At 39.8% G+C, this 144,179-nt stretch overlaps 1 protein-coding gene and 2 pseudogenes across 1 annotated transcript; 2 read left to right on the top strand and 1 right to left on the bottom strand.

Annotated features, from left to right (window-relative positions):
* Positions 1–30,871: 30,871 nt before the first annotated feature.
* Positions 30,872–123,548, bottom strand: ZNF81 (zinc finger protein 81). The gene is given in 6 exon segments (XM_033202060.1): positions 30,872–39,950; positions 39,953–41,578; positions 54,771–54,866; positions 62,636–62,762; positions 113,800–114,016; positions 123,425–123,548. Coding segments are annotated over 5 exon segments (1,983 nt in total). The 5' UTR covers positions 113,854–114,016; positions 123,425–123,548; the 3' UTR covers positions 30,872–39,870.
* Positions 118,716–119,485, top strand: LOC117078502 (annotated as a pseudogene).
* An 83-nt stretch (positions 123,549–123,631) lies between the features above and the next one.
* LOC117077932 lies at positions 123,632–124,340 on the top strand (annotated as a pseudogene).
* Positions 124,341–144,179: the final 19,839 nt, after the last annotated feature.

Genomic DNA, 144,179 nt, shown 5'->3' with positions numbered 1-144,179 from the left:
CAACCAGCCAAGCAGGCAGGGCTGCGAAGGAGGGCGAGTCCTCAGACCCTGGAGACAAGCCACCTGACCCCTTCTACCAATGGGCACATGAGGTCAAGGCACTTGGGCACCACGAGGTTGTGAAAATATGTTGTTAAGAGAGGAGTTGACCCAGCGGAGGGACAGTTAAACAAAGTCACTAGGGACCGTACCAGGTGCCAGCAATCCAGACATTGGGACCACCACGTGGGAGGAAACATTTAGAGAGGAGAAGGGCCACATCAAAACTGGCAAATCGATTCCGTTGGGCATCTTCCTGCAGCAGCTGGAACCGTGAAATATGCCTGAAGAGTGGTGGATACCTACACAGGCATCTATCGGCTTACCCGTGCCAGGTAGCAGCCTCTATTTACGTTATTGCGGGGTTAGCACATCAGCTTTTACAGCATTTGGATTTGCCACAAGGTGTATGATTAGATCAAGGCTCCTATTTCACCGCAAACAAATGCAGCAGTGGATGTTACAAAATCACATTGCTTGGGTTTTCCACCTACCCCATTACCCTACAGAGGCAGATATCATAGAGAGACATGATGGGATTTTATTTATTAATTTTTTTAAAGATTTGGAGATGAGGTCTTGCTATGTTGCCCAGGCCGGTCTTGACCTCGTGGGCTCAGTGAATCCTCCCACTTCGGCCTCCCAAAGTTCTGGGCTTTTAAAACAAGGCTATTGAGAGAACCTGTAGGAAAATAGCCCCCCAAATGGTAAAAACAAAATCAAAAACCTGCCCATAGGCCTGATCATTATTTCACATGCCTATACCATAACTATACCATATTGAGATTCACAATAAATGAAGAGACCACCAACAGGACACTGCCACCCCTGCTGGCGTACACGCCCACACCAGAGATAGTTACCGGCTTTCACAAGACTCAGGAACCTTGACGTAGTTCCCACAGCAAAGGAACTTTCAGCTGGTACTTTCATCTTTACCTTCTTTCTGCCTCCTGGAGAGTGCAGAGCCAAGCCACTTCCCTTCAATCTCGACGAGGATCTGCGAGGACCACCCACCAGGACCATCCTCAGCCTGTGTCTCCTCACCCTGTGGAGCAGCAAACCACCTGCCACCATCTGCAGAGAGAGACGCCCTCATCTGTCACCCACGTCCTCCACCAAAGGTACCGTGGGACACACCTGGACCTGTTCCCCACACGCAGGACGTGCACTCATCACCTCTGAACCACTAATACCACTTGAGCGATACCCAAAGGACAATCTGATCCCTATTCCTGGCCACAGATGACCTCTGACTTTAACCCTTACTCTGTTGCTATGCCCTTTTCTTACCTGAGAAGCTCGTACCCTCGTCAGTATCAAGTACACATCCACTGATGGATCACCTTACCCTGATATCTACACCCTACTGCTGACCAAGGTATGTTTTTTTTTTTTTTCTTTGAGACGGAGTTTTGCTCTTGTCACCAAGGCTGGAGTGCAATGGCATAATCTTGGGTTATTGCAACCTCTGCCTCCTGGGTTCAAGCAATTCTCCTGCCTCAGCCTCCTGAGTAGCTGGGATTACAGGCACCTGCCAGCATGCCCGGCTACTTTTTGTATTTTTAGTAGAGACGGGGTTTCACCATGTTGGCCAGGCTGGTCTCGAACTCCTGACCTCAGGTGATCCACCTGCCTCAGCCTCCCAAAGTGCTGGGATTACAGGTGTGAGCCACTGCACCCAGCCTGAATACTGGTCATCAGGGGTCTTCCAGTGATCAATCTTTGACCAAAATAAAATAACCCCTATAGGGTGTCAAATAGTATCATAATGTATTGAACCATTTAGCAAGAGTGGTCTGGTGCCAAGCATTGACATTTTTAGTAATAGATACCCTCAGGTAGATCTAAACCTAAAGAACTTTGGGTTGAGTCTGTATAATATGCCTTTTTGGTAAGTTGTACAAAAGTGAGGTAGCCTCTGAATATATACCATCTCTTCCTCAAAACGTTCTCAATTCCATTTTGGTGAAAGTTCAGTTCTAAAACTCAAAATTCACAAAATATTCCCAAGTATTGTTTCAGTGGAGAGAGCAATCTCCATCTTTAGGAATGATACGATAAGGAGTTTAGCTTTTTGTTCTTCTGGCCTATTGTGTTTGACATCTAAAAAGTCTCTCAGAGATTGAGTCCAGTTACCTTACAAGTTGGTTGATTTATTACAAGGAGTGGTTGATCTATTACAAGGAATTGGTTTAAATGGAAGTAAGGTGTCACTGAAAGTAAGTTGAGAAAAACCCGACAGGGGTTTCCATGTATTGGCTATCCTATTGTGAATAATGCTGCAATAAACATGGGGGTGCAGATATTTCTTTGAGGTACGGATTTCATTTCCTTTGGAATATATACCCAGAAGTGGGATTGCTGGATCACAAGATTGTTCTATTTTTAATTTTGGACAAACACCCATACTGTTCTTTATAATGGCCATACCAATTTACATTCCCACCAATAGTATGCAAGGGTTCCCTTTTCTCCACATCCTCACCAACACTTGCTATCTCTTGTCCTCTTGATAATAGCTATTCTAACAGGTGTGAGATAACATCTTATTGTGGTTTTGAGTTGCACTTTCCTAATAATTAGTGATGTTCAGTACCTTTTCGTGTATCTGTTGGCTATTTGTATGTCTTCTTTGGAAAAAAATGTCTATTTGGGTCTTTTGCCCATTTTAAAATCAGGTTGATTTTTGCTATTGAGTTGTATGAGTTCCTTAAATATATTAGATATATAGTTTGTATATATTTTATGCAGAAAGGTTTCAGTTTGATGTAGAACCACTTGTTTATTTTTGCTTTGTTACATGTGCTTTTGGTGTCATATCAAAAAAAATCATTGCCAAAACCATGTCAAGGAGCAAACCCTTATATTTTCTTCCAGGAGTTTTATGGTTTCAGGCATTACATTAAGTCTTTAATTCACTTTGAGTTATATTTTGTGTATGGTGTAGGATATGGGTGTAATTTCATTCTTCTGCATGTAATCCCAGCTACTCCAGAGGCTAAGGTGGGAGGATTGCTAGAGCCCAGGAGTTTGAGACCAGCCTGGGCAACATGGCAAGATCTCCATCTCCAAAAAAGAAAGAAAGAAAGAAAAAGATGTGTGATGCTCCAGCTTTGTCTTTCTTTCTCAAGATTACTTTGGCTATTCACCGTCCTTTGTGGTTCCATACAAAGTTTAGGATTGTTTTTTCAATCTCTGTGGAAAATGTTATTATAGTTTTGATAGAGATTACAGTGAATCTGTAGATCACTTGGGGGTAGTATGGACATTTTAACAATATTAATTCTTCCAATCCATAAGCACAGGATATCTTCCCATTTATTTGTGTCTTATTCATTTTTTTTTTCCATCAGCATTTTATCGTTTTCAGCATACAGACCTTTCCCTCCTTGGTTAAACTTATTCCTACGATTTTATTCTTTTTGACACAATTGTAAATGAGTTTATTTCTTAATTTATTTTCCTGCTAGTTTGTTGTTAGTGGATAGAAACACAGCTGATTTGTGTGGGTTGGTTTTGTATCTTGCAACTGTACTGAATTCATGTATTTGTTCTACCAATTTTGGGTGGCTTTTTAAGGGTTTCTCCTATTCATAAGATCATGGTATCCAAAAACAGAGATGATTTAACTTCTTTTACAATTTGGATGTCCTTTACTTCTTTTTCTTGTCTAATTGCTCTGGCTAGGACTTCCAAAACAATGTGGAAAAGAAGTGGCTTTGGCATCTTTGACTTCTACCTGATCTTAGAGGGAAAGTTTTCAGTTTTCCCATTGATTATGGCATTAACTGTGTGGTTTTTATATATGGTCTTTCTTGTTTGAGGTAAGTTCCCTCTATACCCACCTTGTTGAGAATTTTGTTCTATTAATTATGAATAGATATTGAACTTTGTCAAATGCTTTTTTGTGTGTCTATTGAGATGATTATTTTTTCTTTCATGTTGTTAATGTATTGTGTCACATTGATTTAATTTAGAAGGTTGTTGAATCACCCTTCCATCCCAGGATAAATCCCACATGGTCATGATATATGATCATTTGAATTCAGTTTTTTAGTATTTTATTAATGATTTTTGCATCTGTGTTCATCAGGGATATTGGCCTATGGTTTTATTTTCTTGTAGTGTTTTTGTCTGGTTTTGATATCAATGTGATGCTGGCCTCATAGAATGAATTTGGAGGTGTGCCTTCTCCTTCTCCTTCTCCTCCTTCTCTTCTCCTTCTCATTGTCCTTCTCCTCCTTTTCTCCTTCCCCTTCCCCTTTCCCTTCCCCTTTCCCCTTTCCCTTCCCCTTCCCTTTCCCCTTCACCTTCCCTTCTCCTTCCACTTCCACTTCCCCTTCCACTTCCCCTTCCCTTTCCCCTTCCCCTTCCCCTTTCCCCTTCCTCCTCCTCCTCCTCTTCCTCCTCCTCCTCCTCCTCCTCCTCCTCCTCTTCCTCTTCTTCTTCTTCTTCTTCTTCTCTTCTTCTTCTTCCTCTTCCTCTTCTTCATTTAAGAAGGATTACTATTAATTCTTTTTTGAATGTTTGGTAGAATTTACCCATGAAGGCACCTAGTCCTGGGCTTTTCTTTGTTGGGAGGTTTTTGACTATTGATTCAAAGTCCTTATTTGTAATTGGTCTGTTCAGTTTGGCTAGGCTATATGTTTCTAGAAAGTTATCCATTTCTTCTAAGCTACCCACTTTGTTGCCATATAATTATTCATAATAGTCCTTTGTGATCCTTTTTGTTTCTCAGGCAATGTCTGACATTTCTGCTGTAATATTTCCTTTTCATTTCTGATTTTATTTATTTGTACTTCTTTCTTTTTTCTTAGTTATTCTAGCTAAAGGTTGGTTTATTTTATCTTTTCAAAAAGTCAACTCTTAGTTTTGTTATTTTTTTCTGTTTTCTAATTCTCTATTTCTCCTCTAATCTTTATAATTTCCTTCCTTCTGCCAACTTTGGGCCTAGTTTGTTGTTCTTTTTCCAGTTTTTTGAGATGTAAAATTAGTTTGTTTATTTGAGATCTTTCTTCTTTTTTAATGTAGACATTTATCCCTGCTAGTACTGCTTTTGCTGTATCCCATATGTTTTTGGTATGTTTGTTTTCATTTTTGTTTGTCTCGAGATACTTTAAAAATTTCTTTTGATTTTCTGTTTGACCAAATGGTTGTTCAAAAGCGTGTAGTTTAGTTTCTACATATTTGTGAATTTTCTGTTTTTTTCTAATTAATTTTCTGGTTTTCTTGCTATTATTGATTTCTAGTCTCATTCCATTGTGGTCAGAAAAGATACTTGAACTTATTTTGATCGTAAATTTGTTAAAACTTGTTTTGTGACCTAACATGTGATCTATCCTTGAGAATGTTCTGTGTGCATTTGAGAAGAATGTGTATTCTTCTGCTGTTGGGCAGAAAGTTTTATGTATGTCACTTAGGTACATTTGGTCTGTAGTGTCATTCAAGTCAGTTGTTTTTTATTGATATTCTGTCTGAATGTTTTATTTATTATTGTAAGTGGGGTATTGAAGCCCTCTACTCTTACTGTATTGCTGCCAATATCTGTCGTCAGATCGGTCAATATTTGCTTTACATGTGTCTTAGTCCATTTTGTGCTGCTACAACAGAATACCTGAGACTGGGTAATTTATAAATAGCAGAAATTTATTTCTCACAGCTCTAAAGGCTGGGAATTCCAAGATCAAGGCACTGGCATTTAGTGTCTGGTGAGGGCCTTCTTGCTGCATCCTCACATTGCAGAAATGGCAGAATAGCAGAAGAGAGAGTGAACTCACTCCTAAAAGCCCTTTTTATAGCAGAATTAACTTGCTCATCAGGGTGGAATCCTCATGACCTAAACACCTCCCAGTAGGCCCCACCTCTCAATGCTATTTGCATTGGGGATTAAGTTTCAACATTTTTCTTTTCTTTTTCTTTCTTTTTTTTTTTTAAGACAAGGTCTCACTCTGTCAGGCTGGGGTGCAGTGGCATGATCATGGCTCAACCTCCCAGGCTCAAGTGAGCCTCCCATCTCAGCCTCCATAGTAGCTGGGACTATGGGTGTGTGCCACTATGCCCAGCTAATGTTTGTATTTTCTGTAGAGATAGGATTTCACTATGTTGCCCAGGCTGGTCTTGAACTCCTGACTTCAAATGATCCACCTGCCTTGGCCTCCCAAAATGCTGGAATTACAGGCATGAGCCACCGTGTCCTGCCCAACATGGGTTTTTGAGGAGACAAAAGCATTCAAACCACAGCATTATATTTAGGTGCTCTGATGTTGAGTGTGTATATATTTATAATTGCTAAATCTTCCTGTTGAACTCACCCCTTTGTCATTATTTAATGACATTTCATGTATTATAGACAGTTTTAGACATAAAATCTACTTTTTCTAAGTATCACCATTCCTGCTTTCATTTGGTTACCATTTGCATGAAATATTCTTTTTCCATCCCTTCACTTCAGACTATGTGTCTTTTTAAATCTAAACGCAGTCTATTGTAGAGAGCATATTGCTGGATCCTGTTTTGTATTTTTATGCATTCAGCCACTCTGTGCTTTTTGATTAGTTATTTTAATTCTTTTACATTTAAGGTACTTATTGATAAGTGAGAACTTACTATTGCCACTTTGTTAATTGTTTTCTGTCTATTTTGTAGTTGTTTTGCCCCCCTTTTGCTCTCTTGCTGTCTTCGTTATTTGGTGATTTTTTTTTTTTTTATACTTTAAGTTCTAGGGTACATGTGCATAACGTGCAAGTTTGTTACATATGTATACTTGTGCCATGTTGGTGTGCTGCAGCCTTCAACTCGTCAGCACCCATCAATTCATTATTTATATCATGTATAACTCCCAATGCAATCCCTCCCCCCTCCCCCCACCCATGATAGGCCCCAGTGTGTGATGTTCCCCTTCCCGAGTCCAAGTGATCTCATTGTTCAGTTCCCACCTATGAGTGAGAACATGCGGTGTTTGGTTTTCAGTTCTTGTGACAGTTTGCTAAGAATGATGGTTTCCAGCTGCATCCATGTCCCTACAAAGGACGCAAACTCATCCTTTTTTATGGCTGCATAGTATTCCATGGTGTATATGTGCCACATTTTCTTAATCCAGTCTGTCACAGATGGACATTTGGGTTGATTCCAAGTCTTTGCTATTGTGAATAGTGCCGCAATAAACATACGTGTGCATGTGTCTTTGTAGTAGAATAATTTATAATCCTTTGGGTATATACCCAGTAGTGGGATGGCTGGGTCATATGGTACATCTAGTTCTAGATCCTTGAGGAATTGCCATACTGTTTTCCATCATGGTTGAACTAGTTTACAATCCCACCAACAGTGTAAAAGTGTTCCTATTTCTCCATATCCTCTCCAACACCTGTTGTTTCCTGACTTTTTAATGATTGCCGTTCTAACTGGTGTGAGATGGTATCTCATTGTGGTTTTGATTTGCATTTCTCTGATGGCGAGTGATGATGAGCATTTTTTCATGTGTCTGTTGCCTGTATGAATGTCTTCTTTTGAGAAATGTCTGTTCATATCCTTTGCCCACTTTTGGATGGGGTTGTTTGTTTTTTTCTTGTATATTTGTTTGAGTTCTTTGTAGATTCTAGATATTAGCCCTTTGTCAGATGAGTAGATTGCAAAAATTTTCTCCCATTCTGTAGGTTGCCTGTTCACTCTGATGGTAGTTTGGTGATTTTTTTTTATAGTGACTTTCTTGTATTGTCTTTTCCCTTTATCTTTTCTGAATGTATTATAGGCTTTTTCTTTGTGGTTACCTTGAGGCTTGCATAAATATCTTGTAGTTACACCCTTCTATTTTAGGTTGATAACAGCTTAAGTACAATCCCACCCCAAAACACTACACCTTTACTCCCCCTACCCCAACGCTTTTTATTCTTGTAGTCAGAGTTAGCTTCTTTTTATATTGTGTATCCATTAACATATTCTTATCTTTTAACTTTTATATCAGGGTTAAAAGCAAATTATGCATCATCCCCTAGAGTGTTATATTAATCTGTATATGTCTATATATTGCCTTCACCAGTGAGATTTATACTTTGATATGTATAATATTGTTAGCATGTTTTCATTTCAATTTGAAGAACTCCCTTGAACATTTCTTATAAGGCAGGCCTAGTGATGAACTCCCTCAGTTTTTATTTGTCTGGGAAAGATGTTATCTCTCCTTCCTTTTTAAAGAATATTTTTCCAGGTTTAGTATTCTTGGACAACAATTTTTTTCTTTCAGTACTTTGAATATGTCATCCCACTCTTTCCTAGCTTGAAAGGTTTCTGGTGAGAAAGCTACTGATAGTCTTATGGGAATTCTCTGATATATGATATTTACATATATTCTCTTTTCTCTTGTTGCGTTCAGAATTCTCCTTGTCCTTGACTTTAGATAATTTGATTATAATGTATCTCAGTGAAGATCTTTTAATGTTCAGCCTATTGGGGGTTCTTTGGGCATCATAGACCTACATGTTCATTTCACTCCTCTGTGGGAAGTTTTTTGTTATTACAATTATGTGCCATATAATGTTTTAGTCAATGACAGACTGCGTATATGACAATGGTCCCACAGGATAATAACGGAGCTGCCATTCCTATTGCCTAGTGACATCTCGATGATCCTGACCCTGTGTAGACCCAGGCTAATGTGTGTTTGTGTCTTAGTTTTTAACAAAAAGTTGAAAAAAAGTAAAATATTTAAATATAATAGAAAAAAGCTTATATAGTAAGGATATAAAGAAAGAAAATATTTTGTATAGCTGTACAATGTGATTGTATTTTAAGCTAAGTGTTATTTTAAAAAAGAGTAAAACAGTTCTAAAAAATTTAAAACACGAAAAGTTTATAAGGTAAAAATTACAGTAAGCTAAGGTTAATTTATTATTAGGGAAAGAAAAACATTTTGAAAAAAATTACCGTAGCCTAAATATACAGTGTTTATAAAGTCTGTAGTAGTATATACTAATGTCCTAGGCCTTCAGATTCACTTACCACTCACTCACTGACCCATCCAGAGCACCTTTCAGTTCTGCAAGCTCCATTCATGGTAAGCGCCCTGTACAAGTATACCAGTTTTAACTTTTATACTATACTTTTTCTATGTTTAGATACACAAATACTTATCATTGTGTTACAGTTGACTACAGTATTCCTTTTGATTAACTCAAAATCAACTGATCTGTGATTTTGACTATATATACAAAATTCCTTCACCTTTGCTATGTTCTTTGACTAGAAGCAAGTCATAGGTCCTGTCCATTCTCAAGGAGAGGGAATTATGAAAGGCATGAATACCAAGTGACAGGAATCATGAGGTAACCATAGGGTCTATACACCACAAGGTGTACCACATTGCAAATGATTGATATTTCTTTACATGTATTTAATCTATAGATTCTCCTCTATAATGGTTTTTCTTACATTTTATTTGTCGTTGCAAAACCCAGGTCATTTGTCCTGTACAGTTTCCCACAGTATGCATATTGCTGGTTACATCCCTATGATGTTGTCAAACATGTTTTTCTATCCTTTGCATTTCCTACAAATAGATAGTCTTATCTAGAGGTTGATTGCATTCAAATTTTATTCTTTTTTGCAAGACCATCGCATAGTAGACAAGAGACGCATATTGACTAGTTATCTCTCTCTCTCTCTCTCCTTTTTTGAAACAGGGTCTCACTCTGTTGCCCAAGTTGGAATGCAGTGGTACGATCATAGCTTACTGAAACCTCTGCCTCCCAGGCTCAAGGGATCCTCCCACCTCAGCCTTTCAAGTAGCTGGGACCACAGGCGTGTGCCACCATGCTTGGTTAATTTTGTATTTTTTGTAGAGACAGTGTCTTGCCATGTTGCCCAGGGTGGTCTTGAACTCCTGGACTTAAGTGGTCCACCTGCCTCAGCCTCCCAAAGTGCTGGGATTACAGGCATGAGCCACCACAGCTGGCTGGTCATCTCTCTTGTTATAATGGTATCACCTGTTGATGATCACTTTCTATATCCATTAATTCACCATGGTGAAGTCTAATTCTCTCATTCTTTCTATAACCGTGTCATGTCATTGAAGTATATTTCACTTAAGAAAGTCAGGATAAATGCTTAATTATTTCTTTTCAAGCCAATTATCAAATAATGAGATGATTCTCTAGCATCCTCCAAAGATGACCAATAATATTTTAAAAGTATCATTGTGAATTCACGAATTTAAACACATTTGGTATATTTTAATCCATTACAGTTATTATTCCTATTGATGCATAGTTGTTCCATCTTTGGCTGATGGGAACATATTTGGGTTGGCTTCTGAGTCTGACATGAATTTAGTACTTTTTGAGAGCTTCTTTGCTTTCTGATGTTCCAGTTTCCAGGTTTATCATGTATCTTTGCTGTCCAGACCTGGAATCAAACATTTCTCCAAGGAGCCTTAGCGATAAATGATATGTGAGATCACAATCTGGGTGCCACGCGTGCTCATGGCTCTGGATTTCCAGTTCTTTTTAATGAAACAGAGTGAGAAAATATACATTTTAAGAGAAGATATACCATGAATTCATATTATATTTCTAAATCAAATTTGGGACAGCAAAAATGATAATAGAAAGGATTGTGGGACCCATTCCTAAAGATCCTTCAGGGGACAGTGGCCATGTCCCAATGGTCAGCACAAAGTATCTTGTCTCTGAGTGTTCAGCTCCAGAGGGCCAGGACATACTGGGATGGGGATAGATTCAGCTGTGGTTGGCTGGTCCTTGGGGCAGTGTCTTGGGAGTAGGGGGCGTTCCTGGGAGGGCAGCCCTGGATACCTGCACTGGTGGAGTTGGGCCAGAGGGAGAGTTCTCTACAGAGGGAAAGACAGAGGGCAAGTGTATTAGTCTGTTCTCACACTTCTAATAAAGACATACCTGAGACTGGGTAATTCATAAAGAAAAAGAGGTTTAATGGACTCACATTCCACATGGCTGGGGAGGCCTCACAGTCACGGCAGAAGGCAAAGGAGGAGCAAAGGCATGTCTTACATGGCAGCAGGCAAGAGAGCATGTGCAGGGGAACTGCTCTTTATAAAACCATCAGATCTTGTAAGACTTATTCACTATCACAAGAATAGCATGGGAAAAACCCACCCCATGATTCAGTTACCTCCCACTGGGTCCCTCCCATGACCCGTGGGGATTATGGGAGCTACAATTCAAGATGAAATTTGGGTGGGGACACAACCAAACCATATCAGGAAGGGAATGAGACTTGTGCCTGCAATGAGAAATATCATGCTGGGGTATGTCCTCTGATAGACATAACCACTTTGATCTTTATTTTGGGATTTTTCCATGAACCAGAGGTTCTGGCCCTTTCAAGAGCCTTAATTGTTTTTGAAGGGCAAGAGGAAAAGGAACACTGAGACTGAGGGATGTTTATGGTGTCAGGGGCTGAGTTCTTAGCAGTTCAATAGGAGCTATTGGGCTCCAGTAATCCACCCCACTCCCACTACCAGAGCAGAGTTGAGGTGCTTGTGTTCTGGTGGGGAGACAGATGTGGAAAAAAGGTAAGCAGGTGGTTTTGCTGAAGTTTGTCAGGTAATAGTATATGGCCTAGGTGATGGAGGGTTTGGTTAGGAATTGAGTCAAAATAACTTCAGGGGGGCAGAAATGGGTCAGGGATTCACAGATTCAAGGTCTCTAGAAGACAATGTGCAGACCTATCTCCCAGGCTACTCCCAAACAGCCATATCAAGAGGTGGCATTCCCAGTCCTTCTAGAGCCTCCTGTTGTGACATCCATCACAGGAGATTTTCAGGAGTCTGTCCAGACTTACTCAAGTTCAAGTCACATTAAGCAGACTTGATGTACAGTAGGTAACATTTGCAGACCTGCCCATAAGTGATCATGGACAGAAGGAGGAACAAAGCAGAGGTCAGCAAGAAACTTGGGTGGAGTCCACCTTAGGAGCTTTCAGGAACAAAGATGGGAAGTTGAGGCATGACTTCTCCCAGCAAGCTTGCCGTCTGCCTCTAGCAGAAGACAAGGATTATCTCAGAGAGCATCTACCTCTCTTGATTCTCAAAGGCCTGTGAGGATGGGGAGGGGATCTGGACCCTGTGTTCCAGTGGAGGAAGGGACACTAATCTGGTGCCCTGGACACAATGGCCCCATCTCTGTTAGTGTTTTCTCTCCATAAACATTCATCAGGAAACCCAACAACAGTGGACTGTGGCCTGGGTGGTGGCTGTCCATGTGAACCATATTCTTGCTGTTTAATCCTCCCTAGAACTCACACCTATAACTTCCTACCTAAGTGGGAAACTGACGGTGGGGGAGTGTTTTTGGAACTCTAACAGCTTCTCCCACTCCTCCCGCACTAGGGTTATACTATTTTATATTTCTTGAATAGGTAATACATTGGTAATACATTTATGTGGTTCAAAAGCAACGTGATCTAAAAACACATAAGTTAAGTCTAACACATACAGACATGTGTAGATGCTGGTAAAATTTTACTTCATTAGCTCGTGGGTTTACTTGGATTTCTTTTTGCAAATATGTATAATTTGCAAATAGATAAAAAATATATTTATAAATGTATATTGCATATATATTTAACATATATATATATATATATAAAACTCCCTTTCTCACACAAAATTGAGCTTACTACACTGTTCTATACCTAGTCTGGTTTTCTCTTCTCAATATATTCTAGAGATCTGTCTCTACATGGTTTCAATGTATTCCAATGCTGCGATATAACTATGTCTATATTTCATTTTTTCATAGACTTTATTTTTAGAGAAGTTTTAGGTTTATAGTAAAATGGAGCAGAAAGTACAAAGAGTTCCCGTTCTCCTCCTGTCCTCCCCCACAGCTTCCCTTTCTATCAATATCTCTCACCAGAGAGATACATCTGTGGGAACTGATGAACCTACACTGACACATTATTATCACTCAAAGTGCCTCATCTACATTAGGATTCACACTTTATGTTGTGCATTCTATGGGTTTGAACAAATGTAAAATGACATGTACGCACCATTATAGTATCATCCAGAGTAGTTTTACTGACCTAAAAATCCTCTGTGCTCTGCCTATTCATCCCTCCTTCTCCCCAGCCTCTGACAATCTGATCTTTTTACTGTCTCATAGTTGTGCATTTCCAAAATGTCATATAGTTGGAATCATACAGTATATAGCCTTGTAGACTGGCATTTTTTCACTTAGTAATATGCACTTAAGTTTCAGCCTTGCATTTTCATGGCTTTAATAGCATCTTTCTTTTTAGTGCTGAATAATATTCCATTGTCTGGATATACCCCAATTTATTCATTCCAAGTTGGGGAATTATGAATAAAACTGCTACAAACATCCATGTACAGGTTTTTGTATGGACACAAATTTTCAAATCTTTTGGGTAAATACTAAGGAGTACAATTTCTGAATCATATGATAAGAGTGTGTTAGTGTTGTAAGACACTGCCAAACTGTCTTCCAAAGTTACCGTACCATTTTGCTGTCCCACAAGCAATGAATGAGAGTTGCTCCACATTCTTGCCAGCATTTGGTGTTATCAGTGTTCTGGTTTTGGTCATTCTGACAGGTGTGATGGCATCTAATTGTTGTTTTAATTTGCAATTCCCTAGTGACATATGATGTAGAACATCTTTTCATATGCTTATTTGTTTGCCATCCGTATATCTTTTCTGGTGAGGTATCTGTTGAGGTCTTTTGCCTATTTTTAAATTGGGTTGTTTGTTTTCTTATTGCTGAGTTTTAAGAGTTCTTTGTATCTTTTGAATAATATATCTTTTGCAAATGTTTTCTCAGAATCTGTGGCTTGTCTTTTTATTCTCTGGACACGTTTTATTATTTTTTTACATTGTACACCTGTAGGATAAATTTCCAGAAGTGGGACTGCTTGGTCAAAGGTAAATAATTTTCTGATTTTGTTAGAAGCTCTAAATTAGCCCCAAAAAAGCGGTACTATTTTTATTTTGCACTTCCAACATCACTGTATGAGACTGCATGTGCCCCCCTCTCTCTCATAAACTGTGTGTTTTTGTTTGTTTGTTTGTTTGTTTTTTGCCAACGTTATAGGTAAAGGATAATATCTCAGTGTGGTTTCACTGAGTAACAAATTACCCCAAAACTTAGCAGTTTAAAATAACAAATAGTAATTATGTCACAGTTTCTGTGGGTTAAGAATCTGTGAGTGGTATGGCTGGGTGCTTCTGACTCAAGGTCTCTCACGAGACTGCAGTCAAGATGTCACCTGGGGATACAGTCATCTGAACGATTGACTGGACCTGGAGGAGACACTTTTAAGCTCATTCACATGGGTCCTGAACAGAGGGCCTCAATTCTCTGTGGGCTGATGAACTAAGGACCTTGGTCCTTGCTATACCACGTGGGCCTCTTAATAGGGCTATTCAAAACATGGGATCTTTCTTTTGCCAGTGCAAGTCATCCAAGCTAGAGAGAGTACCCAAGACAGAAGCCACAATCTTTTCATAACTTAATCTTTGCTGTATTCTCTTCATTGAAAGTTAATCAGTAAGTCCAGTCTACACTCAGGAGAAGGATTACACGAGAGAGTGAATATGAGGAGATGGGTATCATTGTGGTCATCTTAGAAGCTGACTACCATAATACACATTAATCTACCACATGTTGGTGAAGATGTACAGCAACTAGAACTCCCATCAATTCCTGGTGGGAGTGTGAAATGGTATAACCACCTCGGTTCAGCAGTTTCTTGTAAAGGTCAACAGTTCAATAGTTCAACAGTTTCTTGTAAAGTTAAGCATATACTTACCATGTGACCAACAATTCCACACCTAGATTTCTTAAATCATGATTATTCATGAACTTTTATTTAACTGTTTATTTTTAATACTTTTAGACTTACAGAAAAGTTGAAAAAATAGTACAGAGTTCTTATATTCCCTTCACCAAGTTTCCCTTCATGTTTACATGTTTCATAACTGTGATATAATGATAAAAAGTAGAAATTGACATTAGAACAATATTATTAAGTGACTTACACACTTTATTCCTACTTCACCAGTTCTTCCACTAATGCCCTTATTCAGATCCAGGATCCAATTCAAGATACCACATGGAATTTAGTTTTCATGTCACTTTAGTCTCCACCAATCTGTGGCAGGCCCTTCCTCTTTCTTTATCTTTCATGACCTTGACACTTTTGAAGAGTACTGGTCAGCTGTTTTGCAGAATGTCCTGTAATCTGAGTTTATCTTATGTCTTTTTTTTTTTTTTTTTTGAGACTGAGTTTTGCTCTTGTCACCCAGGCTGGAGTGCAATGGTGCGATCTCAGCTCACTGCAACCTCTGCCTCCTGGGTTCAAGCGATTCTCCTGCCTCAGCCTCCAGAGTAGCTGGGATTACAGGTGCACACCACTACACCCAGCTAATTATTGTATTTTTAGTAGAGATGGATTTTCACCATGTTAGCCATGCTGGTCTTGAACTCCTGACCTCAGATGATCCACCCTTCTCGGCCTCCTAAAGTGCTGGGCTTACAGGTGTGAGCCACCATGCCCGGCCTGTCTTCTTCTTATTAGATTGAGGTTACACATTTTTGGCAAGAATACTACAGAAGCAATGTGTCCTTCTCAGTGCATTATATCAGTGGTCACATAATGGCTACATCATCTTACTGGTGATATTAACTTAGATCACTTGATTAACCCAGTGGTATCTACTAGGTTCCTTCACCATACAGTTACTATTTTTTCCTTTGTAATTAATAATATCTTGGGAAGGTACTTTGAAACTATGCCAATACACTTTCTCATCAAGGTTTTACCCACTAATTTTAGCACCCATAGGTGGATCTTCCCTGCAACAATTATTACTGTAGTATTCTAATAGCAATTTTCTACTTCCCTCACTCTTTCTACATTTGTTAATTAGAATTATTCAGTAAGGAAGAGTTGTCCCTTTTACCCCCATTTATTTATTTATTCAATTATTTATTTATAACAATTTAGATTCACACATATTTATTTTAATCTATGGATTATAATCTATCATTATTTATTTTCTGTCTCAAATTATTCCAGCTTTGGCCACTGCAAGCTCTTTCCGTTTAGTTTATGGTGCTCTTTTGATATGCCTCCATCTTTTTTAAAAAGCACTTCATTACCTTCTCAGACTACAAGGTGCTCCAATTCAACTACTTTTTCATGGAACCCTGGTTCCTTTTATTAGAGAATGGTATTTAGAAATGAAGATCTGACTGCTATATGTGCTCACTGGTACTGAGTTATTATTGCTGCTAGACCCTCTCAGCTAACTTGAAAGCTTGGAAATATATGTATGTATAGTAACCTATGCATGCACATATATTCATTCTCATTCTCTCTCTCTCTCTCTCTCTGTCTCTTTCCGCCTCTGATTCCAATCCAACAGCACAGGATTCATTCTAGCCTTTCTCATTTCCTTAATTGTAACAGTGAGAAATCTAGCTCTCACTAACTATGATATATTTACTTATTTGTTCAACTCTAGTATTAACATAAAGAACTTTCAGAATTGCTAACTCATACCCCTAGGAACAACAAATTTACTAACTAGAGAATAGTATTTGTGTTCAGTTATTTTTGTCTATATCCTTACAGTATCCAGTAAAAATACTATTTCTAAGTTATGTATTTCTGTCTTTTCTGCCCTACCCCCTTCAGTGTAATGTTATTAATTTATAAGCTTTTTCTTTCTTTCTTTCTTTTTTTTTTTTTTTTTTTTTTTTTTTGAGATGGAGTATTGTTCTGTCACCCAGGCTGGAGTGCAGTGGCGTGATCTCGACTCACTGCAACTTCTGCCTCCCGGGTTCAAGCTATTCTCCCATCTCAGCCTCCCGAGTAGCTGGGACTACAGGCACGTGCCACCATGCCCGGCTAATTTTTGTATTTAGAGATGGGGTTTCACCATGTTGGCCAGGCTGGTCTTGAACCCCTGACCTCAAGTGATTTGCTTGCCTTGGCCTCCCAAAGTGCTGGGATTACAGGTGCAAGCCACTGTGCCCAGCCAAAGATAGTTGTGTTCATTTTTTAAAGTTCGTGTTCCACTTTGAGTTCCCCCCAAATCCTTCCTAAAATTTTTACATATAGTAAAATCTGCTTCTTGTGGTATACATTTCTATGGGTTTTGATAAATGCATGGAGCCATCACCACAGTCATGATGATACACTAGTTGAAGGGCGTATGAGTTCTTTCCAGGTTGACAATTGTGAGTGAGACTGCTTAAAACATTCATGCACAGGTTTTAGTGCATATATAAGTTTTTATTTATCTCGGGTGGAATACCTAAAAATGGGATTGCTGAGTGGTATGATTAATTTTATATGAAACTGTGTAATGTATAAGAACTCCACTTGGCCCACATCCTTTGAAGCACTTGGTATGGTCAGACTTTTTCATTTTAGTCATTCTAAGAGGTGTGTAGGGGTATTTCGTTATGGTTTTAGTTTGCATTTCCCTAATGACAGATAATGTTGAACACATTTTTATGTGCTTGTCATTTTTTGGTAAAGCATCTGCTCAAGATTTTTGCCCATTTTTATGGGTTGTTTACTTATAGCATCTTGAGAGTTGTTTTACATATTTTTTTCAGACAGGGTCTTGCTGTGTTGCCTATGCTGGAATGCAGTGGCACATTCATAGTTCACTGTATCCTCGATCTTCTAGGCTCAAGGAGATCCGCTTGCCTCAGCCTCTCCAGTAGTTGGGACTACAGAAATGCACCACAGTGCCTGGCTAGTTTTTTATTCTTATAGAGATGAGGTCTCACTGTGTTGCCCAGGCTGGTCTCAAACTCCTGGCTCAAGCAGTCCTCCTGCCTTGACCTCCCCAAGTGCTGGGATTAAAGGCATGAGCCACCATGCCTGATCTATATATTCTTAATATGAGTCAGATATATGTGTTGCAATTATTTTACCCTAGTCTTCGGCTTGTTTTCTTTTAATATAGCACAGGGTTTTTATTTAAAAATCCAATTTATCAATACTTTTTAATGGATTGTGCTTTTCCATGTCATATCTAAGAAATCTTTGCAAGCCCAAGATCATGAGGTTTTCTTCCTTGTTTTCTTCTAGAAGTTTTATACTTTTGTTTTACATTTAGATCTATGATCCATTTTTTACTGTGGTCAAATATACATATAAAATTCACCATGCTAACCATTTTAAGGTGTATAATTCAGTAGCATTTGGTATATTCACAAATTTGAGCAACTATCATCACTATCTAATTCCAGAATATTTTCATCACTACAAAAAGGAAACTCTATACCCACTAAGCAATCACTTCCCACTCCCCTCTCACCGCAACCCTTGGAAACCACTACTGCTTTCTGTCTCTACAGATTTGCCTATTCTGGATATTCCATATAAATTAAATCATAAAATACTGTAGCCTTCTGTGTTTGGGTTCTTTCACTTAGCATAGTTTTAAAGTTTATCCATATCGTGGCACATATTCATGACACAATCCTTTTTATAACTGAATAATATTCCATTGTATAGATATACTACATTTTGTTTATCTATATATTGGTTGATGGACACTGGGTAGTTTCTATCTTTTGGTTATTGTGACTAGTGCTTCTACAGATATAAGTGTACAAGTTTGTCTTTGAACACCTGTTTTCAATTACAGATGGTCCTCAACTTACAACATTTCAATTTTACAAGAGTGTAAACTTGACACATTGAGTAGAAAGTGGTATGATAGTCTCTCACGATGCTGGGCAGTGGCAGTAAGCCGCTGTGTTCACAAGGGTATACTGTAAGAATTAAAGAAAGAGGAAAGAAACATGAAAGGTGGCTCGACAGTCAAAGGTTCATTTTAGAGAAATACACCTGAGAGGGGTAAGAGATTTTAAGGATTCAGGGCAGGAGAGTTTATCAGAGACTTGAACTGCTTTTGTGTCTCTTTGTTGTGCTTTCCTGGAAGGGAGAGTTGTGTGTCTGTTCCCACACATCGTCCTGCAGCTGCAGGCATACCCCCCTGCCACCCCAAGAGCGTCTGCTTTTAGCTTCCTTATCTTAGTGCACCTGAAGGGAAAGGAATGTGCGTATTAAGGCCCACTGTTTCATGGGGCCCACTGTATGAGGGTGAAGTTTGGCAGTTACCCAAGAGACTCCCTAGCTCAACCCCCCACCCTGCCCCTACCCCAGCTCAGTGCCTGAGCTGTCTTATCTGTGTTTTACTGTCTGCTGTTTTCTGGTTGCTTGTAGTTAGAAGAGAGGTGATTTCCTTGAAATGCATGAGGCTAGAAAGGGAGCTGGAACTTAAAGTGGTGGTGTTTGTCTGAGATGATGGTGCTCCTGCTCTGTCATTGCAGACCCTATAGCTATAAAAGGACGACAGGTGATGTGTTTTTTCTGGCTACTTCCTGCTGAGTGGGGGAGGGGGTATGTGGAGAGTTTCTTGGTCTCGGATTGACTGCTGGAGCAACACGATCTGTAGATGGTTTTGGGTACTTGCCTGTGAGATGGCCATGATCTTGTCAGTTAAAAATATTTGAAAAATGTTACTTAGGCAGGGCAAGAACATGAGTCCCAGGCATATTATTAGGAGAGGGCCCAGGAATGGGTTGACCCATGCTATGATTTTGTTTTTAAATCAATAATTTATTTGGTTATTTTGGTATTTCCTTAGCTCTTTAGCCCCCCCTTTTTTATTATTATTATTTTTAGTTTTTCAACAGCATGTTTTACTAGGCCCAACTGGCTGAGATAGAAACATTCCTCACCCAATGAGAGGCAGATTCCCATGTTTGGAAAGGCCCATGTGTTATTTTTTGTTAGTAACTGTTATTCCTGCTATGAGGCTAATAATTAAGCAAAATGCTACAGTAACTGAGATTTTCTGATATTCCACCCTGATGGTGCTACAGCATATAGTCCTACTGCAAATAGTAGAGTGAGTAAAGCAATTCCCACAAAGGGGGGCATAGTAAATAATTTACATTAAAAAGGTTTTAATATTTGGCTTAAAAGGAGACGTAGAAAGTAGGGGTGAGACTGAGTAAGATGAGTAATTCTCACTCAGTTACTTATTTTTTATGATTTTCAGCTTAAGATTTCTTTTTTTTTTTTTTTTTTTTTTTTTTGAGACAGAGTCTCGCTCTATCACCCAGGCTGGAGTGCAGTGCAGTGGCCGGATCGCAGCTCACTGCAAGCTCCGCCTCCCGGGTTTACGCCATTCTCCTGCCTCAGCCTCCCGAGTAGCTGGGACTACAGGCGCCCGCCACCTCGCCCGGCTAGTTTTTTGCATTTTTTAGTAGAGACAGGGTTTCACCGTGTTAGCCAGGATGGTCTCGATCTCCTGACCTCGTGATCCGCCCGTCTCGGCCTCCCAAGTGCTGGGATTACAGGCTTGAGCCACCGCGCCCGGCCAAGATTTCTTATTTCTTTACATTGATATTTAGGATGTTTCTCTGGGCTGTTAGGGGTTGCTTCCTTAGCTTTTTAGGCTTTGACTTGAGTGTGATGTAACCAGGAGTTGGTTTTTGTAACAGATATAATTTAAACTGTAGCAAATGATAAAAATTGAACAACATTAGGCAAGGTTAGAATTTAACAACAGGTGTGCTACAGTTTTTGAAACATAATTTTCATTCTCCAGTTTCCCATTTTTATTAAAAGACAAATTATGGTAGGACTGGTTTGCTTTATTATACTTGGCTTAATTATTTGTATACAGTGCAGCATGAATAATTATTTGCTACATAGGCCTTTTAAATTGGCTTTGATGGAACTTTGTTCCATAGAAGGAATTTGGGATAAGACTTTTGAAAGCGAGCCTAGCCATGGATTTGTACAATCAAATACCTATGAGGTGGGCAAATTCCTTTTCTCTTGAGGTTTTAAGAAGATAATTTGGGGTTCCTGGCCTGTCAGGAAGTGACATTCTTTACTTACTACAGATCAGAAACCCTGTACAGGGACCGTGTACACAAAATATGAGGCCAGTTTTCCAAGGGCCTTATTGGATCCATAAGTTAAGTTTGATTCCTTAAAGGAGAACACACCATTCCAGTCAAAGCCTTGGTAAAATAACCAGTTTTTCCAATTGTGTTCTGTTACAAAAGAAAACAGATTCTTATCGCACTGAGGCAAACAACTATATTGTCATTTAAGAATACTTATAACTAGTTTTCAAATTCTAGAGGAACTAGGTAGAGAGAAACAAACACGCTTTAAATCCTATTTACAAGAGTATAATTTACTTAGTTGTTAAAGGCTGTAGCTAGCTCAAGACAAGTTTTCTTGACTTCAAAAAGTAAAATAAGGATTAGCAGTGTTCTAAGCAAAAGGTAAAAACTTGTTTTTGTTTTTTATTATAGTCCATTTTATTAACTTTTGTTTTGCTTGATATTTATAAACATTTTAGCATTTTATGAGTTCTGTACTTTGTGTGTGTGTGTGTTGTTGTCGGAAATCTGCATTTGAGAGTACCTGTTAAAGTCCCACAGCTTGAATATAAACCATGTTTTGAAGACAATTAAAACAAAATAACAATTGTCTGCAAATAACAAAATGTCCAGTTTGGATACAGTTAGAAACACAATTGACAAAGAAATTTGGTTATTTTTGTGGTTTACAATAACCCAACATATACAACCAATATTCTATTGTGTTCTGTGTTGCCAGATAATTTTGCCCAACTGTAGGCTAATGTAAGTGTTCTCAGCATATTTAAGGTAGGCTGGGCTAAGCTGTGACGTTTGGTAGGTTAGGAATGTTTAAATGCATTTTTGACTTGTGATAGTTCAACTTATAGTGTGTTTATCGGGACATAACCCCATCATAAGTCAAGGAGAATCTATATTTTGGGTATATACCTAGGAGTAGAATTAATGGGTCATACGATAATTCTACACATTTAATTTATTGAGGAACCACCGAACTGCTTCCTCAGAGGCTGTACCATTTTACATTCCCATAAACAACGCATGAGAGTTCCAATTTCTCCACATCCTTGCCAACATTTCACAATACATAAATGCTTCCAGAAAAAAGAAGAGGGAACACTTCCCAATTCATTTTATTAGGCCAACATTGCCCAAATAATACAACCAGAAAAAGATATGACAGAAAAAAAACTGCAGACCAATATCCCTCATGAGTATGACAGAAAAATCTTCACCAAGATATTCATTATATATAGAGATATATGTAAATATGATTTTATATATAGATATAAAAACATGTCACAACAGAGGGGTTCATGCCAGGAATGCAAGGCTGTTTCAACATTTGAAAATCAGTCACTGTAGTTCACCATATTAATAGACTAAATATGACAAATCATATAATTATCTCAGTAGATGCAGAGAAAGGATTGGACAAAACTGAATATCCGTTTGTGATTTTTAAAAACTCATAGCAAACTAGGAATAGAATGAAAATTATTTAACCCAATAAGTGGCATCTACAAAAACCTACAAGTTACATCATACTGAATGAAGAGAAATTGCATGCATTCTTCCTAAGATCAGAAGCAAGGCAAAAGTGTCCTCTTTGATCATTCTTATTCAACATTATGCTATAAGTTCTAGATAGCGCAATAAGATAAGGAAAAGAAATAAAAGGCATTCAGATTGGAAAAGAAGAAATATAACTCTATTTCCAGACATTATTGTCTATGTAGAAAATAGTACAAATCCACAAAAAAATTACCCAGAACTAGTAAGTGAGCTAGGAAGGTTACAGGATACATTGTCATATACACAAGTCAGTTGTGGCCGGGTGCGGTGGCTCAAGCCTGTAATCAATCCCAGCACTTTGGGAGGCCGAGACGGGCGGATCACGAGGTCAGGAGATCGAGACCATCCTGGCTAACATGGTGAAACCCCGTCTCTACTAAAAAATACAAAAAAACTAGCCGGGCGAGGTGGTGGGCGCCTGTAGTCCCAGCTACTCCGGAGGCTGAGGCAGGAGAATAGCGTCAACCCAGGAGGCGGAGCTTGCAGTGAGCTGAGATCCGGCCACTGCACTCCAGCCTGGGCGACAGAGCGAGACTCCGTCTCAAAAAAAAACAAAAACAAAAAAAACAAAAGTCAGTTGTATCCTATGTACTATCTATGAACAATCAGAATTTGAAATTTTGAAACATCTACAATATTGCCAAAAATGAAGTACTTAGGGGTGTGTGTGTGTATATACATAAATATGTGTGAGATCTATATGCTGAAAAATTTTTAAAAGAAAAATAAAAGATCATCTAAATTAAGCTTGTCCAACCCACGGCCTGCGGGCCACATGTAGCCCAGGATGGCTTTGAATGTGGCCCAACAAAACTTCGTAAACTTTCTTAAAACATTGTGAGATGTTTTTGTGATTTGTTTTTTTTTAGCTCATCAGCTATCATTATTGTTAGTGTATTTTATTGTAGTGTGTCCCAGTACAATTCTTCCAATGTGGCCCAGGGAAGCCAAAAGATTGGACACTTCTGATCTAAATAAATGGAAAGATAGACCATGCTCATGGATTGTTAGACTCAATATAGTTGAAATAGCAGTTCTCCCTAATTTGATCTATAGATGCAACATAATCTCAATCACATTCCCAGAAAGCCCTTTGGAGGTACCAACAAGCTGATTTTAAAATTAACATGATAAAATAAAGGAGCAAGAATAGCCAAAACAATTCTGAAAAAAGAAAACATTAAAAAGTTGGAGAACTCGAACTACCCAATTTCAAGACTCACTGTAGAGCTACAGTAATGAAGACAGTGTGGTATTGACAAAAAGCCAGAAATAAAGATCAAAAGAACAGAATAGAGAACCCCCAAATAGGCCAACGCAAATGTAGTCAACTGTCTTTCTTTCCTGACTTATGGAGAAAGAAGTACAAATAAGCAAGGGCAGGGAGAAGGCTAGAAGGAACCCTGTAGTGCTGGGTTTGAGTTGGAGATGTCAGTATGAACTTATGTTCTTATTTATTTATTTATTTGGTTAGTTAGTTAGTTTTTTTGAGATGGAGTCTCGCTCTGTCGCCCAGGCTAGAGTGCAGTGGCATGATTTTGGCTCACTGCAACCTCTGCCTCCTGGGTTCAGGCAATTCTCCTGCCTCAGCCTCCCGAGTAGCTGGGATTACAGGCGGCCGCCACCATGCCCGGCTAATTTTTGTATTTTTAGTAGAGATGGGGTTTCACCATGTTGGCCAGGCTGGTCTCTAACAACTGACCTCAGGTGATCTGCCCGCCTTGGCCTCCCAAAGTGCTGGGATTACAGGCATGAGCCACAGCACCCAGTTATGTTTATGTTTAAATGTATACAGATAAATAGCTAAAGAAATAAAAATAGGTATATGTGCCCACACGGATTAGAATACATACATGAATTTCCTAGCTCTGTGATACTCCTAGCAGTGACACACCAGTAACAATGAACACACCTAATCTTAACAGCTTGATTTCCAAATGCCATTTTCCAGCAAAAGGAACCAGATCTCCTTGGAGAAATAAATAGCGGATTCTTTGTCTTGGACAAGGAAAATACAAGATGAGCCTGGACCACCTTATAGTTCTAGGAAGTAAGAAAGTGCCCCCCAACTACCAATAAAAGGATGGGGTCATGTACAAGGAACACAGGAACCAACCTGAAAGATCTAACAATAGCCAAACCTGTAACAATTTGTGCCACATAATTAATAATGTAGTATTCGATTATAACACAAAGAATAAAATAAATGTCCCTTCATCCATACTAACATAAGTAAATGACTGAATAAACAAATAGGCAGGGGAGACAGGACGTATCTTCCTTACAGAAGAATCCCAGTTAACAATTGTGAAAGCAATGAAGGAAACAGAAAATCACTATTAGAAAAACAGTAGTTGCTGAAGGCACGATTCACTGATGAATGCTGAAATTACTGGGCAAAACTTTAAGAAGAAACAGATTATCTGTGTGACATCAAAGCAATTCCCCTGTGGTAGTTTTAAGATATGACCACAAAGTCTTTGATACCCCTCTGTCCAGAAGGTGGAGCTTAATGCCACTCCCCTTTAGTATGAGTGGGACTTTGGCTCACTTCTAATGAAAAGTATGGAAAGAGGAAAAATAATAACTTTGCAACAGAAAAACTCAGGAGACAACACCATAACAAAGTGATCAAGATGAACATCACTAGTAATAAATCATGTTGATATCATCTGTTTCCTGAAATAATTCATTAAAAAGGGACCAAGATTTGGTGATATCCATCCCTCAAATTCATAACCTCAATCTGCTCATGATAAAAAAAATCAGACAAAACAAAATTGAGGAACATTCTACAATATTCATGACTATTCCTCAAAAGCATCAAGGTCATGAAAGACAGAGAAAGACCAACAGCTGTCACAGATTGGAAGAGACTAGGGAAACATGACAACTAAGTGCAATGTGGTATCCTGGATTGGATCCTGGAACAGAAAAGGGTCAGTATGCAGTAAAGGATTAATCTTGCTCAAAGAAGGTTTGGCTTTTTGTTCCTGGCTCCTAGGAGGTAACCTCTAAGCCCTTGGAATGTCCTGCTTGATAAGAATATCCTTGGTTACCTGGGGGTCTTCAGCCATGCAGTATCGCTTAACCTCTGGAGGATCTGGAGAATTAAGGTCAGCAATGCAGGCACTCAGTCATGTCTATGTAACCAACTCCCAATAAAAACTCTAGACATGGCTCAGGTAATCTGCCTGGTTGGCAATATTCCATATGTATTGTCACACATCATTGCTGGTAGAAATAAGTGCTATCTGCATTACTCTACTGGGAGAGTACAACTAGAAACTCTATGCCTGGTCTCTCTTGAGTCTGCCTGATGTGCCTCTTCAAAGCCCTTGTTGATTTCAGTGTGTATCCTTTCATTGTAATGAACTGTAACTGTCAGTATAGTGGCTTTTCAGAGTTCTGTGAGTCCTTCTAGTGAATTATTGAATCTGAAGGTGGTCTTTGGGACCTCCAAACTCACAGTCAGTAATAAAATAACAAGGGAAATCTCAATGAAGTATGTAGTTTAATTAATACTATTATTAATTTTGAGAAAATCTATCAGGATTTTGTATAATGTTAACATTAGGGGAAGATGACTGATAGGTATATGGGAACACTCTGTTATCTTTATAAATCTTCTGTAAGTATAAAATCATTTTAAAATAAGAAGATATGTAGATAGGTAGTGGAAAAATACATACTTGCTAAAACTGAGAAAAAGAAAAATGGAGTGGCTATTGTAATGCAATAATTTTACCAGAATAGTGTCATTCCATAGTGATAAAAGTGTCTACTTAACAAGAGGACTTTGCCGGGCGCAGTGGCTCATGCCTGTAATCCCAGCACTTTGGGAGGCCAGGGCAGGCGGATTACCTGAGGTCAGGAGTTCAAGACCAGCCTGGCCAAGACGGTAAAACCCTGTCTCTACTAAAAATACAAAAATCGGCCGGGCCGGGTGCCTGTGATCCCAGCTACTGGGGAGGCTGAGGCAGAGAATTGCTTGAACCCGGGAGGCACTGGTTGCAGTGAGCCGAGATTGCGCCACTGCACTCCAGCCTGGACAACAGAGCTAGACTCTGTCTCAAAAAAAAAAAAAAAAAAGAGGACTTCATAATCCTAAATGCTTGTGTACTCAATAACAGAGCTTCAAAATAGACAAAGTATAAACTAGTATAAAAGAAGAAATAGAAAAAATACAATTTTAGTTAGAGATTTCAATAACTCTACCTCAATAATTGATAGAAGAAATACAGTAGTCCCCTCTTATCTGTGATTTTGCTTTCCACAGTTTCAGTTACCCACAGTCAATTGCAGTCCAAAAATATCAAAGGGAAATTTCCAGAAATTAAAAATTTGTAAGTTTTAAGGGAAATTTCCAGAAATTAAAAATTCGTAAGTTTTAAGTTGTGCACAGTTCTGAGTAGCATGATAAAATCTTACACCGTCCCACTCTGTCCTGCCTGGGAGTGAATCCTCCATTTTTCCAGCATCTCCATGCTGAATATGCTATCCACTTGCTAGTCACTTAGTAGCCATCTTGGTTATCAGATCAGAAAAACATAGTATATAGGGCCAGTACTATCCATGGTTTCAGGCATCCACTCGGAGTCTTGAAACATATCCCCCATGGATAAGAGGGGGACTACTGTATAGGAAAATCTATAAGTCTACAGAAGGCTTGAACCACACTATCAAAAATCTTGACTTAATTCACATTTATCGATCATGTCATACAATGATAGTAGAATACATATTCTTTATAAGTATGCATGGAACTTTTTAACAATACAGACCATATTCAAGGCCATAGAGGAAATCTCAGTTAATGTGTAAGTATCCAAGTCCTATAAAGTATGTTCTCTGACCACAATGGAATCAAATTATAAATCATAGGAAAAGATAAGTAAAAAACACTCAAATATTTGCATACTGAATAATACACTTCTAAGTAACCTATGGGACAAAGAAGAAATCCTAAGGTAAGTTAGGAAGTATTTTGAATGAATGAAAATGTAAAAACAATGTAAAAATATCATTACAATATAGTATCAATGTAAAAGTGTAAAAACATCGAAGTACATGAGTTGCTACTAAATGAGTGCTTAGAGAATAATTTATATCACTAAAATTTTATACTACAAAAGAAGGAAAATCTCAAACCAGTGGCTGCAGCTTCAACCATAGAAACTAGAAAATGAGCACTTTTTTTTTTTTTTTTTTTTCCTGAGACGGAGTCTCACTATGTCACCCAGGCTGGAATGCAGTGGCGTGATCTCGGCTCAGTGCAACCTCCGCCTCCCGGGTTCAAGCAATTCTCTTGCCTCAGCCTCCCGAGTAGCTGGGATTACAGGCATGCGCCACCATGCCTGGCTAATTTTTATATTTTTAGTAGAGACAGGGTCTCACCATGTTGGCCCAGCTGGTCTTGAACTCCTGACCTCATATGATCCACCCACCTCGGCCTCCCAAAATGTTGGAATTACAGGTGTGAGCCACCACGTCTGGCCAAAAATCAGCATATTTAAGTCAAATAAGCAGAAAAAGGAAATAATAAAGAGCATAAATAAGTCCAAAATAGAAAAACAATAGAGAAAATCAAGGACACTAAAAGCTTCTTGAGAAAATCAATAAAATTGAGAAACTGCTAGCCAGACTGATAAGGAGAGAAAAAGAGAAGACACAAATTACTGATATCAAGAATGAGAGAAGAGACATCACTTCCAATTCTACAGATAAAAAGGGGATGTGACAAACAACTTCATGTTCCTAAATTAGACAACTTATGTAAAATAGACAAGTTCTTTGAAATATACAAACAAAGCTTAATGAAGAAGAATATGACAACCCGAATAGTTTCCTAACTATTAAGGAAATTGAATTTGTAGTTAAAAGCCTTTTCACAAAAGAATTCTAGGACCAAATGACTTCACTGGAAAATTGTATCAAACATTAAAAGGAGGCATAATACCATTTCCACACTAACTCTTTCAGAGGAGGTACCACTTCCCAATTCATTCTGTGAGCCCAGCATTACCCTGATACCAAAAGTGGACAAAGAAAGTATGAGAAAAGAAAACTATAGACCAGTATCCCACATAAACATATATGCAAAAGTTCTTAAAATTTTTAGCAAAGTGAATCTAGTGAAATATAAAAATGGTAGTACATCATGACCAAGAAGAGTTTAATTCCAGGAATACTAGATTTGTTTAACTATCAGTAATCAATGTAATTCAAAAAAGTAACAAACTAAAAAAGAAAAACGATATGATCATCTCGATGGAGAAAAAACATTTGACAAAATCTAACACCTATTCCTGATAAACTATCAACAAACTAGGAATAGAGGCAACTTCATCAACTTGATAAAGATCATGTATGAAAAACATAGAGCTAATATCATACTCAATAGTGAAAGACTAAATGTTTTCTTCTGAAGATCAAGAAAAAGGCAAATATATACACTCTGACCACTTCTATTCAACATTATAGTGTAGGTTTTAGTCAATGCAATAAGACAAAAAAAGAAAGAGCACCTATAATGGAAAGGAAGAAGTGAAACTATCACACTTCACAGATGACACGATTATCTGTGTAGAAAAGCTTACAGGATCTACAAAATTACTAGAAATAATAAGTGAGTTTAGCAAGGTTATCATATACAGGATCAACACATAAGACTGAATTATATTTCTATGTACTAGCAAAGAAATAGTGGAAATTGAAATTAAAAATAACTAGTATTCAAATAGCATAGATATGAATTATTTAGAGATAAATTTGACAAGATATGTCTAAGGCTTGTATACTTGAAAACTACAAAGAACTTTTTTTTTTTTTTTGAGACAGAGTCGCGCTCTGTCGCCCAGGCTTGAGTGCAGCTGTGCAATCTCGGCTCACTGCAAGCTCTGCCTCACCAGTTCACGCCATTCTGCCTCAGCCTCCTGAGTAGCTGGGGCTACAGGCGCTCGCCACAACGCCTGGCTATTTTTTTGTATTTTTAGTAGAGATGGGGTTTCACCGTGCTAGCTAGGATGGTCTGAATCTCAATCTCCTGACCTCGTGATCCGCCCACCTCAGCCTCCCAAAGTGCTGGGATTGCAGGCATGAGCCACCGCACCCAGCCACTACAAAGCACTTCTAAGAAAAATTAAAGATCTAAGTAAATGGAACCATATATCCTGTTTATGGATATGAAAACAATGTAATTAAGATGTCAATTCTCTCCATATAGATCTATGAATTCAGTTCAATCTCAAAATCCCAGCAGGCTTTTAATAGTAACTGACAAGTTGATTCTAAAATTTATATGGAAATTCAAAGAAAAACCAGAATAGCCAAAACATCTGTGTAAAAGAGGAATAAAGTTAGAGGATTTACATGATCTGACTTCAAGACTTATGAAGCTACAGCAAAGAGTAATGCTACAGTAATACAGAAGCTACAGTAATGGTGTAAGTACTGGCAGTAGCGGTACTGGCATAATAGAAAACTAAAACAGAAATAGAACCAACCAATTAATTTTTTTATAAAAATATCAAGGCAATCCAATGCATTATCATTTTCAACAAATGGTTCTGGAACAACTGGACAGCCATATGCAAAACAAAATCAACCCAAATCCTTATCTTTGGAAAGGATTTACATCATATACAAAATTAAATAAAAATGGATTAGGTAACCAGATATAAGAGCCAATATTATAAAACTTCTAGAAGAAACATAAGATAAATCCTTTTTAAAACTTTTATCTTAATGACCTTGAGCTTTGCAAAAATTTCTTAACCATGACCAAAAAAGCATGAACTATAAAAGGAAACAAAAATGAATTGAACTTAACATTAAAAACTTTTGGTCTTATGTTATTTAAATGAAAAAGCAAACCTAGAAGAAACTGTTTGCAAAATATACATCCAACAAAGGACATATACCTAGGATATATAAAGAACACTTACAATTCAATAATAAGACAAATAACTGAGTTTACAAATGGGCAAAATATTTAAAAAGATACATCAACCAAGATGGTATACAGATGGTAAATAAACACAAGAAAAGATGCTCAACAGCATTACTTATTAGGGAAGTGTAACTTAAAACCACAGTGAAATACCACCACACCCCCATTAAATGACTAAAATTAAAAACAATAATCATACCCAATGAAGCAACTGTAGCACTTACATACTGCTGGTAAAAATGTAACATAGCACAACCACTTTGGAAAGCAGTTTGACAATTTCTTAAATAATTAAGTATATACCTACCATATGACTAAGCCATTCACTCCTAGGCATTTACTCAAGAGAAATGAAAACTATGTCCACACAGACTTGTAAACAAATGTTCACATCAGTTTTATTTGTAATAGCCAAAAGCTAGAAATATAAATTTCCATCAAAACATGAATGGATAAACAAATTCTGATATGTCCATATAATGAAATAACACTTAGCAATAAAAAGGAATGAACATAGACGCATATAACAACATGAATGAATCTCAAACTAATTATGCTGAATGGAAGGAGCCAAACAAGAGTGCTTATAGTATTATTCCATGTGTATAAAATTGTAGGAAATGCAAACTAATCTATAACAATAGAAAATAAATCCGTGATTACCTGTGGATGGGGGAAGGATGTGGGGAAAGAGGGCTGGATGACAAAAAGGCATAAGGAAACTTTTTTGGGGTGATGGATATGTTCGTTATTTGTATTGTAGTGATGGTTGGAAAGGTGCACACATGTCAAAACTCATCAAACTGTACACTTTAAACAAGTTCCACTTATTGTATGTGAATTCTACCTCATTAAAACTGTAAAATATGTTTTGGGGACAATGGGAGAAATTTGGAAATGGACTAGATATAAGATATCATAGAGTTAGACTGATAATGATATTCCAGGTATGTGGGAGAATGTCCTTATTTTTAGGAGATGAATGCTCAATTATTTATGGATATGTTATATCTATAACTTACCACTGATATTTCAGGAAAAATTACATATAAACTCTTAAATCTAGATGGATGTTATATAGGTTGTACTGTGTTTTCAATATTTTTACATGATTGAAAATATACATAATTAAGATGTGGGAGAAATAATGTTATATTGTTTTATTGTCTGTCCTCTTCTTGGGTACATATATATATATAATCTTTATTAACCTGAAATGCAACCAAATCTTCTCTGGGAAAGTCTCCAGGGAGGGAGACATTCTCTATCTTTACTATCCTGAATGTAAATAAATCTGAGCAAATTGCTCGTTAATGTCTAAACATGAAGAACATGAGATTCAAGGAGAATTGTCTCTGAAGAGAAGGCTAGAGTCAGTCACACAAAACTGAAAAGAATAATGATGTGAAATGAATGTTGATTGGCAGAAAATGAATGTAGAAGATGGCAAAGACATCTTACATATGCGTAATTGATGTCCCTGAAGAAGAGACGAAATGGATCAGGAAAAAAATGTTAAGCAAAATAAAACTTCCCTGAAATGAATGATTGGAATGGCTCACTATAACTTAGGTAAAATTAATACACAAAGATTAGGACCAAAGCATATGCTTCCATAGATCCTTAACTTCAAGAATAAAGAAAAGAATCATATGGCAGAAAGGCACATTATGTACAAGAAAAAAGAGAGCAAGTTTGTCTAAGACTTCTCAATAATATCACTCAATTTTAGAACAGCAGCATCTACCAAATTCTCAGGCAAAGAAAGTATAAATATGTCAATCAGGGAAGCATAACAACTATGAGTATTATGGAATAAGGGATGCATGCAAAATTTATAGAAGTAGCTGGGGAAGGTTTAGAAGCGGGAGTTAGAAGACTAGAGAAATCACTAAACCAGCCTTCTGAGACATTAGCATAGGTGGATAAATCAGAGCTTTCAGGAAAATCTGAAAAGCCAGGCACATCTAGCTGCTGATGTGGGACTGCCAAGAGAAGCTGATGGAGAAGTCCATGAGAAGCCTTTGTGAGCCTGCAGCCAAGCATCTAGTGGTAGACCTGGGGCTACTGTTGGTCAGCAGGGCTGGAAGATGGAAAAAAGGGCTGGATATAGAGTGGAAGATAGGAAAAATTGAAACCTGCTGGGTACCTCTGCATCTGTCCTTCACTGTCTCTAATCTCAAAGACTTTCACAGCAATAGTTGCTCCTTCCCTTTGACTTTCCAAATCTCATGTAATTTCTACTTTAGCCAACTCTCATTTCTCAGTATAACCCAAACGACAGTGTAATCTAGTCCAATAGCTTGATATTTTTCTATGAGAAAAATTGCTTTATGGTGAAGTAACACTACCTGAATTCAGAAATTCCTCTGAGTTTGCTCAATTGCTTTGTTTACTTCCAAAATAGCATTCATCAAAGCCAACAACCTCTGTGTCACAAAATCAAGAACCAATTTTCCCATCCTCATATGAATTGACGTCCAATTTGGACAAGTCCTCCATTAAAACACTGTTTCTATGAGCCCCTTGCTCACCTGGTATGTTTTTACCTTTCTGACTGCTCCTTCTCATTATCTTCTATAGATATATCCTTCTCAACCCAAAGCACAAGCTTCGGTCTTACGCCTGCTTTTCCTGTTACTCCCTACATTTAGTTGGATGACACTAAGATGCCGGAAACAAGCTCTCAAATCCCACCTCAATGTCCCAAGCACACAGAGTTGTAGGGGGACCTATGCGAGCTCAGGAAGTGAGGTGTATCTAATACCCATTAAGAAATTCTCTCCATGCATAGTTCTAAGAGCTCTACACAATATGCATTAACTTCTTGTTAATGAACTGTGTACCTGCAAAAAAAGATAAGTGGAAATCCTAATCCCCAGAACATCAGAATATAACTTTATTTGGAAATAGAGTACAGAGGTAATTAAGTTAAAATGGGGCCATTAAAATGAACTCCAATCCATATAACTAGTGTCCTTATAAAAGGGGAAATTTGGAAACAGAGCCAGACACGCAGAGGGAACATGATGTGAACAAACACAGGGAGAAAACAGCCATCTGATAGGAATAATGCATCTATAAGCCAAATAACACCTGAGGCTCTCAAAAGCTAGGAGAGAGGCATGGAACAGTTCCTTCCCTAGCACCTTCAGAGGGAGCATGGCCCTGCTGACACCGTGATTCAGATCTCCAGTCTCAAGAACTATGAGACAATTTCTGCTGTTTTAGGCTGCCCAAATGTGGTACTTTGTTATAGCAGCCCAGGAAAGAAATATGCTTCTTAGTCAAATCTATGGTAGGTGCTAGTGTGTACATCTTTTATAGATGAAAATCATCAGGACAGAGAAGTTAACTAACCTTCCCAAGGTCACATAAGCTAGTAAATTGGTAGAGTGAGGATTGAAACCCTGGCAGATGGCTTCCTGAGCCTATCTACCTAACCACTATGCAACCTATCTTTTAATATTTTTAACAGCATTGTTCCCAGTGACTAAAAAGGGTTGCAAATGGGAGTGAATAAATTTTAACAATGCAAATAGTTTAATACATTATTGTATATCCACCCCATAAACTATCATGGAACCGTTCAAAAGAAGTATTGTTGAATAATAATAAAGCAAGCTGCAGAGATGGTTGTATGTTATGATCCCATTTTGAAAATCAAAGAAGGAAACAATCCTTATGTAACTTCTGCTTACAGGCATGGGAACATATGTATGTCTATATATGATTATGAGCACAGAGCAGAGATTAAAACATGAAAGTGAAGTGTTCACAGTAGTTTATTAGTATTGGTTATCTGTTAGGAAGAATAGTGGAGGAAGGAATGCAATAAACAATGAATGTATCAGTTAGCTTTTTGCTGGGTTGTTATCATGCCACCCAAAACTTAGTGACTTAAAACAATTAACATTTTAATCCATTATTCTGGTAGTTGTTTGGGATGGCTGGGACGGATGGCAGAACCTTCCTAATCTGGGCCAGTGTATTATTAACCTATTACTGTGTAACAAATTACTTAAAATTTAGCAGCTTAAAACATTTATTATCTTGCAGTTTCTGTGGGTCAGGAATTCAAGTGTGGCTCAAAAGATGCCTCTGACTGAAGGTCTCTCATGAATCAAGCTATCTGGCTTACAGTCAAGCTATCTGGCTGTGGTCCTCATCTAAAGGCTCAACTAGGGGAGGATATGCTTCAAAGTTCACACATGTGGGCCTTTCCACAGGGCTATCTCATGATGTAGCAGCAGGTGTCCCCTATGATGAGCCATCTGAGAGAGTAACCAAGCACCCAAAATGGAAGCCACAGTCTTTTTGTAACTAATCTTGGGTATGACATCCCATTACCTCTGCCTCATTCTATTCACTAGAACCAAGACACTAATTCCAGTCCAAACTCAAGAGGAGGGGATTATATAAGAGTGCAAATACCAGGAGGTGGGGATCATTCAGGGTCATCTCAGAGACTGCCAGCCAAAGTTGCCTTGAGCAAGACTGGATGCCTAGGGTAGCTTCATTCACATGTCTGGCAGTTGAAAATCTGGTTGGTGTAGGGTATCTCAACTGGGATGGCTGGTCTTTGCTCCATTACTGCTCCATGTGATCTCTCTCATTTTCCAACAGTACAGTTCAGGCTTTTCCACACATGGGTTCAGGATTCCAAAGAGCTGCAAAAGAGGGCAAGCCTCATTGTGCAGGCACTTCTCAAGTCTCTGCTTATATCATATTTGTTAATGTCCTATTGGCCAACAAAATAGCCAAGCCCAGTTGCAGGGGTTGAAGAAATAATTCTACCTCTTGATGGGCGAAGTGGCAAAGTCACACTGAAAAGGGGCATATATTCGGATAGTAGGAGACAATGGAGACTGTCCAGACTTCCAGTTTCTGCCTAGCACGTAGACATCTGGAAAGAACACTGCTCCCATCTTTATAACAAGAATAAAGCTGGGTAATCTGCAAAAACATAAGTTTTCTTGAACCATCAGAGAGCTAAGATTACAGAGCAACCAACTAGCCTGAAATATAATAAAAGACAAGTGCCTCTCCTGGGCCATCTGTGGTACAGCAGGAAGGAAGATGAGGCCACTATATAAGCAGTAAGAATTCAACAAGAATTTTTAATGAATTGCTAAAGGCTGAGGGCAGGAGACTCATGAGAGCTGTAGACCTAAGGGTAGTTGGTCTCTACTTGCAGGCACTTCTCCATAGACATCCACTGAGTGCTCTCAAGAAACACGGGGGCAAGGAAGAAGACTGGAGAAAGTCTACCTCTGTGGGGTAGGCCTGCAAGGGGGCTGCTGCTAATATAGAAATGGCACAAAGCTCCAATGGAACCCTATTCCCCTACAGAACAAAATCCTTAAGCCACTAAAAGAAGTGCAGCAAACCCTGTTGCCCTCAGGACACAGGTGAAGATTCACTGTGACTAGAGTGAGGGAAATGGAAAAAAAAATTCCACCCATGATAAAAAGGCAGGAAATCATCCTGGGCCCAGATCATTAAAGGCCTTCTACCAGTGGAAGAGGGCAGGATCACTAAAAATCCCACTCTCAAGACCCAGGGATTCGGGGCCTGACAAAAACCAAGGCTGGCCCAGGAAAACCCCTGTCCCCAACTCACCAGGTCAGCAAGAACCAAGTAATAACAGTTGTCTACTACTAATGTAGAGGCAATAACATGGAGCGAGACCCTCCCTGAGATGCAGGCACACAGGAAAGGCCTACAGGCCTAAAGGCAAGTGTGGTCTGGGAAAAATAAAAATTCTCTGGGCAAACCAGTGCCTACCTCAAGCGTAAGATAACATTAGAGGAATTTTAAGTCTATGGTACAGCAAAGGTAACACTGGCAACAAAGAAACACAAATTCAGCCCAACTCCTGATTAGATGGATTCAATCTCCCCATGCTAATGGCCTATCAAAAGGGCAACCATGGCTATTTCCAGGAATAACTACTGTTTACCTCAGTTTCTACTATCCTACATACAACATCTGACATTCAGCCAAAAATTATTAGATGCAAAAGAGCAAGAGAAGACAACTCACCATCAAGAGACAAAGCAATCAATAGACCTAGACTCAGTTGACCTAGTAGTTGGAACTATCAGACAGGGAGTTTAAAATAACTATGATTAATATGTTAGAGGATATTATGGGCTGAGTGTTTGCATCCTCCCCAAAATTCATATGTTAAAATCCTAATCCTCAATGTGATGGTATTAGGAGGTGAAGCCTTTGGGAGGTAGTTAGGTAATGTGGGTGGAGACCTCATAAATGGGATTGGTGCCTTTATAAAAGGGATCCCAAAGAGTTCCCTAGCTGTAGACATGGGAAAATACAAGGAGAAGTCAGCAGTTTGCAACCTTGAAGAGGGCCGTCACCAAGACCTAACCATGCTAGATTCTGATCTCAGACTTCCAGGCTCCAGAACTGTGAGGAATAAATTTCTGTCGTTTATAAGCCACCAAGTCTATGGTGCTTTATTATAGCAGCTCAAACTGACTAAGACAAAGGATATAGGGGAAAACATGAACATGCATGAAAAGATGGGGAATTTTGGCAGATATATGAAAACTGTAAGAATCAAATGGAAATATTAGAAATAAAAATAAAACATAACTGAGTTGAAGAATGCCTTCAATGGGCTCATCAGTAGACTTGACAGAGCCAGGGTAAGGGAAAAAACATCAGTGGATTTGAAGATGGATCAACAGAAATTATCCTAACTGAAACACAAAGAGAAATAAAGACTGAAGAAGGACACATATATAGGGATGAAGATATCTGTAGCATTTTTCTACCTAACACAGTGTGTCTTCTGGTCACAAATTATTCACATTACCACCCCATGCAAAAATGTTCACCCCTATTCCAGGACCTCCAAATTTCTCATCCAAAATTGTGGCATCAAGTTCCAATCCAGGATCTCAAGTATTCTGTATCAGGTTCAGTTGTGGCTGAGGTTCCTTGGGTACAGTTTTTCAGTTTCTTGATCCAGATACCTGTGAGCTAAATGACAAGTTACATGTCCCCCAACACACACCAATATATACAATGGTGGGATAGGTACAGGATAACTATAATAGACACTCCCATTCAAAAAGAGGAGGACCAAGAGGCACATTATCAGTCACTGTTCCATAACAATTCTGAAATCCCACAGAGCAAACGTTGTCAGTTCCCTTGGCTCCAGGGGCAGATAATATTTCTTGATTAGGGCACAGTTCTCCCTGGGAATGGCTCCCGAGTCCATTTTAATATATTGTTCTTGGGTGTTCCCTCTGAGATGTCCTTCATTTTCCATAAGAAATGGACTATGTTTGCATCTGAGTAACTTTCTCAGCTTGTATCCTATTCATAGAAGTTAGGGAGGCGAATCCAGAGGCCACTTTTCATTTTGAACTGCTGCAGTCCCTGGAAGTCCAACCTGGAGGTGGTTTTACTAGTAAAACTCTATTAAAAACTTTGTGAGTTTCCTATGAATCTGGTTTGGATCTACTCGTTTCCCCAAATGCCACATCAGCAATTCATTTTAAGATAGGTCTCTCTCCACTTTGAGCAGTATGTCAGGCTTCTATGGGACAATGTCATGATTTTTAGAAGCCCTTAAATTTAGCTGAGATGGTCTCCTAAGCACCAACTGAACTATTTCATACATTGTAATAAAGAGTCTTAGAGATACAACCATGATTTGATCTTTACCCTGAGGCCATTATCTACCTTGAGAATATTTAGATAGCTGGAGAAACTAGCGATGTGAAACCGTTATTTTTCAACCCAGCAATCCTTGGATTTTCCGTCTTTCTTCTGAATTCTGCTTGCCAAAGAAACAGTTATTTCTTTAGTTCATTTCTCTCTTTCTGTATCTTATCATATGCAGCTAAAAGAAGCAAGCTGATACTTCCCAAATTCTGCTGCAAATCTCCTTAGCCAGATCCATAAGTTCGTTTGGTCCATTCTCTATCTTCCCACAGAGTATGGTGATAACTGTTTTTCTATATTTTTCCCTACTAAATAACATGGGTTGTCACCTATCCAACTTTGTTATTTGAGGAAAAACAGTTTTCCTCACTGTTTTTCCAGTTTCTACCTGCGACTCAGACCCAAAGTCAATGCCACATGTCACGTTTTGGTCCACTATGCCCCCTCCCCCAAACATATACTTTCAAATATTACTTAGCATTTTCTGTACAACAAACTACCCCCAAAACTTATGTTGCTTAAAACTATACTCATTTTATTTATCTCACAATTCTGTAAATTGGCTGGAATAACTGGTATGGCTCTTCTGGGCTAGGCTGGCTCAGCTGGGGCTAGAGGTCTTGGAAAACCTCACTCCCAATTCTGACAATTGGTAGGCTACTTGGTCTAAGGGGCCTCAGCAAGGCTGGCTCACCACTGCTCCATGTGGTGGTTCCTCATCCCCCAGTAGGGCAATTTGAGATTTTTCAGGTTTGGAAAGAGCAGCAAGAGAGGGTAAGCTTCAAGGCAGGCTTTGCACACTTCTCAAGCTTCTTATTGATTCTCTTTGCTGATTTCCATTGGCCAAAGAAAGTCACATGGCTAAGTTCAAAGTCAAGTAGTAGACAAAGAGACGCTACTTGGGATGGGAGGAATCTGTGGCTACTTTGCATTGTACCACAGTGAAAACAAACAAGAATACTATGTCATGGAAACCAGTACGGATGATAGGATTATATTTGTGTGTTCCTATAAAATTATATCTGCAGATGTGTGTATATATAAAACCAAAGTGACTTTTAAATTGTGGATTCACTTGATAGAAATATTCAGTAAGAAACATATTTGATAGACATATTCAATAAGAAACATTTGATGGACATAAATGTGTCCATCATAATTTTTGATGGACATAAATTTGAAAAAAAAATTCCTCCTATTATGCACTGTGTTCTGCCACAAACACCCTATAGAACTGACAGTAGGTCTAATCAGTTATATTATTTGCTGCACTACCTTTCATTTTGTTATCACTTTAAATTGCTTAATATAACACAGTAAATATGACCATCATTTACATAATTTTGCATTATCCTTCCTATAAATAATTTGGTAACAATTTGACTTATAATACTTTCTATAGGAAGGCTTTTCCTAACACACCAAACTGACAACGTTTTTCTCAGTATGACTTCTACTATATTTCATGAGGCTGTGCAAATTCTCTCTCCGTCAATGCATTTTTAAGAGAGTTTCTTCTGAATAATTTTTTCCATCTCAAGTTAGATAGCCTGATACTTTTCCTTATACAACATATTCATATAGGATCTGTCTTGGATGAATTTTGTAATATATAGTTAGACCTGACCTTTGTCAGCCTTATAAGGCTCTCATTTTCAAGAAACAGGATTACTTTCATGTATGAATATTGCGATGCATACTGAGAACTGATTTCTGGGTGAAGCCCTTTCCACAGTCACTGCATTTATACGGTTATCTCCAGTATGAATTGTCTGATGTTTATTGAAATTTGACCTATCAGTGAAGGCTTTCCCACATTCTGCACATATATATGGTTTCTCCCCCGTGTGAATTCGTTGATGTACTTTGAGATGTGGTTTCTTGGAGAAGGATTTCTCACAGTCAGGACATTTATAAGGCTTCTCTGTAGTATGAATTCTCTGATGTGTAATCAGCTCTGACTTCTGGATGAAGGCCCTCCCACAATCAGCACAAACATAGGGTTTCTCTCCAGTGTGAATGGTCTGGTGTTTATTGAAATTTGACCTGTCGGTGAAGGCCTTCCCACATTCAGCACATATATAAGACTTTTCTCCAGTATGAGACTTCTGGTGAGTATTGAGATTTGACCTGTTGGTGAAAGCCTTCCCACATTCAGTGCATATATAGGGTTTCTCTCCTGTGTGAATTCGCTTATGCATCTGGAGTTGTGACTTAGAAGGGAAAGATTTCCCACAGTCACTGCATTCATAAGGCTTCTCTCCAGTATGAATTCTTTGATGTGCAATCAAGTGTGCCTTCTGGATGAAGGCCTGCCCACATTGAGTACAGATATAGGACCTCTCTCCTGTATGAATTCTCTGATGCATCCTGAGGGTTGATTTTTGGGTAAAGGCTTTCCCACACTCACTGCATTTGTGATGTCTCTCTCCAGTGTGAATTTTCTGATGTATATTGAGGGCTGAGTTCAGGGAGAAGCCTTTACCACATTCACTGCATTCAAAGAGTTTTTCTCCAGTATGAGTTGTCTGATGCCTGAGTAGAGATGACACCTGGAAAAATGATTTCCCACATTCATTGCATTTGTAGGGTTTCTCTCTAGTATGAGTTTTCTCATGCATAATTAATTCTGAATTCTGGATGAAGGCCTTCCCACATTTAGTACATATGTAGAGTTTTTCATCTCTATGAACTCTCAGATATATACTGAGTAGTGGCTTCTGTGTAAAAACATTTACACATTTGCTAAGCTCATGAGGTTTTTCCACAGTATGAATTTTCTGAGGAGCAAAGAAGTGTGACCTCTGGGTGAAGATCTTCCCAAATTCAGTACATGTGTTCGCTTTCTCTCCAATGGGAAATTTCACATTTTGACTGAGTGAGCGTTTGAGGCTGAGGACTTTTCCACATTGATTACGTTCACAGAACTTCACTCCTGTATGTGTATTTTCGTGGTGATTATAAGAAGAGCTCTGGGTGAAAACCTGACCATGCCCAATAGTTTTATCCAGGTTCTTTGCTGCATTGCTTTTATTATGAATATGTAAGTCTAAATTATGCTTAAAACTCTTCCCAAATGAATCACGTTTATGGGGTCTTTTCTGTGAAAGAATGCGGTTTGGGGTTGGATGAACAAATTTTCCAATGTCTTTATATTCATAATCCCACTCTGTATTCAATATTTTCTTATTGAGGAAAGAGGTGCGACTCAGAAGTTTGTTTTGTTTTTTCTGACATCTCTTTATCTGTTCAGCATCTTGCCACAATTCTTCTAAAATAGAGTATAATGAATCATCTCTTGTATCTTCACCCTCCATTTCACTATGAAGTGTAGATTTTCCAGAAATTCTCTTCTGGGAAGGCTTAATTCCAAATTTCCCATCTAAAAAGAGAAAGAAAAAGTAAAACTGACACAAACAATAGACCGCAAGAGATTAAAAGGTACACATAAGCTAATACAAGCCGAACACATGGAAATCAGTAAATCTCATGATGACAATGATGACAGGAAATACACTTTTATGTGCCAAACTCTTACATGACACTTACAATATTCCAGGCACCGTTCTAAGAAATATATGCAGTCACGCATTGTGTGACAACAGGGATACTGTCTGAGAAAGCTGTCATTAGGCGATTTCGTTGTTGTGCAAACATCATAGAGTATGTAGTACTTATAAAAACCCAGATGGTATAACCTACTACACATCTAAGCTATATGGTATAGAATATTGCTCCTAGGCTACAAACCCATATAGCATGTGACTGTACTGACTACTGTAGGCAACTATAATACAATAGTATTTGTATGTTTAAACATATCTAAACATAGAAAAGGTAATGCATTGCACTACAATGCAGCAATGGCCGTGATGTAACTAGGTGATAGGCGTTTTTCAATTTCATTACAATCTTAAGGCACTCAATATCATTATGTGGTCCATGACTGTACATATGAACTCATTTAATCCTTTCAGAGGTCCTATGAGGTATCTACTACTACTATCCACCTTCTGTAGGTAAGAAAAGTGAAGCTCATGACAGTTACATAATTTGCCATAAAACATGGTTATTAAGTGTTGGAGGCTGGCGTTCAACATAAGCAGTCTAGTTCTATTTTGGTAGGAAGCTTGGCTATTAGGTAGGGTGGACAGAAGATTGATAATACAAGAGTTTTCAGGGGAAAGATCTAGGAGGGCCTACGCTTGGAGTTTAAGTACTCATTAGCTTTCAATTCTAAATCCTCACTAATTTTGCTTATCAGCAAAAATACAAAATTCATGTGATAAAAATAATTATTCATGTCTATAAAAATATTGTAGTCATAGCCATCCTAACCTATACAAACAATAAATAGATGTCTATACTCCAACTCTCCATCCAGGTATAATTGTTTTCTTGGACCTACATTATATATATATAACAAAAAATAGCAGAGAAGACAAGTCATCTGTGGTAGAGACTGAAAGCTATCCACTAGAATCTGTTTCCCCATTCTTTTGCATTTAACAGAGTAGCATCCAGGCATACGGCTGCCCAGTCATAGAGCATTTCTCAGTCTCCTTTGAAATTAGTGTGGCCATGTGACAACGTTCTCATCAAGAGAATGTGAGAGAAAATGACGGTGCCACTTTCAGATGGGAGCATTGAGACCACAGGCATGTTTTCTCCATATCCACTTCCACCTTCTTGCTTACTAAAACCTGGACTTGGCAGAAACACAGAGTCAAGCACGCAGATCCCACAAAAATCCTAAGAGATGGTGGAGTAATGTGTGTTGGAAGGAGGTTGGATTCCTGAACAATCATGAGCAATGAGGTTTCCCATAAGAGGGAAATGCAATTCTTTACTATTTTAGTCACTATATTTGACAATCGATTGCTACAAATTAGCATTAGCATAATTCAGACATTATTCTTGCCCAGGGTAGGAATTACAGATGTTTCCATTCCTAGTACAGTACATGAGACATATTAGATTATTGATAAATAATTTTAACATGAATAAATTATACCACTGGCTTTTTCAATAAGAGATTTTTAGATACTGAGAATGCTCTGATTCATCAAACCCACTTGTCCCCTTTTAGTCGGTTTGATACTGTACTTCAGACACACGTCCCATCCAAAATCTCATCCACCTATTCTTAGGTTGCATTTGTATTCTCACACATCTGGATTTAATTTATTCTGGAAATACTAAGCACTAGATTCCTAGGCATGGTTTTAGAAGCAGTTCTACTTTTTACTTTATTTAAATTATAAATCCCTTGCTGTACCAGACAATTATTTATTACATCACTAGTACCAATGTTCATCGTAAAAAATTTGTTCCTGCAATAAATAGCTTCTCTATACCTCTCCTGAGCCCCCGATTCTATGAACAGTACATAAATGAAGAGTCATCAGTCTAGAAAAAGAGCTGCTCATGCGAGCTTACATTCTACTTGTCACACACAAAGATGCCTCAAAAAAGAGTGCAGTTTATTTTCAAATCAAAGGACATATTGTCCTCTTTCCCCATTAAGCCTGCTTAGCATTTTCTTTTGTGCCATTAAAAAAGGTATGTGTGCTTCATAAAGCAGTTTAAGAATTTTTTACTTGGAAAATTAATCTAATCATATTGCTAGTAAATTTTTTTCTTCTGAATGTCAAAAGCAGGCACTCTCTATGCTACTCATTTTGCTAATCCTTGTAATAGACTCCTAATTATAACAGAAACACAATGTGTAAGAGGGTAAACTTTTAAATATTTGGTGCCATTGTGTTTACTTCCTAATAACAATCTTTGTTGAATTCCTCTCAGTAGAATTTTTTTAAAATCCCTCTAAAACACAGCAAAATTCTATTCTTATCACCCACAAATTCAATTAGTTTATATTGGTAAGTATTTTCTTCATGCTTAGCATTTGAATAATGAAATAAGATACGAGCTCTTATTTTCAGAGACTTTCAAAAATTACTGGGGGCAAAAGCATCTGGGACATGGGGAAACAGAAATGGGGAATAATAATAAATAATGGAGTAATAAATCTGGAATAGGTAAGGGCCATTTCATGGAATAGATGAAAGCCTGAACACAAAAGAAAAATGTCTATTACCTGGACAGGCAGAGCACAAAATAATAAAAAGCCCAGATACACAGATACACTTCATATATGCCAGGCATTAAAAACAAGGCGAACGATTTGAAGTAAGCATAAATTAAGGAAACTGTACAGATAAAATTTTAAATTGGGAATAATGGTAATCTTATAGATGGCACTGAGAGAAAAGTTATTGGTCATGTGTTATAATATGGAATAACTGTAAGATTACTTCATAAAGGTAATGACAAAGATAAATGCAATGTCTTAGGTAATGACATCTATCAGTAGCATTTCAAAGATAAACTGGAAACAAGAATGGAATCTGCAGCTTCCATTAGGAACAGAATAATCCAAGCATAAGAAAATACAGACCTGTTTTGGAGTGATGTTACTGGAACTAAGATGAGAGGCTAATTCGTATTCTTTAAAAAAGTAAAAATAGGAATTGCAGAGTAATTAGTAAGAGAAGACAGCTAAGATGGAAGAAACAAGAAACAGCAGAATCTGACAAAATTTGGAATGTGAGGATTCCTGATTTGGGTAATGATGACGCCAATTCCTCCCATATTGAGGATGAATAAAGTAGACTATTCAATGGGAATTGTGTGGTATGCAGGTAAGTAAGTACTAGAGCACAATTATAATACAGCACCTAGTGGTGTCAACATGGAAGTCATCAGAATACAAATAAAATCCTTAAGTGTTCCAAATGGAAGACCCCTTTGAGTTAATTACTATTGGAACAGATATCCTGAAGACAGTAAATGGTACTCCTAGCTAGTGCATCTTAGTGGAGAAAAAAAGCCTCTGTGAAAAGTAAATGAGACAATTAGGTACAAATAAAGAAGGAAGAGAAAAAACTGTATGGTTAGAAAAGATAAAATAGGATCAAGCAATTAACAGAGGGGAAACCTAAATGGATAGCAGATAATAAAAGGGGGGAAAATAACACAATACCACTTTACATCCATTATATTGGCCACAAGATAAGAAATCTGAACGATGCTGAGTGTTGGCATAAATGTGGTAAAATAGGCACACTTGTGGATTGCACATATACTCCAATGATCAAGCAATACCAATTCTATATAAACATTCCTGAGGAATAATCTCATAGGCTAATTATTTTTTATTGAGTTATAATTTATACATAGTAAAGTATAGATATTAACTGTAAAGCTCAATGAATGTATGCAAAGCTATATAGTATAGATCTTAGCTGTAAAGCTGAACTCCAGTACTCATATGTATACATCCATGTAACCAAAACTCAGATGAAAGTAGAAAACATTTTAATTATCCCAGAAAATTCCCTGGTGGCCCTTTCCCATCAATAATTGACTCTCTGAGGTAACCACCATTTTGACCATAGATTGCCAATCACTTATCATCAATATTATCACAATCACAGATTAGTTTTGCTTGGCCGTGCTTGAACTTTATATAAATTGAATCATAAAGCATATACCCATTTTCATGTCGGGCTTCTTTTGTTCAACAAATTTTTTGAGGTTCGCCCAAGTTCTGGTAACAGTAGTTCATTCTTTTCATTGTTGTGTAGTATCACATTGTACGAATGTAGCATAATGCTCATCTATTCTCCTACTGATGGACACTTGAGTGGTTTCAAATTTTCAGCAATTATGCTAAAGCTGGTATAAGCATTCTTGTACATTTCTTTTAGTGAATATATGTGCTTGTTTCTCTTAAATATATGCCCAGGAGCAGCACTACTGGGCCACAGAATTGTTATACATTTAGTGTTAGTAGGTAATGCCTATCTTCCAAAGTGGTTGAAATAATTTACACTCCTGCCATCGATGAATGTGAATTCCAGTTGCTCTAAAAACTCATCAACATTTGATAATTGTCAGTCTTAAATTTTAGCCCCTTTTTGTATGTATGTATGTGTGTAGGGCTGCCACATTGTGGTTTTAATTTACATTTCTCTGATGAGTAATGATCTTTAGTACCTTTTCATATATATAATGCCAATTTGAATACTTCTTTTTCCAAATGCCTGTGTCTTTTACCAATTTTTTCTCTGCTGATTTGTAAGAGTTCTTTATATATTCTGAATACAAAGTCATTTGTCAAATATATGTATTGCAAATATCTTCTCCCAGCTTGTGGCTTCCCTATTAACTTTCTTAATGATATCTTTCAAAGAGTAATTCTTTATTCTAATATAGTTCAATTTACTATAAGATATGAAGTGTTCTCTCTTTTTTCCTTCAAAAGAACATGAATAATATTGGTGTTATTTCTTCTCTAAATGACCAGAGTTCACCAGTGAAGCCATGTGGGTTGAGAGCTTTGTTTGTGGATAGGTTTTAAATTAAAAGTTCAATTTCTTTAATACATAAAAATACTACTATGATTTTGAGCTTTTTTATTGTGACATTTCTTGTAATTTCTGTTTTTCTAAGACTGTTCATTTCATTTTGGTTATCAAATTTTTGGGGATAAGTTGGTCATAATATCTTCTTAGTATCCTTTTAAGGCCTGTAAGATTTGTAATGATGTTTCTTTTCTCATTCATGGCATTGATAATCTGTGTTTTCTCTTTCTCCTCCTTGATTGATCTTGCTAAATTTATCAATTGTATTAATCTTTCAAAGAAGCAAATTTTGGCTTTGGTAGTTTTCACTTTTGCATGTCCTGAGGTGCAAACTTAGATGGTCAATTTTTAATCTTTTAAATTTTCTGGTAGATATATATAAAATAAGAAACTTTCATCATAGTGCTTCAGTTTCATCTCACAAGTTCTTTTTGTTTGTTTGTTTGTTTGTTTGTTTGTTTTAGATAGAGTCTCACTCTGTTGCCCAGCCTGGAGTGCAGTGGTGCCATCTTGGCTCACTGCATCCTCTGCCTCCTGGGTTCAAGTGATTCTCCTGCCTCAGCCTCCCGAGTGGTTGGAATTACAGGCACCTGCCACCACGCCCAGCTAATTTTTGTATTTTTAGTAGAGATGGGGTTTGCCATGTTGGCCAGGCTGGTCTCAAACTCCTGACCTTAGGTGATCCACCTGCCTCGGCCTCCCAAAGTGCTGATTACAGGTGTGAGCCACTGTGCCCAGCCCCACAAATTCTGATGTGTCATATTTTCACTATCATTTCACTCAATATATTTTCATTGTGATATCTTTTTTGACTTATGGGATATTTGGATGTGTGTTGCTTACTTTTCAAACATTTAGATATTTTTTAGTTGGTTTGCTGTTTAGAGTTTTAATTTAACAGTGGTTAGAGAACATACAGTCTATGATTTCAATCCTTTGAAATTTGATGCAAACAGCTTTATATCCCAAAATAGTCTATTCTGGTGAATGCGCCATGTATACTTGAAAAGAATGTGTATTCTGTAGTTGTTGGATGTAGTAATCTATGTATGTCGATTACATCATATTGGTTTATCATGTTCTAGTCTTCTACCTCTGTAGAGATTTTGTGTGCTTGTTTCAACAGTTAGAAAAATAGGTATGTTAAAATCTCCAACTATGATTGTGCATTTTGTCTACTTCTCCTTTTAATACTGTCAATGTTTACTATATATTTTGAGGCTATGATATTAAGTACATAGAAAATTAGGTTTATATATGTATATATATTCCTGTTGAATTGAACTTTTATCAACTTCAGAGAGAGAGGGCACACTGGCGAAGATACAAGACATTAAAGTGACAATACAATAAAAAAACTTATGCCAAAAAAATTGACATCTTAGATGGAATACATAAACTCCTTGAAAGAACAAATTATTAAAACAAGAATAAAAAAATCTGAATATTCCTATATTAAAGAAACTGAATTTGAAATTAAAGACAGTCCCACAAAGAAAACTTCAGATGACCCAGATGAGTTCACTGGTGAATTTTATCACATATTTAAGAAAAAGAAATTTAAAGTAACCTTACACAAAATCACAAGAGGCGTGAACACTGAAAAATTCTAGCAAATATAGCAAACTCTTTCAGAAAACAGAACAGGTATGAAATTTCCAAACTCATTTTATGAAGCTAGAATTAACATGATACCAAAATCAAAGATATAATATTATAAGGGAACCCCCCCCACACACACACAAAACTAAAGACCAATATTTCTCAAAGACATGGAGATTAAGATCCTTACCAAATATTAGCAAATCAAATCGAGAAATACATAAAAAGATAATACACCATGATGAAGTAAGGCTTATCTCAGGAATGTAAGTTTAATTTGACATCTAAAAATCAATAAAATTCACCATATTAGTAGAACAAAATGCACTTTTCAAAAAATACATAAAAAGCATTTGGCATTTAGAAAATTCAACATCAATTCATGTTTAAGACTCTCATCAAACTAGGAATAGAAAGAAATTGTCACAAATTAATAAAGGGCATCTAAGAAAAATCACAGCTAATACACCTAATGGTGAAAGACTGAAAGTTTTTGCCTTCAGATTGGGAACAAGATAAAATAAAAATAAAGAGCATATAGACCAAAAAGAAAATGAATGACAGGCATGATAATGTTTGCAGAAAGTTTTATGGTATTTATTCACAAAAAGACCCACTAGAATTAATAAGCAAAATTTAGCAAAGTCTCAGAATACAAGGTCAATGTACAAGAATCGATGGTAAGAGTTCTACTTCCAGTATGGAGAAGTAGGCTTCTGAAAAAGACCCTTCTACAGATAGTAAATGTAACCTCTTGAAAAATAAACAAAAATAAAAAACCAAACAAAAGCAGGCAGATTTTGGAGGGGAGTCAAAAGTTAGAGGAAGTGACTAGCATGTAGTGAGTTCCCCCTTTCTCAGGTTTCTGTTGAGAGTAGCTGCACTCCTAGCAGCAATGTGGAGCAGCTAAAATTCTCATGAAAGCTTGTCATCCTTTTGCAAGAGGAATCAGGAAAAGTTGGTCTGGGCACCCAGGGCCACTAGAGATTAAGGGGGCAACTCCAAAAGAAAGAATCAAAAAAAGCAAATTCCTAATTCTGTGTATAAAATCTGCCTAAGTCTCTGGCTGACCCCTCAACCTTGTATGGGTAGAGCAAACTGAAAGCAGGACTGAACTGCAACCTGAGTTGCCACTCACCTTTTGTGAGACAGCATTTCCAGTGTCAATTTAACCTAGTTTATTGCCTGCTGTGATAAGAACACTGGCATTCTTCAGAACAATATAACAGAATACCATGTTACCATAACATTGGTAATGTTCAGGACACAATCCAAAATTACTCAAAATATGATGGAGCCAAAAAATGTTCTTTTGATCACTCTCCAGCATCTTTAGTAGTTAGTTTTAAAAATATGTTTTCCAGCATTAACAATTTTTGTCTGTCTGGCAGATTACTTCAATATAAACAATTCTTTAATAGTAGAACTTGAGTTAATTTTTGAATAGGATGTGAAGTATGGGTCAAAGTATGAATTTTTCTCCCTAATACTGACATCCATTTGTTCCAGCACAATTTGAAAAGACTTTCATTTCTCCCTTCAAATTACATTGGCACCTTGGTCAAAAGTCAGTTGTCTGTATATTAATGGGTCTATTTTTAGTCTCTCCCTTCTGTTCCATTTATATATTAGTCTGTCTTTACACCAATACCATACTGTCCAGATTGCTATAGCTTTAAAGTAAATCTTAACATTCGGTAGTATCAATCCTCCATACTTTTTCTTCTTCCTCAAGACTGTGTTGATCATTCTAGGTCTTTTGCGTATCCATATAAATTTTAAAATCTCTTTGTCAGTTTTAACCCCCCCAAATTACAATAATTGAATGAACAAGTAGAAGACAATTAGTAAGGCATTAGAAGATTTCAACAACATGGAACCAACCTGAGTTGTAGATTATAGAACAACGTACCCATCAACAGCTGAACACACATTCTTTGCAGGGACACACAAAACATTCCCCTAGGTAGACCATATGCTGAAATCATAAAGGGTATGCTCTCAGACCACAACAGGATTAAATTGGACAACACAGAGGAAATAGACAAAATTCCTTGAAAAGTACAACTTACTATGTCTGGCAAAAGATGAAACAAAAAATCTGAATAGCCCCATGACTATTAAAAAATTGGGTTTGTCATTAAATCCTTCCTGTCAAGAAAACTCTAGGTCCAAATGGCTTTCTTGGTTAATTCCATGAAACATTAAAAGAAATAATAATCTCACACAAAGTATTTCAGAAAATAGAGAAGGGAACACTTCACAACTCATTTTAGTAGCCAGTATAACCATAATAACAAAACATGACAAAGACATTGAAAAAAAAAAACCATGAACCAAATCACTCATGAAAAAGGCAAACTTTTAAGTCAAATAACAGTAAGTAGAGTCCAACAATATATAATAAAGCTAATACATCATAATCAACTAGTATTTATCTTAGAAATGCAAGGTTAATTCAACATTTAAAAATCAATGAATTCACCACAATTACAGAACAAAAAATGCTCATGCATTTAATATCACTCCAATAGATGCAGAAAAAGCATTTGACAAAATTCAACAATCAATCATGATTTAAAAAAAAAACAAACTATGAAACAAGCTAGGATTAGAAAGGAACTTACATAACCTGCTAAAGGGCAGGTACAGAAAATCTACAGCTAATATCATAATTAATGGTGAAACACTGAAGTTTTTACCCACAATATCAGAACCAAGACAAACATACCCACACTCACCCCTTCCATTCAACATTGAACTGAAAGTCTTAGATAGTAAAAGAAGGAAAATAAATTAAAACATGAGCTTGGAAAGGAAGATGTAAAAGTGTCTCTATTTTTAGGTGATAATCATTACTTATATGAAAAACCTGAGGAACTTAAAAAAAACTAATAGGTAGATTTAGCAGTGCCTCAGGATACAAAGTTAATGCACGAAAATCAATCACTAGCAACTTATACTAGCAATAAACAATCTAAAAATAAAATTTAAAAAACTTTATATTAGCAATGAAAATCAAAAAATAAAACTAAAACAATGTCATGTAAAACAGAATAAAAAACATCAAGTACTTAGGGATAAACTTAATGAAGGATTCCTGTGACCTCTATGCTGAAAACTATACAATTCTGCTAAATGAAATTAAAGATCTAAGTAACTGCAGAAATATGCCATGTTCATGGGTTAGAAGGCTCACTATTGTTAAGATGTCAGTTCTCCTAAATTTGATCTACAGAGTCAACTGAACTCCAAACAAAATCCCAGTAGGCTTTTTTGTAAAAATTACAAACTGATTATAAAATGTATATGAAAATGCAAATGACCTAGAAGAACAAAGTAATTTTTAAAAAGCAAAGTTGAAAAACTTATACTACCTGATTGAAGATTTACTGTAAAAACTACAGTAATAAAGATAGTATGGGTTTGCTAAAAGGATAATGTATTAACTATATTTTCTTATTTTCTGTACCCTTGATGTTCTGGCATCTAGGGCTTAACTGATCCTGGAGAGACTGCCCCCTCCCAGTGATAGCTAATTCTAGAGATTAGGAAATAACTTGAACTTGAGGATGCCTTTCATATGCAAAACAGCCAATACACAGCCCATATCCACAACTACCTCTTTTACCAGGTTGAGCCACTATCCCCCTGCTCTAATCACTCCAGGGCCAGGTACCAAGCAACTGGGGACAGTCCCTATACCCTAGAGCCCAGTGGAATTATTCAAACTAGCCAATCTTAAATCTGCCTAGCCTTCTGGCCCTGCCTAGTCCATTCCTTCCCACAAAACCTAAATAAAGGCTCTGGCCCATGCTTTCCCCTCACTCCTTCTAGATCCCAACTGACCCTGGTGCTTCCACATGTGTGATATGTGTGGCCCTGTATGGTGTGGTATGCCTCCGCCTCTTGGGAACTGTAACAAACTATCTTTCCAGTGGCAGTTGTCTCCTAATCTGTTGGCTTCATGAAACCTAAATAATAATAAAACCTATCTTTTAAAGCAGACAGACAAATAGATTAAAATTGAACAGAAAAGAGAGACCAGATACAGGCTCATACACATAAAATGAATTGATTTTGATAAACATACCAAGGAAATTCAATAGGAAAAAGAAAGCCTCTTCAACAAATGTTTCTGGAACAATTAGATATCAGTATTGAAAAATGAATCACAGACCTAACTGAAAAAGTTACAATGATAAAACTTGTAGAAGAAAGTATGAGAAAATCTTTGTGCCTTGTGGTAGGCAAAGATTTCTTTTTTTTTTTTTTTTTTTTTTTGAGACAGAGTCTTACTCTGTCGCCCAGGCTGGAGTGCAGTGGCTGGATCTCGGCTCACTGCAAGCTCCACCTCACCGGTTTACACCATTCTCCTGCCTCAGCCTCCCAAGTAGCTGGGACTACAGGCGCCCACCACCTCGCCCGGCTAGTTTTTTTGTATTTTTTAGTAGAGACGGGGTTTCACCGTGTTAGCCAGGATGGTCTCGATCTCCTGACCTCGTGATCCACCCGTCTCGGCCTCCCAAAGTGCTGGGATTACAGGCTTGAGCCACAGCGCCCGGCCAGATTTCTTAAACAGATCGCAAAAGGTACTAACAATAAAACAGATGATAAATTGGACTTCATCAAAATTAAAATGTTTGCTCTTTGATGGGCACCAAAAAGAAAATGAAATTTCAAGCCACAGATTGGAACAAAATATTAGCAATACATATATCTGGCAAAGGAGTTGTATCCAGTAAATATATTAAAAATCACTAATAAGAAGACAAACAACCTGATTAAAAAATAAGAAACATATGAGTAGATATTGCACACCAAAAAATGTTTATGGTCAATAAGCACATAAAAAGATGCTTAACATCATTATTCTCATAAGATAAATGCAACTTTAAATGATAACATCCACTATAATAGCAAAAATAAAAGAGTTTGATGATAACAAGTGTTGATGAGGCTGTGGAGCAACAGGAATCTTTATGTATTGCTGCTGGGAATGTAAAATGGTACAGCCGATTTGGAATACAGTTTGACAATTTCTTCCAAAGGTAAGTATACACATATTATATGACCTAACAGTTCCAATCTTAGGTATCTACCCAAGAAAAATGTAAACGTATGTTCACACAAAGACAGACCAGAATGTTCACTGCAGCTTCATTCATAATAACCAAATATTAACCACCTATAGGTGTAGAGATTAACAAATAGTAATATATTATTCCATGAAATACTATTCATCATTTGAAAGGAATAAACCAGAGATATACGTAATAACATGGATGAATTGCAAAATGATTATGCTGAACAAATGAAGCCAGACCCAAAAGAGTATGTAAGGTATTATTCCATTTATATAAAGCCCTAATAAAGACAAATCGAATCTAGAGTGATAAAAAGCATGTCAGGGGTTGCCTGGGGCTGTATGTATTGACTACAAGGGGCATGAGGGAGCATTCTGTGTGAAGGAATGTTACACATCACAATAGGGGTGGTGGTTACACTGGTGTATACCTTTATCAAAACTCATCAAACTGTCCACTTAAAATAGATACACTTCATTCTGTGTAAATTCTCCCTTAATAAAATGGATTTTGACCAGGCGCGGTGGCTCAAGCCTGTAATCCCAGCACTTTGGGAGGCCGAGACGGGCGGATCACAAATTCAGGAGATCGAGACCATCCTGGCTAACACGGTGAAACCCCATCTCTACTAAAAATACAAAAAACTAGCTGGGCAAGGTAGCGGGCACCTGTAGTCCCAGCTACTCGGGAGACTGAGGCAGGAGAATGGTGTAACCCCGGGAGGTGGAGCTTGCAGTGAGCTGAGATCCGGCCACTGCACTCCAGCCTGGGCGGCAGAGCCAGACTCTGTCTCAAAAAAAAAAAAAAAAAATGGATTCTAAAAGAAGAAATACTAAGTGATAGTGACCATAAAGTCAGAAGATGGGAGAGAGGCACTAGGCCATGGGAAGGTAGAGAGGAGTGAGGAATCTGAAGGTGATAACTTACAAAGGCAAAGGGAGGTAAGGCTCCTTGTAGATGAGAGTTTGTTGGTACCTTAGAGTGAGAAGGTGAGAACAAAAGAAAGAATAAAGTGCAAGAGTACTAGGAAGAACAGAAGCCAGGCAACCAACAGATTTTCAAAAAATCAAATCCAGTAAAACCGAAATGTATGTGATAATAATCTAAGACTCTGGGGTGTGGTTTAAGGAATTACACATAAAAATGGGATGGAAGGAAAGAATATCCAAGAAAGCAAGACCTCTAGTCAAGAAGCCTGGCATATGATCCAGAGTATAGGAATTGGGGCAATTCTCCTGGAAGAAAGCCAAGCAAAAAGACAGGTGATAACAGTAAGAGAAATAAAGGGAGAGAACAATTTGGCACCCGAGAGGCCAATGCTACCTATCCTCAAGCAATTTCTAAAGCTTCCAACCTTTAAGCAATAACAGCATTTTAAAGGCATCAGTCTTCCTTAGGGAAAAAAAAAAAAAAAAATTACTTCGTGTCCCCATCTGCCTGGGTCACACCCACTCACCTGAACAGCTCTGATGTGGGGCTTCCCCTTCCAATGTCCATGGCCCCTCTCCTTGCTCCAACTTGAAGATGACCTCTGGTTTGGGAACTTCAAACCCTGTTAACAGGACATGATAGAGAATTGGGTCCAGCAAATTGCTTTCCATTTGTTCTTTGGAGAAGTAACCACATTTCATTGGGAACTGAGTAATAATCATAGAGGTGAAAAGGGACTGAAGAATCTCAGACAAATCAAGGAGGACACCATAATACAGTTCAGATGTACCAGATAGCTCAGTGGTGGTGAAGGGAAACACAACGGGGCTCTATATTGGTGTCCTAAGGCTGCTGTGACACAGTACCAAAACCTGGTGGCTTACAATAGAAATTTATTGTCTCTCATGTCTAAAGGCTAGAAATCCAAAATCAAGGTGTCAGCAGGGTCATGCTCTCTCTGATGGATCTAGGAGAGAACCCTTTCTAGCATCTTCTAGCTTCTAGTGTTTGTCAGCACTCTTTGGCATTCCTTGGATTGTGAATACATCACCCCAGTGACATGGCTGTCTTTTACCTGCGTATCTTCTCATTGTCTTCCCTCTACGCATGCTTGTAGCAGCAATACCCCAATTTCTGCCTTCACCTTCATATGGCATTCTCCCTGTGTCCAAATTTCCCCTTTTTATAAGGACACCAGTCAGATTACAGTAGGGTCCACCCTAATGACCTCGCTTTAACTTGATTACCTCTGTAAAGACTCTATTTCCAAATATGGTCACATTCTGAAGTACCGAGGGGTAGGATTTACACATAGTTTTTGGGGAAGACAAAATTCTACCCACAAGAGTCTTCCCTCTAGTTCCCCAAAATTCATGTCCTTCTCACATGCAAAATACATTCACCCCATCCCAACATCCTCCAAAGCCTTCAGTCATTCTAACATCAACTCGTAAGTCAAAAATCACATCTCGACATCGTCAACTAAAAGTCTCAAATCTCATCATCTAATTCATCCAAATCAGTATGGATGAGACAGGATATAATTCATCCTGGGGAAAAATTCCTCTCTATCTGTGAACCTATGAAACCAGACCACAAGTTATCTGCTTCCAAAATACAGTGGTGGGACAGGCATAGGATAGATATTCCCATTTCAAAAGGAGAAACTGGAATGAAAAAAGAGATCATGGGACCCAAGTCTGAAACCTAGCAGGGAAAATTTGATTAGATTTTAAGGCTTGTGAATAATCTCAATGGCTCCATGATCTGTCCTCTGAGCCCACTGGGTGGCAGGCAGCCCTGAGCCAGGAATGACGCCCTTCACTATTACCCCTAATGGTCCACTAGCAAAATTTTTGCTACCTGTCTCTGTGACCTTATGCTCTGCTCTTCTAGAGGTCTTAATTCCAAAGGGAGAAATACTTCCACCAGGAGACACACAATGATTCCACTAAACTAAAAGTTAAAACTCCCACCTGACCACTTCGGGTCCCTCGTGCTCTTGAATCAACTGGCAAACAAGGGAGTCATGGTTTTGGCTGAGGTAACTTTGATCATGGTTACCAAGGGGAATCCTTACATTGCCCAATTTTAGCAAGATTCCTGTTAAGTCAGTTTAGCTAGAATCCCCCAACCTCAATATCCAATCACACTTGATATCTGATCAAATTCCTGACCTATCCCCCACATAATATTTGATCACCCTCACCTGCCTTCTCCAAGAATCTTGTCAGGTCAGTTTAGTAACAATCCCCCTTTACCCCTGATGTCTCCTCTTAGTCATTTTCCATCTACTCGCCCCACTCTGCTCCTGGGCTATATTTATAAATCCCCACTCATCTATGTTGTATTTGGAATTGAGCCCAGTTCTATACCAAAGTATCTTTTCCCCTATTGTAATAATTCTGAATAAAATCTATTTTCACCGCTTTAACTATTGTCCAGCTCTGGTTTTCTTTGACAGTTTTGGTGCCACAACTCGGATAAGATCATTGATCACTGGACCCCAGACTTCTCACCCAGAATCTGAAGTATGCACCTTCGAAGCCTTTGTCTTCACTCCTGACTAATTGGGGACCCATTGATGAGTCCGACTCCTGAGCCTCTGGATGACAGTCCATTGAAGCACAGTAAGGACAGATTTATATATATATATATATATATATATATATATATATATTTTTTTTTTTTTTTTTTTTTTTTTTTTTTTTGAGACAGAGTCTCACTCTGTCACCCAGTCTGGAGTGCAGTGGTACCATCTCGGCTCACTGCAACTTCTGCCTCCCAAGTTCAAGTGATTCTCATGCTAGAAGGTAGGTTAAAGTTCCAGGTAAGCAGCTGTTTATAAGAAAATAAGTTAGAGTCTCATGCAAGGAAAGGCTGGGTTAGTCTCCTAGACTTCTCTTTGTAAGAGGCTGGGTTCTGTATGGAACAGAAGCTGCGTCAGAGTCCCAAGTTTCTCTATTTAAAACCATAAAAGTACTATTAGTTTAAAAACATGGGAACTTCTCAGTCTACCAAAACATCCCTTTTTGAACCCCTGCTGGCTATATGCTCCACCAACTCTACCTGTTTCCTGTCTTGTTGGCATGATATTACTAAGGATAGTTTGGAACTTAAAGGGCTTCCTTGGGAAAATTTACATCTCCCCCAACTGTCTCCTCCAAAACCTCTCCCTTCCCATTGCTTCTGCTCCTTCTTCCTTTTACCACTTTTGATCTTCCCTTTAAGCTCTCTTGAATCCTTTCCTAGGTCCCTCTTCAAACCCCTACCTCTTCCATCCCTCTATCTATTCCTGCCAGACCATTCCCTTCCTACTTCAGTCTCTTAACTCCCTATAATCACTTGAACTTTGGGACCCCTCCTCCCATCAGGGGCTCTCAAGAGACTGAGGGAACCCTGAAAGCAACCACCTGAGACTAAAAGAGAAAAAAAAAACTAATTGGAAATAGACTGGACATTGAACCTTTAAATTCCTGAGTCTCCTTTGCCAGTAAAAGCAGCCCTTCTACCCCATCTGAGAAGATTAACCCTACTGTTCCTGAAGCACTTTCAGTGGCTTCTCCTGAGGTACTTGCCTTGACGGGCACTGCCGATTCCCTTAAGAGCCTATGCTCACCATCCTTCTTTGCTTTTAGACATATAAGTGGACTCAAGTCAAAGCAGGTCCCAAAAGGTAAAGCACAAAGAATGACCCATGAGGATGTGCGTACACCAAAAGAATGGCATGATTCATTTAATTTATGCAGACAGATCTAGAAACTATACAAGGATATGGATATCAAGGGTGTATGATAAAGGTGGAAGAAACAAAAAGTTGGATCAGGCTGAATTGATTGATATGGGCCCACAAAAAGTTGGATCAGGCTGAATTGATTGATATGGGCTCACTAAGCAGAGATTCTGAATTTGATATTGCTGCTGGAGGGATTAGAAAGGGCTCTAACAGTTTGGTTGGCTGGCTGGCTAAACATGGACCAAAAGGTGGTCTACACTAAATGAAGTTGAAATGCCAGAACTGCCTGGGTATTCTGCAGAGGAAGGTATCCAAAGAATTGGACTATTGGAGGGGATTTATCATGTGAGACCTGTCCATCTACTCTGGGAGGGTCCAGAGGACACACCTGTCACCACTGTGAGAAACAAATTTGTAAGGGGAGCTCAAGCATCCTTGAATCGCTCTGAGTGCTCTTGTCTGTCGGCTGGAACTTACAGTGGGAACTGCAGCCACTGAGTAGGGAAACCTAAGTGCAATGGGGATAGTTGGATCCTGGGGTGGCAGGGGTTAAAGGTAGGTACTTAATCGCCAAATGCAGGGTGAACATGGCTACCACAATAGACAGCAGAGTCAAAGCAACAATCAGAATAGTCTGATTCACAGAGACCTATGGCATTGGCTAGTTGATCATGGTGTCCTGAGAAAAGAAACAGACAGGCAGTCTACACAATAATAAGTTGATCTGTATAAGCAGAGGAGTTCTAGGTCAAGTGAACAAAACTCTAACTTGAATCATAAAAGCACAAAGTCACAGCCCTTCAATCAATTCCCAGACTTGAGCCTATTTACCGACTCAGACCCAGAACCCCTTGAATGAAGGGGAAGCCAGGTCCCCTTAGGGAAGGACCCTGGTACACTGCCAAAAACTTATACTATGAAATCTTTCTCCCAGTGTTCCCCAAAGGGACCTATGGCCTTTTTATCAAGATAACTAGGTATCGGGAAAAAAGAACAATCAGACATTTTGGGAATTACTGGACACTGGCTCTGAACTGCCACTAATTCCAGGAGACCCCAAACACCACCATGGTCCACCAGTCAGGGTAGGAGCTTACAGAAGTGTAGTGGTTAATGGAGTTTTAGTTGAGGTCCATCTCACAGTGTGTCCAGTGGGTCCCTGAACCTATCCTGTGGTTATTTCCCCAGTTCCTGAATACATAATTGGAAGGACACATTCAGTAACTGGCAGAATCCCTACATTGGTTCCCTGACCCGTGGAATGAGGGTTACCATGGTGGGGAAGGCCAAGTGGAAGCCACTAGAGCTGCCTCTACCTAGGAAAATCGTAAACGAAAAGCAATACCACATTCCTGGAGGGACTGCGGAAATCAATGCTACCATCAGGGATATGAGGGATGCAGGTATGGTGATTCCCACCACATCCCCATTCACCTTTCCTATTTGGCCTGTGCAGAAAATAGAGGGCTTTTTGAAGAATGACACATTACTGTAAATGTCACCAAGTGGTGACTCTAATTGCACTTGCTCTTCAAAATGTGGTTTCATTGCTTGAGCAAATTAACATATTTCCTGGTACCCAGTATGCAGCTATTGATCTGGCAAATGTTTTTTTGTGATATTTGTTAGTAAAGACCACTAGAAGCAGTTTGGTTTTGGCTGGCAAGGCCAGCTATACACCTGTACTGTCCTACCTCAGAGGTATATCAACTCTCCAGACCTATGTCATTATTTAGTCTGCAGGCATCTTGATCACCTTTCCCTTCCACAAGATATCACACTGGTCCATGACATTAATGAGATAATGCTGATTGGACCTAGTGAGCCAGAAGCAGCAACTATGCTAGACTTATGGGTAACATATTTACATATCAGAGTGGGAAATAAATCTGAAAAAAATTTAAGGGCCTTACACCTCAGGGAAATTTCTAGGGGTTCAGTGGTACAGGGCATGTCAAGATATCCCTTCTAAGGTGAAGCAAAAGCTGTTGTACCTTCCTGTAAGGAAAAAAAAAAAGGCACAATGCCTACTGGGCCTCTTTGGATTTTGGAGGTAACACATTCCTGATTTGGGTAAAGCTACTCTGGTCCATTTACCAAGTTATCCAAAAAGTAGCTAGTTTTCAATGGGGCCCAGAACAAGAGAAGACTCTACAACAGATCCAGGCTGCTGTGCAAGCTGCTCTGCCACTTGGACTATAGGATCCAGCAGATCCAATGGTGCCTGAAGTGACAGTGGCAGATGGGGATGCTGTTTGGAGCCTTTGGCAATCCCCTATAGGTGAATCACAGTGCAGATCTTTAGGATTTGGGAACCAAGTCCTGCCATCCTCTAGTAGTGGATAACTACTCTCCTTTTGAGAAACACTTTTTGGCTTGCTATCGGGCCAGAATTTACTCACCCACTGAATTTAAGCATATTAGTTGGTGGAGAAGAAACTTAACAAGGATTTCCTCAGTAACAGCAAGTGAACATGGAAGAGCTCAGTGCTGAACCTCTGCCCCACAGTGGGGGTGCTGGAAATGTGGCATAGAGAAGACCCACTCCCCACTGCTGCTGATAGCACCCAAGTCCTTCTGATTGAGGCCCAACCTGTTGATGGTCTGAGGCCAGCAGCAGGCTCTGGTGCACTGGGCCGGGGCATTATTGGGGCCATGTTGCTTGAGAATGTACCCCAAAGTGGGTAGTCAACTCCATCTACTAAGGCTAAATACCTGTACAAAATTGACAGTCAACAAGAACCATAAGGGAAAGTTAAAAAGATATATATATTTGGTCTTCATCACCTGATATGGTTTGGATCTGTGTCCCCTATAAATCTCATGTCAAATTGTAATCCCCAGTGTTGGAGATGGGGCCTGGTGGGAGGTGACTGGATCATGGGGCAGATTTCTCATGAATGGGTTAGCACCATCCCCTTGGTGCTGTTCTCATGATAGTGAGTGAGTTCTCATGAGATCTGGTTGTTTAAAGGTATGCAGCACCTCCCCCTCACTCTTACTCTTGCTCCCACCATGTAATATGCTTGCTTTCCCTTTGCCTTCTGCCATGATTGGAAGCTTCCTGAGGCCTCCTCAGAAGCAGGAGCCACTATGCTTCCTTTACAGCCTGCAGAACCATGAGCCAATTAAACCTCTTTTCTTTATAAATTACTCAGTCTCAGGCATTTCTTTATAGCAATGTGAGAACAAATGGACTAATACATGGTGTAACCTCAGATCAGACATGATAACCTTGGCCCTGCCCTCTCAGCCCTGAAAACAAAGAGATGGTCCTGTTCTCTGAAACTAAGGAGGCAATGGGTCCCCCCATCTCCTCAGCCTGTGCCTTCAGGGCCTGTGGTGGCAGCTACAGCCCTACTAGCTTCTGAACTATCCTCAAAGTCATTCTTCCCTTTTCTTGAAGGATAACACATGATCACAGTCAAAACAGCTTTACCATCACATTTCCTGCTTATAGAATCCCAGAAGTCCAAGAGCCTTCTTCCTTCATTTTCTCCTGTCTCTGTCCCCTTCAGTCCAACCTGGAAGCATTTCTAGTGAGACAGTTGATTGGATCCACAAGTCACATACCTAATCTCTTTAGTAATTGGTTGTCCAGACACACCCTTGGTATGTTCTTTCCAGAGTACACTTTCTGAATTTTTGCCATATGGATAGGCTGAAAATTTTCTATATCTTCAAGTTCTGGTACCTTTTTCCTAACAATTCTTTCTTCAATTTATCTCTTTCTTCTCACATTTTACTATAGCAGCACAGAGAAACCAGGCTGTGCTTTCAACACTGCTTGGAAACCTCCTCAAATAAATATTCAGGTTCATCACACACAAGTTCTACTTTTCACCCAACAGAATGCAATTCAGCCATGTTCTCTGGTACTTTATAACAAGGATCGCTTTTCTTCCAGTTTGCAATAATATGTTCCTTATTTCTATCTGAGATCTCACTAAAAGTACCTTTAACATTCATGTTTCTACCAATAGTCTCGTTAAGGCAATCTAGGCTTTTTCTGTCAAGCATATCAAATCCCAGCCCCTAGCTTCAGCCTCTACCCATTACCAATTCCAAAGCCACTTTCAGATTTTTAAGGTATTTATCACAGCTGCAACCCCATTTCCAAGTATAAAACTCTGTATTAGTTTCCTAGGGTTGTTATAACAAAGTACCACAAACTAGGGGGCTCAAAACAACAGAAATTTATTGTCTCACAGTTCTGGAGGCCAGAACTCCAAAACCAAGGTGTTAGCAGGGCCATACTCTCTTTGAAGGTGCTAGGGAAGGAACTGTTCCACGCCTCTCTGAAATTCTGGTGGCCTCAAGTGTTTCTTGGCTTACAGATGTATCATTCTAGTCACATTCCATCTTCTCCCTGTGTATCTTCATATTGTCTTCCCTCTGTGTGTGTGTGTGTGTGTATGTATGTGTGCGCACGTGTCTGTGTCCAGTTTTCTCCTTTTTATAAGGACACCAATTATATTAGATTAAAGCCTACCCTAATGATCTCATTTTAGCTTGATTACTTCTGTAAAGACTCTATTTCCAAATAAGGTCACATTCTGGGGGACTGGGAGATTAGGACTTCATATATTTTATTTGGGGGACACAATTTAACCCATAACAGGCTCCTCACAACTTCACAGGATGGTTGTCCTTACCTACTGAGAGCAGGTGGCTGTAGTTCTCCAACATTACATCCTGGTACAGGCGTCTTTGTGTAGAGTCCAGTTGCTGCCACTCCTCTCTACTGAAGTCCACAGTCACATCCTCAAATGACACTGATACCTGTAACAACACAATCTTGTTCAAGGCAACATGATCAGCACTGGAGGATGGAGAGAAGACAGATAGGAAGTTCTTTTTAATACTTTTTCATCATAATATACCATATGGTATGCCCATTAAATACTTAGTGTGTATACACACACACACACACACACACACACACACACACACATAATATTGTGTAGAATATAAAAATCTAATCATAAATTCCTGCTATTCATTATGTATGACATTTAGTCTTTCATTTATTAAAAATTATAATTTTTAGTAAGGATTTGACCTTGATCCTATTTTGTTGCTCATTTTTATGAGAAATTTGTGCTCTATAACTTTTAGAGGGAAGCACATATATCCCCTCCATCCCAATTTTTAACAATTCACATAGCTCCTTCTCCTGTTGCTTTCATTTACTCTTCAAAAATACTGCCTTTTTCTCCTGATGCCCTTTTATTGCTCATTTCTAATTTAATTCCATGGTGGTCAGAAAGTATACTCTGTATGATTTCAACGTATGGTCTATCTAGGATAATGGTCCATGTCTCCCTGAAAAGAATATATATTTGGCTATTGATGGCTGTAGTCTTCTGTAATATATAAATCAAGTTGGTTGAGTGTTGTTGAAGTTTCCTATCGCATTACTGATTTGTTTTCTACTTGTTTAATCACTTATTTGTCAAGATTTTGGTAAAAACTGACAAATGTTAAAGTTTATATGGCTATGTGAAGGACCGAGAATACCCAAAAGCAAGAAAAGGTATGAAGGATTTATACCCCCTAATGTTAAGATTTACTGTAGAGCTACAGTAATTCCAGCAGTATGGGACGATGTAAGCACAGACAGATATATCATTAGAACAGAATAAAGTCCAGAAACAGACCCACACATGTACGGACAATTGTTTTTTGACAAAAGTGCCAATGTGATTCAATGGGCAAAAGGGAAGTCTTTTCAACAAATTGTGTTGGAAGAGATAGATATCAGTATTAGGAAAAAAACACAAACCTTGACCCACCCCTCAAACCATATACAAAAATTAACAAAAATTAAGTTTCAGTATGACTGCATTGCTTTTATCAGACCAACCTTCATACACGTAACAACTATAAACTCTGAACAAAAAATATTAACATACTAAGGAGCAACCCAAATCAGGCATCTATGGGAGGACAGCTGACACTTTGAAGAAAGGCTGGCACTTTAGCTTGTGAATAGGCCCAGTCAGTGCCATGTGGCACAACTAAAATTCCAAGAGAAGTGGTACATGCTTGTGGTCCCAGCTACTTGGGAGGCTGAGGCGGGAGGACTGATTAAACCTGAGAGGTCAAGGCTGCAGTGAGCTATGATTGCACCACTGCACTCCAGCTTGGGCGACAGAGCAACATCCTGTCTCAAAAAAAAAAAAAAAAAGAGAGAGAGAGAGAGAAGAAAAGAAAACTACCAGTGTTACTGATTTGAAGAATCAAAGGGGAGTTCTGCAGTCATCACTATCATTGGAAAATCAAGGGGGAATCCAGAAAGGCACTGAAAGAGAGAAGGGTGCCTAAATTCTGTGATGAACTCTGCCCAGATCTCTGGTTGACCAGCTAAATGAACTGAAATTTGAGCTACCACATACCACAGAGAAAACATTTCCTAGTTTGAGTCTAGCCAAGTTAAGTGCTCCCTACACAAAGCAAAACAAAAAATAATCAACAATAGTCAGAGGAATTAAACAGAATCAAGCATCTCTAATATATGTTTCACAACAAAGATACAATCCAAAACAACTCAACAGAGAGACACAGAAAGGTGTGGAGAGAAAGGGAAGAGGCTCAAGAGAAAATGCACTCAGAGACTGACCTGAGGTGATCCAGATGCTAGAATTAGCAGAAAAGCACTTTAAATCAGTTAGTTATAATTATGCTCAAAAACATACAAATATGTTCATAATGAACGAATACATAGGATAGGCCAACTGAGAAATATAAACTATTAAAAAAACTGAAAAATACAATCTGAACCTAAAAAGTTCACTGGATGGGCTTGACAGAAGAATATAGATAACTGAAGGAAGAGGTAATTAACTTAAAGATAGACCAACAGAAATTATCCAATCTGAAAAGCAGAGAGAACAAAATTGAAAATAAAAACAAATAGTCTCAGGGATGATGCTATGGTTTGAATGTTTGTTATCCCTCCGAAATTTATGTTGAAACTTAATCCCAATGCAACAGTATTAAGAGGTATGGCCTTTAGGAGGTATTTAGGTCATGAGGGCTCATGAATGGGTTAGTGTTCTTTTAAAAGGGCTGGAGGGAACCAGCTACATCCTTTCTTTTTGACCTTCCACCCTTTCCACCATATGAGGACACAGAATTCACCCCCTCTGGAGGACACAGCAACAAGGCGCCATCTTGGAAGCACAGAGCAGCCCTCACTGGACACCTAAGCTGCTGGTGCCTTTATCTTGGACTTTTCAGCCTCCAGAACTGTGAGAAATACATTTCTATTGTTTATAAGATACCCAATCTCAGGGATGTTGTTACAGTAGGACAAACAGACTAAGACAGATGAGTAAGACAAAAATCAAAAGATCTAACATACATGCAATTTAAGACCCAGAAGGGGAGAAGGGCAGAAAAGACATTTTTAAAAATAATGTGCAGAAATTTCTCAAATTTGGTGAAAGACATACGTTTATAGATTCAATAAGTTTTGCAAATTCCAAACAGAATAATACACATAAAACCACTCCTAGGAGCATCATAGTCAAACTATTGAGAACCAAAGGAGACAAGATTTAAAAGCAGCTGGAAAAGCAAAAAACAAACAAAAAACCCCCACAAATATTACACACAGAGAAATGGTGATTCAAGTGACCACTTACTGCTCAACAGAAGAAGTGGAGGCTAAAATACAGTTGGATGGTACTTTTTAAATGCTGAAGAAAATAAAGTATTATCTGGCTGTTTAAATGTTAGGAGTTCTTTGATTAGTTCTCAAGGCCTAGGAATAATTCTTCACGGCTTTTGGCTCCACACTCTGGGTTCCTGGCACCACCATCTGAGTCATCCTTCCTTTTTCATGAAAAGCAACAAAAGAATGTGCTCAACCTGCTTCCTGTCAGAAGAATTTTGGGGGGCTAACATGTTTTCACATTTTTATTGTTATATCCCTTTCAGTCCAAAGTGGTAGTATTTCTGCTAATACAGTTTGCTCTAAAATTTTATTTTCTGTGAATCTCACTGGGTTCACTCCATTAGATAAAAGCTGTACCCATAGATCTCTCTGAAATTTAGGATTTCTCTAACATTCTCCTTAAAATCTTTTCCAGCCTCCACCAACTTCTCAGTTTGAAGGCTACTCCTGCATTTTCAGGCTGCCCCATTCCCAGTACCAAAATCTGTGTTAAATCACTCTAAAACATAGTAAGTTAAAACAACTGAATCACTCAGCACAACAGCCTGCAAGAAACTGAATCTTACCAACAATCACTTGAGTAAGCTTGGAAGTGGATCCTTCCCTAGTCAATCTTCAAGATGGATGTAGCCCCAGCCAACATGGACTGCAGCCTTGTGAGAGACCCTGAGTGAGAGGACCCATGTAAGCCACAACTGGATTCCTGACCCACAGAAACTGTGAGGTAATAGATGAGGGCAGCTCACAACACGGCAGCTTCCTTCATCAGAGCAAGCGAGAAGAGCCAGAGAGAATATGCCAGCAAGCTATCTTACAATCTCTTTTTTTTTTTTTCTTTTTCGCTCTGTCGCCCAGGCTGGAGTGCAGTGGTGTGATCTCAGCTCACTGCAACCTCCGCCTCCCGGGTTCAGGCAATTCTCTGCCTCAGCCTCCCAAGCACCTGGGATCACAGGTGCCCGCCACCACACCCAGTTAATTTTTGTATTTTTAGTAAAGACGGGGTTTCACCATCTTGGCCAGGCTGGTCTTGAACTCCCGACCTCATGATCCACCCACCTTGGCCTCCCAAAGTGCTGGGATTACAGGCGTGAGCCATCACGCCCAGCCACAGTCTCTTACAGCCTAACCTCAGAAGGGCCATCCCATCACTTTTGCCATATTCTATTTATTAGAAGCAAGTCACTAGGTCCAGCCCATACACAAAGGGAAGTGGATTACACAAAGGTGTGAATACTGAGTAGTGGGGATCACTGAGAGCCATTTTAGAAGGCTGCTTACTACAATGTATCAGAATTTGTGAGAAGCAGATAAAAGACAAATTTAGAAGGAAATTTATAGCTTTAAACACTTACATTACAAAAGTCTAAATCAGTGTCCTAAAATTTACCCTCAAGAAGCCATTAGCTAATAGAAAATGAAGGACCAAATAAACCTAAAGGAAGTAAAAGAAAGGAAATACTAAAGAACAGAAATAGAAAACAAATCATAGAAAAAGTTAACAAAAAATTAACTTGAGCTAGATTATAGACCTAAACATAAAAGCTGAAACTAAAAATGCCCTACAAGGAAATGTAAGAGGATATCTTTGCAACCTTGACGTAAGCATGGATTTCATGACATAGTACAAAAAACCCCAGCCATAACAGAAAATCTTCAAAAACTAGACCTTATCAAAATTAAAACTTATGCTCATCAAAAGACACTATTGAGAAAATGAAAAGTCAAGCCACAGACTGGGAGAAAATATTTACAATACATATACAAAACACCCATATAAGAATGTAGAAAGAACTCCTAGAAAGTAATAAGAAAAAGACATATAGCCCAATTTTTTTTTAATGAGCAAAATACTTGAGTAGACACAAAAAAGATATACAAATGGCCAACAAAGCACATGAAAAGATGTTCACCATCATTAGTTGTAAGGGAAATGCAATTTAAGCTATATTGAGAAAGCACTAGACACTCACTAGAAAAGCTAAAATTAAAAAGAAACTCAAAAATTGCTGGTGGGAATGTAAAACCAAGCCATCACTTTGGAAACTTGTTTGACAATTTCCTTTTTTGTTTTTTGAGACAAGAGTCTTGCTCTGTCACCCAGGCTGGAGGCAGTGGTGCGATTTTGGCTCACTGCAACCTCTGTCTCCCAGGTTCAAGGGATTCTCATGCCTCAGCCTCCCTAGTAGCTGGGATTACAGGCGTGTGCCACCACACCCGGGTAATTTTTGTATTTTTAGTAGAGACAGAATTTTGTCATGTTGGCCAGGCTGGTTTTGAACTCCTGGCCTCAAGTGATCCACTCACCTCAGCCTCCCAAAGTGTGGGATCACAGGCCTAAGCCACTGTGCCGGACCTTGTTTGACAGTTTCTAATAAAGTTAAACATATACCTACCATATAATTTAGCAATTCCATTTCTTAGTAGTTACTAAAAAGAAATGAAAACATACATCCTCAGAAAACTTCTATAAGAATGCCCATAGCAGGCTTGATTCATGATAATCAGAAACTAGACACATTCCAAATGTTCATCAACACATGAATATCTACACAAATTGTGGTGTCTTCATGCAATGGAATACTCAGCAACAAAAAAGGAAAAATCCACGGATAGACACAACAACCTGGATGAATCTCAAAAGCATTATGCTATTTTACAAACAGAAGCCAAACACTGAAGTCAGACACAGGTGGTAGGATTCCATTACAAAGGCAGGACAATCAAGAATTTTAATCTGCAGGGATTAACATTAATCTATAGGGATTTTAATCTACAGGGATTAAACCTTAACAATGGTTGTTGCCTCAAGGGGAGAATAGTGACTGGTCAAGAGGGAACTTTCTATATTTTAATTTGTATGCTGGCTACATGGGTATGTATATATATGTACATATATGTGTGTATATACATATATATACACACACACATATACTTGTCAAAACTCATCAAACTATACATTTAAGATCTGGGCAATTCAGCATATTTCAAATATAACTCAATTTCAAAAACCACAAAAAACAAAAGGACATGTTAGAAACATATTCAAGAGGCTGGGTGTGGTAGCTCATGCCTATAATCCCAGCACTTTGGGAGAATCACTTGAGGACAGAAGCTCAAGACTAGGCTGGACAACACAGTGAGACCCCATCTCTAAAAAAATTTAAAAATTAGCCAGGCATGGTGGTATAAGCCTGTAGTCCCAATTGCCTGGAAGGCTGAGGAGGGAGGATCGTTTGAGCCCAGGAGTTTGAGGTTACAGTGAGCGATGGATGCATCACTGCACTCCAGCCTGAGTGACAGAGTGAGAACCTGACTCTAAAAATAAAATAAAATAAAATAAATATATTGAAATATATTCAGGGTACACTGTGGGCCCCAAATAGAAAACAGTCAATTCTACTGGGGATGTAGGTTTAGGTTCCACAAAGTTGGTGCAGTTTAAACTGACTCTTGGAAAAAAAAATAATTGAGAAGATAAGTGGGGGAAATACTTTCCAGAAGAGACAAGAATAGTGTGGAAACAGAAAATACATGGTGAATTAAGTAAAGAGCAAACAGCTCTGTAAAAAAAAGAGAAGACTATTTATATGTCAGTGCTATGGTTTGAATATTTGTCCCCTCTATCATAAATAAGCAGCAATTATCTGGGGCCGGTGGCACAGGGGTAAGAAGAATTTACCAAGACAGTTGTAGGTGAAGAAAGGCAGATTTATTAGAGAGAGTAAGAAAATATGTTGCAAGGGTGCAATGGGCAGACCAGCAAGAGATGAGCTAACTGCATGGAAAGAAAGGCTTGCTGGGGATTTTATAGAATGGTGTTAATGATGTATGCTGAAAAGGGCTTTGTGCAGTACTGATAACACCAGCTGAAGGTCTGGTGATAGTTGGGCGCAGGAAGATTGTGAGTTATTTGTGCAGGAGGGCTATATGTCCTGGACCATGAAGAAAGGCAGACTTGTAGCTTATCTGCTTTCTCTTTTTGCTTTCCTTCAGTCCCACTAGCCCAACTCCTTTTCCCTAATTAGGACTCCACACACTCCAAAATGGATTAATCCATTCATAGATTAATGGGTTATCACAGAAGTGGAACTTGTGGCTTTATAAGAAGAGGAAGAGAGACCTGAGCTAGCACGCTCAGCACCCCTTTGCCATGTGATACCCTGTACCACCTCAGGACCCTGCAGAGTCCCCACCAAAGAGAAGGCCCTCACCAGATGTGGTCCCTTGACCTGGGACTTCTCAGCCTCCATAACTGTAAGAAATAAATTCCTTTTCTTTATAAATTACCCAGTTTCAGGTATTCTGTTATAAGCAACAGAAAATGGAAGTTAAACAATTAGGGAGGTGATTATGAGAAAAACATTCAGGTAAGCATGCTGGAGTCTGATCATGGAAATAGCACGAATTCTTTTAAGTAACAGATTGCCAATGAAGTGTTTTGTATATCAAGAAAGAGGCATTACTGAGTTTTATACTAAAATTATTATCCCACCACAACTACTTCATTTCAGGGTACACAAATAGTTGATTTTGGAAATTTATTCTTTACAGAAGAATTCCAGCCGAGAAATGCTAATAAAAGCAATGATCACGAGGCCAGGTGCAGTGACTCATGCCTGTAATTCCAGCACTTTGGGAGGCCAAGGCCGGCAGATCACTTCAGCCCAGGCATTTGAGACCAACCTGGGCAACATGGCAAAACCCCGTCTGTACAAAAAATACAAAAAATTAACCAGGCATGGTAGCGCACACCTGTAGTCCCAGCTACTTGGGAGGCTGAGGTGGGAGAATAACCTGAGCTTGGGAGGTCAAGACTGCAATGAGCTGTGACGCACCACTGTGCTCCAGTCTGGATGACAGAGCAAGACCCTGCCTCAAATAAAAAAGCACTGATCATCAATGGCTGCTGAAACCATTGAGTGAAAGACTGAAGAAATTTTATAATGTATGAACCAGGCTGACAATCCCTGAACACACAGACATACTTAAGTATTATGCACCTCCCGGAAGGATGAATCAGCAAGTGTGTTCAACACCACTTATGAAGTATTCTTGCCAAAAAAATTAAATCTGAATTGATCAAGCCTCTAGATTCATCAGTTCATATTAAAATAAAGATACAGGAAAACATTAATAACACCACAAGAATACAATTAGCAAATTCCAAAATGTGGGATATAGCACAGGGCAAATGGCCCAGTTTCTTCACAAATAAATAGCAAAGAGAAAAACGAGAGAGAGGAGAATCTGGGAGATTTGCCATAGATTAAAAGGGACTTGAGAGGCTGTTGAGAGATGGTTTTCCACAAGTCTCTGCACATCTTGAAAGCAGACTCACTGACTGCCTTTTTTCCAACTTATCTTTTCAAGGCTGTTAATATAGCAAGCAGCCCTGGAAGACAGAGTCTCCCTCCAGAACAAAGGGCAGGTTATACTAGAAATTATACTAAATGTAATTTCTCCCTTCAGACCAAAGGAGAGGCAGACTTATTCCCATTATAAAAGATCTGGAGTCCATAATTTAGGCTTTCGCTCCTATAATGGAACCCACTGTATGTGCAGGTATCATCTAGCCCTCTGCATTGCCTTGTGGAAACTGAGGCTCAGAGAAGCAGCACAAATGCTAACACTCCGGCTACCACTATTGCCACAAGTATTATAAAGTCCTTTATCTCTTACTGGGGAGTCTTGTATTTTTTTGCCAGCAACCATGATACTGTGCTGGGTTTTATCTTGCAAGTAGGGTAAAATCTCAGACCCTTCACAGTTCTTGGAAGTTCTGGTGATTAGGATTGGCCACTCACAGACATGTAGCTTTCTGGAAAAGGAAAGATGAGGGCCTTGTAGACCCCTGAAAGGAAAAAATAATCCCCCCAACTCCCTGCCATGGATGTCCATTGTCTAATCCCTGGAACCCATGAATATATTATACTACACAGCAAAAGGAAATTAAGGTTGCATATGGTATTAAGGTTTTAAATTAGCAGACCTAAAATATGGAAATTATCATGTATCATCCAGGTGGGGCCAATGTAATCACAAGGATCTTTAAAAGAAGAGTGGCCAGGCGCAGTGGCTCACGCCTGTAATCCCAGCGCTTTGGGAGGCTGAGATGGGCGGATCCCGAGGTCAGGAGTTCAAGACCAGCCTGACCAACATGGTGAAACCCCATCTCTACTAAAAATACAAAAATTAGCCAGGCGTGGTGGCGCACACCTGTAATCCCAACTACTCGGGAGGCGGAGGCAGGAGAATCGCTTGAACCCAGGAGGTGGAGGTTACAGTGAGCCAAGATCACACCACTGCACTCCAGCCTGGGCAACAGAGTGAGACTTTGTCTCAAAAAAAAAAAGAAGAAGAAGAAGAAGAGTGAGGAAGAAGAGAAGGTTAGAGTGATCCAATGTGAGAAGAACTGGACTCACTGTTGCTGGCTTTGAAGATGGAGGAAGCAGCCACAAGCCAAGGAATATGGGTGGCCTCTAGAGATTGGAAAGGGCAAAGAAATGGAATTTTCCTTAGAGCCTTGAGGAAGGAATGGCTTTGCCATCTTGATTAATTTAGACCAGTGAGAACCATTTTGGACTTCTGAACTACAGAACTATAGGATAACAAACTTCTGTTATTTTAAGCCACTAAGTTTGTGGCAGTTTGTTACAGCAGTGCTAGAAAACTAATATATGGGGCAATTAAGAGGATTTAAGGTGAATCAGCAGTGAATATGTTGACTACATTGTATGGTCAACTGTGTAATAAATGGTCCTCCACTTTACTGCTTGTCAATGAGGAGGAACTGGAGAAATTATTACACACTAAGTGACAGGAAGAAGGTTTAAAGAGTCTCCTAGTTATTCCAAACTCTCACCCAGGTGGGGGACTTCCTCACCAATCTGATGGTCAGTCTCAGGTTCCCCCCAGTGAGGGTATGCCATTGAGGGGAATGCCACCTGATACAGAGGTCTGTGCATACTGAAAACATGAGAGGTTCACTAGGTTGAGTCCTGAGAGGCTGCTTCATTGCTTGAAACTGAAAGTAAATGGGAAGACTTGCTTACTGGCATAGCGCCGCACCCTCTCACTCCATGCCTGGTCCCTCTGTCCCCTTCTACCCTTAGTAATGACCAGTACTAAGGATCATTGGTGGGAGGGGTGGAGATGCAGTTCCCAACCCTTTTGCAGACAATAGTTACAGAAAAGAGCATCTACACTCAAGACAGAAAAAGAGGAAAGTTCATGACTGGTAGGCACAGAAACCAGGAAAATGGTCAGAACTTTGGCTGGGCTGGTTGCACGACAGGCAGGAGGGGATGTAAAGCTTGTTAAGGAAGAATGGCAACAGCTGGGGTGTTCACAGCTCGGCCCCTCCTGCAGTCTATCATGCCAACCTTAGAGCCCTTCAGAAGCAACAGGAGATGGTCTCAGAGGTTTTTTGCAGTAGATTCTGGCTGCTGTCATTAGGCCTATAGTTAGCCCTCTTGGTAAGCTGCCTGAGATGAACTCTTATGGGAAATCACAGATGAGGCATTGACTAGCATTGGGCTCTTACTGCCCCGTATTGGATCTATAATGCTAGGAAATGAGAAACTGACCCAAAGAATTCAAGATTTTTTTTAGGTCAGCTCACACTGTCCTGGAAAACTCCCCTGATTTTTATGTTTAAAACTAAGCAAGAACTTAAGGTATGCTATCAGAAAATGGGCAGCAAATGCGCCAGCTTAAAGCGGACATCTTGAAAGTAAGAAGTTGCTACTGTGCTAGTAAAGCCTGAGTTTACCAATGGGCATGACTAGAAAGCAATGTGGCCACGGCTGTAGAACTGAGGCATCCCCAAAGTCGAAATAGATGGTGTCAATAAGGCGGACCTTGCCGCCCGATACAGAGTTCTGGGCATACTAAAAACATGAGAGGTTCACTAGGTTGAGTCCTGAGCACCTGCTGCATTGCTTGAAACTGAAAGTAAATGGGAAGACTTGCTTACTGGCATGGCACTGCGTCCTCTCACTCCATGCTTGGTCCCTCTGTCTCCTTCTACCCTGAAATCGGCTGTTTTTAATAAATGATTAGAGAGGGGACAGAGTCCTCCCTGTTTCCTAGAGGGACCAAAGGCCACCATACACGTCCCTCTGAGTGTGCTGGAGAACTTCAGGGAAGGGAGGGACTCCGACTTCTAAGGCTTGGTTGGATACAGTCGCCCAAGGGACCATCCTATCTGATATCAAGGTGTGGAAGGGAGAACCCAATTCAACTGATGGGGTTTAGGCAGGGATTAGTGAGGAAGGGAAACTAAAGTGACCTTCTGGGTAGGGCCCTTTGGGCCAATTCAATGTACTGTTATTGGGGCTTCCATGACTGAGTATATCACTGGCATGATGTTTTACATGCCTGTGCTGTGAATGCTCATCCAGTCCAAAGGGGATTCTCCTGTTCAGGGACTGCCATATGTAGACACATGGTAGTGAGACATGTAAGCCACTCCCCAACCCATCTACCTTTCTCTCCCAGGTGGTCCAACAAAAAGGAGAGAAAGAATCCCTGGAGGACAAAGAGCAATCACAGCTTCAATTAAGGACAGAAAGGCAGCAGGCATAGTGAGATATGTAAGATGTCAATACAACAGCCCTATATGGCCAGCAAAAAAGATTAGCAGGAGCTGGAGGCTGACAGGGGATTACTGCCAACTGAATTCAGTTGTTGCTCCCATAGTCCTGGCTGTTACAAACATAGTGACTATAACTGAATACACTGCACAAGCGAATGGCATTTGGGACACTGTGTTGGACATTGCCTATGTTTTCTTTTCTACCCCACTGGAGTTGGAAGACACTTCCATGGGTCTCTTGTGCTCCTACACATCTTGCTGGGCATGACTAGACAGCAAGGCCTAGACTGCTCTTGACCTGGACATGCCTCAGGCTTATATCTGCATCAAGCAGGTTTGAACCTTGCCTACAGGCGGCTGTTCAGCAGCAGGTTCCCTGGGATGTGTTCATTTCCTGTAGTGCACCTCACTCACTGCATGTGCAGGCACTCATCAAGGATAATCTGAGCCACCCCTGTGGGAACTGGGATTTGGAGAACCCCTAGCCTATAAGGTTAAAAAAGAGTTGAATTTTCACTGTTGCCAAGGGGGAAAAAATGCCTTTTCTCTTATTCCCTTTTCTAGAGCATTTCCTTGAGAAGATTTATATTCTCTTCAATATGTACATAAATCTTTTTTTTTTTTTTGAGACGGAGTCTTGCTCTGTCGCCCAGGCTGGAGTGCAGTGGTGCAATCTCAGCTCACTGCAAGCTCCGCCTCCTGGGTTACATCATTCTCCTGCCTCAGTCTCCTGAGTAGCTGGGACTATAGGCGCGCACCACCACGCCTGGCTAATTGTTTTTTGTATTTTTAGTAAAGATGGGGTTTCACCATGTTAGCCAGGATGGTCTCAATCTCCTGACCTCGTGATCCGCCCGCCTTGGCCTCCCAAAGTGCTGGGATTACAGGCATAAATCTTTTTAGAAGCTAAATAAGCTTTCTGTCAGCATTACAATGCAGAAATGTTTTTCTTAAGAGCTTATGAGCCATCTCTTTGAATACAGATATCAAGAATCCTATCTCCTATTTCCCTGTAACCCTGGAGTTTAGCGTAGGCACCAGGCTCTAAACTGTAACTACCTGCTTTTCATAGAGACAGAGTTTGACTTTTGCCTTTGTATAAAGGCAATTAACTAGCATGTGTGGCCGCTCCAATTACCAGGTAAACAGGATGAACTATAAAAGAATATATAACAAATGGTGCTGTCAAGTCATCTCACATGAGGATGAGTTATCGTTTATCCTGAGAACATGTATGTAATGGATTATATCTGCTTGGCTACATAAAAGGGTGAGATTTTCTGCTACCTTTGCAATCTCATTAGCAGATTGCCTGTGATGCAAATCAGTGGGCTTAATGCTTATTCAATAATAAAACTGTTTTCTTTCTTCCCTACATTTGTAGTCAGGATTTCCTGGGTTGCCAGATTTTACTTTTAATTTTCCCCTAGCAATCTGCTGATGAGGACAGAATGGCCTGGAAGTTCCTGAATTGAGCAGACCAGCTGAAGGTGAATTATAAAATGTCTCCCTTCTAGCTCTGTGCTATTTTCAAATACTAAGCCAGACAAATCATCTTTTCCAAATTCCAGATTTTATGACTGAGAAGCATGTGTAATGCAGAACCTATAACTCCATCAGGATCACCACTAGCTTTGATGGTAGAAAACTATGGGAAAGCCTGCAGGGCTTTCTCTTAAAGGGCTAACATATCTGTATATAACATTTGGAATGAGAATCCAGTCTTATAGTGTGACCTGAGGATGATTCTTTTTATTTGGGTGAATTAACTTATTTGTGGTGATTCTTAAAAGGACCTCATTGCAAGCAATGTATTACTCATGTTTATGGGATGAATGTCATTCTAAGAAGAAAGTTAAAAATTATTTGGAAGGATTGAGGAAAACAGAAGAGCAAATGAGAGAATGAAAGGTACTTTCTCTTTCACCAAACCCTCCTGTTCCTCCTTGCTCTTCTGTCCCCATTCACTCTGTTCCCCTTGCAATGACCTCTTTATCTCTACCCACCCCTACCCCTGTGGCCTCAAATTGACTCCTGGTAAGAAGAAAGCCATAATCTTTGAGATGGGTGGTTCCCTTAGGGGGTTTCCCTGCAAAGAGGGACAAAAGCCCAACTGTTTTCACCAGCAATAAATTATCTGCCCTGTGTGAGGTTTGTGTGCCCTGATTCCATTTCATGCTTAGCCTAGATTGCACCTCCAACTGTCAGAATAACTGAGATACAAGACTGTCCCCATATGCAGGTGACAAGATGGAGAGCAGTTGCAGTAGTTACTTGGAAAATACAAACAAAAAAGGTGTGTTAGGCTGATACATACCAACATAGAAAAGAAATCCCAAGTGCTATCTAATTCTACATCTTTCTTGACTCAATGACAGGACAGCAGCCCTTCCTATCTGCATCACCAATAAGGCTGATGCCATCACAAAGCTACCCCAGACCTCCACAAGTGGAACCTGAAATGGTAAGAATCTATGCCTTCAACTTGGCCAATATTACTCACATAAGGACTTCCTTTCCTGTGCCCAGGCAAGAGCCACAGAAGTTTGCACAAGAACTTGGTTGTGTGTTTCCAGTTTACAACCCTGAATATGGGGATGTACACTGGCTCCTACATGAAATTCTGCAACCAGCAGGCTGTGCTTGTTTGATGGAACAGGCATGTTAGGGATTGGAAGATGACCTGTCACAATAGGAGGAATAGTGGCCAAAAGACTGCTACTATCTGCCGTCCCCCATGGCCATGGAAGAACAAGGGCTTTAGGGACCCATTTAAAAAGGTTGCTAATGCCCATACTTGAACCCCTTTCTGCTAAAAGTGAGCTGGCAGAAATTACAGCAGTGAACCTAGAAGATGAGTGTGCTTCTTGTTGATTTCTCTCAGCAGTTTGTTGAGGCTTTCTCAAAATTTACCAGTACAAATCTAGGGACGGATCAAAAATACTCTCTGGTCCTGTCTACCTTTGTCTCAGCCAAGGACAGATTATTACTCAAATCTTAGCAGCAGCTACTTAGTTTTGGGACAAGCCAGAGAAAGATGAAGAAGAGAAGCAATTAAAACCCACTGTGAGGCCAGGCATGCTGGCTCACGCCTGTAATCCCAGCACTTTGGGAGGCTGAGACGGGCAAATTGCTTGAGGCCAAGGACTTCAAGACGAGCCTGAGCAACATGGCGAAAGCCTGTCTGTACTAAAAATACAAAAATTAGCCAGGCATGGTGGCATGTGCCTGTAGTCCCAGCTACTTGGGAGGCTGAGGCAGGAGAATCACTTGTACCCAGGAGGTGGAGGTTTCAGTGAGCCAAGATTGTGCCACTGCATTCCAGCCTGGGTGACACAGCAAGACTCTGTGTCAAAACAAAACAAAACAAAACAAAACAAAACAAACAAACTCCACTGTGTTAACTGTACCCAGGAGGTGGAGGTTTCAGTGAGCTGAGATTGTGCCACTGCATTCCAGCCTGGGTGACACAGCAAGACTCTGTGTCAAAACAAAACAAAACAAAACAAACAAACAAACAAACTCCACTGTGTTAACTGTACCCAGGAGGTGGAGGTTTCAGTGAGCTGAGATTGTGCCACTGTATTCCAGCCTGGGTGACACAGCAAGACTCTGTGTCAAAACAAAACAAAACGCCGGGCGCGGTGGCTCAAGCCTGTAATCCCAGCACTTTGGGAGGCCGAGACGGGCGGATCACGAGGTCAGGAGATCGAGACCATCCTGGCTAATACGGTGAAACCCTGTCTCTACTTAAAAATACAAAAAACTAGCCGGGCGACGAGGCGGGCGCCTGTAGTCCCAGCTACTCGGGAGGCTGAGGCAGGAGAATGGCGTAAACCCGGGAGGCGGAGCTTGCAGTGAGCTGAGATCCGGCCACTGCACTCCAGCCTGGGTGGCAGAGCAAGACTCCGTCTCAAAAAAAAAAAAAAAAAAAAAAAAAAAAAACAAAACAAAACAACAAACTCCACTGTGTTAACCGTACCCAGGAACTGGAGGTTTCAGTGAGCTGAGATTGTGCCACTGCATTCCAGTCTGGGTGACACAACAAGACTCTGTGTCAAAACAAAACAAAACAAAACAAAACAAACAAACTCCACTGTGTTAACTGTTCAGTTACAACTATTTCCCAAAGGAATCACGCTACCCTGGACAATATATAAAGGAGTCAAGGACAATGAGAAAACTGTCATTAGAGTAAGAAGCCAGAACATTGGAAGAGGGATTGTAGAGATCCCAGAGGATGCAGAAATTCCAGGAACAGAGAGACATCAGGAAAGCCCCGGAGAAAACCCTCCACTAAGGAACAACTGGCAATTGGCTCAAAACTGGCAGACTGAAGGAGTTTCAGGGGTGGAAACTAGTGAACGGCAAGTGTCAATAACTTCCCCTCAGGCTAACCTATGCTTGCCTTTTCTGGTAGATACTGGTGCTACTTATTCTGCAATTGCCTCAAATTTCTCACTTGCCATCTGGCGACAGGTTAATATAGGCTGTTTCTTTCCCTCCACAGTTCCCATAAAGATAGGTCCTCTGATAACGAACATGCTTTCTTACTTTCTCCTGATCCTCCTGTAAAGCTACTGAAGAGAGACTTCCTTGCAGATTTGCTGTGCAAAATAAAGGCTACCATATTCTCTACTCCAGATGGAGTGCTTGTGGAGATGCCTAGAGGAAAAGGCACCTGATCTGGTTACTAGGTGCCTTTAGAAAGAAAAGGGGATGGCAGAGGGTAGCAGTCTCACACTGTGCTGGAAAAGTACCCCAAACTGAAACAAATCAATGGGACCCATAGAATAATGATACTGGTTTAATTCAAGATATCAAATCAATAAAAATAGCTTACCAAAAAGATAAGCTATGGCCATGTATAACACAATAACTTTTGTTGAGAGCTCAATCAGAAGGAATAAAACCATGTATAAAAGAATTAGAAAACTCAGGAATAATTTTAAAAGGGCACTCACCCTGTAATAGTCCCAGACTTCTAGTTAAGAAAGGTACATTTGATGAAGATTGACAACCACTATATAGATTTATACAAGACCTTAGGGAAGTAAATACATTTGTTACTCCATTGACCCCATTATTTCCTAACCCTGCAACTACTCTGACTTCAGTGCCATTGTCTGCAAATTTTTCCTGTGTAGTATATCTGTGTTCTGCATTTTTTTCTGTTCCTCTAGCTAATGAGTCTAAATTCTAGTTGGTTTTTACTTATGATGAAGTCTAAAATTTATGGCAAATGGTCTCTCAAGGGTTTCAGGACTCTCTTACTCTTTTTCTCAAGCCATTCACAGGAAAACTTAGGGAAATCTGTCTCACTGGAGGGATGTGTAATTATTCAATATGTAGATTATTTGCTGGTAGCCTCTAAAACTGAAGAACAATGCAAAACTGATACTTCGACTTTGTTACAATTCCTTGCTTGGCTGGGACATATGGCCTCACTAAACAAACTCTAATACTGCCAAACTAAAGTGAAATATTTAGGGAATCTGTTGTCAGGTAAAGGCTGCAATTTTGCAGATGAAAGGGCCTAGTACAATAAAACAACTGAGACCATTTTGGGAACTGCTAGGGGACTAGAGAACAGGGGATTCCAGCTTCTGCAAAGAGCAGAAAACCTCGGATGGAGCAACTGCATGTTAACTCTCTAAATGTTCTGATTTGGTCCCTAGAATCCGAAGAGGCTTTTGAATAACTAAGATTGGCTATGGTCTCTCCCTTAGCTTTGGGGATTCCAAAATTTTTAAAACCTTTCCACTTGTTTTATCATGAAAATAAAAGTGCTGCTAGTAGAATTTTAACTCACAAGGCAGGGTTAGGCTATAGACCGACAGCTCATTTCCCAGTTCTTCTGGATGCTGTTGGGAATGTCTGGATGCCCCTGAGCAGTAGCAACAGCTGCCACACTTGGTGAAAAGGCTCAAACCCTTACCTTGGGTCACCTGACTCTTCTGCATACCCTTCATGCTATGACAACTATCTTATAAGTGGATAAGACCCAGCATTTATTGGTGTACCATCTGATTAATTACGGATCAGCATTATTACCCAATCCTAATCTTGTGCTTGAAGATGCAATCTTCAAACACCAGCTACTGTTTTACCAGATCCTGGTCAAATAGATGATCATGAGTATACAACAGTAATAGAAGATACTAGGCAGCAACCTGATTTTTCTGATATTCCTGTTCAAAATGCATACTTGATAATATATGAGGGCATATACCTGGGATGAGAAGGGCCGCCTTCAGGGTTCTTATGCTGTGGTGACTGCTCAGGAAATCTTGAATGCTTATGTTTTGCCTGGAATTAAGTCAGCACAAGCAGCCAAAGTAATAGCAGCTACTAGGGATGTACAACTCTTGGTTCAAGACTTAAAGTGAATCTATATACTGACAATAAACATGTGTTTGGTGTCTGTCATATAATGGGAAATTTGAAAAAATAGGGGATTCTTGACATCATGGGAACTAAAATATCTCATGGAAAATTAATATCCAATTTGTGAGAGGCTTCACAATGGCTAAGACAGCAATAATCCACTGTAGAGACCACATAGTACAGAACAACAAAATTTCTAAAGGCAATGATTCTGCTGATAGAGCTGTAAAAACTACGGTTAACACATGGCCAACACCCAGCTCAGAAGCCCCAATTCAAATACAAGAAACTTCCATTTATTTTCAAAAATAAGCGTTCCAAAAGAAAATGGGCAAATGGATCAAGGAAGGGGCTGTACTATGGGAATTAGCTAACAATATAATTCCTACTCCCTGGTCTTTATTTACTTGGTTAGTATTATGTCAGCAACAAAATTAGCTACATAAAAGATGGATTTTAAAGGCATCAGACTGTCACTATGCCTACCAAAAAGATGAATTTATTCAAAACGTAGTAAAGAGATGTGCTATTTGTCAGCAAAAGTCTTCACGGACCACTCCCAGGGTAAGCACAGGGAAAACTTTCTGTGCTTCTTCCCCAATCAACATACCAGGAACCTGGTGGCAGCTGGATTTCATAGAATCAATGCCTGCAGAAGGTAAGAGATGTTTGTCTAGTTATGATGTGTATGAATGCCCTGAAGTTTTGCCCTCTTCAAAAGTCATTGTTCAGGCAGTAGTAAAGTTTTCCTTAATAAACATAATTCTCACTTTGGGGATACAAAAGCAGATTGAATCACAGTAAGACCTTTTATCTTCTGTTATTCAGGAATTATGCAAATGTTTACAGAATCCTATAAACTATTATATGCTCTATCAATCATCTTCAGTCCTCTGGGCAAGTGGAGCAAATGAATCAAAGTCTAAAAAAACTCATTGGCCAAGATTCACTGACTTCCTGGATTAAAATGGCCAATGGCTTTACCACTAGCCTTGCTAAAAATTAGAGCAACCCCTGCTAGCAAGCATGGTATCACTCCCTTTGAACTTATGTTTGGCAGACCTATGATGTGGGTCTGAGACCATGTCCTGTGCCTAACTTAATTGAATCTTCTTATAATCATATTCAATATTTAAAAGAGTTCCTCTCTTCCTTAGGAACCCTAAGTATAAAGTCATAAAGACCTGGATGGACCTGCTGGAAGAAGTCTGCCACCTCTATCAACCAGGAGATTTCATCTACATGAAAGTGTTCCTGGGGAAAGACGGGCTGTTGCTGACCTTTTCAAGTGCTGCTGATCACCCACTCTGCTATCAAAGTAAAAGAAAAATGCAGTTGCGTCAGGTGTGGTGGCTCAGTCTTATAATCCCAGCACTTTGGGAGGCCGAGGCAGGCAATCACTTGAGTCCAGGAGTTTCAGACCAGCCTGGACAACATGGCAAAACGCTGTCTCTACTAAAAATACAAAAATTAGCTGGGTGCAGTGGTGCACATCCATAATTCCAGCTACTCAGGAAGCCGAGGCACAAGAATCACTTGAACCCGGGAGGCAGAGATTGCAGTGAGCCGAGATCACACCACTGAATTTCAGCCTGGGCAACAGAGCGAGACTCCATCTCAAAAAAAGAAAAAACAAACAAACATGAAAAATGCAGTTGGATCCATGCTTTCCTTGTGAAGCCAGTACTGACAAAAGACTTGAAACTTAAGTTTTCCAAAGTAACTTATACTGGTATTGAAATTTGGCTAAAAAGAGGTATTCTGGAAAATGTATTACTACTATCCTCAGAGACTGCCTTGCTGTCCTCTTCTTAATAGGCTTATTTTGATTACTTAAGCATCTCATTTTACTAGAAAACAAATCTGTTATTTGTTATGCTGCTTTTTTTTGTACTCCCAGTAATGGTCTCCACAATTACACAGACCATGTCCTGTGCCCATGCCATGTCCTGTTTTTCCTGATGAACTCCATATTATATCCTTGGAATACTGGACTTTTAAGTCCAACAGTCAAATTATTGGCAGAGTAAAGGTAGAGCTATCTTCACTAGTAATGTTTGATAATACTAAAGTAAATTATATGCATCCAGATACTCAAGCCCTAAATTTGATACAAAAATGTTTGTTAATTGGTTTGATTGGAAGGATCCTTAGAGGAAAAAAAGGAATCTGTTAACTATACAACAATCAAAATACCTATAGGAGTAAGCCTTGTGATTTATTCTCTCACCGCTACTATGGTAGAGGTTTGTTTCAATAAAACTACTGATAGTTGTAAAGACAGCAATGGTAAATTACATCCACACTCGTGGGAATCCTTTCAACAGACTCCTCAAGATGGATATAATAGAGATACCCCCCACCCCCACCCCCCGCCACTATGTTTGGAACATGGCAATGCCCTAAGCCTATTTTAATAGCCCTCAGGATTATAGGTAGATGATTTTTCTTGAACTATCTGAGGCTGCTATCAGTCTTCACAGCTAGACATGTATCCCTTGAGTCTTCCCAATATAAAATTTATTAACGGGAATGTTTGTGGACAGCCAAGGGCAAAAGGAGACTTATTAGAATACAATCCTGGGAAGAACAGGGCTAAGCACAGATATACCTAACTCTTTTGAAATTGAGACTTTGAATAACAAACATACTGCTTTGAGACAACGACAAAAACACATAATACAATCACAAACTGGATGAATCACATCATGTAAGATATTTTAAAAGTAAGGGGAACGCAATAGGAATGGAAATGGAGAACAGTATAGAATCAAACTATTTGGAGTAATGTAATGATGGAACCAAAAATCACCACGAAGGTCTCAGAGGCTCATTTGCACAGTCCAAGGCAATTGGTTATAAAATAGTCCCAGATACCATCACTAGTTCAGAATCAGAGGGCTGTTCATCTTTAAGGAAATAGATAGGTATTAGACTATGACTATACCAGAAGAGACAGAAGAATAGTATAAAAAAGCATCTACTTAATAGACAAACAAATCTGGCAGTCACAGACAGAGACTGCAGAAAATAGGTTTAATGTCACTGGATTAATTTAGAATGCAAATTCTCTCTAGTCCCAGAGATAAACTGGGACAGATAAACACAGGTGGATGCCTGTTACTCATGGGGACTGACATGCCTGGTATTACTATTGATTGAGACTAATGCAAGCAATGACCCACAGATGGGGGTTTTCCTCAAGACTTAATTAGAGCCAAGCACATTAAACAATGGAATTCAATCTGTACCCTTCAAAGAATGCCTCATAATAATATACTCGATAATAGCCAGGGGTATCTTTGTGTTCTGCATCTTGGAAATACGATTTGGGAAGATGGAACAAGTTCTATAGGGTTATGTTTTGTAAATGTGGTGTTACTTATTGACAGGAACTCAGGAGAAATTTATTGGGTGTTATAAAACTCTTAATTAAAAATTAGAATATCAGGTCCCTGGAAAGCTACTCCTTAGGCTTGGATTGGGTAAGACTTCCTAAAGAACTACAAAACAATACTTAAACAATCATCTTAAAGAACAAGCAGGCCGGGCGCGTGGCTCAAGCCTGTAATCCCAGCACTTTGGGAGGCCGAGACGGGCGGATCACGAGGTCAGGAGATCGAGACCATCCTGGCTAACACGGTGAAACCCCGTCTCTACTAAAAAATACAAAAAATTAGCCGGGCGAGATGGCGGGCACCTGTAGTCCCAGCTACTCGGGAGGCTGAGGCGAGAGAATGGCGTAAACCCGGGAGGCGGAGCTTGCAGTGAGCTGAGATCCGGCCACTGCACTCCAGCCTGGGCGACAGAGCGAGACTCCGTCTCAAAAAAAAAAAAAAAAAAGAACAAGCAATAAGGACACCACCAGCAATCTGTAAAAGTAACATATCAGGAAATGAGAATTTTTGCACATTGCTAATCAAGAATGTGCTTTAACCATTCACCACTGGTAAGACATACTTAAATGATTTTCCCCCAATGCAAATGTTGCACTGACATTTTAAATTCATCTTATGGTAATTTTCATAATTGCTTTGCTGTGCATCTTACTGTGGATTTGTTGGATCTTTAGATGTCTAACTGCCCAGAGAAAGGTAGAAATGGTGAGTGATGGAGAAAATTAGAAAACTGTAGTGTTATTATAAAAGAAGGGGAAATCATAAGGAGAAAAAAATTTAAATTTTCCTTATTGCCAAAAGGGAAAGAGACCTTCCTTCCTCTTCCCTTTTCTTACAGCATTTCCTGAAAAAACTTGTATTTGTAAATCTTTCCTCTGCTCCTTTGATATGTATATGAATTTTTAAAAGCTAAACAAGTCTTCTGCCTGTATTACAAACCAAGAATGTTTTTATTTTAAGTTCCAGCATACCTATGCTGGATGTGCAGGTCTGTTACATAGGGAAATGTGTGCCATGATGGTTTGCTGCACCTATCAACCCATCACCTAGGTATTAAGCCCAGCATGCATTAGCTACTTATTCTGATTCTCTCCCTCCCCCTAACCCCCCATAGGCTCCAGTATGTGTTGTTCCCCTCCCTGTGTCCATGTGTTCTCACTGTTCAGCTCCCACTTATAAATGAAAACATGTGGCATTTCGTTTTCTGTTCTTGTGTTAGTTTGCTGAGGATAATGGTTTCCAGTTCCATCCATGTCTCTGCAAAGGACATGATCTTGTCCCTTTTTATGGCTGCATAGTATTCCATGGTATATATGTACCACATTTTCTTTATCTAGTCTATCATTGATGGTCATTTGGGTTTATTCCTCGTCTTTGCTATTGTGAATAGTGTTGCAATGAACACACGCATGCATGTACCAAGAATGTTTTTCTTAAGTGCTTAGGAGCCATCTCTTTGATATATAAACATCAAGGATCCTATCTCCCTGTCACCCTAGGAGTTTAGCCTAGGTGCCTGGCTCTAGTCTGTAACTACCTGCATGTCATAGATAGAAGTTTGATTTTTGCCTTTGGATACAGGCAATTAACTAGCACAGATGGCAACTCCAATTACCAGGTAAACTTAGCATGAATTATGAAAGAATATACAGCAAATGGTGCTATCACTTCCTCTTACATGAGACAAGTTATTTATCTTGAGAATATGAATCTGCTCGGCTACATACAAGAGTGAGATTTCCTTCTGTCTTTGCAATTTCATTAGCAGATTTCTTGTGATGCACACTGCAGTGAGGTTTAGTACATATTCAACAATAAAACTCTTTTCTTTCTATTCTATATTTGTGGAGAGGATTTCCTGGGTTGCCAGGAGATTTTATTTTTAATCTTTTCTCCAACATGCAGCCAAGCTGATGCTGGCCATGTCTTTTTCTCTGAGTAATGGTCTTTTATCATTGACTCAGGAATCTGGTGACTTCTGCCAGCACACTTGCAACTGTGGCAAGCCCAGTTATTAGCTTATAAGTAGGGTAAAATCTCAGGTCTTGACACCAAGGGTCAAGATCAATTTTCATTCATGTGGCAAAGGCCTTCAATACAGGTTTGCAGTACTCTCCCAGGGGCAATGAGTACCTTGTCATTTAACACCAGTGAGTAGGCCAGGCTTTAGTGTGACCCCCCTCTACCCTCTGATGTACAAAATTTTCACTATCGAGATCAGTCCTCTTGGTTGCCAAGTCAGAAACTTCCATCTCAGTGGCTCTGACAGTGGTATTAGCATGCCTTTGCCATCAGAGGTGGCTGGTAAATTCTGACGAAATTCAGGAGTCTGCTCATCAAGTAAAGCATCTGGGACCTCTGGGTGGATTCACAATGCTCTGTCTCTCTTTCAGTCAAGGAAAAATTTCCATCTCTTTGAACCTCACAACTAAAAGGAAGCCCCAAAAGAGACCATTCTGGATGCTTTAGGTATGGGAGACATTATATGCCTCACTTGGACATTCTACTAGATCCTTTATATTGGATAAACTGCAAACCAATGTCCTTTGAGCGGGGCCCAACCCAACAGGCAGTGGAAGATGCTGTCCAGCAAGCTGTGGCACATTCTCTGCTCCTTACCTTCAGGGTCCCCAAAGCCTAAATGACCCTGTTGAGCTACTAGTCTTTGTAACTGGTGATTTTGCCTAATGGGATCTCTAACAAAGGGAGGCAACCTCCACCCAGAAGAGCCCTTTGGGTTTTGCATTTTTCATTGTCCTTACAGAGTCACTAGCAATACCCCTTATGAGAGATAGCTATTAGCTTGCTACTGGGCCCTTGTCAAAACTGAACACCTGACCAGTGGAGGCCTTGTGACTCTCCAGCTTGACTGACATTCCCACTTTGGGGTTGGCTGATTCAGACTTGATGACTAACAAGGTAGGAAGGGTCCAATAGTATATTCAAGAGTACAACTGGCCTGCCCCCAGTGGCATCTCAGTTTTACATGAAAACGGGACAACTATCCCTTTGGGGGTAAATTTATTTCTCACTCTGCCAACTAGAGCAAGGCTGCTGGGCTTAATGGGGCCCTCAATTCACAAAGGCTCCCCTAAAAGCCTGGACCTGATCCGCTAATGGTCTGGCTAAGATGAAACCTGATTGTTTCCAATGGGCCTTGTGGCTGTTCAGCCTTAGCAGAACTGAGAATGGATGTGGGTGCTCTGCTCAGCAGGCAGAATGCAAGGCCACTGTTGTAATTCTGCTCAATATTCTCTTTGATATTTCTTAACTCTTGAGCTATTGCCAATGGCATAGCTTTTCAGTCTCCCACTTGGAAGACTATAGACTGAGATCAGTCAGCTCTTTTTGGAACCATGGACTGTAGAAACAAATTGTAGCTACTAGTTGAGTGGTCCAGGTCACCCCATAGATGCCTATGGTAAGGGTCTGCTCTCTGATGAAACTGAGTGAAATCAAGCTGCTGATTCCACACTATTTATACCACTGCCACTGCTGCCTGGATCCATCATCCATTGGTGATGGCAATGCCTCCATTGTCACAAACTGGGCACAAATTACAAGATTCTTAAGTTTCTGACGCAGAAGCTACCACTGCATGCCAAACTTCTGACTCCTTCTAAAAGATTACCCATTGTGATGAGAAAGGTCACATCACATGAGGTGTGGCCCCGCTTACTTCTGGCAAATTGATGGCATAATTCCTCAAGCCCGTTCTAAGAGCTTTCACTGAGGTTGCACCACTGTTGACGTCTTCTTAGGTAAAAGTGGTGCTATTTCAATCTTCTCAGCCAATTCTGGCCTCATAATTGTGGCTATTTTCAGTTTTCTGGACTATTTGCAGCCTGAAAATGGTGTACCTTTTATTGCAAAAGCCATGTGACAATGGACTGATGTCAAGGTATTCGATAGACTTCCATATTCTCTACTGTCCACAGGCATCTGGTATCGTTAAGCATTGGAAAAGCCTCCTCAAAAACTATTCTACCTCCCTTGCCTCTTCCTGGTCCACAAACCAGGAGGCAGTAAGGCAGTTTGGCAGTTTGGTCATGAATATGCCTGACCCCAGAAAGGGATCATTTTCTTTCAGCTTCTCCCTGGGTAATGATCAGAACAAAAAGTGTTGAGGGACATATGAACAGGTTTTGAAAATCTGAGATTCTGTCTTGAACATTCCTGGGTATTATCTTCTTTCTTTCCCCTAACAGCAAACCTGACTAGAGTGTTTGGTAACCCTCTGGTGGCAGCCTAGCCAGAAGGGAACTGAAGGGATTTAAGTTTAATTCTGGTTCAGCCACCTGGATTCTCTGGTTGGACTGACATTGTCTTAGATCATAAGGATAGGTACCATTGGTTCAGTACACTGCTCACTGTGTCCCCCTACAGTAATCCACATGGGCCAAAGGGAAGAACATAATGGACCTCTGTAAATTCTTAAAAATGTCCTTGTCCCTCTTGCACCTGGTCCATTCAGATGAAAGGTCTAGGAACTACTAGGAAATGACTGATAGCTACTAGAAAGGCTCACAAAGATTTTGCATCAGTAGAGGGAGAGCAAGAACTCAGCATCTGAAGAGGAAACACCTTCAACTCCATGAGGCACAAGACAGGGAAGAACCGTAATGATCTTTGTCTTCTGGACTACCCCTAGAGCCTTCCTCAAAATGGAAAATTCCCTCATAAATCTCTCCAAACTGTTGCAAGAGCCTTCATTTAACTGACTGTTGGCTGGGCACGCTGGCTCCCACCTGTAATCCCAGTACTTTGGGAGGCCAAGGCAGGTGGATTGCTTGAGCCCAGGAGTTCAAGACCCAGTTTCTAAAAAATACAAAAATTATCCGGGCGTGGTGGCACATGCCTGTAATCCCAGTTACCCGGGAGGCTGAGGTGGGAGGATCACTTGAGCCCAGGAGGTCAAGGCTGCAGTGAACCGTGATCGCACCACTGCACTCCAGCCTGGGCAACAGAGTGAGATGCTGTCTCAAAAAAAATTTTTTTTAACTTTTTAAAAGTGAAAAAAAAAAATAACTGTCAGCTGAGGCCAATCCCCACCCTCCCTCCACCCAGCTCCTGCATCTCACATGCAGAACAACTATTAACATCTCCAAATGTCTTCCCCAAGCCCTTCCCCCAGCCGTCACTAAGTCATTCTGTGGGCAGAAGAATGTCATGGGGCTGGTGGCATGGGCATGCAGGACTAGTAGGAATGACTGCCCTGAGGCAGTCTCTCCAATAACAAGAACTGGACTCAAGTTTTCAAACAGAACTGAGAACACTCAACAACACTGAACTTTACCCTGAGCCCTGAAAACAGTGAGTTAAGAAATTCCCCCACCTGTTTAAGTTCCTTCTTGAGAAACGACTTACCACTAAGAGCCATTCTTCCCTATATACCTGAGCTAAGGCTTGCTGTCCCCTCTCTGTCATAACTCCTATAAGACTTGCAGATGACTCCATTGTTTACCTGTGATGAGGCCAAACACACACCTTTCCCCTTTTGCTTGAACCTGTGCACAAAGCCTGACACAGACCTCTAACTCCCCATTCTTTTCTCATGAATGATCAACCAAACTGTTATCCTTCTGAAACTAGCTAGATACAAAGATCAACATTTCCTGGTCAGCTGAATGACTGAGACTTCCCCTCATGGCAAAAACAATCTCCCCTGGAAATCTCTCCACTTACAACTTGTCTATCCTCCCTACAAAAGTATAAGGCAAAACCACCCTGCTGAGACTCTACTATTTGGATCTAGGGTGCTCTCCCTATTGCAATAGCTTGAATCAAATCCACTTTCTTACTTGCTCGGTTTTTGTCTTGGACAGTTTGGTGCCGTGACTTGAAGAGGACTGGAAGCCCACTTCCTGGCCGCCTCCTCCACCAGGTACCGAGGCCTCCAGCCCACTGTGCTCCTCCCTGACTGGTGATTCAGGGATCTGGGTAAGTCCAGACCCTGATCCCTGTGCTCTGGACACTGTCTATGGTAGCACAGTAAGCATGTAGTTTTCATTCTTTGAGTGCTCCTTTGGTTTTGTTTTATTGCTGGCTTTTGTTTAACCTTGGTACTCATTGGAAACTCTTGATCCAATTATCAACGCCTTCAAAAAACTCTTGGCAATTAAATGCTTCACTACTATGGCAACAATTCAGTTCATGATCTCAAAAAATGCCATAATTTTACTAAGGATAACTTAGAACTCCAGTGGCCCCTTGAGGCCCTCAGGATCTCCCTAAACTTACTTATCTGTGAAATGCTCACAAACCTTGGAGCTCTACAGTCTCTTCTCACCAATGGTCAGCTTGTTTTGTTTTCTATGAGGATGCTGAAAAATGAGAAAATGTCTTCAATGTATCTCGAACTACATAATCCCTTAAGAACTGTCTCTCAACCACCAGTCCACTCCTCCTGCTCCTCCTTCACCCACAACTAAACCTCAAAACTCTCTTCTCATCTGGAACTCTCCATGTGTGCCACCAAGCCCTTTCCCTACTCCTGTGGATTCCCCCTACTCCTCCTCTCTGGGTCTATTAAACTCTCCTGCTACCAAGTCCCCATCCTAACGTGTATTATTGGCCTTTCTCCACCTGTGATGGAAGGTCAATGACCTAAGCCCCCATGTGAACCAAGTATTCTTTTGGCCTTGGTCTTGCTCATATTTATATGCAACTGTTAAGGACTTTCTAAACCCCTATAAGAATGAAGAAGAATTCTGTAATCAATTCAGAGTGTTCCTTGGGGCATATTTTCCTGGGCTCTCTAACTCTTTTCAACTTGTGCTACTGCTAGTGGCCCTGCAGGTGGACCTTCAAAGAAATCAGAACACCTTGAAGCAATCTACAGCCATACCTCCCTGCACACCCTGTCTCATCTGATCTCAGAAACTAAGCAGGATCAGGACTGGTTAGTACCTGGATGGGAAAATACCCTGAGGCTTACATGCAAGTTAAAACCACAGGGGAGAGGCTTTTAGAATCTACTCCCACTGTCTTCCCTCTCAGAAATGTACTAAAGACACAAGATTGTACACAACAAAGAGATAAATACATCTCTAAGTATGGAAAGAGATTAGAACGTGTTTGGAAGGACTACTCTGGTCTTGTTCTTGAAGATTAAACCACATCTGCCTTGGTCATTAACTTCGTTAATAGCTTACAACCAGAAATTAGAGACATGATTCAAAAACATAATGTAAATTGGTGAAACACTCTTCTCTTCTAAATGTGCACACTAGTTCAACACCATAAGGGCTTCACTACAGAAAAGACCAAATCAACACAATGCAAACCCATGGCTTTACAACTCAAACATTAAGAAGAGAACAAGCCAGAGCAATCTGCTCTCCCCACAACCCCCACAGATAGGGTGGGGACACTGGACTTGGAATTCCAAGCTCTAAAACACAAAATGGAACAAGAATCCAAAAATCCACCTCCCTAGTGACTTTCCTTGGAGGAACCCTTGCCCTTGTGCCCACAACTGACTCAGTTTGCAAGGGGAGAAAATCATCCCCAGCATGGACATCCTACCACCTTCCCAGCGGACACAAGGCCAACACTTTCCACCATTAATGCCTCTTATTTTCCCACTATCCTCCCTCAGAGCATACAAACCAACGTGTGGTGGAACTTGATAATATACTACATGACCTGCCTTCCTCTAGACTTCTGTCTCACTAGGACCTCTCAAAACCCAGAAGAGCTTCTGCTCAGCCCCCTGCCCCAGTAAGCCCACGGGGAAGAGAACAGCTCTTTTACATGAACTAGTAAGCTATAATCTATTTGTGTCTAACTGTATGTTTATGTGTCTGTGAGTAAGTAATATTTTCCTATCTCTGAGAAAAAATGAATATTCCTAAAATTTGCCCCCAATAACTTGAACTTCTAATACTTTTAATATGCCCTTTTTTTTTTCTTCGAGATGGAGTCTTGCTCTGTCGCCCAGGCTGGAGTGCAGTGGCACGATCTCAGCTCACCACAACCTCCACCTCCCAGGTTCAAGCAATTCTCCTGCCTCAGCCTCCCAAGTAGCTGGGATTACAGGCATGCTCCACCACGCCCAGCTAATTTTTGTATTTTTAGTAGAGTCGGGGTTTCACCATGTTGGCCAGGCTGGTCTTGAACTCCTGACCTCGTGATCCACCTGTCTCGGCCTCCCAAAGTGCTGGGACTACAGGCATGAGCCACCATGCCTGGCCTTAATATGCTTTTATAAAAGTACAGTAGATCCCCCTTATCCACAGGAGATATGTTCCGAGAGAGACCCTCAGTGGATGTCTGAAATTTAGACACTACCAAACACTGTATAGACTAAGTTTTTCCACCTGATAACTGAAATGGCTACCAAGCAACTAACAGGTAGGAAAGCAGACAGCATGGATGTGCTGCATGGAGGGATAACTCACATCCCACATGGAACAGAATGGGATGGCATGAGACTTCATCATGCTTGTCAGAACAGCATGCAATTTAAAACAGAAATTGTTTATTTCTGGAATTTTCCATTTAATATTTTCAGGCCCTGGTTCACTGCGGGTAACTAAAACTGCAGAAAGCAAAACTGCAGATAAGGGGGCACTACTTATAGAGACCAACTCAAATGTTTTCAGAATTCAAGTTCACATAATTGAGGTAAATCTTTGCCAAACAAGACTAGCTTAATGTTGTTAATAAAAATAGCCATGTCTTTTGCATTATCAGTATGAAGTACAATACAAGCATTTTTTTTTATTGCAACCAGCATAAATTTGTAACAAAATAGGGTAGAGGAAAAGAAAATATTCCAGTATATTATTTGTGAAGAGTATTGCTTCTAAACTTTTTTTTTCTATCGCATTTGTGCAAGTGTGTGTGTGTGTGCATGTGTGTGCATCTGCCTGCATATGTGAATGCACAGTGGGGAGGTTTTATACACACACACACATATACACATACATATATATTTTATATATACGGTATATATATGGTATATGCATATGATGTGTAGATGGATGTGTGTGTGTGTGTATGTGTACACATACAAACAGATCACCATGTAAAATGTACTTCTCACTGTGCATCACAGTAAAACACGTTTGGAAAAAAATTCAATGAAACGTTTTAAAAAAATGTTTGAAAGCCTCTGCTCAATTTGCTAGCTTACCTTAAAGGACAAGCAAAGCAACAGGCTGCAATGTCATTTTCCATTAGATAAAATATTTGCCTGAAGAATCTAGAATGTCTGGTTGAAGCCTACAAAGTCAGCATCTCCCTCCATCCATCAAGCAGCATATTGGGGAGCTGTTCATCACGTTAGTGCTTCATGGACAATAACCATCTTGCTTTTTATTCCAAAATACCATCCATCACTAGATCACTGACTTCACTGCAGTCCCCTAGTGGCTAACCAATTCTTGATTACTCCAGGTAAGAGTAGACAGGGCCATAGCATAAAAGACTGAAATCCACAAGTGATGTAAAAACTTCCTTTAGGGTGATTTTCTACATCAAAAATTGAAACTGAACAGACACATACATTTCTATTCCAGTTGGATATATTCTTTCTACATTTATACAGGTTTACTGGTTGAATACGCTATCAATACATCTACTAGATGTTCAAGATTATGAAAAATGTAAATGTATATTTGACCAAATAGAATCATTATTCTGACAAACTTTATTTCTATAGTAATTACATGTCAGTATGTCAGTGTGAAGACAGGTGCCAATATTTTTAGGTAACTTAAAGCCTTAGATTTACGTCAAAGTAAGTTAATCATTATTCACCAGATACCTAGTTATTTTTAAATAAGAAAGAAAACTAAAACAGTAAGCATAATTTTAAGTTTATGTAACCTTTGTGTCTTTTTTATTTTATTTTATTTTTTGAGACAGAGTCTCACACTGTCGCCCAGGCTGGAGTGCAGTGGCGCGATCTCAACTCACTGTAACCTCTTCCTCCTGGGTTCACGCAATTCTCCTGCCTCAGCCTCCCAGTAGCTGGGATTACAGGTGCACACCACCACGCCCGGCTAATTTTTTGGATTTTTAGTAGAGACGGGGTTTCACTATGTTGGCCAGACTGGTCTCAAACTCCTGACCTGATGATCCGCCCACCTTGGCCTCCCAAAGTGCTGGGATTACAGGCATAAGCCACCACACCTGGCCTGTGTCTTATTTTTATATGGTACAGAGAGGCTATACATATTTGGGTCTGTTAATGAACATGTTCAGCTTTGTCATTTTGAGAAGTTGTACTATAAAGTATGTGTATGGCTATAAAAAATTGGGAGATGTATATTCATAAGCTCTGCTAGTCTGCTACAAAATGCTGGTGTATGACAGACAATTCACATTTATTCACAGTTCATAGTTTTCTCTGTGAAATAGAAGTTACTGTGGTTAAAAGTTGTAATCTATATATGTCAATGAGCCTACTAGGAGCAACAGTGGCAGAAAGGAATAACTCTGTATGTGAGCTACACAGGATATGCTTTTGTTGAGGAAAAAGTAAGTAGTTTTGTCCTAAAGTAAAATGACTGGTTGTTCCAGAATGAGAAAGAGAAAAATACAGGGCAAAACTTGAATGAATATAGAAAGTTGTAGAAGGTCCACAGAAAGAATTTTATTTGTTGTGGACAAAGTTTGCTAAGGTTTAGTGAGTTTGTTTGTAAGATTTTCAAAATGAGTTTTCATATCAAATATTATACTGATATGAAACTAGAATTTGGTTTCTGCTCTGTTAAAATTATTTAGCCCGTGCCATCTTGCTTCTTTGTCTGCTCTTTGTCATATTTTTCCTTCTTTTCCATTGACCTCTGACCCAACCATCCCCTTATGATCCTGTACTCTAAGATGGCTTTGCCCCTCACAGTACCTTCTGTCCTCTCCCTCCTTTATATTCCCACTGTACAAAGAGGGAATGATGTTCCCTTGTTTGGTTTCCTTTCTTTCTTTCTTTCTTTCTTTTTTTTTTTTTTTTTGAGACAGAGTCCTGCCCTGTCACGCAGGCTGGAGTGCAATGGCGCAATCTTGGCTCACTGCAACCTCTGCCTCCTGGGTTCAAGCGATTCTCCTGCCTCAGCCTCCCCAGTAGCTGGGATTACAAGGGAACACCACCACACCCAGCTAATTTTTGTATTTTTTTAATAGAAAGGGGGCTTCACCATGTTGGCCAGGTTGGTCTCAAACTCCTGACCTCAAGTAATCTACCCACCTCGGCCTCCCAAAGTGCTGGGATTATAGGTGTGAGCCACCACACCCGGCCCCTTGTTTGGTTTTCAACTATTGCTACCACTCGCAGTCTCGCCAGTTGTTGGATGTGTCAACCCTCACTTCACTTTCAGCACCAACATTTGATCGCCATTCCCCTCAGCACATCCCATTTCCCCTTAATGGTTCATATGGGTATTTAAACCATCTCACCTCACCAACCCCAACCTTTCACCACATAGTAATGACACTGTATCTCCTAACATAATTAATGCTTCTCTTGAAATCTCCAGCAATAATTTGTAACCAAACAGGGTAGGGGAAAAGAGAAAATATCCCAGTACATTATTTATAATAGACTCCACTTCCTCAGAATCAGTCAAAGGAAAAAAAAAAATCAGTCAAAGGAAAAAAAAAATCAGTCAAAGGATAAAAGCAGAGCTTTTATCCACCATTTTCTCCTCCACCACTTCTCAATCAGCCTCATAGACTTTGTTCAATTTTACACAAAGACTGTGCCCTCCAGAGGGGTCCACCCCTTGACTAACTGCAACCATTATGAAGAATTCCTAAACCATAAACACTGTCTGTGACCCCTATGGTACTACTTTGTATATGGCCAGCCAGTCTACACCTGCCTTCCCGACATTAATCTTTTCAGTGTCTTTGGAATCCTTGTCCAGGACCTCCGAATATTGAAAACTACCACCTCACCTGTCAACCACATGTCCCTCTAGAGACTTAATCATTCCAAAATGACACAACTAAAGGGTATTCAGGAGAACCCCCCAGGGGAATCAACAATTTTCTCTTTATGCACACTATAAGGATTTTACCCACTCAAGGAATTATGCAATTAGAAAAAGTAGCTCCAAATCTCTCCTAAACCCTTGCAGAAGTAATAAATGATATGATACCACCTCTGCCCTATAACATAGCAAATAAGTTGAAACTCACTGGCTCAAATTAGTACAATCATGTAGCTCTTGCCTTCCTCCTAGCTGGTCAAGGAGGTGTCTGCACCATAGCCAACACCTCTTGCTCTACTTGGATGAACACCACAGGCCTTGTAGAATAGTCAATCACTAAACTCCAGGGAAAGGCTACTTCCTCTCTAAGGTTCATATGAACAGCCTATGGGTCATGTTCTCCTGGCCAGAATTTGGAAGTAGAAGATCTTAGCTTTGAGGTAGATGGCAGGGATTACTAATCCTTCTCCTGTGTATAATCTTACACTTTGCAATTGGGGATGCAGCCTGCCCAGAGTCTTAGTGCCACTCTGCAGCCAGTCTCGACAAATGATTCAATATATCACAATCCAGCAGACCCGACAACAACTGCACTGCCAACTGACTTTGTGCCCAGAGGCCAAATCTGAGCCAACAAAGTTACCTGTGGAGATCAAATCTAGACTGACAATGGTGTAGAACTGGTATCCCTAGTAGCCTCATTTCCAGACAGTTGTTCAAGGACAACCTTATAGCTGCCTTGAACAAGGGGTCTGACAATGTTGAATTCCACCTGAGCCCTGAAAATAGCAAAAGTTAAGAACCACCCCTCCCCGTTCATGTTCTGGAAACTGACTGCAAAAGACCCCTCTCCCCCACGTGGCTTAGATAAGGCTTGCTGTCTACTCTTTTTCATGACTCCTGGGTTTACCTGTGAAAAAGCCAAACAGACCACTCTCCTTTTGCCTGAACCTGCCAAAACGCCTGAGACAGACCCTCCAACGTCCTGTTCTGTGTCTCATGAATGATTACCTGAGATTGGAAGCTTGTTTTCCTGAAACTAGCTAGCCACAAAGATAAACATTTCCCTGTTCAGCTGACTAGGACTTCCCCTGAATGCAAAAACAACAACCCACCTCCACACTGGAACTCTCCCCACTCAAACCTGTCTACTCTTCCCTATAAAAGTAAAATTCAAAACCACCCCTCTCAGACACTCTGATCTCCAGATCTAAGGCACTCTCTTTATTGCAGTAGCCTGAATACACTCAATTTCTTACATTTCTTGGTTTTTATCTTAAATAATTAAAGACTATCCGTGGGCTGTGAGATCACATTGGAGGTACTCTCACCCTGTGTCCCTGGACTGCTATGGTTCCCATTTAGGGAACCCCCTCAGTTTTAAACAACACTTTCTTCCCAGGGTCACCCTGAGATTGTAGTTTCTTTCTTTCTTTTTTTTTTTGAGATGGAGTCTTGCACTGTCACCCAGGCTGGAATGCAATGGCGTGATCTTGGCTCACTGCAACCTCTGCCTCCCAGGTTCATGTGATTCGCCTGCCTCAGTCTCCCGGGTAGCTGGGATGATAGGCACCCGCCACCACGCCTGGCTAATTTTTTTTGGTATTTTTAGTAGAGATGGGGTTTCACTATGTTGGCCAGGCTGGTCTCGAACTGCTGATCCGCCTGCCTCGGGCCTCCCAAAGTGCTGGGACTACAAGCATGAGCCACCGCACCCAGGTGAGATTGTACTCTTTGTGTGGAAGTCAGACATTAACTTGTTTCCTCCCAAAATATGGTGATTTGCACCTTGAGTGGGGCTCATTAGAGACCTGCAAGTGTGTAAGGAATCACTACCAGGAGTTCACGAAACCCTCAAATGACTCTTGAGACCTCACCAAAACAAGGCTACCCATTGTTGCTAGGAAGAACTTCCTAGAGGGATAAACTGGCTTGTTATTTATGTGTACCCTGCAAGCAGTTATTCCCATGACAGGAATCATCCAGTTAGAAAAGGTGGTAGCAAATCTGTCCCTGATTTTAGCCGAGGTGATCAATAATGCTACCTTGGCCGTGGAAACATCCTGGTCAGCCTCAATTTGCTGTCCAAGGTCGTTATGGATGACAAAATTGCCCTTTGGGGCCAAGACAGATTTTGTGCGATTGCTAATATTAATACATCCTGTTACCTGGATTTGTGCCTGAGGCCAAGTAGAAAGGTCAAGCTAGAAAGTTAAGGAGAAAAACATCTGGTTTTATCAGGGAGACAGACCTTAGTGGTTTATGGGATTTGTTCAGCTGGTTGGGCCTGGGACCCTAAGGGTTACAGTTGAGGAAAATACTGGGGATTGGCCCAGTATTGCTGGCATTGACCCAGTATTGGCCAGACTGCTGCTTAAAGCACTGCTGATAAACCCTTAATTAAGTGCTGCATGAGACAAATTGCACAGATTTGGCCCTAGCCTCTGACTGTCAGAATAATTAAAGTAGCCAGTGGAGTAGTGTAGTGTACTCATGGGAACATGTACAGAATCAAAGAGAGTGTAGAAACAGGGGGAGATATTGTGAGATAGTTCTCTACGGGGCTCTCACATTTCTGCAGATCTTGTGAGGACAGGCACTGACTGCCTGAAAAAGGGGAAAAAAAAACAACTGTTTTTCCTTCCACTCACACAGAACATTTCTGACACCAAATGTGTGGGGTTTTCCACACCAAGCACTTCTTTGCAGACTCTAACAGATGTTCCACACTTTAATACTGAACTAACTACCCAGTGTTGGAACAGACGCCCACAGGTTAAGGCCCAGTCACACAAGACTGTCCCCACTTCAGACACCAATCAGAAGTCCAGGTCTCCCGTACTTCCCACTAACTGGCTATAAATTGGGGATTCCCACAAACTCCTCCTCGGGTTCAATAATTGCTAGAATAGCTCATAGAACTCAGTAAAACACTTTACATTTACCGGTTTATTATAAAGAATATTACAAAAGACACAGATGAACAGCCAGTTTAACAGCCTGATTAGAACAAAAGATGCTCCTATCACTCAGGAAACTGCATGGGATTAGGAGCTCTGTGTCAAGAACCAGGGTCAAAGACCAAATATTAGAACACCAGATGTTTCTAGCACCCCTATCCACATACATAGGGCAAGGTATGTGGGAAGGGGCGTGGAGCTTCTGCGTCCTCTCCGGGCGTGCCACCCACCCAGCACCTCCATGTGTTCACCAACCCTGAAGCTCTCCAAACCACATCTTTTGTAGACTCCAACAGGTGTTCTATAATTTAATATGCCCACAAGTTAAGGTTCAGTCCCACAAGACTGTCCCCACTTCAGACACCAATCACAAGTCCAGGCCTCTGTACTTCTGGCCAACTGGCTATAAATCAGGGATTGGTTTATAGGGATTTTTATGGATACATCATCACATAGGCATGATGATTATCTCAATCTGCAGCCCCTCTTCCCTCCCCAGAGGACGAGGGTGAGGCTGAAAGTTCCAAGTTTCTAATCACGGCTTGGTCTTTCTGGTGATCAGCCTGCTCCTGAAGCTATCCAGGAGCCCATCAAGAGTCATCTCATTAGAACAAAAGATGCTCCTATCACCAGGAAATTACATGGGATTAGGAGCTCTGTGTCAAGAACCAGGGTCAAAGACCAAATATTAGAACAACAGATGTTCCTAGCACCCCTATCCACTCAGGAAATTACAAGAGTTTTCAGAGCTCTGTGCCAGGAACCAGCAGCAGAGACCAAATATATATTTTTTATTATGCCACATTGCCTTTTGTTCCAGGCCATCTTTTCGAGGATGTTTCCAGAGCAAACAGCCTTGGAAATATATTGTGTCTCCCTCCAGAGCAAAGGACAAGTTTGCTTACTATTCAGTATAAAAGATTCAGGATACCTAAGCGATCCACTGTGCATCACCTGGGTCTCTTCACATCACCCTGGAGGAATCGGGACTTGGGGAACTGGCACAAATATTAAGACTCTAGCTACCACGACTGCCATGAGTAATAAAGTCCTTTACTCTAGCCCAGAGTTTCATATCTCTTTTGCCAGCATCCAGGACACTGTGGCAGGCTAATTCATTAGCTCACAAGTAGGGTAAAAATCTCAGACTCTTCACAGTTCTTGACAGAGACATAGGAACAAATGTGTGGACCTTATTTGGATTCTGATTTGAAGTCATCAACTTTGAAAAGACATTGACATGACCATTTGAAGTGATAAAAAAAAATCAATACAGATATGAATGTCTTTAACAGTTCCTGTCAAAACAGGTAGGAACAAAGAAAGGATTATGGCCAATAAACAAAATGAAGTACAAATCAACAAATACTTCAAAAATAATAGGAAAAAATGATAGAAATATGGAAGAGAGGAAAATCAGTAATTTGTTCTTAAAAAGTTGACCCAGGCAAGTTGAACTGATAAGCCTTCAAATATAAGGCTGAAGGAAAACTAATAAAAGAATTCTTGAAATAATATATACAAATCTTGTCACTACTCAAGTGGACAGTTAATAGATACTGTTATAATAATAAGAATATTAATTATAATTTATAAAATTAATGTTATAAAGGGAACCACTTAAAGAACAAAAAAAAAATAATTTAAACCTTTCTTTTCCTTTCTTTTTTAGTTTTTTGTTTTTGAGATGGAATTTGGCTCTTGTTGCCCAGGCTGGAGTGCAATGGCACAATCTCGCCTCACCACAACTTCTGCCTCCCGGGTTCAAGCAATTCTGCCTCAGCCTCCCAAGTAGCTGGGATTACAGGCATGCACCACCACACCCAGCTAATTTTGTATTTTTAGTAGAGACAGGGTTTCACCATGTTGGTCAGGGTGGTCTCAAACTCCCGACCTCAGGTGATCTGCCTGCCTCGGTCTCCCAAAGTGCTGGGATTACAGGCATGAGCCACCACGCCCGGCCAACCCTTTCAGATTATTAGAAAGAACAAAAAACAAAGCAAAATAGAGTATATAATGAAACATATTAAAAAGGAACATTAAAATTAGAAAGTATAATATAAAACACATCTTTTACATATCATATAGAAAAATGAACCAAGATTCAGAATGATGGTAAAAGGATAAGCAAAGGTGTATCAGAAAAAGCCAAAAGAAGGGAAGCAAGGCTTCCATCTTAATATCAACCAGAGTAGAATTCCGGTGCAAAAGAATGTAACAAGACAAAGGAAGACACTTTATAAAGATAAAAGACTCAATCTAAAATAAAACATTCTGAACATCATCAGTGTATAAGGGAGTCCCAAAAGAAAGGAGGCATGGTCTCCATCTTAATCAGCCAGAGACAAATTCTGGAAAAGTATAAGACAAGACAAAGGAAGATGACTTATAAAGGCCTCAATCCCAAATGAAGAGTTCTGGATGTTCTTAATTAGCCTTCACTACTTCAGTGACAATCCCTAGGGTGAGTTTGGGGAAGGAACTGGAAGTGTGGGATGCTCAACTTTGATACCTTTTTTTTTTTTTTTTTTTGAGGCAGAGTTTCACTGTTGTCGCCCAGGCTGGAGTGCAATGGCACGATCTCGGCTCACCGCAACCTCCGCCTCCCAGGTTCAAGCAATTCTCCTGCCTCAGCCTCCCTAGTAGCTGGGATTATAGGCATGTGCCACCAGGCCCAGCTAATTTTGTATTTTTAGTAGAGACGGGGTTTCTCCATGTTGGTCAGACTGGTCTCGAATTCCTGACCTCAGGTGATCCACCCACCTCGGCCTTCCAAAGTGCTGGGATTACAGGCGTGAGCCACTGCGCCCGGCCGATACTTTTTAAAATCAAGAATGGATGTTGAATTTTGTGACACTGCTTTTCTCTGATGACATGTTAATATGGTGGATTATAGATTTTATAATATTGGACCACATAGTCAGAATGAGTGACTTTTAAAGGAATTGATGGATTCTACTTGGTGGTATTTCATTTATAACTGTTCCATCGCTATTCACGAGTAAGGCTGATCTGTAATTGCTGATGTTCTCTTTGGCAGGCTGTTATACCACAACATTAGGCAGAAAGTATGAGAGACTCTTGGTAGTAAGAATGGCAGCTTACAGAATAAAAGGGGAAGAACTGAGGGTCAGGGGTTTGCATAATTGAGATTGCCAGGACCTGCAAAGAAGTGTATCACAGAGATTATAGGGGAGTAATCCCCAGCCTCGCCCCAGTTTGAGGAAACGTGTCCCTGGCCCAAAACCCACCTAAAGGAGAAGACATTAAACTTTTTTGCAAATCACAGGTTTTGTCAGTGAGCTTGCAGGAATTACTTATTCCTCTGGTGAAACACCTTGGCTGGGAGTGGATGAGGGGTCAAGGGCAGATTTTTTCCGATGGAAAATATTTCTGCATGTTGCATGCTTGTGAGAATGGCCCAGCATAGAAGGGGGAAAGTGATGTGATAGGAAAGAGAGGAGATAACTGGAAGGGAGGGGAAAGGGTTCAGTGGAAAGATCACTTCTTTCTAACAGGAAGGAAAGTTCATGGGTATAGGAAAGGAATAAATGGACATTCAAGTCTATAATTTTCCATCCACCTGTAAGTTTAACTTTACTGCATAAACCTTGAAATGTGCCTCCTGATGCTTACTTGTATGTATTTTGTAAGATGATTTACGCTTTCTCTTGAAACATATTTATGTAAAATATTTTAATGTGTATAGAGAATATTTATTTTTCACTAGCTGCTTACTTTTTATTTTTATCATGCTTTCATGCTCTGTGTGATGATTCATATTATAGCAAAGCTTTAAAAACTTTTTTCTTTGCTTCATCATCTAGTTTCTGAAAAGGGTGGGTTAAAGTGGCTAGTGGTCAAATTAACTATTCCGCCTAGTTTTAATTTTACATAGTTTAAGGATATATCATTAGCTATATATGTGTTGATAAATGTTATAATTCTTGATATTTCACGGTTTGAAGAACCATCTACTTTCATACCTTGTGACGTTTTTCACCTTATATTCCCTCTGCTCAGGTTTTAAAATTGCAGCCACAGGCTTCTATTGGTGTTTTTTGGCCAAGTCTATCATTTTCTATCCCCCTTCGTTTTCATATTTTCTGGGGTCTTTTTTTTTTTTTTTTTCGAGAAGGAGTCTCGCTCTGTCACGCAGGCTAGAGTGCAGTGGTGTGATCTTGGCTCACTGCAACCTCTGCCAACCTCTGCCTCCCAGGTTCAAGCAATTCTTCTGCCTCAGCCTCCCAAGTAGTTGGGATTATAGGTGAGCACCGGCTAATATTTGTATTTTTAGTAGAGATGGGGTTTCGCCATGTTGACCAGTCTGGCCTAGATCACCTCAGGTGATCCGCCTGCCTCGGCCTCCCAAAGTGCTGAGATTACAGGCATGAGCCACCACGCCTGGCTGGGTCTTTTAATTTCAAATGTAACTCACATTTATAAAATAATGCTGGACCTTGGGGAATTTTCAGCTGTTTTTTCCTATCAGATGATGTTTTTCTTTCAATGAATGATTTTTTTTTTTTTTTTTTTTTGAGGCGGAGTTTCGCTCTGTCGCCCGGACTGGAGTACAGTGGCCGGATCTCAGCTCACTGCAAGCTCCGCCTCCCGGGTTTACGCCATTCTCCTGCCTCAGCCTCCCGAGTAGCTGGGACTACAGGCGCCCGCCACCTCGCCCGCTAGTTTTTGTATTTTTAGTAGAGACGGGGTTTCACCGTGTTAGCCAGGATGGTCTCGATCTCCTGACCTCATGATCCGCCCGTCTCGGCCTCCCAAAGTGCTGGGATTACAGGCTTGAGCCACCGCGCCCGGCCTAATGAATGATTTTAACCCATATGTAATTATTAGAACACTAGGATGAATTTCTGCTATTTAAATATTTCTTTTGGTTTCCTTTAATTTCCTTGGCACATAAACTTTTTGGTGTTTTCCCCCTTAATGCTCATTTGAAAATTACTATTCATTCTACATTTAGTCTTATCACTCATCCCAACATAAGACCAGAATTATATGCATGTTTCTCTCCCAAGGTCTATCAATATCTATATTCTTCTGAAAAAGACTAAGAGAATCATAGGATTCTTTGCTTTTCCTTTCACTTACTTTCTTTCAAATATCTCTTCTATGGGAATAATTGTAATTTTAGTTTCAATTTATAATGCTATACATTCATATATATTTGCATTTTTTCCATTTAGAAAATAAAAACAAAAACTGATGTCAAAACATGTTTGAAGAAAATGTTAACACATTAATGGAAAATGCAAAGATTACTTGAAAAAAAGCAAACATACTCAATTCTTTATTTTTTCCCCGGCTGGAGTGCAGTGGCGTGATCTCGGCTTACTGCAACCTCCACCTCCTGGATTCAAGCAATTCTTGTACCTCAGCCTCCTGGGTAGCTGGGATTACAGGCGTGCACCATCATGCCTGGCTAATTTTTGTATTTTTAGTAGAGACAGAGTTTCACTGTGTTGGCCAGGCTGGTCTCAAACTCCTGACCTCAAATGATCCACCTGCCTCGGCTTCTCTAAGTGCTGGGATTACAGGCATGGGCCACAACACCCTGCCCATACTCAATTCTTTAGTAGGAAATCTGAATTATCCTAAAGAAGCAAATGGCCCTATTTAATGCAAGTTCATTTGCAATGGCAATATAATTATTTTTAAATTTGGTAAGTGAATTATAAATTGTGTACAAAAAAGAAAGCAATCAAGAAAGCAGTAAATTCCTGCAAAAAAGCGTAATCAGAGACAGCCCTATCATCTATTAGAAGAAATTATGAATATAGAGAAATTAGAATAATAAAGATTATGACTATTAGCTCAGTGGAACAGGATAAGGTTCAGAAATATACCCAATATACTCAGAGTTATATCTTGGAATGTATGCACAGACATACATGGTTTCATTGCACCTTACTGCACTTCAGAGATTATTGTGTTTTTTGTAAATTGCAGGTTTGTGGCAACCCTGATAGAGCAAGTCTATTGGAACCATTTGTACAACAGCATGTACTCACTTCATGTCTCTATGTCAGATTTTGGTAATCCTCACAATATTGCAAACATTTTCATTATTATTATATCTGTTTCTTCTCTTTTTTTTAAGGTGGAAGATTTGGTTATTTTTTATTTTTAATTATTTATTTATTTATTTTTTATTTGAGACAGAGTCTCACTCTGTCACCCATGCTAGAGTGCAGTGGCGTGATCTTGGCTCACTGCTACCTCTGCCTCCTGGGTTCAAGCAATTCTCTGCCTCAGCCTCCCGAGTAGCTAGGATTATAGGCGCCCGCCACCGTGCCTGGCTAATTTTTTTGTATTTTTAGTAGAGACGGGGTTTCACCATCTTGACCAGGCTGGTCTTGAACTCCTGACCTCATGATACGCCCACCTTCGCCTCCCAAAGTGCTGGGATTACAGGTGTAAGCCACTGCACCCGGCCTATTATTATATCTGTTATGATAATCTGTGATCAGTGATCTTAGATGTTACTATTGTCGTTGTTTCGGGGCACCACAAACCATGCCCATAGAAGATGGTGAGCTGAATTGACAAATGCTGTGTGTGATCTGACTGCTCCACCTACTGGCCTATTCCCTGTCTCGCCCTCTCCTCGGGCCTCCCTACTCCCTAAGACACAATATTGAAATTCAGCCAATTAATAACCCTCAATGGTCTCTTAAGTGTTCAAGTGAAAGGAAGAGTCACATGTCTCTCCCTTTAAATCAAAAGCTAGACATGATTGAGCTTACTGAGGAAGGCATGTTGAAAGCCAAGCTAGGCTGAAAAGCTAGGCTTCTTGCACCAATCAGACAAGTTGTGAATGCAAAGGAAAAATTCTTGAAGGAAATTAAAAGTCCTACTCCAGTGAACACATGAAAGATAAGAAAGTGAAATAGACTTATTGCTGATATGAAGAAAGTTTGAGTGGTCTGGAAAGGAGACCAAACCAGCCACAACATTCCCTTGATTAAACCAAACCTTCTGTAAAGGTTGAGAGAGGTGAGGAAGCTGCTGAAGCAAAGTTTGAAGCTAGCAGAGGTTGGTTCATGAGGCTTAAGGAAAGAAGCCATCTCCATAACATAAAAAGCACAAGGTGAAGTAGCAAGTGCTCGAGTGCTAACATAGAAGCTGTACGTAGCAAGTTATCCAGAAGAGCTAGCTAAAATAATTGATGAAGGTGGCTACACTAAACAACAGATTTTCAGTGCAGATTAAACAGCCTTATATTGGAAGAACATGCCAGCTAGGACTTTCACAACTACAGAAGAGAAGTAAATGCCTGGCTTCAAACCTTCAAAGGACAGGCTGACTCTCTTGTTAGGGACTAATATAGCTGGTGACTTTAAGTTGAAGCCAGCCAGCCATGGTGGCTCACACCAGGAATCCCAGCACTTTGGGAGGTTGAGGTGGGAGGACTGCTTAAGGTCAGGAGTTTGAGATCAGTCCTGGCAACACAGCAAGACCCCATCTCAAAAAAAAAAAAAAAAAATTTAAATTAGCCAGGCATAGTGGCACATGCCTGTAGTCCCAGCTACTCAGGAGGCTAAGGCAGGATTCCTTGAGCCCAGGAGCTCAAGGTTACAGTGAGCTATGATAACATCACTGCACTCCAGCCTGACTGACAGAGTGAGACCCTGTCTCAAACAAACAAACAACAACAAAAACGGTGAAGCCAACGCTCATTTACCATTCTGTAAATCCTAAGATCCTTAAGAATTATGACAAATCGGCCGGGTGCGGTGGCTCACACCTGTAATCCCAGCACTTCGGGGGGCCGAGGCGGGCGGTGGTTCACGCCTATAATCCCAGCACTTTGGGGGGCCGAGGCGGGCGGATCACGAGGTCAAGAGATTGAGACCATCCTGGCCAACATGGTGAAACCCTGTTTCTACTAAAAATAAAAAAATTAGCTGGGCATGGTGGCATGTGCCTGTAGTCCCAGCTACTTGGGAGGCTGAGGCAGGAGAATCACTTGAACTGAGGAGGCAGAGGCAAGGTTGCAGTGAGCCAAGATCACGCCACTGCACTCCAGCCTGGCAACATAGCAAGACTCCATCTCAAAAAAAAAAAAAAAAAAGAATTATGGAACAACAAAGCCTGGATGATAACACATCTGTTTACAGCATAGCTTACTGAATATTTTAAGACCACTCTTGACACCTATTGCTAGACAAAAAAGATTTTTTACAAAATATCACTGCTCACTGACAATGCACCTGGTCACCAAAGAGCTCTGATAGAGATGTACAAGGAGATTCATGTTGTTTTCACGCCTGTTAACACAACATGATTCTGGAGCCCATAGATCAAAGAATAATTTCAACTTTCAAGTGTTATTTAAGAAATATGTTTTGTAAGACTATAGCTGCCATAGATGGTGATTCCTTGGATGAATCTGGGCAAAGTAAATTGAAAACCTCCTGTAAACAGTTCATCATTCTAGAAGCCATTAAGAACACTCACGATTCATGGGAGGAGGTTAAAATATCAGCAATAACAGAAGTCTGGAAAGACTTGATTCTAACCCTCATGGATGACTTTCAGGGATTCAAGACGTTACTAGAGGAAATAGCTATAGAGATGGTGGAAATAGTGAGAGAACTAGAAGTGAAGCCTGAAGATGTGACTGAACTGCTGCCATCTCATGATAAAACTTTAATGGATGAGGAGTTTTTTCTTATGGATAAGCAAACAACATGATTTCTTGAGACAGAATCTACTCCTAGTGAAGATGCTGTGGACAGTGTTGAAATGACAGCAAGTGATTTAGAATATTACATAAACTGAAAGAAAGCAGGGGCAGGGTTTGAGAGGACTGACTCCAATTTTGAAAGGATTTCTACTGTGGATAAAATGCTATCAAACAGTGTTGTATACTACAGAGAAATCTTTCAGGAAGGAAAGTGTTAATTAATGTGGCAAACTTCATTGTTGTCTTATTTTTTTAAATTGCTATAGCCACCCCAGTGTTCAGCAACCACCACCCTGATCGGTCAGCAGTCATCAGCATCAAGGCAAGACCTTTCACCAGCAAAAAGATTATGACCCACCAAAGGCTCACGTGATTGTTAGCATTTTGTAGTAGTATTTTTTAATTAAGGTATATACACTGTTTTTAGACATAATGCTATTGTACACTTAATAGACTATGGCATACTATAAACATAACTTTTATGTGGGAAGCCACAAAATTTGTATAACTCTTTACTGAGATACTCGCTTTATTGCAGTGGTCTGGAATCGAACCTGCAATATCTCCAAGGTATGCCTGTATATACTAATGTAGTATTGCATGTTGGGGGGGAAATATAGATTATTCAATAAATGATGTTGGGACAAATGTGTAGGCATCTTGAAGAAAAATTAAGATAGATCCCTGGCTAAGGCTTTACAACAATAGCAAAAAGAATCCAGCTAGTCGCAGCTGTAAAAGTAAAAAATAAAAACAATTAAGTATTAAATAGAAAATATAAGAGTTTTTTTTTCCCCAAATACCGCTGAGCAATGGGGAACAATGAGGAAGGCGTTTCTAGTTATGATACAAAACTTGGAGAACAGAAAAGATTCATAAACTCAATGCACAGAGAAAACACTAACATTTTCATTTAAAAGACAAATGGGAAGTTGGGAAAAATAACTGGGACACATGTAACAACCTAATAGAAACATAAATAGCAACAACCTAATAGAAAAAAATGGGAAAAGGAAATTTTAAAATGTCTCAGAAAAAAATCATATAATGGCTCTTTAAACACAGTCACATATATTCAACCTTGGCCATAAGAGAAATGCAAATTAAATCTATACTGAGATACTGTGTTGTAACCTACCAGACTGGCCAAAAAGAAAAAACGAATATGACAAGACACTGTGTTGCTTGGGTATGGTGAAAACAGACTCATACAACTGACACAACCCACAAGGCAGGCAATTTTTCCATATCTATTAAGAATAAAAATGTGTAAACAAAACAAAATGAAAAGCGTAAAAATGTATATATCATCTGTCCTGGGAATTCTACTTGGAGAATTTCTCTTTAAACATACTCTCTCTTGTGCTAACTAAGATTTGTATAAGGATATTCATTGCAGTGTCGTGTACAATTGCAAAAGAATAGAAACCCTTTAAATGTCTATTAATAGAAAACTGGTTAGCATATTCTGATATATTCATATAATAGAATAAGACGTAGTCTTGTAAGGAATGAGGTAACTCATTACATGTAATGACACTGAATAATCACCAAGCTTTATTGTTAAGGGAGAAAAGTAAGTGCTGGAAATTTTGTATGCTAATATTTCAGTTTATTGCACGTGTTTGTATGGACAGACTATCTGTATCTGTCTTGGGAAAGAATATATGGGCTACTGGGGTCAAAATTGGAGGGTACATTTTTTCTTTTCAAAAGATTATTATCAAACATAATATTCATGTAGAAAAACATATGAAACAAATATTCACCTTAACTAATCATTCAAAGCAAATACCAACCTAATTACCACCACAATCTGAAAATAGAACATGGCCAGCTCCTTGGCCGGAAGCCTTTCTCATGCCTCTTTCCCTCCCTCCCTGCAACGCCCCTGGTCAAGAAAGCCACTATTCTGCCTCAGATGGTGAGCACTTCCTCACTTTGCTTTCAAGTTTTATCACCTACAAATGTACCCCTCTATACTATATGCTTTTGCTTTTCCTGTCTTAAAACTTCATATAAATTGAAACACAATAAATTCTTTGGTGTCTACCTTCTTTCACTCAACATTATGTTCAATTTATTTATCCATTCTATTTTTTAAATTTTTTCTTTCTTTTTTTTTTTTTTTTTGTAGAGATGAGGTCTCACTATGTTGCCCAGGCTGGTCTTGAACTCCTGGCCTCTAATGATCTTCCTGCCTCAGCCTCTCAAAGTGTTGGGATTATGAGTATGAGCTGTCACACCTGGCCCCACTCTATTATTGATGGGCATTTGCATTATTTCCAGTTTCTGGCTGTTACAAGTAACGATACAGTGAGCATTTACACATGGGTCCTGGTGCATCAGCCAAGGATTTCTGGTGGGTGTTTTCCTAGAACTGTTTCCTCATATGGTCTACATACGCATAGATGAATAAGGCTAAAAGGTCCCCAGAGATTGTACCGATTTACATTCTCATCAGCAGTGCTCCTCCTCCTCACTAACACTTGTCATTGTCAGTGTTCTAAATTATAGCCATTCTGGTGCTGGTGGTAAGGAGTAGTTGTATTACATTGTGGTTTAATTTTGCATTTCCCTGATGAAAAATGAGATTGAGCACTGTCTCACGTGTCTAATAGCCATCTGAATATCTTCATCTGTTACATATCTGTTCAAGAAGGCCTTTGACTAGTGGGTATTCTGCTTTTTCTTGTTGTTTTGTTGTTCTTTATATATTCTGGGTATAAGTCCTCTGTTGTTTATATCTTCTCCCACTCTGTGGATTGCAATTTTCTTCTTTTTTTTTTTTTTTTTTTTTTGAGACGGAGTCTCACTTTTTCACCCAGACTGGAGTGCAATGGCGCGATCTTAGCTCACTGCAACCTCTGTCTCCTGGGTTCAAACAATTCTCCTGCCTCAGCCTCCCAAGTATCTGAGATTACAGGCACCTGCCACCATGCCTGGCTAATTTTTGTATTTTTAGTAGAGACAGGGTTTCACCATGTTGGACAGGCTAGTCTTGAACTCCTGACTGACCTCAGGTGATCCACCCACCTCAGCCTCCTGAAGTGCTGGGATTACAGGTGTGAGCCACCGCACCCAGCTGTGATTTTCTTTGGGGAAGTGATTATCATAAAAGTCAGGGTAGTAGTTAGCTCTGGGAGTAGAGGGATCATGGAATGCTAACTATGGACTCTTTCTAGGCCTATGGAAGGATAACTCACTCGGCCATACATGTCTGTTCTGTGTGCTTTTCTGTAGGTATGTAATATTTCACAATAAAGACGTTTTTAAGCGTAACTATGACCCATTAACTTCACCCCCCTGTATATATTTAAGAGAGGGTGTACACATGTGCACGGAGACATGATGAAGAATGTTCCTAGCAGCATTGCTATAATTCATATTATATTTCACTGAAATATTTTAAATTAACAAAATTGATAAAAATTTAATTGGCTACCTTCTGTGACATAAAAAGGAGAAAATAAGAACGTGTTCTCAGCTGCTGTTATTTGCATAAAGAAACCCTAATCATACAGAGAAAAACTAACTAACCTGGTTATATGTATTAGAGAGAGCTGAGCAGACAGGAGAAAGATGGATAAGAGAATTTAGACCATAGAGCTTGAGTAGCCCTTATCCAAAATGCTTGGGATTAGAAGTGTTTGGGATTTTGGATTTTTTTCAGATTTTAGAATATCTGCATTATACTTAGGTTAGGTATCCCTAATCTGAAAATCCAAAATCCAAATGGGCATTTCCTTTGAATGTCATGTCAGTGCTCAAAAAGTTTTGGATTTTGGAGCATTTTGGATTTTGTATTTTTGGATTAGGGATACTTAACCTGTATAGCTTTTTATATGTCTTTAATGTTTTGAGTCATTTTTCTATATTACTATTCAAAAAATTATGTTTTTTAAAAAACTACTACTAATATCTTTAGAATGATATGATGCTGCATCTATAAAACAAAAATAGCACAGGAATATTCTGAAGACAAAAAGAGCTACTTAAAAAATATAACAGCATTAATAAAAGATAGAAAAGAAGGTTTGGAAGATAAAGTTTTTTAAAAAATACTACTAAAGGGAGAGCAAAAGAGATAGAAATGGATATCAGTGAAGCAAATAATTTTTACAAAGCAGCATCGAAAACCAAATAAAAAGAGTTTTAGAAAAGCAGAGAAAATGTACGTGTGAGTAGAAAAGGCCTAGGAAGACTTTGGACGGGCTTTCAAATAGGGCATAAAAATGATTTCTAGGCTGGGCACGGTGGCTCACTCCTGTAATCCCAGCACTTTGGGAGGCTGAGGCGGGCAGATCACAAGGTCAGGAGATCGAGACTATCCTGGCTAACACAATGAAACCCTGTCTCTACTAAAAATACAAAAAAATTAGCCGGGTGTGGTGGTGGGTGCCTGTAGTCCAGCTACTCGGGAGGCTGAGGCAGGAGAATGGTATGAACCCGGGAGGCGGAGGTTGCAGTGAGCCGAGATTACACCACTGCACTCCAGCCTGGGCGACAGGGCGAGACTCCATCTCAAAAAAAAAAAATTACTTCCAATCTAGAATTCTATTCTCAGCCAAAAAGACAAGTTTAGTGTCAGGATCAAATAGGTATATTTCCATGGCATTCATATTATATTTCTACACATAAATTTATACAGTTATATGTATTCAGTAAATATATTTCTGCATGACATTTTCAGACATGCAAAGTTTCATAAAATGTACCTGTCGGGCATCCATTTTCAAGGATATACTGGAGGATGTGCTCCCCACAAAATGAAGGGGCAGCCAAGAAAGAGGAAGACACAAGCTCCAGGAAACAGATCTGACCCAAGAGAGAAATCAAGGGGATTTCCTGGGAGATGGTAAAGGGAAGACATCAAGGTAACAGCTCTGTATCAAACTGAGAAAGTCACCAGTCCAGACTTTAGCAAGTCAAGCTCCAGGAGAGATTTCTTCAAAGAGAAGACAAGGATGCCCAGAAGTGAGAGCAGCCCCACCTATTACTGGCTATTTACTGTGTAAACCTGGGCCAAATGGTTTTTCTCTGTGCCCCAGTTTTCTCCTATGCCCCAGTTTTCCCCTCTGTGATATGGGGATAATAATGGCACTTACTGGGCATGGTGGCTCGGACCTGTAGACCCAGCTACTTGGGAGGCTGAGGTAGGAGGATCACTTGAGCTCAGGAGTTCGAGGTTGCAGTGAGCTATGATTGTGCCACTGCACTTCAGCCTGGGCAACAGAGTGAGACTCTGTCTCTAAAGATAATAATAACAATGGCACCTACTTCATGAGGTTGTTGTGAAGATGGGTGAACACACGTAGAGTATGTGTAACAGTGCTTGGCATGCAGTAAATGTTGTATGACTGCTTTTAATTATTATCACTGTGATTATCACCTAATGTGTTTGAATATATAGAAAGGAGATCTAAACACCAGGGAAGAATTTGGAGTTGAATGATTGATATGTATATAGTAACGCAAACAAATGACTGAGACAGAAAATTGTTAATTCCAAGGAAAAGAAAAAAGTTGTGTAGAAATAGTCATCACAGCATGGATACCATGGGATTCAATGATCAACACCGACCATGAATCTCACCAAAACAATGATATACCTATCTTAAGGAGGTGGGGTTAGGAAATGGGTATGTGAGTGGGAGTAAAGAAAAGCTCAATCTCTATCTTCCATAGTGGAAAGCCAATAGATAACACCCAAACATTCTTTAAAACTATTAAAAAGAGTAAGGGTGCTTGCTTCTGGGGAGCTGGAATCTGGCAGAAAACAAAGCATGGAAGAGGTTTTTTTTTTTTTTAAACAAGACTTAGAGAACTATTTGATTAAATGAAACTAAGAGCTAATTGCAAATTACGAAGTGGCGACAAATATTCATAAAAATATGCAAGAATGATAAAGGGCTATTAACCTGAGTATTTTCAAAAGCCTCTTTTAAAATCCATAAGCTAAGATAAATGAATCAGCAATGGACAGGAGAAGGAAATTCACAAAAGGGAAATAAATGACCAATACAAATGGGGGTGGAGGAAATTTTCCTGCCTGGTAAAAAAAAGGTACTAGAAATGAAAACTATGAGATAGTATCTTTCCTTCAGGGCTCTGGATGAATTCCAACCCCTGGGCACCTCTTCCTCCTCCTCACCTCACAGGCACTGCCATGTTCCCCTGGCTGGGGAGCGTCCTCATTAGCTGGCATGTTCCCGACGGACTTGGACGTCAGCCCTGGGGCTTTCTTGCTGATAACTCTAGAATTCCAGTGGAATCAGTGGACTCAACGGGGACTGCTGGGGTCAGAAGGAAGATCCTGCAGCCTTCACTATGAGATCTGGCCCAGGGACTCTGCAGAGACTCCAAGAACCCTGGAAAGACAGTGTCCATATGATCAGAGGCAGATAGCACTCACTACACAGACATCTCCTGGGGGAACCAAAGTACAGTTCACTGCACTGGATACTGTGAGGTAGGTAAAGTCCAAGAAACACATATTCTGCTTATTAATTAAAATAGAATATGAGCAAGAGCATGAGATTTGGACTAAAATTAATAAAGGTTTAAATTCTAGCTCTGCCAACTTTTAGCTATGAGAACATGAAAAAGCTTCTTCAGGTTTATTTTTCAAAATGAATTTGAAATATTTATCTCAAGTGGCCATGAAAATTAGATGAGATTATGTTTCAATGGTACTTAGCACTGAACTGGCCCCAGGTAAACACTTAATACATGTTAGCAAGTATTGTTATAAGGAAGCATGTAATGTGCAGAAGCAGGTAATTTGCACAACAAACCTTTCATCTATGTGTTGTTAAAATCATTATTATTTCACTTTATGCATACAGAATTAGAGGTTTAGTGGTGTTAAGTCAGACCCAGTCTACCAGGCTCCAAAGTTCACGTTGTCAAAGTTACATCACATGATACCTTTTCCATGGTAGGTTCAAAATAAATGTGGTTCTGTTTAACAGATGGTGAAAATATGACCCTGAGTTCAGAATAAAAAAGTTAAGTAAAATTTCTTGAGACAGAGAGACACGCTATAAGAAAAATATTAATAGCCTGGGACTAAAGTTTTTTAATTAACTCAAAAATATCCAGAGGTAAAACTGTTTCCTCATTGAGGAACTAGTGTCTCTGTGTCCAAGTTGAGGTACAATTTTATTCTGATCAATTATTAGAGGCACTGTAGATTCAGTCATTCTTGTTAAGAAATGAAAAATATCGGCCGGGCGCGGTGGCTCAAGCCTGTAATCCCAGCACTTTGGGAGGCCAAGACGGGCGGATCACGAGGTCAGGAGATCGAGACCATCCTGGCTAATACGGTGAAACCCGTCTCTACTAAAAAATACAAAAAACTAGCCGGGCGAGGTGGCGGGCGCCTGTAGTCCCAGCTACTCGGAGGCTGAGGCAGGAGAATGGCATAAACCCGGGAGGCGGAGCTTGCAGTGAGCTGAGAACCGGCCACTGCACTCCAGCCCGGGCGACAAAAAAAAAAAAAAAAAAAGAAAGAAATGAAAAATATCTACTTAAAAAGAAGAGGAACTTAAGACAACAGAAGTAAGAATGGGATGAAGAGGAAAAGTGAAAGTAAAATAAATAAAGAGTAAAATAAAATAAAAGGCATGAACAAGTTAAATTTTAAAAACATAAAAAGGATGTTATACCAAAACAAGAGGGAAAATATACTTTCTTCTCTTATAGTAATGGAACTTTTACAAAATTCCTTCAAATAACTTGGCCACCAAAAAATCTGATAAATGTTTTAATGTTGGGAATTGACAGGGTTACATTCTCTGATCGTAACATAAGATGTTCAACAACATCAGTCATTAGGAAAATGCAAATCAAAAGCAAAATCTTTCATGTATTAGGAAACCATGTCACATCCACTAAAATGGCTAACATAAGAAAAGACAATAACAAGTATTGGTGAGCTGTGAATAAATTGGGGCTCTCATACATTGCTGGTTGGATTGTAAATGGTACACTCATTCTGAAAAACAGTTTGGCAGTTTCTCAAATATCAACCATAAAGTCACCATATAACCCAGAAACTCCACTCACAGGTATCTATGCAAGAGAAATTTTTAAAAACCCATGTCCATTCCAAAACTTGTATACAAATATTCACAGCAGCATTATTCATAGCAGCCAAAAAGTGGAAACAATCCAAATGTTTGACGTCAATTGATGAATGGATAAACAAAATTTGGCATATATACACAATGGACTATTATAACATTTGGTAATACAAAAGTAGTACTAATACTACAACATGGATGAATTCTGAAAACTCTACCCTAAGTGAAAGAATCCAATCACAAAAGACCACATATTTGTGATTCCATCATGTGAAATATCCAGAATAGGCAAATCCACAGAGACAGAAATAGAATAGTGGTTACCTAGGGCTGGGAGTATGAGGTGGCTGGCATGAATAGTGAATGTCTACTAATGAGGACAGGATTTCTTTTGGGGGTGTTGAAAAGGTCCTAAAATTAGATTGTGGTGATGGCTGCACAACTCTGTTAATATACTAAAAACCACTGAGCTGCATACTTTAAGTGGGTGAATTTTATGGTATTGGAATATACCTAAATAAATCTTATTTTTTAAAAGGGGAAGAAAAGAAACTTTTTCCTAAATAACCCAGGATCAAAGTGGGAAATCAATACAGAAGCTATACAAATTTTACCAGAAGTTACGGAATACAGCATTGTATTGGAGTGAAATTTACTGCTTTAAATAGCTTTGTTTTTAATTAAAAATAAATACAACCCCAAAATGAGCTATATATTCAACCTAAAACATTAGAATTAGAAAAAACAAAATTAAGCAAAACAAAAACCAAAACCAGGAAGTAATTAATAAAAATAAAACCTTAACTAAATCAAATAAATATAGGAGGCTTAAAGAAAAAAAAGAAATGAAATGACCAACGTAGCCGGGCACAGTGGCTCATGCCTATAATCTCAGCACTTTGGGAGGCCAAGGTGGGAGGATCGCTTGAGCCCAGGAGTTTGAGCCTAACCTGGACAACATGGTGAAACCTCATCTCTACAAAAAAAATAGAAAAATTAGCCAGGCATGGTTGTGTGCACCTGGAGTTCCAGCTATTCAGGAAGACTGAGGTGGGAGGATTGCTTGAGCCTGGGAAGTCGAGGTTGCAATGAGCCCCAATTGCACCACTGCACTCCAGCCTGGATGACAGAGTGAGACCCTGTCTCAAAAAAATAAATAAACAAATGGAAATGACCAATGTCATTTAAAAAACTCTCTAGCAAATCAGATAAAGGAGTCAAGAATGTGTGTGTGTGTGTAGACAGATATAGGAATAACATAATTATTATCATCAGTCATTAGGAAAATATAAATCAAAACCCAAATCTTCCATTTGATTAGGAGACCATGTCTGTGCAAGATAAATGAAAACATATGTCCATTCCAAAACTTATACACAAATAGTCACAGCAACATTACTCATAATAGCCAAAAAGCGGAAATAATCTAAATGTCCATCAACTGATGAATGGATAAACAAAATTTGCCATATATATATACAATAGAATATTATTATTTGGTAATAATGAAGTATGGATACCTACTACAACATGGAAGAGCCTTGAAACCATAGAAATCACACACACACATACGCATATACATGTATTTGAAATGAGAGGAAAATCTTTCCCAGATAGGAAGGTGTTTAAAGCAGTTATTGCAGAACATTATGCAAACTGTATAGCAATGCATTTTAATACTGCCATAAAACAAGTACTTCCCTAGTAAAATGCAAATTAATAAAGTTAATATAAGAAAAGAAAAAAGACCAGGTGCGGTGGCTCACACCTGTAATCCCAGAACTTTGGGAAGCCAAGGCTGGCTGATATCAGTTGAGGCCAGGAGTTCAAGACCAGCTTGGCCAACATGGTGAAACCCCATCTCTACTAAAAGTACAAAAATTAGCCGGGCATGGTGGCACGCACCTGTAATTCCAGCTACTTGGGAGGCTGAGGCAGGAGAATCGCTTGAACCCAGGAGGCAGAGGTTGCAGTGAGTTGAGATCGCACAAACTGCACTCCAGCCTGGGTGACAGAGTGAGACTCTATTAAAAAACAAAACACAGCAAAAAAAGCAGAAAAGAAAGAAGAGACTAGTACATGTAGAAGAGACCAGAAAAAAAATTAAGTGAAAAAACAAACACAAATCGGAAGACTCTGAAAGGTAGAAAGGTAAGGAGGACAGCTTACAGACCTCAGGACTTGAACAGCACAGTGGTTGAGTTCCCTGGGTTTTCTTTTATCCTCCCATACATCATCAAAAGGTACTGGAGAAACTTACAACTCAGAACTATCAACAGGAACAGGCTCCCCCCGCCAAAAAATATATATATATATGGCTCCAAGAAAAGCCTTCCTGTTAAAGGACCAGGAAAAAGGTGACTTCACTGAATAGAAAACCTCTTTGAAGATACCCAGCCTTCCCCAGCCAAACACTAATGGAATGAACATTCCTTTCAATCACCTGTTGAACATTCTGCAAATAGACCATATCGGGGGTCATAAAACACCTCCACAAATTGAAGTCGTACAGAGTATGTTCTCTGATTATAACAGCATAGAACTATCAATCAATAACAGAAAGATAACAGGAAAATCTCCAGATACTTTAAAATTAAATAATATTTTCTATATGATCCATGGATCAAAGATGAAGTCCCAAGGGAAATTAAAACATGATGAATGAAAATGAAAAATGTAACATATCAAAATTTGTGGGGTACAGATAAAGCACTGTTGAGAGGGAACATTATAGCACTAAATGTTTATATGAGAAAAGAGGAAAGGTCTTAAATCAATAATCTAAGCTCCCACCTCAAGAAACTAGAAAAAGAAAACTCAAACTAAGCAAAGGAAGTAATAAATACAAGAGCAGAAATCAACGAAATTGAAAACAGAAAAACAATAGAAAAAAATAAATCCAACAGCTGGTCTCTTGAAAAGAACAATAAAACTTGTAATCCTCCAGCAAGACTGACAAAGATAAAAAAGAGAAGACACGACTAGAAAGATGGCAGAGCAAGAGCAAAGAAAAATCCCTTTGGTTCCAGAAAATCTCCTGAAAAAGAGGAAGGCTTATCAAGCCCTCAAAGCCACCCAGGCAAAGCAGGCACTTTTGGCAAAGAAGGAGCAGAGAAAAGGAAAAGGGCTCAGGTTTAAGTGACTGGAATCATTCCTACATGATTCCTGGCGGCAGAAAGGTGACAAGGTGTGTCTCAGACGACTAGAAGTGAAACCTCATGCCTTAGAATTGCCAGATAAACATTCCTTGGCCTTTGCTGTACGCATCAAAAGGATTGATGGCATGAGTTTACTGGTGCAGAGAACCATTGCAAGACTTCGCCTAAAGAAAACTTTTAGTGGTGTCTTTGTAAAAGTTACCTCCCAGAACCTAAAAATGTTGCATATAGTGGAAACTTACGTGACCTGGGCATTTCCAAATCTGAAGTCTGTTCGGGAACTCATTTTTAAACGTGGACAAGCCAAGGTCAAGAATAAGATCATCCCTTTGACAGACAACACAGTGATTGAGGAGCACCTGGGGCAGTTTGGTGTTATTTGCTTGGAAGACCTCATTTATGAAATTGCCTTCCCAGGGAAGCATTTCTAGATCTCATGGTTCTTGAGCCCTTTCCACCTCTCAGTGGCCCATCATGCTACCAAAAACAGAGTGGGCTTCCTCAAGGAGATGGGCACACCTGGCTATCGGGGTGAACACATCAATCAGCTCAGCCGCCAGCTGAACTAGACCCAGGTGCCAAACTGCAGTAAATTTACATCAATGAAGTTGAAGCATGTGTTTTTATTTTGGGGGGGAATTTTTATCAAGTATCTTCAGAGAAGTTTCTTTCCTGCTTTATCTTCAAAAACTGGAAAGGAAGGGTCAAAGAAAAGACAGTAGTTCATGCCTGTAATCCCAGCACTTTGGGAGGCCAAGGTGGGCGGATCACCTGAGGTCGGGAGTTCGAGACCAGCCTGATCAACATGGAGAAACCCTGTCTCTACTAAAAATACAAAAATTAGCCAGGCATGGTGGCGCATGCCTATAATCCCAGCTACTTGGGAGGCTGAGGCAGGAGAATTGCTTGAACCTGCCTGGGAGGCGGAGGTTGCGGTGAGCCAAGATTGCGCCATTACACTCCAGCCTGGGCAACAACAGCAAAACTCCGTCTCAAAAAAAAAAAAAGAAAGAAAGAAAAGAAAAGACAGTAGCTTATGTTCATGGCAAGCACCTCTCATCACAGTCCAGTTCCAAGGAAAAATTCCAGCATTTTCTACATTGACTGCCGCCTCATCTGAAATCAGCACATTACACGGAGGAAGGAGTCCTACTTTGCTGCATCTTCTATCCTAGGGTTTAATGTTGGTTAATGAGTAACTCTAGCATTTGTATAAGGCTTCCTAAGACTCCTGCAGCAGTCGACCAAGCCCAGGGACATAATTGAATCTGGAGATTTCTAAGGCCTTGTTTTGAAAAAGACTTGGAATACACATAGGAAGAAAGGCACAAAAATAAATGTTCACTTGTCTCTGTGGAAAAAAAAAAAAAGAGAGAGAGAGAGAGAAGACACGAAGACACAATTACCAATATTAGAAATGAAACACAGATGTAACTACAGATCCTACAGCCATTAAAACGGGGTATCTAATCTTTTGGCTTCCCTGGGCCCACTGGAAGAAGAAGAATTGTCTTTCGCCACACATAATACAGTAACACTAACGATAGCTGATAAGCTTTAAAAAAATTGCAAAAAAAAAAAAAAAAACTCTCAATAATATTTTAAGAAAGTTTACGAATTTGTGTTGGGCTGCATTCCAAACTGCCCTGAGCCACATGTGGCCCATGGACCGCAGGCTGGACAAGCTTGCATTAAAGGGATAGTAAGGGAATACCACAACAATTTTGTGCACATAAATTCAACAACTTGGATGAAACAGTCCAATTCCTTGTAAAACTCAAAGTACCACAATTAACCCACTATTAAATGCAGGTTGAATGTCTCTTATCCAAAATGCTTGGGAACAGAAGTGTTTCAGATTTCAGATTTTTTTTTAACTTTGGAATATATGCATATACATAACAAAGTATCTTGTAGAATGGGACCCAAGTATACACACAGAATTCATTTATGTTTCATGTACACTATGTTACCTTATAACATAGCCTGAAGGTAATTTTATATAACATGTTTAATAATTTTGTGCATGAAACAAAGTTTTCACTGCATTTTGACTGTGACCTGTCACAAAATCAGGTGTGAAATTTTGCTTGTGGCATTATGTCGGCACTCAGAAAGTTTTGGATTTTGAAGCATTTTGAATTTCAGATTTTTGAATTAGGGATGCTTAACCTGTAGATAGTCTAAAATTATATTAAATAGATAATCTGAATAGTTACATAACTATTTCAGACATTGAAGTCATGATCAAAAAGCTTCCAAATGGAAGTTTCCAGGCCCAGATGGCTTCACCGGAGAAGTCCACCAAATATTTAAACATTTAAATAAAAATTAGTACTTATTCTATACAATCTCTTCCAGAAAATAGAAGAGGAGAAAATAGTCCCCAACTCATTCAATGAGGCCAGTATTACCCTAATACTAAAACCAGACAAGGCCAAGAGCAGTGGCTAACACCTGTAATCCCAGCACTTTGGGAGGCTGAGGCAGAAGGACTGTTTGGGCCCAGAAGATTGAGACCAGCCTGAGCAACATAGTGAGACCCCATTTACAAAAAATAATAAAATTAGCTGGGTGTGGTGGCATGTGCCTGCAGTCCCAGCTACTCAGGGGGCTGAGGCAGAAGGATCACTTGAGGCTGGGAAGTCAAGGTTGCAGTGAGCCATGATCACACCACTGCACTCCAGCCTGAGGAACAGAGTGAGAGCCTGTCTCAAAAATAAAAAATAAAACCAGATGAAGATAGTATAAAAAAGAAAACTATAGACAAATATTTCCCATGAACTTAGATGCAAAAATCCTCAGAAAAGCATTAGCTAATCAATTCCTTCAATATAGCCAAAGAATTATACATCACAACCAAGTAGGGTTTATTCCAGGAATGTACGACTAGTTCAATATTCAAAAATCAATCAGCGTAACCCTCCATACTGACCAGCTAAAAAAGAAAAAAATCACAAGATCATAAAAATTCATACAGTGTTGATGAAATTCAACACCCATTCATGATAAAAACTACTTTTGAAATTAATAGAGGGGAACTTCCTCAGCTCAAAAAAGAGGGTCCAAAAAAAGAAAGCCCTACAGCTAAAATCATACTTAGTGGCAAAAGGTTGAATATTTTCCCCCTAAGGCTGAAAACAAAGCGAAGATGTCCACTCTCACCACTCTTATTCAACATAGTACTGGAACTTCTTGCCAGTGTAATAAGGGAAGAAAAGCAGAGGTATAGAGATTGCAAAGAAAGAAAGAAAACTATCCCTGTTTGTATATGACATGATTGCTCATGCAGAAAACCCAAGGAATCTACCAAAAAAGGAGTAAAACCTAATAAGTGAGCTCAGCAAGATTGCAGGATACAAGACCAACAGACAAAACTCAATTGTATTCCTATATATAAGCAGCAATTTGAAAGATAACACCATTTACAACCACTGCAAAAAAATTAAATACTTAGGTATAAATTTAATAAGATGTATAGAACTTGGGTGATGAGAATTATAATACACCATTTACAGAAATTTTAAAAGATCTAAATAAATAGAGAGACATACTATGTACATGGATTAGAACACTTGACACAGTTAAGACTTAACTTCTTCCCGAGTTGGTATACGGTTTAATGTAATCCTATCAAAATCCAAGCAAGATGCTTTGTAGATAGAGACAAGATTTTCTAAAATGCATATAGGAAAGGCAAGGGAACCACAGGCATTAAAACAATTTTGAAAAAGAATAAAGTGAGAGGAATCACTCTATCCAATTCAAGACAGCATGGTAGTACTGGCAGAGGGATAGACACATAGACAATGAACTGAATAGCAAACCCAGAAAGAGCCTACACACAAGTATGGCCAACTTATTTTTGACAATTGTGAAAGACAAGTCAATGGAGGAAAGATAGTCTTTTCAACATATGGTGCTTGAGTCTGGACATCCATAAGCAAATTAATGCACCTCGACCTAAGTCTCATACTTTATATAAAAGTAACTCACAGTGTATCACAGACAGCAGTAAGGAGACACAGACAAATCACCATCACAGTGGAGAATTTCTCTCTCCTCAAAGTAATAGAAGCAGACAAAAAAGGATAGATTAGATTCTCTATGACACAACTGACGACTAAATAATTAAATATTATTTTCAAGTTATATACAGAACGTTTCTAAAAATTCACCACGACTAGGCCATAAGTCTCCTTATATTTCAAGGAATGAGCTTCACGTAGATATTTTTCTAACACAGAAAACTAAGGTTAGAAATCCATTACAACGATAAACTTTTGCACACTGAAACCCCACTTTTGAATAACTCCTGGATAAAAGACAAATGAATACAAGTTAACACTCTTAAAAAACATAATACTCCAAACCCAGTGGGGCTTAGAATGAACTTTAAGACCTTAACGGTGATATTAGAAAAGAGAAAAGCCTGCAAAATGATGAGCGAATCATCTAACTCAAGTTAGATAAACGATTCCATCACTGACCACACAGAATCGCCCAGCACTCACCCTCCCCGGCCCCCCATCACCTCCACATCCCTGGGCACCGAACGTCGAATCCTCCTGACAACTATCAAACCCCGGCTGAGAACCGGCGAGAACCGCAGCCGCTTCCGGTCACTACCCCTAGCACCGCCCTTTTTCGGGGTTTGGGACTTCGCATGAGTGAGGGAAAGGGAGGGGGGTCCGCGCGTGCGCAAAACCACCTTTGAAGCTGCTGTTAGCCAGGAGTCAACATGGAGAAGTTACGGAAGTGGTGCTTTGGGACGTTGGGTGACCCTCGGCGGCGTGGTCAGGTGGGGAACATGGCCGCGCCCACGTCGCGCTTCCCCATGGGGTACACCATGTTGGAGGAGTGTCCATTCCGTATTGAGGATGGGGACACCTCTAAACTCACAGAGCAGGCTGTCTGCTCTAAACTCAGGTGGAGCTGTCCCGCTGGTGGCGGGGAGCAGGGGTGGGGACGTTTCTCTGGGCGGGCTAACTGGAGGAGGGGTCTTTGGATCTGTAGTCTACGGATCTGTGTGATACCGTTCCGAGACACTAAAGGGCCTCTTGGAAAGAATCAGGGGCGGCTGCGGCTATCTCCTGGCAGATACCACAGGATGAGAAGCGGGGAGATGTCAGGCTGGTTACAGGCTTTTCCTAGGACATACCACAAGGGAAGGAGGAGGAGAAATCAGGGCTGTGCAAGCCCTCCTAGGATATGCCATGAGGTGGGAAAAGGGGAGAACTTAGAGTGCTGGGCTCCCCCTCCTGCTGTGCCTGTGGGGCTTGGATGCGGGATTTGAATGCTCCAGCAATCTACCTTATCTCCCACTCCATCTACCCCAACTAAAAAGGGACTATGTACCAATACTAATTTTTAATGTGTCCTTAGTCCAATGCAATATGTCAATAAAAATATTTAGGAAACTTTATTATTTTTGTTTCCTCATGAAGTAAAATATATGCGGTCATGGTGCCCTTACTTTGGAAATGTAGCTTTAATACAAGGCTCTGCTTATACCCTTCACCAGTTTGCTGCCCCATATACCACCTCCAATGTGTAAATTCTGGAGATGCCCCTGCCCTCTGGGAGATGTCACTGGAGCAGAAGGGAAGAAGTCGTGCAGCCCTTCACCTAAGAATGCCTATTCATCCTTCAAAACCAAGTTCAAATATCTCCTCCTCCAGAGAATCCTCCTGACAGCTAGAAGCCTGTATGCTCTCCTCAAAGCCTTTCTGAATCCTCAGGTGAAAAAAATATTTTGAGAGGACCTGGTGTAGGTTGAAGTGTGGACTTGCTGGGGGCTCTCAATCCAGTCTTATCCCCTCTGGTCCTCGGTTTAACAATCTTGAAGGTCAGAGGTGTCCTAGTCCAGTTAGCCTCAAACTAATTTGTAGTCTGACAGATCCAGCAATCAATAAGGGAGATTGCACACCAGGGGCACCATGGGCAGCTCAGTAAGCAAAGGAAAAGATAGATTTCTTATAGGATTTTGAGGAATAGTGGAGTTCAGATGAAATTTAAATGAAGCAGTGTTTTAGTGGGTTCAAAGCAAAGCAGGGCTGTATGTAAAGGGTCATTGATAGGTCTCAACTGTGAAGTGAACCCAGAGTGCTGTTTCCTTGGGAACAATTTAGATGTAGAATTGTGTGTCCCCAGATAACTCTTGCCTAAAGCTTTGCACCTGGGTTGAAAATTGAATCTTGCTTCTCTGTTAGTGACTTAGAATCTCCCATGAGTCAGATGTTTCACTCTTACTGATATCATTTCAAACAGCAGTTTCTGATAGTCTATGATTGTAGAGAACAAAGTTTCTCATTGACTAAGAAAGCAATAGGCACTTAAAGTAGGGATTCTTTATGGCATTACACTGCAGCATGTCCTTAGAAGAAATGTTTCCTGTGAATTTTGCATTTGGCTTTATATGTGTCTGTTCTTCCATCCTGATGAATAGCAAGGCAGATTTTTATAGTCTGATTTCATTTTTATTTTCTTAGAGAGTTGGTATCTTTGTCCATTTTCTGCTACTATAACAGAATATCACAGATTGGGTAATTTATAAAGAAAAGAAACTTATTTGGCTCATAGTTCTGGAGATTGGGAAGTCCAGCATTGTGCCAGCATCTGGTGAGGGCCTTATTGCTGCATTATTCCATGGCAGAGGACAAGAGGACAAGCAAGTGTATGAACAAAGAGAAAGCACAAGGGACTGGGCTCACTTTATAACAACCCACTCTTGAGGCGACTAACCCTCTCCCTCAGTGACAGCATTAATCAGTTTATGAGAATGGAGCCTCCATGACCCATTCACTTTTTAAAGGCCCCACCTCCTAATACTGTTATAATGACAATTTCAATATGAGTTTCAGAGGAGACAAACATTCGAACCATAGCAGTTGAACTTTGATTATCCCAGCTTGTCATTCTGCCCTTGCATCCCTGGTCTGGGCAAATGTTTGTTGAATGAATAAATGAAAGAAGAAATGGAATCAGTGGAAGCATATTTGGCATGCATGCACTTCTAATAGAGTGCCAAGAATCACTGTTAGTGTTCTCGGATGTCATAATGGTACCAAAAAAAAGTTCTGTTAGACCACTTCAGAGAAGAAGGAAATATAGAGCTAGCAAACATATAGAGATGTTCAAAGTCATTTGTGATTAGGGAAATACAAATCAAGATCTGATAAAATGACATTTTATACCCATTCAAATTGCAAAAACGTAAAAGTCTGATAATAACAAGAGTTGGAGAGTATGTGGGCCAACAGGATCTTTTTGCCCTGTTGAAGGAATGTAAATCAGTGCAACCACTTTAGAAAATATTTTTGCATTTTCTCCTACAGTGAATATATACATACCTTACAATCCAGTGAGTCCACTCTCATGAATGTAGCCAAGAGAAACACTTGCACAAGAAACCTAGGATATGTATGTTTCTTAGTCTGTTTTCTGTTGCTTACAACAGAATACCTGAAACTGGGTAATTTCTAAAGAAAAGGAATTTATTTCTTACAGTTCTGGAGGCTGAGAAGTCCAAGATTGAAGGGCTGTAACTGGTGAGGGCCTTCTTTCTGGTAGGGAGTCTGCAGAGTCCCAAGGTAGCACAGGGAAGGGGCTGAGCATGCTAGCTAAGGTCTCTCTTCCTCTTCTTCTTTTTTTTTTTTTTTGAGACGGATTCTTTCTCTGTCGCCCAGGCTGGAGTCCAGTGGTGCGATCTCGGCTGACTGCAACCTCTGCCTCCTGGGTTCAAGCGATTCTTCTGCCTGAGCCTCCTGAGTACTTGGGATTATAGGCATGTGCCACCATGCCCAGCTAATTTTTGTATTTTTAGTAGAGACGGGGTTTCACCATGTTGGTCAGGCTGGTCTTAAACTCCTGACCTTGTGATCTGCCACCTCAGCCTCCCAAAATGCTGGGATTACAGGTGTGAGCCACTGCACCTGGCCTCTCTTCCTTTTCTTATAAAGTCACTAGTTCCACTCCCATGATAACCCATTAATCCACTAACTCATTAATGGATTAATCCATTCATGAGGGCAGGGCAGAGACCTCAACACTCAGTCACCTCTTGAAGGCCCCACCTCTCAATACGGCTACATTGGGGATTAAATTTCAACGTGAGTTTGGAGGGGACAAATATTCAAACCATACCAGCATGGCATCCTGTTCACAACAGGAAAACCTGGAAACAAAAATGATGCTCATCAACAGGAGTCATAATGAATGAACTAGAACAACACCCAACAATATGAATGAATATTAAGGGGGAGGAACTATAATCCCAAAAGATTATATAAAGCTTAACACACTTTTATAAACTTAAAAGCTACTAATATAGGCTGGGCACAGTGGCTCATGCCTGTAATCCCAGCACTTTGGGAGGCCAAGGTGGGATGATCTCTTGAAGCCAGGAGTTCAAGACCAGCATGGGCAATAAAGTGAGATTCCTCGTCCCTACAAAAATTTTAAAAATTAGCCAGGTGTGGTGGTGTGTGCCTGTAATCACAGCTACTCAGGAGGCTGAGGTGGGAGGATCCCTTGAGCCTCTTGAGGAGTTCAAGGCTTCAGTGAGCTATGATAGTGCCACTGCACTCCAACCTGGGTGACAGAGCAAGACCCTGTCTCTTAAAAAAAAAAAAAAGCTACTAATATAAAGGATATGAACTATTTAGGATTTTGTGTAGTTGTAATAAAATTACATTAAAAAGAAATTTAAAAACGATGAACTTGGGATTCAGGATATTTACCTCAGTTGAGGGTGGGGGCAAGGCAACGAATTGGGGGACTCCATGGATAGATGGAGGTTATCATCAAGTCCGTACCTTTTCTTTTGGGTGGTAGGTGCATATATTCATTCATTCACTCATTCATTTTAGAGACTGAGTCTCACTCTGTTGCCCAGGCTGGGATGCAGTGGCACCATCATAGCTAATTAGATAATTAAAAGTAACTCAATATTTAAATTAATTGGGAAAATTAATATGTTATATAATGTGATAGTTAATATTGAGTGTCAACTTGATTGGATTGAAGGATGCAAAGTATTGATCCTGGGTGTATCTGTGAGGGTGTTGCCAAAGGAGATTAACATTTGAGTCAGTGGGCTGGAGAAGGCCGACCCACCCTTAATCTGGGTGGGCACCATCTAATGAGCTGCCAGCACAGCCAGGATATAAAGCAGGCAGAAAAACGTGAAGAGGCTAGACTAGCTTAGCTTCCTAGCCTACATCTTTCTCCCCTGCTGGATGCTTCCTGCCCTCGAACATCAGACTCCAAGTTCTTCAACTTTGGGACTCGGACTGGCTTCCTTGCTCCTCAGCTTGCAGATAGCCTATTGTGGGACCTTGTGATTGTGTGAGTTAATACTACTTAATAAACTCATATATATATATATATATATATATATATATCTCACCTACTAGTTCTGTCCCTCTAGAGAACCCTGACTAATACAGATAAATATCTAAATGATAAAAAGAAAAAATCTGTATGGAGAAAAGTGGCATCTCGCCCTTTAATGGGGCAAGAAAACATTTGGCTCCAGCCCAGAGATGCCACCTAGTAGTGGGATGAACAGGGAGGCAGGCGCTCCATGGCCTTGACATTTACTGCTGCCTCTGGCTCCATGGGTCACTCTACCGAGTCACTTACCTGCTCAAATGTCTCTTCTTCAGAGGTCTTTCTTCCCTGGTCTATCCCAACACTTGAGCTCTTCACCGGGCTTCAGTTTTCTTCATAGCCTTCCTTTGTATCAGAAATTATTTGTTTACTATTTGCTCATTTACTTGTTCATGCTGATATACCGCAGTGATTTCTGCTTCTTACATATATGGAGTAATCAACTGCTTTGTTTCTAGTATCTTTATTATACAATGTAGAGGGCAGCAAAATACACACATCAGAGTCATTTTCTTAAAAATTAATGATTTCCCCAAAAGACTCTGCAGGCATCTCTGCATGACATGACTGCTATAATAAAATTAATTTGGTATAAGTAATGCATGAAATAACAAAGAGATGAGAACTTATATATACTTGATGAATTGACCATCAGGCACTGTTCTTGGTACTTGATGTTTGGTGCAACAACAGTCCCCAAATCCCTAACTTCATGGAGTTAACATCCTAGCAGGGAATAGAGGCAATAAGCATTTTAAAAGAGCAAATTACAAAGGTGATAACTGCTAAAGAGGGGATGTTATAAGGGAGTGATATGAGTTGGAAATGCTGGGAGAACTGCTACCTTATGTTTTTAGTTTTTATTAAAAAAAACAAAATTGGCTGGGCGCAGTGGCTCACACCTGTAATCCCAGCACTTTGGGAGGCCAAGGCGGGTGGATCATGAGGTCAGGAGTTCAAGACCAGCCTGGCCAAGATGGTGAAACCCCGTCTCTACTAAAAATACAAAAATTAACCAGGTATGGTGGCAGGCACCTGTAATCCCAGCTACTCGGGAAGCTAAGGCAGATAATTGCTTGAACCCTGGAGGTGGAGGTTGCAGTGAGTCAAGATTCTGACACTGCACTCCAACCTGGGTGACAGAGCAAGACTCCATCTCAAAAAAAATTATGTTTTAAATCTTTGTGGGTACATAGTAGGTGTATATATTTATAGAGCACACAAGATATTTTGATACAGGCATGCAATGTGAAATAAGCACATCATGGGGAATGGGATATCCATCCCAGGAAGCATTTATCCTTTGAGTTACAAACAATCCAATTACACTTTTTTTTTTTTTTTGAGATGGAGTCTCTCTCTGTCGCCCAGGCTGGAATGCAGTGGCACGATCTCGGCTCACTGCAAGCTCCACCTCCCGGGTTCACACCATTCTCCTGCCTCAGCCTCCCTAGTAGCTGGGACTACAGGTGCCCGCCACCACGCCCAGCTAATTTTGTGTTTTTTGTATTTTTAGTAGAAACGGGGTTTCGCCGTGTTAGCCAGGATGGTCTCAATCTCCTGAACTCGCCATCCGCCCGCCTTGGCCTCCCAAAGTGCTGGGATTACAGGCGTGACCCTGCGCCCGGCCCAATTACACTCTTATTTTTAAATGTACAATTAAATGATTATTGACTATAGTCCCCTATTGTGCTATCAAATAGTAGATCTTATTCATTTTTTCTAACTATATTTCTTGTACCTGCTAACCATCCCCACCTCCCCACCAGCCCCCCATTATCCTTCCCAGCCTCTGGTAACCATCCTTCTACTCTCTATCTCCGTAAGTGTAATTGTTTTGATTTATAGCTCCCACAAATAAGTGAGAACATGCGATGTTTGTCTTTCTGTGCCTTGCTTATTTCACTTAACATAATGATCTCCAGTTCCATCCATGTTGTTGCAAAGACTGGATCTCATTCCTTTTGTGGCTAAATAGTACTCCATTATGTATAAGTACCATGTTTTCTTTATCCATTCATCTGCTGATGGACCTTTAGGTGGGTTCCAAATCTTAGCTATTGTCAACAGTGCTGCAACAAACATAGGAGTGCAGATACTTCTTCCATATACTGATTTACAGAACTGCCACTTTAAATAGAGAGGTCAGTCGGCATTCTTTACATTTATGTGGGTACCCAGTTGAAAACCAAAAAGAATGCAAAGTCTGAGTATTTTTATATCTGCAGCTAAGGACATAATGATGAGCACCTGTGTCCTAGAGCAGATGCAAGAATTAATCCACAGGCAAGGTCTCCTGGCCACTCTTGTCTTATGTGCCTCCCTTTAGTAGGAGAAAACATTTTACAAAGTCTTCCACAGACAGAAGTCAAGACAACTTTGTGAAAAGTATCAGGTTCAATGGCTGAGCAGTGACCTCAGGACCAATAGCCACAACCATTTACATACTTCAGTAGATAGCAAGCAATAATACCTTATTTATTTTACACCCAGCTTTTTATTGGAAAATGTTCACACCTACACAAAAGTTGAAAGAATTGCAGTATGAATATTCAAATACCCTCCACCTAGGAGTAACGACTGTTCATCTATGTCATATTTGCCTTATATTTCTGTATGCATATATACAGGCCCCATCATTTAAAAACAGAGTCAAAAGAAAATGATTGAAGTGACTGCTATAGAGCTTAAAGGCTTTATTCAGCTGAGGTGCATCAGGTAATGTCCTGATTGAAGCAGGGTCAGGGTTTTTATGAGGGAAAGTGGAGTATGCGTTCTTGCTTTTGGCTTAGGTAGCTGTGTGTGAACACACACACACACACACACATGCTAGAGAGAGACGGGGGTCTCGCTATGTTGCCCAGGCTGGTATCAAACTCCTGTCCTCAAGCGATCCTCCTGCCTCAGCGTCCCAAAGTGCTAGGATTATAGTTGTGAGCTACCATGCCTGGCCTGGGTAGCAGTTTTTGACTTTAAGTGAAAATCGTAGTTGGTGGCAGGGTCATTCCTGTTTTCATGCCCCTTGCTCAGTCAGAACCCTTCAGAACAGTATTTTCAGAGTATTATTTTTGTAAACATTGTGGCTTATCTGCTAGTCAGAGCTCATGGGGGCAGGGGAGAGATAGCAAAAAAGGATGAAAGTTGCAAGGTAGAAGGCAACAGAGAAACTGAGGACTCCCCCGTGTTTGTTTTACAATACCTTTGTACAGTAAGCTGCAGACATCATGCTCCTTCAAGGATATATACTCAGCATGTATCTCCTGAGGGAATGAATATACAAACAGGCAATGCCCAGACCGTATATAACAATAGAATCCTGACCTACAACCTCTGCAGCAATAAGCCTGGGAAGCCAAACCACAACCTCAATAGCAGTCAGCCCAGATGGTCAGAATTTGGTTGATGATATCCAGCTTCTCATTTTTTTAACCCAATTTCCAACTCAGGACCAACCAGAAAAAGCCGAATCTACCTCCCAAATCAATCGCATAGGATGCCCCACTTCAGTTAGTCCCCCTCCAGCTTGTGCACTCCAACACCCTCCAATCAGGACACACCTGAAGCTTTCTCCTTTTTCTATGTATTAAGCTTTCTCATTCTCCTGCCTGCCTTTGAGTCTTTGACAAACGCCAAGTGATAATGGCCCAATACCTTACTATAGTAAGCTCTGAAAAGTCTCTGCTTTTTCTCATTTGGATCATCTGTGTATATTTCCACTCTCCTAAGAATAACGACATTTTCTTTCATAGCCACAAACCCATTCTCACCCCTAAGAAATTTGAGAGGCTTTTTAAAACTATTTAAATTTTTATTTTTTAATTATACAGTAAAATTGACTTTTTGGTGTACATTTTAATTAATTAATTACCTTATTTATTTATTTTTGAGATGGAGTCTGGCTCTGCCACCCAAGCTGGAGTACAGTGGCCTGATCTCAGCTCACTGCAACGTCCACCTCCAGGTTCAAGCCATTCTCCTGCCTCAGCCACCTGAGTAGCTGGGCTTATAGGTGCCCACCACCATGCCCAGCTAACTTTTATATTTTTTTAGTAGAGATGGAGTTTCACCATGTTGGCCAGGCTGGTCATGAACTCCTAACCTCAAGTGATCCTCCTGCCTCAGCCTCCCAAAGTACTGGGATTACAGGCATAAACCACCATGCCCATCCTAATTAATTTATTTTTGAGTGGAGGTCTTGCTCTTTTGCCCAGGCTGGAGTTCAGTAGCACGATCATGGCTCACTACAGCCTCAAACCCCTGGCCTCGAGCAATCCTCCTGCCTTGGCCTCCCAAAGTTCTGGGATTACAGGCATGAGCCACCACACCCAGCCCAGTTTCATAAATTTTAATTCATGTGTAGATTTGTGTAACCATCGCCACCACCTGCATACAGAACAGTTCCATGACACCTCCCCTGCAAAAAAATCTCATCACACCTAAGAAATTTAACAATGATACAGAAATATTATACAGTCCAAATTCCATTTCTTTCTAGTTAGCTCCAATTTTTTTTTTTACAACTTAAAAAAACACATCCTGTATCCAAACAGGGTTCATGCATTGCATTTGGTTGTCATATCTCCTTAGTCTCTAATCTCTTCTTTAGTCTTAATCTATAATAGTTTCCCAGCCTTTTTTGTCTGTCACGTTGTTAATATTTTTGAAGGGCTTATGTCGATTGTTACAGATGATTACAGTTACAGATGGTTCTGCATTTCTAACTGTTTTCTCAAAAACAGATTCAGGCCAAATGACTTGGAAAAGAAAACTACATGGGTGCTGTGTCCCTCTTGGTAAGTCATATCTGGAGGCATGTGTCAGTTCACTCTGTTGGTAATATTATACTAAGTTTGACTTGTTGGTTAAAGGATGGTCCACCAAATCTCTCCATTGTAAAAAAAGCCACCTCTGCCCTTTGTATTTAGCTGTGGGGTCATTCTTTGGGAACCCTGTGAATAATCTGTTCCCCAAGAAGCATTCACAAAAATGGTTTTAGCACTTAAAACCAACAGGTCACATTTAGCAGGCTTCCAAATTAACCCACCTGGGGAAGTCTTAGACTTCATGGCTTACATCCTGTCCCTGGAGTAAAAAATCGTATGAGTTCCTCAAGCTACTGACAAACTGATTATACATAACCTACTGACACTAAAAAGGACACTAATTTGTGTCTAAATCATGATGTTTTACAATTTTTTGCTAAGTCATAAAGTTTTACTGCTTGTCTTACATGTAGAACATTTTAGCCTCTGTGTTTTAATCTATAGTTAATGATTATAACCTCTATATTATACCCTCCAATAAAAAGGACAACTCTGACTTGAAGAGTCCTTCTCCCTTCTTCTAAATTTTCCCATAAAAGCTTTTCAGCCTATAGCAAACTTGAACATGATCAACTTTGTTGGTGTGTCTTCCTGGGTTGATTCTCACATTTGGCTTCCAGTAAACCTTTTCCAAATTATTTCTACCTCAACAGCCTTAATTTGGGTCCACTGATGATCTTTGCCTAAAATAATTATTAACTTGAGGTGGCAAAATGTGCTTCTCTAATTCTATTATTTTTCCGTATTAGCTGGCATTTTTTGTTAAAGAGTTTTCCCTACCTGTCCATGTAGGGGATTTTTTTGAGAATAATTATAGTCATGTCCCAGCATCAGATTTACTGCTTTTCTGTTTGCAGATACATTGCATAACACACAATTAGTGCTTAAGAAATATCAGTGCAATGAATAAATGATAAATGCTTGCTATAATATTCTTTTTTTGAATAAATTTTAATTTTCAGTTTTAACACAGAATTAACATTTCTTCATGCATTCAAATGTGATAGCCAAAACACACTGACTCTAACCAAATATTCATAAGTGGCTTAAAAATGACTAGGCTGTAAGATTTTACCCAGCCTACTTATCTTCTTTTTCTTTTTCTTTTTCTTTTTGTAGTGTGTGTGCTTTAATCTTTTTATATATATATATATATATACTTTATGTTCTAGGATACATGTGCACAATGTGCAGGTTTGTTACATATTATAAACATGTGCCATGTTGGTGTGCTGCACACATTAACTCATCATTTACATTAGGTATATCTCCTAATGCTATCCCTCCCCTCTCCCCCCACCTCACAACAGTCCCCAGTGGTGATGTTCCCCTTCCTGTGTCCAAGTGATCTCATCGTTCAATTCCCACCTATGAGTGAGAACATGGTGTTTGTTTTCTGTTCTTGCAATAGTTTGCTGAGAATGATGGTTTCCAGCTGCATCCATGTCCCTACAAAGGACACGAACTCATCCTTTTTTTATGCTGCATAGTATTCATGGTGTATATGTGCCACATTTTCTTAATCCATCCTGTCATTGTGGACATTTGAGTTGGTTCCAAGTCTTTGCTATTGTGATAGTGCCACAATAAACATACGTGTGCATGGTGGTCTTTTTTTTTTTTTTTATTATACTTTAAGTTCTAGGGTACATGTGCATAACGTGCAGGTTGTTACATATGTATACTTATGCCATGTTGGTGTGCTGCACCCATCAACTCGTCGCACACCCATCAATTCATCATTTATATCATGTATAACTCCCCAATGCAATCCCTCCTCCCCCCCTCCCCATAATAGGCCCCAGTGTGTGATGTTCCCCTTCCCAGTCCAAGTGATCTCATTGTTCAGTTCCCACCTATGAGTGAGAACATGCGGTGTTTGGTTTTCTCTTCTTGTGATAGTTTGCTAAGATGATGGTTTCCAGCTGCATCCATGTCCCTACAAAGGACGCAAACTCATCCTTTTTGATGGCTGCATAGTATTCCATGGTGTATATGTGCCACATTTTCTTAATCCAGTCTGTCACAGATGGACATTTGGGTTGATTCCAAGTCTTTGCTATTGTGAATAGTGCCACAATAAACATACGTGTGCATGTGTCTTTGTAGTAGAGTAATTTATAATCCTTGGGTATATACCCAGTAGTGGGATGGCTGGGTCATATGGTACATCTAGTTCTAGATCCTTGAGGAATTGCCATACTGTTTTCCATAATGGTTGAACTAGTTTACAATCCCACCAACAGTGTAAAAGTGTTCCTATTTCTCCACATCCTCTCCAACACCTGTTGTTTCCTGACTTTTTAATGATTGCCATTCTAACTGGTGTGAGATGGTATCTCATTGTGGTTTTGATTTGCATTTCTCTGATGGCGAGTGATGATGAGCATTTTTTCATGTGTCTGTTGGCTGTATGAATGTCTTCTTTTGAGAAATGTCTGTTCATATCCTTTGCCCACTTTTTGATGGGGTTTTTTGTTTTTTTCTTGTATATTTGTTTGAGTTCTTTGTAGATTCTGGATATTAGCCCTTTGTCAGATGAGTAGATTGCAAAAATTTTTCCCATTCTGTAGGTTGCCTGTTCACTCTGATGGTAGTTTCTTTTGCTGTGCAAAAGCTCTTTAGTTTAATTAGATCCCATTTGTCAATTTTGGCTTTTGCTGCCGTTGCTTTTGGTGTTTTAGACATGAAGTCTTTGCCCATGCCTATGTCTGAATGGTACTACCTAGATTTTCTTCTAGGGTTTTTATGGTATTAGGTCTAACATTTAAGTCTCTAATCATCTTGAATTAATCTTCGTATAAGGGTAAGGAAAGGATCCAGTTTCAGCTTTCTACTTATGGCTAGCCAATTTTCCCAGCACCATTTATTAAATAGGGAATCCTTTCCCCATTTCTTGTTTCTCTCAGGTTTGTCAAAGATCAGATGGCTGTAGATGTGTGGTATTATTTCTGAGGACTCTGTTCTGTTCCATTGGTCTATATCTCTGTTGTGGTACCAGTACCATGCTGTTTTGGTTACTGTAGCCTTGTAGTATAGTTTGAAGTCAGGTAGCGTGACGCCTCCAGCTTTGTCCTTTTGACTTAGGATTGTCTTGGCAATGCGGGCTCTTTTTTGGTTCCATATGAACTTTAAAGCAGTTTTTTCCAATTCTGTGAAGAAAGTCATGGTAGCTTGATGGGGATGGCATTGAATCTATAATTAACCTTGGGCAGTATGGCCATTTTCACGATATTGATTCTTCCTATCCATGAGCATGGTATGTTCTTCCATTTGTTTGTGTCTCTTTTTTCACTGAGCAGTGGTTGTAGTTCTCCTTGAAGAGGTCCTTTACATCCCTTGTAAGCTGGATTCCTAGGTATTTTATTCTCTTTGAAGCAATTGTGAATGGAAGTTCATTCCTGATTGGGCTCTCTGCTTGTCTGTTACTGGTGTATAGAATGCTTGTGATTTTTGCACATTAATTTTGTATCCTGAGACTTTGCTGAAGTTGCTTATCAGCTTAAGGAGATTTTGGGCTGAGACGATGGGTTTTTCTAAATATACAATCATGTCATCTGCAAACAGGGACAATTTGACTTCTTCTTTTCCTAACTGAATACCCTTGATTTCTTTCTCTTGCCTGATTGCCCTAGCCAGAACTTCCAACACTATGTTGAATAGGAGTGGTGAGAGAGGGCATCCCTGTCTTGTGCCAGTTTTCAAAGGGAATTTTTCCAGTTTTTGCCCATTCAGTATGATATTAGCTGTGGGTTTGTCATAAATAGCTCTTATTATTTTGAGGTACGTTCCATCAATACCGAATTTATTGAGCGTTTTTAGCATAAAGGGCTGTTGAATTTTGTCAAAAGCCTTTTCTGCATCTATTGAGATAATCATGTGGTTCTTGTCTTTGGTTCTGTTTATATGCTGGATTACGTTTATTGATTTGCGAATGTTGAACCAGCCTTGCATCCCAGGATGAAGCCCACTTGATCATGGTGGATAAGCTTTTTGATGTGCTGCTGAATCCGTTTGCCAGTATTTTATTGAAATTTTTGCATCGATGTTCATCAGGGATATTGGTCTAAAATTCTCTTTTTTTTTTGTGTCTCTGCCAGGCTTTGGTATCAGGATGATGTTGGCCTCATAAAAGAGTTAGGGAGGATTCCCTCTTTTTCTATTGATTGGAATAGTTTCAGAAGGAATGGTACCAGCTCCTCCTTGTACCTCTGGTAGAATTCAGCTGTGAATCCATCTGGTCCTGGACTTTTTTTGCGTGGGTAGGCTATTAATTGTTGCCTCAATTTCAGAGCCTGCTATTGGTCTATTCAGGGATTCAACTTCTTCCTGGTTTAGTCTTGGGAGAGTGTAAGTGTCCAGGAAATTATCCATTTCTTCTAGATTTTCTAGTTGATTTGCGTAGAGGCATTTATAGTATTCTCTGATGGTTGTTTGTATTTCTGTGGGGTCGGTGGTGATATCCCCTTATCATTTTTTATTGCGTCTATTTGATTCCTCTCTCTTTTCTTCTTTATTAGTCTTGCTAGCGGTCTGTCAATTTGTTGATCTTTTCAAAAAACCAACTCCTGGATTCATTGATTTTTTGGAGGGTTTTTTGTGTCTCTATCTCCTTCAGTTCTGCTCTGATCTTAGTTATTTCTTGCCTTCTGCTAGCTTTTGAATGTGTTTGCTCTTGCCTCTCTAGTTCTTTTAATTGTGATGTTAGAGTGTCCATTTTAGATCTTTCCTGCTTTCTCTTGTGGGCATTTAGTGCTATAAATTTCCCTCTACACACTGCTTTAAATGTGTCCCAGAGATTCTGGTATGTTGTATCTTTGTTCTCATTGGTTTCAAAGAACATCTTTATTTCTGCTTTCATTTCGTTATGTACCCAGTAGTCATTCAGGAGCAGGTTGTTCAGTTTCCATGTAGTTGAGCGGTTTTGATTGAGTTTCTTAGTCCTGAGTTCTAGTTTGATTGCACTGTGGTCTGAGAGACAGTTTGTTATAATTTCTGTTCTTTTACATTTGCTGAGGAGTGCTTTACTTCCAATTATGTGGTCAATTTTGGAATAAGTGCGATGTGGTGCTGAGAAGAATGTATATTCTGTTGATTTGGGGTGGAGAGTTCTATAGATGTCTATTAGGTCCACTTGGTGCAGAGATGAGTTCAATTCCTGGATATCCTTGTTAACTTTCTGTCTCGTTGATCTGTCTAATGTTGACAGTGGAGTGTTGAAGTCTCCCATTATTATTGTATGGGAGTCTAAGTCTCTTTGTAGGTCTCTAAGGACTTGCTTTATGAATCTGGGTGCTCCTGTATTGGGTGCATATATATTTAGGAGAGTTAGCTCTTCCTGTTGAATTGATCCCTTTACCATTATGTAATGGCCTTCTTTGTCTCTTTTGATCTTTGATGGTTTAAAGTCTGTTTTATCAGAGACTAGGATTGCAACCCCTGCTTTTTTGTGTTCTCCATTTGCTTGGTAGATCTTCCTCCATCCCTTTATTTTGAGCCTATGTATGTCTCTGCATGTGAGATGGGTCTCCTGAATACAGCAGACTGATGGGTCTTGACTCTTTATCCAGTTTGCCAGTCTGTGTCTTTTAATTGGAGCATTTAGTCCATTTACATTTAAGGTTAATATTGTTATGTGTGAACTTGATCCTGTCATTATGATATTAACTGGTTATTTTGCTCATTAGTTGATGCAGTTTCTTCCTAGCCTCGATGGTCTTTACATTTTGGCATGTTTTTGCAATGGCTGGTACCGGTTGTTCCTTTCCATGTTTAGGGCTTCCTTCAGGGTCTCTTGTAAGGCAGGCCTGGTGGTGACAAAATCTCTAAGCATTTGCTTATCTGTAAAGGATTTTATTTCTCCTTCACTGATGAAACTTAGTTTGGCTGGATATGAAATTCTGGGTTGAAAATTCTTTTCTTTAAGAACGTTGAATATTGGCCCCCACTCTCTTCTGGCTTGTAGAGTTTCTGCCGAGAGATCTGCTGTTAGTCTGATGGGCTTCCCTTTGTGGGTAACCCGACCTTTCTCTCTGGCTGCCCTTAGATTTTTTCCTTCATTTCAACTTTGGTGAATCTGGCAATTATGTGTCTTGGAGTTGCTCTTCTGGAGGAGTATCTTTGTGGCGTTCTCTGTATTTCCTGAATTTGAATGTTGGCCTGCCCTACTAGGTTGGGGAAGTTCTCCTGGATGATATCCTGAAGAGTGTTTTCCAACTTGGTTCCATTTTCCCCCTCACTTTCAGGCACCCCAATCAGACGTAGATTTGGTCTTTTCATAATCCCATACTTCTTGCAGGCTTTGTTCATTTCTTTTTCTTCTTTTTTCTTTTGGTTTCTCTTCTCGCTTCATTTCATTCATTTGATCCTCATCGCTGATACTCTTTCTTCCAGTTGATCGAGTCGGTACTGAAGCTTGTGCATTTGTCACGTATTTCTCGTGTCATGGTTTTCATCTCTGTCATTTCGTTTATGATCTTCTCTGCATTAATTAGTCTAGCTGTCAATTCTTCCACTTTTTTTCAAGATTTTTAGTTTCTTTGCGCTGGGTACGTAATTCCTCCTTTAGCTCTGAGAAGTTTGATGGACTGAAGCCTTCTTCTTTCATCTCGTCAAAGTCATTCTCTGACCAGCTTCGATCCGTTGCTGGCGATAGGCTGCGCTCCTTTGCAGGGGGAGATGCGCTCTTATTTTTTGAATTTCCAGCTTTTCTGCCCTGCTTCTTCCCCATCTTTGTGGTTTTATCTGTCTCTGGTCTTTGATGAGGTGACGTACTGATGGGGTTTTGGTATAGGTGTCTTTCCTGTTTGATAGTTTTCCGTCTGACAGTCAGAAGGACTGTCTGTTGGTCTGTTGGAGATTGCTTGAGGTCCACTCCAGACCCTGTTTGCCTGGGTATCAGCAGCAGAGGTTGCCGAAGATAGAATATTGCTGAACAGCTAGTGTACCTGTCTGATTCTTCCTTTGGAAGTTTCCTCTCAGGGGTGACTCCACCCTGTGAGGTGTGGGGTGTCAGACTGCCCCTAGTGGGGGATGTCTCCCAGCTAGGCTACTCAGGGGTCAGGGACCCACCTGAGCAGGCAGTCTGTCCGTTCTCAGATCTCAACCTCCGCGTTGGGAGATCCACGCTCTCCCCAAAGCTGTCAGACAGAGTCGTTCGCGTCTGCACCGGCCCCCGCTCTTTCCCCTATTGGACTGCAGCTGTGCGCTGTCCCCAGAGGTGGAGTCTACAGAGACAGGCAGGCTTCCTTGAGCTGCTGTGAGCTCCACCCAGTTCGAGCTTCCCAGCGGCTTTGTTTACCTACTTAAGCCTCAGCAATGGCGGGCGCCCCTCCCCCAGCCTCGCTGCTGCCTTGCGGATAGATCGCCGCAAACTGCTGTGTTAGCAGTGAGGGAGGCTCCGTGGGCGTGGGACCCTCCCGCCAGGTGTGGGATATATTCTCCTGGTGTGCCTGTTTCCTTAAAGCGCAGTATTGGGTGGGAGTTACCCGATTTTCCAGGTGTTGTGTGTCTCAGTTCCCCTGGATAGGAAAACGGATTCCTTCCCCCTTGCGCTTCCAGGTGAGGCGATGCCTCGCCCTGCTTCAGCTCTCGCTGGTCAGGCTGCAGCAGCTGACCAGCACCGATTGTCCAGCACTCCCTAGTGAGATGACCCCAGTACTTCAGTTGAAAATGCAGAAATCAGCGGTCTTCTGTGTCGCTCGTGCTGGGAGTTGGAGACTGGAGCTGTTCCTATTCGGCCATCTTGCTCCGCCCTCTCCATTGTTGTGCATGTGTCTTTATAGCAGCATGATTTATAATCCTTTGGGTATATACCCAGTAATGGGATGGCTGGGCCAAATGGTATTTCTAGTTCTAGATCCTTGAGGAATCACCACACTGTCTTCCACAATGGTTGAACTAGTTTACAGTTCCACCAACAGTGTGAAAGTGTTCCTATTTCTCCACGTCCTCTCTAGCACCTGTTGTTTCCTGACTTTTTAATGATCGCCATTCTAACTGGTGTGAGATGGTATCTCATTGTGGTTTTGATTTGCATTTCTCTGATGGCTAGTGATGATGAGCATTTTTTTCATGTGTCTGTTGGCTGCATAAATAAGTACTGCTATAATATTCTACTAGAACTCCTGGACACATAATCTATACTCATCAATTCCAGTTTTCTTCCCCAATTGCAGTATGTCAGATATACTGGTCCTCAGATCTTTGTCTTGGCTCTGAAAGCACATTTTTTTCTTACTTCTAATCTAATATCTTCATGCTTCTTGATTCTAGTGACTGGAGTCATGCTGATGACTTGATTTCATTGATTTATTTGAGCTCTACTGACAAACACCTGAACTATTGAATATTGCCACATTCATCTCCATAGGATTGTATTGTTTTGACTTATCCCAGCAATAGATGAGAGTATTAGTTTTCTAATAATTTCACCAAAAGAATGGGTTGTTAAGCTTTTAGATTTTGCCAGTCTGGGAGGTGGGAAATGACATCTCAAGTGTAGTTTTAATTTACTTTTGTCTTAGTATGAGGATGGTTGAGCATGCTTTCATGTTATTAAATTCCTGTGTATTGGTTTTTCTCTCAATGAATTTTGCCTATGTTTAATTCAGTTAATATGACATTAATATACTGCCAAATTTTAAAACTCCCCTTTAATCTTAATATAGTCCTACTTAGTTATGATGTATTATTCTTTAAAAAAATTATTGATACATAATAGATGTACAGATATATTATTATTATTTTAATGTACTATTGGAATCTATTTGCTAATATTTCATTTAGGAATGTTTTTGTTTAATGTTCCTAAATTAGAATGCTCTAAACTAGTGTTAGCATGATATACCTTTCTTTATCCCCTTACTTTTAAACTATCTGTATATTTATATGTAAAGTGGGCTTCTTATAGATTGGCATATAGTGGGTCTTGGTTTTTTATACACTCTGACACTCCCTGTTTTTTAATTGGTGTATTTATATGATTCACATTTGATATGGTTTGGCTGTGTCCCCCACCCAAAATCTAATTTGAATTGTAGTCCCCATAATCCCCACATGTCAAGGGAGAGACCAGGTAGAGGCAATTGAATCATGGGGATGGTTCCCCCCATGCTGTTCTCATGATAGTGAGTGAGTTCTCACAAGATCTGATGGTTTTATAAGTGTGTGGTAGTCCTCCTGTGTTCATTCTCCTTCCTGGCACCTTGCGAAGAAGGTGCCTTGCTTCCCCTTCTCCTTCTGCCATAATTGTAAGTTTCCTGAGGCCTCCCCACCCATGCTGAACTGTGAATCAATTAAACCTCTTTCCTTTATAAATTACACAGTGTTGGGCAGTTCTTTATAGCAGTGTGAAAACAGACTAATACAACATTTAAGGTGATGATTGATGTAGTTTAATTATCTACCATCTTTTAAACTGTTCTATTATTGTACTTGTACTTTTCCTTTTTTATCTTCCCCTTTTTTCTGCCTTCTTTGGTTTTAATTAATCGTTTTATATGATTCCATCATCTCTCTCTCTCCTCTGTCAATTACACTTTAAAAAAAATTTTTTTAGCAGTTGCCGTAGACTTTTCAATATACATTTACAACTAATCTAAGTCCACTTTCAACTAACACTATACTGCTTCATGGGTAGTACAGGTATTTTATAGCTGAGTATTCCCAATTCCTTCCTCTCATCCTTTATAACATGGCTGTCATTTATTTCACTTATAAATATGCTATATCATATAATACATTACTTTGAACAGTTGTCTATTAGATCAATTAACAATAAGAAAAATAAATACTATTTTAACTTTATTCTTCCTCTGACACTCTTCCTAGTAGATCTGAGTTTCTGACCTATATTATTTTCCTTCTTTCTGAGGAACCCCTTTCAACATTTCTTGCAAGGCAGATCTACTGGCAATGAATTTCTTCAGTGTTTGTTTATCTGAGAAAGTCTTTATTTCTCCTTCATTTTCAAAGGATAATTTCACTGGATCTAGAATTTAGGTTGTTGGGTTTTTTATTTTGACACTTTAAATGTGCCTTTCCACTCTCTTACTGTTTTCATGGTTTCCAACAAGTACTCCAATGTAATTCTTAATCTTGTTCTTCTAGTGGTAAGATTCCCCCTCCTCTGGATTATTTCAATATTTTCTGTTGTTGGTTTTCTTCAGTGTGACTATCATATGACTAGTGTAGATTGTTTTGGTATTTATCCCGTGCTATGGTTTGAATGTCTGTCCCCTCCAAACTCATGTTGAAATTTGATCCCCCGTGTTGGGGGAGGGGCCTTACGGGAGGTGTTTGGGTCGTGGAGGTCGATCCCTCGTGAATAGATTAATGCTCTCTCTCAGTGGTCAGTGAATTCTCACTCATAGTTTCCAGAAGAGCTGGTTGTTAAAAAAGTCTGGCACCTACCCACTTTCCCTTGCTTCTTCTCTCACCATGTGATTCCTGCACATGCCAGCTTCCCACTATGAGTAGAGGCACCCTGAGACCCTCACCAGCTGTAGATGCCCAATCTTGAACTTTCCAATCATCCGAGTCATGAGCCAAATAAATCTTTTTTTCTTTATAAATAACCCGGCCTCAGGTATTCCTTTATAACAACACTAAATGGACTAAGACATCTTGCTTACTGGATCTGCAGTTTAGTGTCTGCCATTAATTTTGTAGAATTCTTGCCATTAGTTATTCAAATATTTCTCTTCTGCTCCTTTCTCCTCTTTTTGCTTTCCAACTGTGCATGTTTTACACACTTCGTAATTATCCCACAGTTCTTGGATATTCTGTTGTGCTTTTTTCATTTTTTCTTATCCTTGCTTTTCAGTCTAAGACATTTCTATTGACCTTTGTTCAAGCTCACTGATTCTTTCCTCTGCTGTGTCCAGGCTACTTATAAGCCCACGAAAGCCATTCTTTCATTTATTTTATAGAGTTTTTTTATTTCTAGCATTTCCTCTTGATTTTCTTAGAGTTCCTATCTCTCTTCTTAAATTACCCATTTGTTTTCACATGTTGTCCACATTTTACATTAGAGCCTCTGACATATTAATCATAGTTCTCTTAAATGCCCTA

This window comes from Trachypithecus francoisi, unplaced genomic scaffold (genome assembly GCF_009764315.1).
Source record: "Trachypithecus francoisi isolate TF-2019V2 unplaced genomic scaffold, Tfra_2.0 Lachesis_group6, whole genome shotgun sequence".
In the NCBI taxonomy this organism is placed as follows: domain Eukaryota; kingdom Metazoa; phylum Chordata; class Mammalia; order Primates; family Cercopithecidae; genus Trachypithecus; species Trachypithecus francoisi.
Note: the sequence above shows the minus strand (reverse complement) of the source record. Positions and strands in the feature narration are given on the sequence as shown.